At 42.4% G+C, this 121,896-nt stretch overlaps 4 protein-coding genes across 6 annotated transcripts; 1 reads left to right on the top strand and 3 right to left on the bottom strand.

Moving 5' to 3' along the window:
• The first annotated feature begins 19,874 nt into the window (after positions 1-19,874).
• On the top strand, positions 19,875-44,054 carry vwc2l (von Willebrand factor C domain containing 2 like). Of its 2 annotated transcripts, XM_028991243.1 has the most exons (5): positions 19,875-20,676; positions 21,757-22,157; positions 27,359-27,445; positions 31,899-32,028; positions 39,856-44,054. In XM_028991243.1, the coding sequence occupies exons 2-5, from the start codon at positions 21,774-21,776 to the stop codon at positions 40,002-40,004; spliced, it is 750 nt and encodes a 249-aa protein (XP_028847076.1). In that variant the 5' UTR covers positions 19,875-20,676; positions 21,757-21,773; the 3' UTR covers positions 40,005-44,054. The 2 variants fall into 2 exon arrangements, with proteins under 2 accessions (XP_028847076.1, XP_028847075.1); XM_028991242.1 differs by lacking the exon at positions 27,359-27,445.
• Positions 44,055-45,264: 1,210 nt separating this feature from the next.
• On the bottom strand, positions 45,265-65,728 carry bard1 (BRCA1 associated RING domain 1). The gene is made up of 12 exons (XM_028991588.1): positions 65,605-65,728; positions 65,400-65,456; positions 63,942-64,090; positions 63,328-63,337; positions 62,376-63,270; positions 61,164-61,244; positions 60,498-60,670; positions 55,229-55,355; positions 53,927-54,059; positions 51,502-51,594; positions 49,538-49,635; positions 45,265-47,021 (listed from the first exon to the last, which is right to left on the bottom strand). Exons 1-12 carry the CDS (start codon positions 65,700-65,702, stop codon positions 46,674-46,676), a joined length of 2,262 nt encoding a protein of 753 aa, XP_028847421.1. The 5' UTR covers positions 65,703-65,728; the 3' UTR covers positions 45,265-46,673.
• Positions 65,729-67,888: 2,160 nt separating this feature from the next.
• Positions 67,889-110,947, bottom strand: abca12 (ATP-binding cassette, sub-family A (ABC1), member 12). Of its 2 annotated transcripts, none has more exons than XM_028990740.1 (71): positions 110,801-110,947; positions 110,640-110,720; positions 110,250-110,343; positions 107,524-107,683; positions 105,371-105,501; positions 104,743-104,819; positions 104,511-104,666; positions 104,158-104,354; positions 103,960-104,060; positions 102,021-102,124; positions 101,111-101,251; positions 100,527-100,681; positions 100,294-100,427; positions 100,079-100,209; positions 99,824-99,988; positions 99,507-99,724; positions 99,249-99,379; positions 98,511-98,628; positions 95,777-98,398; positions 95,238-95,350; positions 95,017-95,087; positions 94,612-94,649; positions 94,378-94,508; positions 94,117-94,259; positions 93,664-93,825; positions 93,293-93,513; positions 90,811-93,201; positions 90,410-90,513; positions 89,579-89,685; positions 88,931-89,136; positions 88,756-88,835; positions 88,534-88,664; positions 88,059-88,229; positions 87,597-87,761; positions 87,159-87,354; positions 86,935-87,074; positions 86,673-86,792; positions 86,482-86,572; positions 85,903-86,082; positions 85,415-85,700; positions 84,850-84,964; positions 84,327-84,656; positions 84,153-84,222; positions 83,938-84,072; positions 83,674-83,826; positions 83,393-83,576; positions 82,734-82,952; positions 82,332-82,528; positions 81,074-81,231; positions 80,741-80,980; positions 80,520-80,664; positions 79,868-80,114; positions 79,277-79,366; positions 78,572-78,671; positions 78,161-78,288; positions 77,787-77,874; positions 77,304-77,412; positions 76,804-76,858; positions 74,821-74,998; positions 74,529-74,644; positions 73,564-73,723; positions 73,228-73,481; positions 72,888-73,089; positions 72,390-72,499; positions 72,037-72,187; positions 69,849-69,983; positions 69,612-69,715; positions 69,447-69,539; positions 69,164-69,269; positions 68,736-68,873; positions 67,889-68,503 (listed from the first exon to the last, which is right to left on the bottom strand). In XM_028990740.1, the coding sequence occupies exons 2-71, from the start codon at positions 110,706-110,708 to the stop codon at positions 68,411-68,413; spliced, it is 14,754 nt and encodes a 4,917-aa protein (XP_028846573.1). In that variant the 5' UTR covers positions 110,709-110,720; positions 110,801-110,947; the 3' UTR covers positions 67,889-68,410. The 2 variants fall into 2 exon arrangements, with proteins under 2 accessions (XP_028846573.1, XP_028846572.1); XM_028990739.1 differs by having other exon boundaries at positions 94,612-94,745.
• A 3,965-nt stretch (positions 110,948-114,912) lies between these two features.
• pofut2 (protein O-fucosyltransferase 2) lies at positions 114,913-121,672 on the bottom strand. The gene is made up of 9 exons (XM_028991520.1): positions 121,499-121,672; positions 120,632-120,882; positions 120,188-120,332; positions 118,936-119,046; positions 118,560-118,626; positions 118,243-118,368; positions 117,673-117,853; positions 116,003-116,126; positions 114,913-115,179 (listed from the first exon to the last, which is right to left on the bottom strand). Exons 1-9 carry the CDS (start codon positions 121,663-121,665, stop codon positions 115,026-115,028), a joined length of 1,326 nt encoding a protein of 441 aa, XP_028847353.1. The 5' UTR covers positions 121,666-121,672; the 3' UTR covers positions 114,913-115,025.
• Positions 121,673-121,896: the final 224 nt, after the last annotated feature.

Genomic DNA, 121,896 nt, shown 5'->3' on the forward strand with positions numbered 1-121,896 from the left:
GCCTAGGCAGCGATATCGTGAGCAAGATTTGACTAATAGCCTCAAAACTGCCAGTGTCTGTATGAAATGGACGAGTGACTCATGTGAGACAAAGCCTTATTTCTTCCCCAAGTCCCGGAGGATATATGGGAGTGGACGGGCCATTAGACAGTGTGGAGGACATTAGCGTTAGTTAGCTGGTCGATATCCACATCGGGGATACACTTCAAGAGTTTAATTGCTATCTGGCTCAAGAGGAAAAGGCCATTTTAAAAGACTTGATAAGAGTTAAGCCTTAAATGGAGGTTAAAATGGATTGCTCTCGTGTTCTTGCATTAGTGCGGCCAGTTAGAGAACTGCACTCTGCGACTGTGGAAAGATCAGCGCTGCAGTAAATACTTTCTATAGTACAGCGATGCTTATGTATATCTTAAACATGAATAAATTCATGATCATCATGGTGCACTTAGGCACAGCAAAAAGAACAGAAAATCAGGCAATTGTATTGTTAATTAATTAATTGCTGAATTGCATGGTTGTGACTGCCTGCATAATACAGTGTATATCGGTCAGGGCTGGACAATATGGCCTATAAAGAAAACCTGCACATTATACCTGCAAGCGCCCATGTTGCTGTGGGACGTTTTTAGCAAACCTCCACCCTGAGCTTCAAAGTGAGTTGGATTGATAGTGATTTCAACATGTAAGAAGAAGTAAATCTGGAAGTGGTAGGTTTCAGCACAAACCATTTTGCTGTGTTACATAACTGCTAAAAAAATCACTTCACATGAGTGAGGCAAATGAATTATTCACTGTCTCCACAATTAAGAAAAGGAGAGATTTTGCAAAATGATTGCCATATTTAGAGAGTTTTTCACACACACACCAAAAATGAAAAAAAACCTAATCAAATGAATTCTTTCAAACCCTGTGGTGTCTACCCTATATATGAATTAAGCATAAAATAACCTCTCCTTATACAAAGGCCACGACAATGCCATTCTCATGCAGACTGCGGGTTACCAGCCAGCCCTGTAGCACTGACGCAGATCACAAAACCGGTCCCAGGAGCATAGGGAGAAATTGTTTCATGGGCAATAAAGCAGCTTTAAATGGCTGAGAGCCTGAAATGGAACGTACAATGCCCCCCTTCCCCTCCATCCAGAACAAATAGACTCAGAGGACAGAATCCATGAGGAATTAACAAGTCCTGGGGGATTGTTCTTGTGCTGAGGAAGGAAACTCTCTGTGAAAGGCCACGCGGATGCCTCTAACATAAAAAGAAATGAAGGCTTTGCACGCAAGCTCTATCTATTGACAGAGCGAAGTCTACCGCAATCCTTGCAGAGTTGTAGCCCCACCTCTGTGTGTGCTTAATAAGGAATACTAAATAATTAAGCACCCTCAGGATTTATGAAAGGTGGCGTTTATACAGCTTCAGAGCATTCTTAATCTATAATTATGTTATGCACTACTGAGCACTTGACACCATGCATTAAATCAACAAGGTAAACTCTTGGGTATATAGAGAGTCTCGGGCAATGAGCATTTTCATTTAGAAACTGCCCAACTGTGTTTTTAACCCTGTACTCACCAAATTGTCTGGCCTTAAGCACCCAATTAATCAAATTTAGTCTGATTGTTGAAACCAATAGTCTACACAAAAGTAAAAAAATAATGAAGTTGAATCTTTTTTATGTTTTAATACCAGTTAATGCTTGAATACTGAATGTGGTGATCTATTTGTTGCATTATCTTCTTGTGAAGAGAACAAAATTCATGCAAACGCAAGCAGTAATGAGCATGCGGTGAAGGAAATTGTGCTTTTTCACCCCTTTCTGTGTAAACAATCCCCAGAGGAATCGGAGTGCAGGATGGGAAAGGCCACATGCTGTAGTTAAAGTCCCTAATTGATTCAGAGCTAAACCACAAACAACCAGATGTTCTGCATCCAGTTGAATTTATTAGCCTAATATGATGCATTAACATGAATATGTGGCAATTTGCCACATATAAAAAAAAAAGTCACATTAATTAGTAGGAGTAATTATGTTTTCCCATGCAAATGTAGGAAATTACCAAACCTGGCTTTGTAAGTAATAAATCATGTCCGTCTGGATGTGGACTTCTACTTTCCCAAAAGCATGAATTGCAGACCACACTGAGACCAATCAAAATGAACTCTGTGTAAATGGTGATTTATTGTTATCATTTCAAGTGTGAAGACTGTTGCATTTGTGTTTATAATTTTTTGTCCGAGTTACTATTTCATGCTCTAGCAAGAAGATCAGTGGGGGCTGCATTACAGTTTCGAAATTTAGTTTTTCTACCTGCTCTAGCCAACAACTTTCACGCTGCTGAACAGTGGGCACATCTGCTGGAGGTGAATTTCGTGGCGGTGGAGCTGATGCTGCTGGGAGCAGAGGGAAGCTACAGCAAGTGTAAGGGACAGACGGTTCCAAAGTCACCGTGGAATAGGCGTACAGGATTACGGCTGGTAGGAGAAGTCCGGGGGCAGCGTGGGTCGTGAAAATTGGCAGATCTCGAGTTAGAGGCCAGGATGGTTATGAAGGCTATGAGCAGGCAACTTTGCCATGGAGTCGGGGTGGCTTTTATACTGAAGAAAGTGAAATGTTTGTCATTGGGATACACTGCAGCACAGCACACGGAGACACAATAAAATGTGTCATCTGCTTTTAACCATCACCCTGAGTGAGCAGTGAGCAGCCATGACAGGCGCCCGGGGAGCAGTGTGTGGGGACGGTGCTTTTGCTCAGTGGCACCTCAGTGGTACCTTGGCAGACTGGGATTTGAACCGCCAACCTTCCGCTTCCTTATCCGTTAGGTCACCACTGCAGTGGTATGAATGTATTCTGAATTAAAGATAAGTTTTGAAATTAGAATTACTTTTGCACAGAATCAAAAGCGTTTCCCCCCAGAGCAACAGTGACTGTGCTTTTAATTTCTGATTGCTCAAATGTAATCTTGTTTAATTGATCACGGGAGATTTTTTTCACACACTATTCTGTTTCAATTACGATCATATTGTATTTCATCATGTTTGAGAATGTTAGCGTTTAACCAGGAAAAAACTAATAATGCCTTTTATATCACATAACATCTTGGACCTTTCACACCTAATAATGAACACTGAATAAAAGACAACACAAAAATATCTGAGTCGTAGACAAATACAGTCAGTAATGGTCTGTACCTGTATTAATATTCATACCATTCACTGAGAGGAAAAGGTGAGAAGTCCACTCTCCCCACAAGTCAGGAGAAAGGGATGATGGATACACCCACGTTCCGGCAACGCCGCACAATGTGTTAATCGTCCAGCGCAGTGCCCGATTCGGCGTTCCGGAGCTGCTCAGCTGGCCAGACCCCAATGATGATGATGACAGCTCAGGGTGAGCTTACGCTGGAGAATAATGTATGGAACTGACGGAATTGTGTCTGGAGAGTAAGGATGACTGTGTTTGTTAAAAAATCTGATTGAAGGACAAAATTGAGGTGAGGATGATGAGCTGGTTAGGGTTATTATTTGTAGGGTATTATCAGTTTTACTGAACCTAATAGTGAATCAGAGGGTGACCCATTTCAGGGGTAAAATGAGTGTGCAAAAAGTGTTGAACAGGGCTAGTATTAAAATAATCCATCAGGGTGCATGGTTGAAAAAAAAGTACTTTTCCCAAAATTAACCATAAACCAATAATAGCACATAAATTATCAACACATTCAAATTCAACAAAATTACATGATTGGCCTGAACAACAGTAACATTTTTTTATGGTTTTATTTTGCTATGGGATATATACAAATGACGATACAAACTGCCACAAACAAAATGCCTTTGCATTTTCAAGGCTAGTGGTGTGCCAAGTCAACTCAGCTGTCTCATCCACAAAGTGAAACATAACGTTTGATGGAGATCCCTTGACCGCATTTCCGGATCGCTGCTCCTACATGCGGCGGGCTTTTCTTTTTTTTTTTCAACTCGACGAAAACAGCATGCCTCTTATGAATAACTCATTCCTGCAAGTCTACGCACAGCCTTGCGTGTATCATGTGAGTGCACCCATGGCCTGAAAAGCAGACAGCTGAAAGCTCCGTGGCGCAACAAAATTAAAAATGAATAACAGAACAAGAAAAGACATATGGCCTCGACTGTGTACGTCTTAATGAAAGGAAGCAGCGGACCATGAAAAGGTCGAGGGGGTGAGTGGCCGGATTTCGCAAAAGCTGCATTTTCACCCATTGAATATGACCCTATAGGCCGTAAGACCCGTGCTAGGAGTGGATATTCACAAATGATCTACTCTTTGACTGATAATCTGCCAGAATGTAGAAGCTTGGTTTTCTTTGGATGTAAGGCTCTTTGGAATTGAAGTGTTTTTTTTTTTTTTGTCCAGCAGTTTTCTCATCTGTGCTTTATTAATTCCACACCAACGGGTCAATGCGGCTTTCTTTTATAGCCCCGTGTTAGACAATTATCACATTACACCTCCCCAGTCATCTGTCCAGATAAATCAATTGCTGTTAATTATGAGCAGATGATGACTGACATTAACGTGTCCACATCATCTCTTGTGACGATAACAGCAAATAGGCATAGAATTATGGTGTTCTACCTATTTAGGGATGTAATTAATCACCTACTATTAATCAATCAGCCATAACATTAGAACCATTATGGTACCATGGCACCTGGCAGTGGGTGGGCTGTAATAGGCAGTAAGTGAACATTTGAACTAGAGGTGGGCATAGATTAATTTTCTTATTTTGCCGAAGGCATTCAGAATATATGTGCTACCCAAATAATGACTAAAAGTAAATCTTTGAGAACGGGTTTCTCAAGCCAGGTGGCGCATTAGACCAGGGGCTCATCTCCTGTTTCCAAAATGCATCACAAACTGCTTGAGAAAGCTGTTCTACTATGATAGCTGGTGATGAAAATAAATTATGTTCAATAAGATGTACTTGGGTTTACCAACTGTTTATTCAGTTAAATAGCTGCATCACTCTCTGATTTAGGAGTCACAGGAACCGCACTAGATTGGTTCACCTCTTATCTCTACGACAGGTCCTTCAAGGTATCATGGGGAGGTGAGACATCTGTCCTCTCTAGGGTAACCACAGGGGTTCCACAAGGCTCTGTCCTTGGCCCCCTTCTATTCTCAATATACACTCGCTCACTTGGTCACATCATCCAATCACATGGCTTCTCCTATCACTCCTATGCTGATGACACCCAGCTCTATCTGTCATTCCCACCAGAAGATGCTACTATAGCAACAAAAATTTCGGCCTGCCTCTCAGACATGTCGGCATGGATGTCTGAGCGACACCTCCAACTCAACCTATCCAAAACCGAGATTCTGATCTTTCCGGGCAACAATTCTCCTCAGCAAAACCTTTCAATTCAAATTGGATCACTATTGTTAACACCCACGGCATCTGCAAAAAGCCTTGGGGTTTGGATAGATAACAAACTGAGTTTGAACCATCATGTTGCTGCGATCTCCAGATCCTGCAGGTTCACTCTCTACAACATTCGCAAGATTCGGCCTTTTCTCTCACAACAGGCTACGCAGCTCCTCGTCCAGGCAATGGTCATCTCCAAACTCGACTATTGTAACTCTCTCCTGGCTGGAGCCTCTGCAGTCACCATAAAACCACTCCAGATGGTCCAAAATATGGCAGCCCGCCTCATCTTCAATCAGCCAAAATACACCCATGTTACACCTCTCCTTACCTCCCTCCACTGGCTCCCGGTAGCTGCTCGCATTGAGTTCAAATCCTTGATGCTTGCCTACAGGGCTGTAAATGGAACTGCGCCCTCCTACATCAACACACTACTACCTAGATACACTCCTACACGCTCTCTCAGATCGGCAAACGAAAGGAGACTAAAAATTCCTTCTTCACGGGGTCTCCGATTCCAATCATGTCTGTTCTCCGTTGTTGTCCCTGGCTGGTGGAACAACCTACCCTCCTCCACACGACTAGCCGAGACTATCACCACTTTTAAGAAGAAGGTGAAAACCCTCTTATTCCAAAAATATTACAGATAAATTTAACACATACACATGCATACACATTTAACAAACAAATACAAGATGTATAAATACATTATAATTTTTCTTAGTCTAGCACCCAACACTCTCCGAGCATGTTCTTCAATGACAAGTCTAAGCCTTATCAGGGCTCTTAGTTTGTATACTTGATATTCTATAGAAATCGAACGAGAATTGCTGGTGTCTTCCCATTGTAAGTCGCTTTGGATAAAAGCGTCTGCCAAATAAAGTAAAGTAAAGTTACCACGTCACGATTGATGTGGTAATTTCACAGTTCGAAGACTCGTTCTCGCCCCCTACAGTGCAATTCGGCTAGGTATACATCCACGCTAAAATATCAAGGTACAAGTCATCATAGTGTAGCGGTTCTTCCTCTGCGTTGTGTAACTTTTTGATCTTGTTTCTTGAACCACAAATGATGAGCTGACACCCAAGAGATTTTCTGTGCAAAGTGTGTTCTGTACAAAAAGCAAGGTCGCGTCAGAACATCGCGTCTTTCTTCACCTCTCTCTCTCACAACTAATGCCATTAACTGAACATTAACATAAAGCATTCACAATTTACAATACTGCATACCTGTACAAAAAGCAAGGTCGCGTCAGAACATCTTTCTGCACCTCTCTCTACAATATACAGTATTAAAAGAACATAAAAAAAAATAACCCCACGCTCCTCTCACAACTCAGGCCATGTGTCCAAGAGACCTGAACCGGGTCTCAAAAACAAAATAAAAGTCTTTAGAAAATAAGAAAATAAAAGACACAAGAAATAAGAGGAATACGTATAAATCTAGTGTAACCATTTATTCCGGCACAATAGCCTGCGTAGTATAGACCCAGCTCCCAACCCAACTTTGTGAATAGATTAACGGCGATATTTTTTTAGCGCCCGATAAGAGTCTCACGTTAACGCAGCACGTTAACGCCGATAACGGCCCACCACTAATTTGAAGACATGGAGCTTGAGTCGTATGCAATGGAAACAGAAAAGCATTGGCAAGTGTAAGGATTTGAGGGGCAACATTTGACGGCTAAATGGCTAGAACATAGCATTTCCAAACTGGGGTTAGTGCATATGACGGCGTGTGTTCACTGCTGTTTACTTTCTTTAGCCGTTCGGGGTTTACTGGGACTTGGATTTGCTCGATTCCCATCACAGAGCACACTTACCCCCTCCTGCCTTTTTGTGAAGGGAAAAACCCCACAAAGAAACATTAGGCTGATGTCTTACAATATTATTCTACAATGACCTTGTCCATTTTCACAGTGTCTGCAAGTCTTACGGGTCAATAATTAATTCAGCAGCCACATTGATTATTGATTATTTGAACTGATTCATTCTGGTTCTGATGTCTAACTGGACGAGTGATGGGATGGGTCACACATTCTAATAACTCACCTCGCACATCACTGGCACGCAGAACCTTCCAGTAATGCTGACGCGGTTTGGTTTTGTCTGACATTTCTTCTAACACCATCAAATGAGTGCAGGTTTAATGCTGTTACTCTGGCAGAACTCCATCGCCTTCAGACATTTCGCAATGCCACTCTCAGCACCACGGTTTTCATTTCATCTACATAATTGTGCCTCTCCGTTTTTGTTCCCTGAAATACAAACAGAAATGCATCTTCATGTGTTTCATCCCAATTGAGGAGTGCTCCAGTTCTAAAGAAAGTAAGGGGGGGGCAAGAAACAGAGCTGAGGGGAGAAATGAACGGGTCATAAATATCAGGCAGGCCCAGTACTTGTGGCTGGTTGAGGTTTCCACCCCGGGATCACTCAACACCGCCTGCTTGAGGCCTCGGGGACTCCGGCCTGCACCACCTACAGCTCCTGTAAGGAAAGTGAAGCAGAATGATTTGTAACACTTAGCCGAAGATAGAAGAGGGAAGTGCATTGTGAGCAAAAGGGGAAAATCCAGCTGAATAAAAACCCAGAATTGAGCCAGAAATCCAGTGCACCCATGAGGAAACGGCTGAAACACTTCTCACTGATCTATACGCATGCCATACCATGGCGAGGAAAGAGCATAGACAGCTCAATTTACCAGACACTGAGGGCTGCTGTGCCTCAGAAAGTGAATCCCACAAGCCAAGATGAGGCATTTGTAACCTAAAATCTCAGCAACATGGTGACAAGGCCTCTACAAAATTAGAATATTGATATGAAATGGTGGCCTGAGAGTCTAACAAAAGAATATATTATGAATTCAATATTCTGTAGAGGTAGTTCCGTTTAACCTCTGAAGTGAATTAATGCCATAGCCCAGTGACATTGGGAAAGTGTTAAATCAAAATGATCTTTTACTTTCTGATTTACACAGACGTTGGAAAATGGAAGACTGGAGAGTGATCATGGATTGTTTCCGGTTTGGCGTTCAGCTGGATCTCCTCTTTAATATCTGCCATCAGTGCTGTTGCTCTAAATGTGAAAGATTACAGCAACTACAAAGTGCGCTACAGAGACACAGTTTTTGTATTTGTATATTTTACTATTTCACCTTGCTAGTTTCTTGTTTTCTTTTATGCATTGAACTTTATGAATGTGGTTTGAGCAGATTTCTGTGTACCGTTTTAAATTACAGATCCATCAATTATTTTTGTGTTCTCATTGCAACATTGCTAGAGCCTTTAAAAACATCATGTATAATGCAATTAGCCTTCTTTCAACAATATCTGTTATTCAATAAGTAGAAATCGGCAGCCAATTAAAATAATACACATGCAGAGAACAAACACGACTGGCCACCGCTGAAGACAGGCTGTCTTTTGAAAAAAGCCATTTCTCATTTCGCATTCCTAATGCATCCAGCCTCTGCTTACTCTGATGTTCATGACCATTACACTGGTAAAAAGGATCAACACAGCGCGCGAGAGACAGCAGAGTGTGTTCAGGCAGACACGGTGGGATTGATTGTTCCCGAGGAACACAGGCTCTCTGTTGGTTGCCTGATTTGGCCCGGGCAATGCAGACCATTCCAGCTCGCCCTGACCAGCGCTGCTTAAAGAGGAAGGCCTCTGTTCTGACCGTGAAGCATTGGGTGCAACAAACACTTCACCTCTGTTGTTTTCCCAGCACAGAGAGACGATTTCTCACCAGCAGAAGGCGTAAAATGGCTGTTTCATAGTTAATAAGAGAACTCTTGCAATAATGGCACGTTTCCTCACCTTTAAAAGACTGGTTACAACAGATTGCAACAAGGTTACTAGTGACCTGCTTGTGATTATCATACTCTGGACTACCACTGTTTAACCTAATTATAACAGTTAATGATAAATCAGGGAAGTCTGTTTTAATTGTTAAGTTTATTAACATTTACAATCACCCCTCATCTTCTGTAGCAGAAGATCCATAGCGTACCAGACTACAGACAATTCGGCTCTTCTGCCTACTGATTCCACCCTGTGTATACGCTCGTTTGTTGGCATCAGCGTACAAAGCAGCGGTGGCCGTGGACCCATAATCAGATGGTTCAAATACCGAAACAGAGGTGCCATGGAGTAAAGCACCGTCCCCACACACTGCTCCCTGGGCGCCTGTCATGGCTGCCCACTGCTCACCAAGGCTGATGGTTGAAAGCAGAGGACACACTACATTCTGTGCACCGTGTTCACACTCACTTTCAAAGCATCATGCCTTCTAATGCACAATGAGCACCACCAATGACTATATGAATTATTAATTAATAAATGTTCGTTTTTGTTGTGATTTGGTGTTCGGTGTTTTTTGTGTTTCCTTAAAGCATATAATTACACACAATGACTAGTAAAATAATAAAAAGCACCTGCCACACTATACAGTGAGGAAAATAAATACTGATTTTTCATGTTTTTCCACTTACAAAGAATGGAGAAGTATGTCATTTTGATCATAGGTACACTTCAACTGTGAAAATAAATCACGGGATATGATTTTTTAATAATTATTTTGCAATTTGTTGCATGAAATAAGTATTTTATATGATAGAAAAAATGCCGAAAACATTTGTCCATTGGTGTGTGTATGTGTGTGCCCTGTGGTGATTCCCTGATCGTCCTGGGATGGGCTTTGCTAGCCGAGACCCTGAGTAAGACTAAGAATATGGAAAGTAAGTAAGTGAGGGAACCGAAAACCAACACTGCACATATAGTAAGAGTCATACATCCACAAGTTTCTAAAATATGTTGTTTTTGTTGGTCAAAAGTACCTTGAAATATCTATGAGGCAACAACATTCTGAACCAACAATAACTGTTATAACACCATTACTTCTTCTTGCCGCTCTGATTTTGTCTCCAGAACATCCAGCCCTAACTGTTCCTCTAATGCACTCATTCTTAATCCTGTCCATTCTCATAACCCCCAATATAAATCTCAGCATCTTTAACTCTGCCACCTCCAGCTCTGCCTCCTGTCATTTCATCAGTGCCTCCATCTTCAAGCCATATAACATCGCTGGTCTCACTACTGTCTTGTAAACCTTCCCTCTCGCTGGTACCCACTTGTCACAAATCACTCCTGCCACTCTTCTCCACCCTGCCTGCACTCTATTTTTCACCTCGCTTTCACACATACCATTGCTCAGGACTGTGCAGGCAAGTATCTGAACGAATGCTCCCTCACCAGCTCTTCTCCCTGTAACCCGACCATCCTGCTGCCCTCCCTCTCATTCTCACACATGCCTCCTGACCTTCATTTCCCTCCTCTCTAGAGCAGATCTCCATCTCTCCAGGTTCCACCTACACCGTACTCTTGGACAAACATCATAGTCCATGGGGACTTCTCTCTAATCACATCTATCAATCTGTCCATAAACCCACCTCCACCTTGAACACATCTGTTATTCCTACTGCATATCTCACTGTCCTCATACATGTCCTGCACCACGTTCACAAACTGCAACTTCTGAGCTCCTCATACAAAACAAGGTTCCTCTGGGCACCGTGTCGTCTCTCTGACATCGCATCCCTTACATCTGGTCTCCTGCACACACATAATAGATCAACGTTCCTTCTCGCCGTAGCTCTCTCTTTACCAGTAATGCTGCCAACCTTCAAAGTCCCTACACTTACTTCTGCTCTCCTACCTCCTGCCTCTGGACATGCCTTCCCCCTCTTCTTCTTCAGCCAACAGTAACCCAATTTCCACTAGCACCCTGTAGTTTAACAGTGCTGATGGTGGTCGTGGTTAACCCGTACCAATCAAAAATGAAAAAAAATTTGGTTGTCCACTGGTTTGCCCTTTCTGCCATAGAAACCTCCTGTTGAATTTCCCCCAAAAAAGTGATGGCAAGCAGGGCTAAAAGAAAATGCTTTCTTCTGGAATCCAATGAGGGGCTTTGGTCGGCTAGTGTAGAAAGCGCAGAGGCGTTGGTTCATCACGCTGTTTCTCTTCCCCCACCTGACGGAACAGGTGCGAACCCTTTGAACAATTCGACCCTCTCCTGCATGTGCTGGGGATGATTTTTGATTGTTTAGCCTTGAATGGCATAAAAATCTGCAGTGTCTTTCCCTGCCAAGAACTGCTACCCACCAGCTGCCAATGTAAATTAAGTGGTTAAGCCTCAGTAAGAGTGGAAGCACAGCTGTAATAATTGCAAAGTGAAGAGCTCCGGTTCAAGGGTTCCTTATGCCGAATAAGCAAGAGTGGTTATTCCGTCAAAGGGTGGGTGTGTGTATTTCAATCTACGTGCAGATTTTTTTATTTTTCTGTCCTATCAAATGAATGATAATTGTAAAACATTTGACCTAAATGTCAATTTGGTGTCTGTAGGCTTTGGGCTTATATCATATAACCAAAGTTAGAAGCTGATTTGTTTAAACCATTCAATATCAGATGGCAAATATGTCTTTCTGTTCTTCTATCTTTTTAACCTTTTATCATTCATTTAACTCAGTCCAGTTAAAAAAAGTTGATCTGTACATGTTTTTATCAGTTGTTGCAGCCCTGTTTAAACCTCATTTCGAGTATAGATTTGCTGCCATCACAGGGGGAAGACATTTGGCATCTCCTCAATTAAAATAAATAAGTGAATGAATCAAATAAAGTAGTTTTTTCTTTATTCACTTATTTTGAAGGCTGTAAATGAGGAGTGTGCTCCTCTGCATTTCACCCTGCAATCATCTGGGCAATTGAGCTTCTCTGCGTCACCGTAACCATGACAACTCCCCTCCATCTGATCACACCGACAGAAATTAATGAGGCCATTGGATTCACAATAGCAGGCTCAACAAAAAATCTGATCTATTTTCTTGCATTTAAGTTACCAAATGTCTTTCTTTCGTCGTCCAGAAAAAGATGCATAATGACCTATAGTTGGCGACAGGAGGGCCAGGGCAAGCCCTTTGATTGGATCCTTTCATGACAAAATGCCAGTTCGGGATTTTAAATCAACCCCCTATTGACATACACAGATCAGCCACAACATTAAAACCATTTGTCAAGTTTTAGTTGCCCCCAAAAGAGTTCTGACCCATGGAGGCATGAACTCTTCCAGACCATTGAAGTTTTCCTGTGGTATCTAGAGCCAATAAATACAGCACATCCCATGCTGTCTGTAATCCCATGCAGGGGTCTAAACTTAATTTTAATAAACAGAAAATAATAAGTGGTTTGATTTGCAGAAATACAGAAACAGGCAGACATGCACAACATTTAAAGGGTCCTAATCACCCGAACCTCATGGGCAGAGCCTGTGGGTCCATGCTCTCTTGTGAATAAACGACTGGACACCAAGGCGTCACACAGTCATTTATGTTGGTCTTTACTTTGTGGTTAACAAATCACAGTAATAAATGGAATACAAACTCATTGTTTTTCATAAAAAATTTCAATGAACTTAAAATGACTTATTTGGCCTGAGTGTTTTATCCATCCCGCTGCCTTCTTGTACAAAGACACAAAAAAAAAAATATTCCTATACAGTGTGAGTGCTCACATCCTCCAACTAGTCTACTTCAGCTCAACAGTTCCTCGGGGGGAGTCAGAACTATTACTTAATTCAAGCCTAAAACATCTGCTCACATCCCCCTTCTTTAAATCGTGTATGTGAGAAGTAAATAGATGGTTTCCATGTGTGATAAGCTGCCCTGTGGCTGTGTGGTCATTTCTATGTGGAGAGGGAGAGGATAACTGCTATCAACAAGAAAGAGTCCAATCTACATAAAATATTCTGGCAAAATAATGATATTTACCTGGTAGCCCTTGTCCATGGTATAGTTTGGTGTAGATGGTGACAGAACGCATGTACAGTAATGGGAGCTGAGAGTGCATTACAGCTGTTCTAGATGACCTTTGACATTTGTGCAGTGCTAATCTGTTGCTTTGAAAGGACCTTGATGATTACAGTGAACCATAATTAATCATATCCCTCTGCCAACCTACGGGTTTATGTAAAAGGCATATTCATATACAGTGCATCCAGAAAGTATTTATAGTATAGTATTTATATCACTTTTTGCACATTTTGTTATGTTACAGGCTTATTCCAAAATGGACTGAGTTCATTTTTTTCTCAGAATTCTACACACGAAACCCCATAATGACCATGTGAAAGTTGTTTATTTGAGGTTTTGGCAAATTTAGTTTTAAAAAATGGAGAAAGCGCATGTACATAAGTATACACAACCTTCATGAATACTTATGTATTTTAAGCTTCATGAAGCTTAAAATTGATCTCAGGTGCCTCCTGTTGCCCCTGACGATCCTTGAGATGTTTCTGTAGCTTAATTGGAGTCCATCTGTGGAAAAACAGGTGGTTGGATGGGATTTGGAAAGGCACACGCCCGTCTGTATAAGGTTCCACAGTTGACAGTTCATGTCAGAGCACAAACCAAGTCAAAGGTCTGTAGACCTCTGAGACAGGATTGTCTCCAGGCACAAATCTGGGGAAGGTTATACAAAAGATGTTCAAAACTACCAGGACTCTTCCAAGAGCTGGCCAGCCACTTAAAGTGAGCAATCGGGGGAGAAGGGCCTTAGTCAGGTGAACAGGAACCTGATCAAGTGAATCTGTCAGAGTGATCAAGCAGCAATGCAGCAATGTACAGAGACATCCTGGATGAAAAACCGCTCCGGAGCGCAACAGTTCATCTTTCAGCAGGACAAAGACCCTAAGCACACAGCCAAGATATCAAAGGAGTGGCTTCAGGACAACTCCGTGAATGTCCTTCAGTGGTCCAGCCAGAGCCCAGACTTGAATATGATTGAACACATCTGGAGAGATCTTAAAATGGCTGTGCACCGACGCTTCCCATCCAACCTGATGGAGCTTGAGAGGTGCTGCAAAGAGGAAAGGTGCAAAAGTGGCCGAGGATAAGTGTTCCAAGCTTGTGGCATTATATTCAAAAAGACTTGAGGATGTAATTGCTGCCAAAGGTGCATCAATAAAAGTATTCTGTGGTGTTGTGTGTAGAATTCTGAGAATTTTTATTTAATCCATTTTTGTAATAAGGCTGTAACATAAAACAACGTGAAAAAAATGATTGGCTGTGAATACTTTCTGGATGTACTGTAATTATTATTATGGTAGTGGGGGTGGCAGTAGCCTAGTAAGACACTTAACCCTGAGTGTCTCCTGGGGGACTGTCCCTGTCACTACTGATTGTAAGTCACTCTGGATAAAGGCGTCTGATAAATGCTGTAAATGTTAAAGTATTGTAGATATTTAAGAGCAGTAGTAATTTTTATTCACTCTCATTAACAACACTTAAGGAAAGGTAGGGAGGCAGAAAGAGCTCGTTGCCTAACTTTCTGGAAAAACTGGCGCCCACTTGGGTGCTGTTCCACACATCCTGGCTAATGACTACCAGAGAAAGTCTATGATCCAAAACAGAACCACAAGTACAGTTCTGGCTCCCGTCTTTTCTCCCAGTGGTGGAGGCCCAAGTCCCTGAGCTGTGCGCGGGTTTGGCTCTGCGCTTGACTGAACGACGAGAGGCTCTTTATCGCCTTCTGCTTCCTTCCAGGGTTGCAGAGGGCTGAGTGCAAGAAAAGATACGTGGCCATGTGTGTGCATCCGGCTGCATCTTTACAAAAGCTGCTGCCCAATGTCTGTTCTCCATCAGAAAATCATACTTTTACTGCATAATCACTGAGACTTCACTGTTATAATATAGTCCCATATATATCAGTGTAGTTGGCATGTGTATAAGAGTTGGTTAGTTTGTGTGGTAGCGTGCTCATAGCCAAATGTTTTTATCTGTAGGCTCAAAGCAAGAGCTGTTTTCCAAATGATTTCTCCACCATTGCTCCTTGCACAATGCATGCATGTTCTTTACATAAATTACACTACAGTGACAAAACAAAAAGGTGTTGCAAATAGATTTCCATGGCCACACACTGTAACCGCTGAGCCTTTGAAACAGGGGGGATTTGATGGGTCGAATTTGCTTATCCGTGGTGCTGTAGCTTTAATTTAATACACTTCGGATGTCAATGCTAACGGCAAAATTAAATAGACTCATTCAGCGTAATAGGATTCCCATGACAAGAGCTCAAAGAGTCCAATTTCTCATATGACCACGCTAAATTTTGTCTTGACTTTTAAGTGTAAAGGATTACATTTGTCACAGCTGGAATGGATAAGGTCTGGTATATACGCTATGAATTCAATATGGACTTGGGAGGCAACTGGTGAGTGTTTTGCTATTAGTTCCCCAAACTACAACTGAACACGATGTGGCTGCTTTTTGTCACAGTGCTGTGCAACGTAATGTCATTTTGACGGTGCTCTGGCCATTTTCCAAGCCAGACTCAGGTAATGCACTGCACTGTACTGTACAATTTGTTAAAAACCATGCCCTTTCCAGTCATAATTTGGTTTTGTGCTTTTTGTGTCTGTAGTTACCTGGTGGATAGAGTGTACATATCCATTATATTGCTTTCTGGAATACTCCACATATACTCACAGACTCAAACAGTGAAATGTGAGGGCAGGATCATAGAGAAGCCTTGTCGACAAAGGCAACAAAAAAATGGCATTGTGTAGATGTGCAATGTTGAGGAATGGCAGCGGTTTAACATGCCTCCTTTTGCTGAATACTCAAGTGAAAGGGGGTGTAAATACAGGAAACAAGTAGTCTGCATGAAATATGGAGCATAAATAAACAAGATAACAATTGTAATATTTGCCTTGGACAAGGACAAGAGAGCATCTTCATATGAGGACAAATAGTCGGCGCAGCCCCTGGCCAACAGATGAATAGCACCGCTCGCAGCCGCGTGAGTCAGTGTTTACCTCAGGCCAAGCTTGCTGCACCGCGGTCTGCGGGGCGAGCGCGAACAGCCATGACCAAATATAATGCTGAGAACCTGCAAGCAGTCTATTAATGTAGCCCTAATGGCCAAACCATTATAACGTTGTGAAAAGGCCTCGCTGTGAAATGCATTGCTGGGGAGTAAAGGCAGGGAATACTCCACTCCTCCATTAGCTAATTGAATCCGCATCGCTCTTCTGGGTTTTTTTTTTTTTTTTTCTTCTAATTTGCTTTTTCTTGTTGTTTGGCCGGAGCCCATTGCACCGTTTGGGTCTTTTGTGGATGGAGAAAAGCTCAGCCGTTATGAACCGAGCTAAAATATCAAGCTGAAAAGTGCAAAGTTGGGTTTATTTCTTTTCTTTTTTTCACTTGCGTGTCTCGACGCATTTCTCATCCCAGATAAGATGCTGTCAGAACAGAAGGCTAATGGATCATCTTTGTGTCATTGCACCTCAGAGTTTGCAATGGCCTTAATGTATCATAAGATCTGCAAGACTAAAAGGAAAAAAATGTGGCTTACAGAGAAGCACTAAAATCACTCTAAATGATTAATGCCCTTTTGTTCCACCTCTTAGCCTGCCATCTTTTGCTATATTACATCAACTAGGAAGGATGAAGATTCATATTTTTTATGTACAATTAGGTCAAAAGCAGCCATGGGAAGCAGTATTTTAGCAGGATATTGAAAGCCTTGTGTAAAGCATCACTGAATTACGTGCCAAAATGTAGACACAGCATGCAATAAAAGACTAGAATGTATTCACCACAGAGGAAATTCATGTGACACACTTAAAACACATTAAAAATGACCCATAAGGGGAGCACAAAATGTCATATTCAATAAAATCCACAAATGAGCAAGGTCTTATAGATGGTGGTGGTCAAAGGTTAAAATCTCAATTATACATACATACATACATATATATATATATATATATATGTGTGTATGTGTGTGTGTGTGTGTGTGTGTATATATATATATATATATAAATAAATATATATATATATAATTTTATTTTTATTTTATTTTATTTTTTTTTTTTCTTAAGACCACTGACACTGTTTGTGATTCACATCCTAGGGTGGGTCATGGCAGGGTTGTTTTTTTCTCATATATAAATTGTAGATCTTGGATAGTTAAAAGCATCAGAGTACGGAGAGGTTAACTAGTGCAATGTGGCTCCTGGAACGCAGGGGAAGGCCAGTCAATAAAAGCAGGATGAAATGTGCTGCACGAAGAAGGGACCTTCTGCAGCGCTCCGCAGTGCCCTTCTGTTGGCTGAAGCTGCTTCTTTGTCAGGACCGAAGTGAAGCGCTCTTATTCCGTCCCCGTCCTCCCCTACCGGGAAGAGCGACGTTTTCTTGTCAATAGAAGCGGTTGGGTAGAGCAGGTGCCTGTTTTTGTGCAGCTGTTGATGACCACGCCCTCGTCGGCGCCTTGTTTGAGAGAAATTTAGCGGGCGTCACTGCCGTGCCTGAGAGGCTGATCAGCGTGAGCACACGTTCTGCTCCGTCGTTATTCCCGTAATGAGGAATATGACCCGGGTGATGGCGCTCTGCGTGAGCCTGTGTGCGGGGCGGCAAGGGATGAGTCCAATTAGTGGCATGGCTAGCAGGCGCTGACACTTTGTGATGGAGAGAGTGAGAAAACATGCCCCAATTATGAAGCCGGGATGTCATCAAGCCGCGCCCAGGCAGAGTTGATACTGAGAGTATTTGACGGGTCTTATACACCCAAGAGTGTCAAGTATCTTATTTATAACATTAGGACATGTTTATATGGTCATCTACGGCTGAAATATTTTGACATTGTTGATGAAACAATGAAACTCAACAGCCAGTTTATTAAAGTTGACCGTGTCCTGTTTTTGTTTGGTATTTTCTATCTCATGGACGTCCAGTCTTATCCAGACATGTCCAGTGTGGGTCAGTTGTTCTGTCTGGATATGTTTTTAGTGCTGGACAACAACTGATAACAAACTACCCATGGAACACCAACTTGCATTTGCTGATGCTGTGTGGCAATGGTCTGTTACAGAATATGATCTCAGGAGTGGTCAGAAGTTAAAAAAAGAAGGCAAAATGGCAGACTGTCTAGATGCCTGGTATCACATCATATGTGATGCATCGGTCTGTTACCATAGGGCTTAAGGGGCATACTTTTGCAAAAATATAAAACTTAGTGTGACGAAAATGAGTCCAATGAGAAGTGGCAATAATCTATTGCTTGGGAGCAGGAAAGGTCCAGAGATGAGACTGTATTTTGAATGTAGGAGAAAAGGAGGACACAGGACTAAGTATTGAATTTAATATTCAAGGAAAAAAACTGCTTTGTCAAGGTCCCAACGTTATGTAATGTAATGTTACATACTCACCTTACTTTAATACTTATCAGGACGTTTTATGTGTGTTTTGGCACATTGGCAATTGTTTGCCAATAATTGCTGGCTGAAATAATTACCATATCTGGCAACGTTGCTTGTGCTATTTGATATAACGTATTGACAGGAGATGCTATAAATTGTCCAGAATTAGGAAGCAGGGGGTGTGAGAGCTGTCAGTCATCACAACAGAATCTTCCAGTTTAGAACTTAGTTTTTAAAAGCATCATTAAAGTTTATTTCTGGGTGACAATAATAATATTCTGATATAAATAAAGCAGGCATTTCTTTTTCTGTCTCTTTAGTTCTGTAAATCCTGAAGACCTATTTGACATGACATTTCAACAACAGCATAATTTTTATGTCTTTTGACTTGTCTAACATGTTTATGTTCATAATAACCAGAAACCAAGGCAGAATGTGGGGATCTTTCTCCATTCGTCTAAAAATTCCATTCAACATTCGAAGCACACAACATGCAAGGACGTTCTGCGTGGCGAGGCTGTAGACAACTGTTTACAAGCCTGGAGGATGTGAGCCCATGCTCTCCATTCCATGTCTCGCTCCCTCTCAAGGCTTATCCAGAGAACGCAAGGCCTAGCGTGTCTTCATTTTACAAGTCAGGCTTGCTTTTTTAATTCCACCGACAACACAACACTCTTGGCTTTTACACCTGTTGAGCAGTCCCAGTGCTCGGACGTCACATGGCCCAGTGCCATCAATATCCGTCCTGTCATTTGTTTGCACTGTGTCTTGTGGACCCATGAGAAAGTATTGAGGTTTCAAGCAGAGCAGAAAATTGGGTAATTAAACTGGCCCACAGTGGCCCTTTCACGCAAAAACCAATTAAATCTGTGATGTTTTAGAACAGGAGTTTACTGGGTGTTGCATGCAGATTCTTGCTTCAAGCACGCCTGTGTGGGGACGTTTTTGTAGGTGGCATGTGAGACCCACGTCTGCATGATTCACACTATGTAAGGAAACTTTTAAACATGGGAGGGCCTTTTTTTTAAAAAAAACCTCTTCATGTAGCATCTAATGCAGTAAAGCAGTGGCCCCTATGGGCTATCGTCTGTTATTTCGTCCACGAGCTATTACAATATTCCGGTCTGTTATAAAGAACCTGCTTCTAGGTTGTTCTTAGAAACGTCAGTAATAAGAATAATTGTTTTTTTTTTTTTAGAACGTTGAACAGGACGGACCACCCTGGTCCGACATTTCGTCCTGGCTGCTCAGTGGGCTGCGCCTGGTTGCTCTGGTCTCCACCGCGTGGTGCCGGAGCTGTCCGCGGTGCTGGAATCGGGGAGGGTTCCTGCCCACAGCAGGCGATCCGTGGAGAGGAGAGACGCCGCTCTGTTTTCCGCAGGATGCGCGGCGCTCGGACGTGAAGACGCGGAGCTGTTTTCCTGAAGTTTGAAAAAAGAAAGAAAAGCGGCCGGGATCGAATACTCTGCGACCGAGATGCGATCGGGACGCTTCGGTCTTGCGTGGGACAGCCGCTGCCGTGCGTAAAGTTGGGAGTGTTTAATCGACACCCTTCCTCCTTCATTCCACCCCTGCGCCCGCCGGATGTACGATGGCGCTTCTCCCACCAGCGGTGTCTGGAAGTTGAAAAGCCGCCGATCCCCCACCGGCCGAAGGGAAGTGGCCTGGATGTCTTCGCGGCGACCGACGTGCCGGCATTCGAGCGTCCTGAGCGCGGATCGCCATGAGACCGAGCGCGGCGAGCGACGCGTCGCATGTGGTCACCTCCAAACGCCGCGGCAGACAAAGGCTTGATCTCTGATTCACCCGAACCCGAGCCACTACCCGGGGATTACGTTTGGTTTTTTGGGGTTTTTTGTTTTTTTGGAAGGCGGTGGCGAGATGTATTAATATTTTTTTCCTCCCCTGATGGCTCGATAAGGAGTTGCGCGTTAATTCCGCCGCACCGTGTGCGCCGCAGGTCGCCACCAAGAAAATTCGACCCAAAGAAAAAGTGGAAGCGGATTATTCCAGCGCGGTGAGTCACTGGCTTATTTTATATTCCATTTCTTTCAGAACGTTCACGTAAACGTCGCGCCGCGTCGACGCGGACAGGTCGTGGCGTTACGCAATAATAAATCATCATCATAATCAAATAAAATAAAATAAAAACGTGTCATGTGGCTGCTCGGGTTACAGCCCGTTGCGCAGTTATCAATGACTCGGAAAAGATGTCGTTTGCTGGGGGTGCTGTGGGCAGGGAGGGGGGGTCGCAGCCGTGGGTGGGTGGGTGTGGGAGAGGGGATCGGGGAAGACGAGCTGCTACCTGTTGGCGCCCTGATTAGTTGGAAATGGGGTCCGTGGGTCCGAGGCGCGCTGGCAGTGGGAGATTAACACCGATTGGTTATTCGTTGTTGCCTTCAGCCACTGGATGACATGTGTTTCTGTCTTTTATTATTGTTAAGGTCGTCTGCAAAATTGCTGCCATAGCTGCGGTCCAGGGAAATGTAGGTCAGACCCTGTGCCAGCAGTCATGGGTTCCATCATCAAAATATCCTGTGTACACTTCGTTTGGAATTTTAATGTTTCGCTTGTTTCGTTTTTTTTTTTTTTTTATCCCAAGTGGGAACAATCTGAACTTGGTGCACAGCGCCCACTGGACTAGAGTGGGTCGCTAAACGTTCCAGAACCCACAGCCTGCAACGGGTTTGACTGCGAGCGTAGTAAAATCGCTGGGCCGTAAGGGTTCGAGTGAATCCAGCTTTTAATTATTCAGCTTTGTGCGTTAATGAGGTAATCCCCTCTCAGACAACATGCTCCCCTGATTGTTCTAGAAGCACCCTGGGCCAGTTTTATGTGCGCGCCCTGTTCCTTTTGCAGTGGGCTTTGTAAATTAGGCCTGGCATGCCAGAGAGCAACTGAGGCCAGGTATGGATGCGTATAGATCCATATTTTCCCAACAAAGCAGTCGGGGACGTCCCCAGAGCCCTCTGTGTTTTAGAGTAAATCTTTAAGACAATGCAAGGCGCCATATAAATAAAATGCATTTTTTAGCAGTCGCCCAACATGGGCGAGGAACAAAGTAAAGCCATTCAGACCCTCTCCTTGAATGCAACAGGACTGCCGCGGCAAAGGATGGGCCCTCTCTTCCCTGCGACCTGCGTCGTCCTCCTCGCCCTGAACGCCGCCTCACCAGCCTCCATCGGTCCTGAGGACTACCCCGCGGACGAGGCCGAGCGCGCCATCAACAATGAGATCGTTTTCGACGACTACAGAGGGAAGGGCTGCGTGGACGACAGCGGCTTTGTCTACAAGCTGGGGGAGCGCTTCTTCCCCGGACACTCGAACTGCCCCTGCGTGTGCACGGAGGACGGGCCCGTGTGCGACCAACCCGAGTGTCCGAAAATTCACCCCAAGTGCACAAAGGTGGAGCACAACGGCTGCTGCCCCGAATGCAAGGAGGTCAAAAACTTTTGCGAGTACAGGGGGAAGACGTACAAGATCCTGGAAGAGTTCAAGGTAGGGTGTGATGATTTTCTCCGGTCATGTATCATGGAGAGGATTGCTGAACACGTTTTTCGGTCCTTCTGTACTTTCTGAAAATGCACCGTTGAGATGGTTTGGGTCGACTGGACATGTTGCACGTTGAGTGGAACGTAATTGTAGACTTCAGACATGGAGGTGATATTGTGAAGCCAATTAACCTCACACACACTTTCATGTGTGGGGAAAATTAATTTGTTAAAATAAGAGTGGCATTTAAGGCCAGTATTTCGACCAGCTCCCGCTTCGCCCCTTCAAAAGTTTTAATGCATACATTCAGATCAGTGGAACTTTCTCACATTCTCTTCAAGCAGCGGGTGTCAGACAGGACGAGGGAAAATGGGCCCTGTGAATAAGACCTTATCCCAGCAGTGATGTCATCAGTGATCTTTCTCAGACGGACAAAGGATATTTCAGAGATGACTATGATTCTCATTGTTGCACTTTGTTGCCTGGTGTTCATGGAGTCTTTGGTTTTCGTTGATTTGTAATTTGCTCGTGTCAGGGATTACATATGTCGGCATTGTTACTGTGATATCAGTTTCTAGAGAAAATGACAAAATACAAACATAGGCTTGAATAACATGAATAACTGTGGCACCTATTCGCCTATTAGATCAATGTTCAGTTCGTTACTGACGAGTTTAGTCTCTTCATTTAAGAATAATTAGCCCACTAGTCCCCAAGCCATCGTAATCAGGGTGTAATCCAGACAAATTAAATGGGCATTCATTTTCTTCATTAGCTAATGAACTAGGACAACAATGCATCAGTCAGGAGATCAAATGTACGATACCCTTAATTCAGTGGCTAATTAAACACGCATGCAAATTCGTCGATTTGTCATGTCTCAAATGATTCATGATGAACTGCAGATGGCACATGCGTTGCGGATGATTCAGCATTAACTGTCGGAATTTTATGAAGAATGTTTTTCTCATTTTAGTTTTTTATCAGATAGCTTGTCTTTACTCTATTTTTCTCATTCACATTTAAGGAACAAGGAGCATGGTCACTATAAAAATGTAACATTTTTGAATGCGTCTTTGAATGAGTCTTCAATGAAATGAATCATTTCATTGTTTCAATTCATTATTGCAGACGTGTCAGTCCCATGTTTTCTTGCAGGAGGTTCATGCAGGTCAACCAGCTTGTTAACTGATTGGCTAACTACCCTTTGGGAGTGAAGACCCACAAGGTCCTGAAAATCTCCCGAGGAGGAGAAGTGACTAATTCTGTTTATTGACACGGCTGCCCATAGCCAAGAGACTTGGCTACTAGCTGATTCACGCTTCAGGATGCTGTGCCAATTACACTCCTACTTGCTGATGATTAAGCATTACTCACCTAGCACAGTATCAATATTGATGATGATAGAACATGATGAGTGAGTGAACGTATGCAGAAGAAACCAAATCCTGAAGCGTGAAACCAAATGGACTTGTAAAAATAAAAGATAATATTATTTCTTTTGAAATGAATGATACTCTCGCTCTCTCTCTCTCTCTCTCTCTCAATACTGCAATACTATATATATAGTATTGCACTCCATCCACCATCAATCAGTATCAACTGGAATCTGATTAAAGTCAAGCTACAGGAGACATTTCGCCTGACAAAGCAATCCATTTGATTTTCTGTGTGCATCAGCGTGCATTTTCATTCTGGTTTTGATCTAGGTTATTCATATTGATTCCATGGACATGGCAAGCCAATCAATCATATGCCAGGACAAAGACAAAAAAAAAAAAGTCTTCAGCTCATTTAGTCAACCTTCGGGGCTGCTTCAGACAGATACAGACATATTTGGTGTACTCTGAATTGCATGAAAACATAGACACACTTCAGATCGTTGCAGACCTCCTGACAGCCGTCAGCAAATGCAACATTTCTGTGACAAACGCGTGTCTTTCTGTCTTTTGTCCTTTTGATTCCACAATTTTATTGTACATTTCAATTGCACATTGTACCTTTTTGAGAGATGGGAAGGCTAAGAGCATGGAGACTAGAAGTTAACGTTAATGCCTGCTGTGGCATTTAACTCAAAGGTCTCTCAATCTGATGTTCCCATTTTAATTAAATGGCAACTGTCTACTATGTTAAATGCATTGTGCAGCCTCAGATGCAGTAAGTGGGAGTTTCTGAGGCTTCTTAGTAAAACATCTCATTTCTAGGTTACCTGGTATATGATTGCCTATGGACATAACAAGAACAAGTTGTTTAGTTCTGTTCAGTGTCATAATAGCTTTATTTAAAGGTATGTAAAGAGCATTAAAGTTTACAGTTTAAAATCCAGAACCTGTTTGTATTGGTGTGTAACCCCTGTAACTGGTGAGATTTCCTACTCTTTGAAGAGGGGTCCTGGCGGCCAGATCGCTTCCAACAACTGGACAGGGCAGGATACTCATTTGGTTGAAATATGCAGTCTTGCCACCTTTAACTTATGACTCGCTTCCATTTTCTGTTATGGTAACATAAGGCAATGAAGTAATAATGCAGACCAAACAGTTGAAATGTCCATTTGATTATATGTTGCTTCAGCAGTATTAAACCCATATTCTCATTTGTGGCATAATTATGTGGCTTATTGAAGGTTGTGGCGTGTCCTTAAATAGGGTTTTAGCTCATGTGTAATTTAATCTAGCTGTGTGATTTCAAGTGGCATACAGTACTTTCCAGTGACTTTAGCTTGGATTGAGAACTGCAAGGGGCATTTTATGCAAAATCATACGTTGACCTTTAATCCTACGTTTAAATGTGATACATATTTCTATACAAAATATAACAGGTAGCAGGTATTCAAAAAAAGTATTAAAACATACTCAATGTGTTAAACATGTAGGGCTTATCAGACTCTTAATTACGCTGTCAGTGACTTAAAAGGGCAGCCAGGGGTCTGCCTGGAACACCGCAAACAAATGTTTAATAAGCGCCTGCACAGACCTTTCAGATTAGTCCTCTACCTAAGGCCTCGCATTATGTGATTACGCCGCCGCATCAATCAATGCTGTGTCAGCCTGGGATTTTCCAGACAGTTACACCAGACACGTCCAGACAGCTGGAAATCAGCAAGATAATGATTCCCAAAGAAAATGATTAGCTCGCTCGGGCAGCTTTGATAAGCAGAGGGTCCTGTCACTCAAAATAACCCCGACCTAAGTGCCTAAGGGGAGAGGATTTAATTGAAAGCATACATGGTAAATGCAATTAGTTCTCAAGAACCGCAGGTTTTGCTTGGGAAATAAGTTAAATAAGTCATGTGCAGTGGCAGTGTTGGCCTAGCGGGTAAGGAAGTGGATCAAAAGGTTCCAAGTTAAGATCCAGACCCTCCAAGGTGCCACAGAGGTTCCCTTGAGAGAGGTACCCTCCCCACACACTGGTCCCCGGGCCCCGTTCATGGCCCTCTGCTCACTGAGGGTGGTGGGTTAAACGGAGATGACACATTTTATTGTGTGCATCGTGTGCTGTGCTGCTGTGTATCACAATGACCAAAATCACTTTCTTTTCTTTTGTATAATTATTGTCATTTATTTATTATCTATTGCCTGTGGTTTTATTTAATGCGTTTTTGTTGAGCAAGGAATTCCTCTGATAAAGGCCATCTTTTTGCTATTTGTGTATTAACTGTGAACAGTGAAGGTTAAAGAAGCGTTTTACCACAGACCATTTCCAAAGAAAACTGCACACATGAGCGTTTAGGACAGGAGTGCATTTCCAGGTGGTAGTAGCCTAGTGGGTAACACACTCGCCTATGAACCAGAAGACCCGGGTTCGAATCCCACTTACTACCATTGTGTCCCTGAGCAAGACACTTAACCCTAAATTGCTCCAGGGAGACTGTCCCTGTAACTACTGATTGTAAGTCGCTCTGGATAAGGGCGTCTGATAAATGCTGTAAATGTAAATGTAAAAAAAGGGACGCCTCGGAACAGGAGTGCATTTTAAAAAAAGGGACGCCTCGGGTTTGAGCCTCATGCCGCAGTCGAGTGTTGATTGAGGCCAGTGAAGGCCTGAATCGAACTCTTCTTGGAGCTTTTCGAACAAGAGACGATGCCCAGCTGTGAGAATGGAAATCAAAGGGCATCACGGCTCTTGATAGCAGCCCCAATTAAGAGAATCCGACAGAGTAACCTTTGGTGTGGGGCACACTGGCATTTCCTCAGCTGTCACCGTGGCAATTTGTGCCGAGGTCCGCATTTCCTTGCCGTGGCAGGCAAGGGAGGAATCCCACAGAGAAAAAAAACCCTCAAGACTGTCCTGTATGTGAGCAATTAATGCAAATCGTTAAATGGCCAAGAGCAAAACTTTCCCAGCTTTATTGTGTTTCTGATTGCTGAAATGAAGCATCCAGTATATCACCTAAATCTAGAAAGTTACAGTTGCATGCTAGTGACTGAAAGAGATAAAACTGACTACTTTTTAATAATTTTTTGATGATACGAATGAGATTTTTCTGATGTTTGCTTGATACTGGATATATTAAATGGACTGCAGGGGGACTGCCCACTGCACCCCACTAATCTAAAAGAACAGCTTTAAAATGGAATTTTCAGACTATATACAGTACAGGCCAAAGGTTTTGACGCACCTTCTCATTCAATGTGTTTTCTTTATTTCCATGACCAATTACTTTGGTAGATTCTCACTGAAGGCATCAAAACTATGAATGAACACATGTGGAGTTATGTACTTAACAAAAAGTGGAGACCTGACCTCCACAGTCACCGGACCTGAACCCAATCGAGATGGTTTGAGTGAAGGCAAAGGGGCCAACAAGTGGAAAAGCATTTCAGGTGACGACCTCTTGAAGCTCATTGAGAGAATGCCAAGAGTGTGTAAAGCAGTAATCAGAGCAAAGAAACTAGAATATAAAACATGTTTTCAGTTATTTCACCTTTTTTTGTTAAGTACATAACTCCACATGTGTTCATTCATAGTTTTGATGCCTTCAGTGAGAATGGTCATGAAAATAAAGAAAACTCATTGAATGAGAAGGTGTGTCCAAACCTTTCCCCCTTTACTGTATATATATAAATTGGATGATCTATTCCTTTGAACTGTAAAATTATAGAGAGTCTGTCATCGTTGTTTGTGCTTTGGGGTCGGGCTGCTTTTGTGTTGTATTCCCTCCCTTCAAGAACCTTGCCACTCACCCTCGGTAGGTGTTTCACCTACAGGGTTCCCCACCAGCTGAGGAAGGGACCAGTGAGGCCACCGCATCCCCAGTCCCTGCACAGCTGCAACCAAGAAGCCGGAGCTATAGGGTGAGTTCAGATCCCAGGTGGACAGGCTAGGGCTGGGATGTGAGCTCCGAGCGATCCAGTCCGTGCCCCTGGGATCACTAGGGAGGGGGATAGAGAACATAAACACAACTATTTTGTGGAACAGCTAGATCTTATGAACATCAGACAAATGACAAACGGTGTCCATCACCGTTTTCAATAGAACAACAGACAATGGAGGACCTTTGTCAATGACCATTTTAGCAGTTTCAGTTACTCATGAGCAAGACATACGTTTTGTTACATTTAGTTTGTCACTTGTTTGTACGTCTAAACAATTATTAGTCATGAGGCATGACTATTCCAGTAGATACAGTGGTTGCGTGAATTGTAAATGTCCTGTATCTGCAGACGATTTCCTCAACAAGTGATCCCTGGTAACCCCCACTAAGCATCTGCAAAGTGGAACTGCGACAGATCTGTTCTTAATGACTGAGTGTACTATATGGATGTGTGTTTTAGTGTGTAGTGTGACTGTCTTCAGTGAGTGAACATCTAGTGTCCCTTTAAATGGGTTGGTTATTAGGTTTTAAGTACTGGTGTTGCATTAATATGACATTCTGTCAAGAAAAGGTCCTGGGATGCTGTCCAACACCTGTATTTCTACACCAGCCAACAGATGTTGCATATTCATCGTGTTCACATTAATGGTTAATTCTACTTTTTCATCGTATTTGTTTTGTTAAACATTTAAATTAAGTGAGTGTCTGGCAGGACAGACATTGTGTCTTTCTGTTACTGTCCCCACACGTACAATTCTGTCTGGCCCATACCTTCCTGAACCTGCAGTAATTAGTGACTCTGCTCGCCAACACTGACACCTATGTGAGGAAATTGCTATAAAAAGCAGTTAAATTAGTTGCTGGAATTGATTTTCCGATCCAATTAGCCTCAGGGGGAAAAAAACATGGTTTTAATCAGAAAAAAAAACTATTAAAAACAAGTAGGTCACAGACACCTCAAAGTTAGCAGTGGTAAGTTGAATTGTAAGTATGTTTATAACTTGTCTTTTATTCAGGACTGTCTCTAATGCTGAGCATTGAGGGTATTGTGTATCCTGCACTTATCAGTAGGGCATTGTAGGCAGATTCAGGAACACTGAACTAATTGTAACCTGTTGTAGATGTCAAAAATAAAAATTCAAGCATTTCTTCCAGTTTTTTATGAAAATTGTAGTGACCTGCACTACATTTAAATACTGTCATGCACAGACCAACAGTGTATTTACACTGTGGGCAGAATTCATAAAAATGTCTTGTAGGACTTGTAGAAGGTTCTTTGAGCTTTGGCTCTTCATCTGCCAAACCTGATTTATTTATGGTGAAAATTCAGCAGAGGAGGAGGTTTGCTCAGAAAAACATTTTGTCATGTGGCTGGGACATATATGCGAACTGTTAGTTGTAATTAACAGTTATGTTAATGACAGTAGCAAAGCTGTTATATGAAAATTAAGTTCAAATTCAAGCTCAAAACATGTCTCAGAACCAGAGTTAAGTGTAACATCGATTCCACTGAAGCTGGACCAGCTGCCTGAATCACAGTCTTTTGGGTAGTCAAGTCAATGTTGAGTTCAATCATTTATTTCATTTTTTTTATCATCTAACATTGAGTTGTGTGCAAACAAGACCTTCAGTTCATGCTATTATTAGTACCAAATCATAATGAAGATTGAATTATGTGTGAACTATACCAAGATCGAAACTGAAAAAATATATGGTGGAAGCATAATAATAGCTTTGTATATGGAGCCTTTTCACAAACTCAGACAACAAACCATCTCCTCTGGTTCCTGTGGCTTAGCTGTGTCATTTGGGTCAACGCCACCAAACACCGATCAGGTGCCAGGAGGTGTAGCTGTTGAGACTTCACTGATGCTCGTCCTTGATCAGGGTAACGTTTATGAAGACACCAAACGCATGTGACTGCGCATTGAGCCTGAAATATTCTGTGCTAATTGGCCAAATTCAACAGATTGTGCAGAAGCGCCCTCCAGTTCTGTTTGTGTGTTGGAACGCTTTTTGAGGAGCGTTGCTGTTGTGTGTTGCATCTGTTACTGTCTTTGCAACAAGAACCAAGTAACAGCAGATGAACAGATTTTTGCTTTGCATACATATGAAATTCTCACCTTCTCGTTTTTTAAATGCATTTACATTCGCATTCAGTTGAACAACATTTGGATGAGCATCATATTGGATCTAAAACTCCTCTCTAGATTAATGTATTATTTTCCACAGCAGAGCACTTTAAACACAGACTGTGTAGCCAGGTTGTAGAAAATTTAAATAAAAATTAATTGGGTTATTTATTTCTGTACTTATTTCTTACTGTATGCATTTTACCTGTCTGTGAGCAAAAGTAGTAATGTTCTGGTTCCTATGGCACTATGAGTTCTTTTTTTTCTAGATTTTATGAGGTTAAATATAACTTTTTAGTCCAAATGTGTCCTTCCTCAGTTTCCAGGGTTTAGAGCCGTCATCTTCAGAGATCTGGCAGTGGATCAAACCCAGTCACCTGAAGTGCTCCACTCAGCAAGTTGCACAATGCGTGTATATATTAACATCAACGTATATATTTTGACATCAATAAAACAGGAGCTACATATTTACATGGTATTGCAGTTTTTAAAAAGTACATGCAACATGATGGGACAAATCTTCATCCTCTGGTATGCATCAGAATTGATAACATTTGCATCCTAGAACTGTTAAAGAACCCTTAAAAAATGTCTCCCAGCCATTTTCTTCATTTTTCATTTGGTATTCTGCAGGGGCTTTCTGCTCACCTTCTGTGAGGGATTTTATTCTGTCTCTGTCTGAAACCCATCTTAGAAATAGGCCCCAGAACCTGTATGATATTCACATATGATTTGAGAGGCCAGATAAACCAGGAATACAGCATTTCCACCCTCTTTTAATGGCCAGGCCTGGCTTCATTTTGCCCTGAATTCGTAGTTGTACAGTTGTGCATTTCCTATCACATTAGATATCTGCAGCTCTCTGCAGAGTTGTGCTGTCGTCTTTCTGAGCTAAACCATTGATTAAAATGTTATCATAAAAACTGCGCGTCGCCTGGGTAATAATGCCATGTATGATCACAAGTAAGCGCGCAGTATCGTAACAGAAGCCGCATTCACCCTCCACTGCCTCTCCGCTTGGCCTTCAATTCTCCTGTTTTGTTTTGGCAATGAAGCCGGTGTAATTAAAGATCATTTTCATGGGCAGCCTCACAAGCCCTTGCCCCAGTGGGGTAGACGCTCTTATCGACAGCGAACAGAGGGGATCATTAGTGTTCACTCTGCTCACTGTGCCAATTAGGCTGTGCACAGTCTCCGAGTGCCACGGCCAGCCTAGGCCTCGGGCCTGCCCCCGAAACCCCATGCCCAACTCCTTTGACCTTCATCCGTAAGAATCTTAGCTCCTTTGCGTGAACATTTAACTCCCAAAATAATTGCCAGACTTAAGGAACTGACAGCCTCAAACTAACAGCAAGTTGTCCTTGTGTTAAAATGTCATATGTTCCCTAATATCAATCCCAAGTGTGTATAATGACAGTTTCTGCTGTCTGCTAGTTTGACTGAACTGATTTACAAATTACATTAAAACACATTTTTTTTTCAGGCACTGTTAATCCATAAACAGTGATGGTCATGCAGAGCTGGTTATATATTTTGACATCAATGAACAGCAATGTGACACCAAGTGTAATAAAGAAAAACAGAAGCTACATATTTACATGGTATTGCAGTTTTTAAAAAGTACATGCAACATGATGGGACAAGTCTTCTTCCTCTGGTATGCATCAGAATTCATAACATTTACATCCTAGAACTGTTAAAGAACCCTTAAAAAATGTCTCCCAGCCATTTTTCCATAAACAGTGATGGTCATGCAGAGCTGGTTTTAGCTTCGTTCTTTGCCATGTTACTTTCCATGTTACACAACCTCAGAAGAAATGAAAGAGGAGGCAGTGTGGTGGAAGTGCATTAAGATCCTGGCGTATGCTCTGTCACGTTTTTTTTTTTTTTAATGATTCTTGACACATTTTATATATTCATGCGCTTCACATCTGCACAGATTAGTGCCATTTAATATCTGTGATAATTCCAGTAATCCCCAAGATCCCTGATTGCATCGAGGTCTGATCAACATTTAAAATTACCAACTCAAATCACGTAAATGAAGCTAAATGGGTGATGAGTTTCAGGAAGCGAGAACACATGATAATTATATATTAGATAACATTACGCATATTTAAACAGGCAATTTAAAGGGTATAATAAGTTATTACCTATATATGTGCACAGTGACAAATTGATGCGCAAGCAGATCACGTGTCAGCCATGATTTGCGTGTGCCTTATTAACGTGATTAGAAGGGTGTTGTGGCCTTGTGAGCCCTTCTGCTAAAAATGTGCTGTCTTGTCTCCCTGTCTGCAGCCTTCGCCGTGTGAATGGTGTCGCTGCGAGCCAAACAATGAGGTGCACTGTGTGGTGGCCGACTGCGCCGTGCCCGAGTGCGTCAACCCCGTCTATGAACCGGAGCAGTGCTGCCCCATTTGTAAAAACGGTAGGGCAACTCTATTCCCTGCATCGAAATGCAGTTTTGTATATTTATTTTTTTCTTTTTAAACATGTAAAATTTATTAATGCGCTTCCTCTGTGGGATTTCAAGCCATCCTTTCACCTGTCATCCAGGATTAGAGCTGAATTAAAGTCATGCCTGGCAATTTATCATGGGTTCATCTCCAGGCCACATGACTATTAAGTGACTGTTGATGGCAGCAAAGGTAATTTACACCTTAAACCTATACATTACCTCAGGGTGTACGATCCTGATTGGCCCTGATTAGCAATCCAAGCCCCATTTACGGATGAAATGTGGAAAGCATAAACACTGCCACATTGATTATGAGCACTGGATTCATTTGCTCATGAATGATACCTCTTTAACTGCACTGACGTCCTTGTCAGCACCGACACCCTTCCCAAAATTAGAATTATCGGAATTCGATGGATCACTGGTCACTTGCAAAGTCAGAGCAGGAGATATGCAGTCGTCAGCCTGATTTGGAGGTAGCGGAGTGTGCTCCCCTTGAATATGCTGCCTGACCTCTCTAATTCACACTGACGGAGCGAGGTGGACGACTCAATGCTTATGGACAGATCAGACGCCCTGGGACGGTGGCTTTAACCAAGCGCTGCTAAACCAATAAAAGCAGCATAGGCTATTGGGGGAATAATGCATGAGAGGGAGTGCCACTATACTGTAATTAAAGGAAGGCACACTGTACCACAGTTAGTTTCACCCTTGCAGTTTGTCAGTATCTCACAATGTAGCATTACTTTGGATGTGTTATTGTAATTACACCATGGTTTAACGTATAATAATCTTTACTGTTTACCCTACGATAATCTCTACTGTGGCAAACAAAAAAAACAGAAATAGAAAGAATTTAAATCTCAGCAACAGGTCACGTAAAACATGAACCCACCATTATTCATGTGACATCTAATAAAGTAAAATACAGTAAAAAAAAAAGTTACAAAGCTAAATATTTATGTAGTAGCATACACAACAAGAAACAGATATAATCATAAACAGCATTGATGTATGCAATTTGCTATACCAATTCTCATTTGAAAACAAAAAAAACACTCTAAAGTAGATAAGTGGAGTTCTAAAATTCTGCTGACCATTTCTTGATAAATCTTCTGTAGAACTTGTGCATTGGGTAGGGTGCTCATCAACAGGCTTGCACACTTGAATTTTTTTTTGTTTTCTTCCCCCTTTGCAAATAGCCTCACTGTGTGGCCGGTGCTGCTTCTACCTGGGTGCAAGTAGACTTTAAATAGCAATGTGCCAGAGTTACCTCACCATGAGAGACTGTCACATCCTGGAGTCTTCTCACTATGCCAAATCAGAACACACTGCAGGATAATGCACCTTATTTTAATTACAGCATACATGTGGCAACGATGCTCAGTGTTACTGCTGTCTGTGTAGAGAGTGACGCAACCAGGTGAATGTTTCGAAATGATATTCGCAAATTATAATGCACATGGGCAGGTTTTTTTTTTTTCTGCCAGATTTTTATATGACTGCATTGCGTGAGTAACTTGCATATTGAAGCCTGTTTGCATTGTGCTGGCTGACCTGTAGAGAATTTTTCTCCATTCATTTAAATTCCATCCTTGAATGAATTAATTTCCAGGATCATTTGCTTCAAGGGAGGTGTCAAATCGCACAGAGCATATTTAACATGCATAATATTGCTGGATGGAGAGGTTATAAAAATGAGCAACTAAACTTAAAAGCAACTAAATGGATCTAACAAAGTTAGGTCACTTCTCATTTTGAAGCTGGCACGGGTGGAAAGAATAATCATTCTGACAGCGGTGATGTTGGCACTACATACAGGGGCCATGAATTATGGAAAATAAAAAGTAAAGTGCTGATAAATGAAAACCATTGACTCAAACCCATTAGTAATTAATTAATTGAGGGAAATTTGGGATTTGGAGGGTAAACAATAGTAAGCAATCACTTTGAAAAGCAGGGTAGAGCATCCTGCGTCTGGAGACATCAACAAGCAAACATTAGAAGCAGCTTCCAGCTAACCACATAAAACTTTTAATGCGATGTTATTTATATCATGTTCGCCCTGGCTCCCACCGAGTCTGATGCCGCAAAGACGTCTGGGTTGCCATGTAATTACATTTTTGGATTGGTTCAGCCTATCACTGGGTCCCACTTTCTGTCGCTTGGTTTCGTTTCATGATTTTGTCAGGCCTTGCTGTATTTGGTTCTGAGACACTAGAAGGGGGCTGCTTGTGCCACATTGATGGAGACATCAATACCATTGCAGTCCAGTAATCAATATAGCAAAATACTAACATTTGTGGTGTGTGTGTTTATGTGTGGATATGTCGATGAAGTAAAAAATGTACAATCGTTTATTATATTTTCTTGTACTGTCTTCAGTTCTTGATGATTTCTATTTGTGTGTGTTGGTCCCATACGTACACATACAATTAACCTATTTATGTACGTATGAATTAACATTTATTTTCTGTATTTCACATTGCCCTCAAGCCCTCTGAGCTGACCTAAATTCCCATTATGGCTCTTTAGAGGCTACATAAGGCAACTGTAAGGTGTACCATGGAGGGCCCAGAAGCTACACATTCCTTGCATGGACACACACACACACACACACACACACACGAGTCTAGCTCCTTGTGTTTGCCTTCAGCTGAAGAGCAAAGTAATCCATGCAGACAGGGCCCAGTGACGCGCTTGCGGTGGTGGCATTTCAGAGAGGCTTCCGACGTGCCCAACCCCCGGGGGACCAGGCTGGGTCTGGCAGACAGATCATTTGGAATAGGATGAAGGACTGTGTAGCGCTCAGCACTTACATGTTTGCATTCTATTGCACACAAACAATTTTGCCCGTTAGGAAATTTCCTTAAAAAAATGTCAGATTCTTCTGGATGTGTTCAGTCTGGTTTTCTGAGTTCTCTTAAACAAATTAGTCGTCAGATGAGACTTTTTGAACCACAATCAAAACAGAAGTGCTTCTCTTTTTTTAAGCTTTTATCTGCACAGGCACACTAAAGATAGTCCTTAGCTCAGTTGACCTTGATGTCACCGCTCTGGCGGGGTCCAAATGACTTGTTTTGATAGCCCATTTCACCGCGTCCTCAATCTTTGCGGAGAATGAACTCGGTAAATGTCAAGTGATGCTCAACAGGGCTGACCAAAAAAGTGTAGGATGTAGTTTTTTTTTCTGGGGTGATTCAAACACAACTGTATTTTAAGGACACACACAGTTCACCACCACATCATTTTGTATTTTATTAACTGTTATGGTCATACAGCAAGATTTCCTACACATCACAAATTTGTTTTATCTTTTCCCATATTTTTTATAATTAATAGGAAAATTCAGTGTGTGGAATTTCTTTGTTTCGTCTTGCCTTTCTTTGTTTCGTCCACCCTTCAGTTGATGGGAGTGTAAACAATGTAATAATGTCGTAATTAAGGGTATTGTAAGTACTGTACTCGGCAGAGGATGTGGCTGGACTGGGGAGATGTAATTTGCGGAAGACAGTGTGCATTATTTATCTGTACCCCATTAAAGTAAACACAAGTGATTTAAATGACTTTAATGAGTGGGTGGACATTGAACATAAGACACAGTAATAAATGTAGTATTTACAGTACCACTGAGAATAATGAAAGCCAATTAATTCAACAGAAAGTAAAGATTTTACTGATGAAGCCAAACAAATGTCCTTAGCAGCCCCTGAACACAGCGCTATTGTGATTAAGGAAGATGCCAACTTCTCTCTATCATAACCATTCACACAATAATGCACTCAGAGATCCCCTACGTATGAATCGGTTGATACTAACACAGGTATAATGATGAGATCCAGTAAATCATATTTGTCTCACATTTAATTTGTGCTACGGCTCCCATCCAAAAATATTTTATGCCATCCACACTGCTGCCACCTGCAATGTTGTTAGACCACCGTGAGGCTGACTGTGCACATTATAAAGTTTATTAACTATGCATTTGCCTGGAAAATTGCTCAAAAATCTGTACCATGCAATCATAAACAATAAGAGGAAATGGGAGTTTCCAGGACGACGGCACGATTCCGCATCATGTAAGAAATATTTTTTATGTTGCTGTGCTGACACTGTATGATACTCTTCTATGAAGTAGTGTAAGTACAAAAAAATAATAAAAGAAAATGGCCTGTTAATTAAAACGAGATGCAGCTCTCTAAAGAGCACCGCAGAGCAGCGCAAACAGCCGGGCCGGTGTGCTCTCTAGAACACACGGCAGTCAGAATAAACATACACATTTGTCAATAGGAGAGGGGGAAAGAAGGTCGAAAGCTGGCAACGGGCAAACTGAAAATATGCTTTTAAAAAAGCACCTCGTTTCTGGTAAAAAAAATATATATATCATTGTGTCCAATGTTTGTGGCAGAAAAGGTCCAAACCATACATCAAAATATTGCCCTTGTACATGAAACACCACTTGTTGTCTCTAGTCTTACAACTGACCTCCTTTTTGCAGAGCACATTGAAAGTAGATATAAATATTAATTGCCATCATGTCTGAGATGGCTCAAAAATGTGATTGTGGAATGTGTACATGGTGTCTGATTCTCCATTTTGCACTCAAACTGGTTTTTGAGCATCCTTACGGTGGCACGGCGGTTAGTGATTTTAAGTTCAAATCCTGGCTCAGACCTTGTGCAGAGTGTGTGCAGAGTTTTCATGCTCTACCCATGTTTCCTCTGACTTCTCCAGTTACAGAGAGTGTCAGTAAGAGGCTAAGGCCATAATGGCATGCTTGTCAGATGTCAACAGAAGCTCTTTACTTCCACTTTGAATCGGGTAGCATCATGTGCCACTTTGAATGGGGTGCATCATGGTCCGGCCCTTTGCATTGTTTGCAGCAGAAAGTACAAAAAAAATGGAACTTCTCAAGCATGAAGCAAGCATCACAATAACTGTGAATGCTTCATTATGCATCACACTATTTTTTTCAGTTTTTCATGTATTGTGAGTGCGTGTATGTATTGTGTGTGTATTCACTCGTTGGCAAATCGGCAAATCTGCTAACTGATTTTCAATGGTAATTGAACCAAATTTTGAGAAAATCGCTGCAGTCACTGTTTTTTTTTATTTTAGTGGGAATTCAGACAAGTCATTGCATAAACATGGGGCAACAGAAAAACACAACACAGAAAAACAAGGAATATGAGCCAAATAAGTGAAGCTCTGATGTGTGTACAGATAACACTGATATTCATCCTAGAACAGAAAAAATCTAATTTATGAATGAACTGTTATAGCCAGGAGGTAAAAATATCCACTTTGAAGTGGGTTGCATCATGTTCTCCCTGTTATTACCCAGTAGTCATTAGTCATTCATTTTTGATGGAATGGTTAATAATAGGTGTGTGGCTTGAGTCACCTTAAAGCATTTAGAGTAGAGCAGAGGTGTGTGTGCTGTATGGCTGGGGATGGGTTTGGAGGTTAATTAAACCACAGTTACTTCTGATTGCATTATTGGCTGAGAATAATTCTAGGAGAGCTGATAAATATGATTTAGAAATGCATTACTGAAAATATCAAATGCTATACAGTGGAGCAAATTTTTTTTGCTGCTACCGACTGCGCAAGTTGTCCAACCTAGAAAGATTAGAGAGGTCTCTAATTTTCTCCATAGGTGCACTTTAACTGTGAGAGACATAATGTAAAAAAGATCCAGGAAATGACATTGTAAGAATAAAAAAATATATATTGTTTGTATAACGGTGCAGAAAAAAACAATGATTCTGGCCCTCACAGACCTGTTACTTCTTCTTTAAGAAGCTTGTCTATCCTTCATATGATCTATTAGGTGTATTAATGGTGCCTGTTTGGAAACAGGATCACTGTATTGTGGGATTTTGGTAAAAACCTTGTTACATCGGTGAGAGCATTAAAGATGCTCTCTTCCAGCATCACAATGATCCCAAACACACCACCCAGGCAATGAAGCAGTATATACGTAAAAAGCATTACAATGCTCTGGAGTGACCTAGCCAGTCTCCAGACCTCAATCCAATAGAGAATCTGTGCCCAGCGACAGCCCCATAACATCACAGCTCTTGATAAAATCTGCATGGATGACTGGACCAAAATAACAGCTATGTTGTGTACAAACCTGGGGAACACCTACAGGAAACGTTTGACCTCTGTCATTGCCAACCAACATTACATTAGAAAGTATTGAGTTGAACTTTGGCTATTGACCAAATACTTAAAATATACTGCATCATTATACAAACAAATTCTTTAAAAATCATACAATGTGTTTAAATGCTGTCGCTCACAGTTGAAGTGTACCTTTGATAAAAATGACAGACCTCTCAAATTTTTTTAAGTGGGAATACTTGACCATTTGCTAGCTGCCAAATACTTTTTGCCTTTCTGTATCATTCCTTCTTATTTGTTACTGCTTCAGGGTGGTAGTAACTTAGTGGGTAAGACACTCGCCTATGAACCCCACTTACTGTCTCTGTGTCCCTGAGCAAGACATTTAACCCTGAGTGTCTCCAAGAGGACTGTCCCTGTAACTACTGATTATACATCATATGGATAAGGGTGTAAATGTACATGATTCACATATATCACCTGCACACTGATACTTATACTAATGCAACTGAAGCCAGCGGACCTCATGTTGGGGAACATTTTATACAGGTCATACGGCTGCCATGTTCCAATAGGTAGCATGCTTTACGAAATAGGATGGGACCAGCAACAAAAAATAACCTTAATGACTGGCATATAGAAACAGAAATCATTTAATTTTATTCATAATATATGATGATTTATTCATAATATTATTTGTTGTTGATTGTCATTCACTGTCAGTACAAACATACACCAAGTTAAGATATTAAATTTAAGAGAAATAGTCAGAAACCACAAAGCCACTAGAAGACATCCGAGCATCACTAGTTTGAGAACAGAGGCAACAAGATAACTTTTTGGATTTTTAGTCCAGGCATCGATATAAAAATAATTGTTATCTTATAAAATAAGTAAGGCCAACATTGAACTCATTACAATAGTATTTGCCATTCTAATATTTAACATTTTTCCTTTAGTTCTGAAGGACAGCTGGTGCTTTAGTTTTATACCATGTTTCAAAATAGTTTTAGAAATAGTTGCAGAAAGCAAGGTAAATAAACAGTTCGCGATTATGGATGTATAATTTTTAGTATATTATGTATGTAGTACATGTAATACTGTATGTATGTACTATCAATGTTTTTACATTTATGTACACAGTAGTTTGGAAAAGGAGAGCAGTGTGTGGTTTCCTTTTTTCTCCGCGATTTCAGCGGTTGGCACTTTTAGGGAAGCCCTGGGTCCTGTTTATTCGGCATGAGGCCCTCGGTTCTTGCCTCTCAAGTTTCGCGTTTGAAGACATTTCGGGGGGAGGCGTCCATAGCAGACTACACCGCATAACACCAACTGCCTCCTGCCTCTCGCAGCAGATTCCGAGCTCGGGCCCGGCATGCTGTCAGCCAGGCCGGCTGCTTGCCAGCCTCCTCAGCTTGCAGCACATTAGAATGCAAAGTGTTCTGTGTCGAGGGAGGGAGGAAGGCAGGGCAGCAAAAGAGCTTTAGTGTTGCAAAAACAAGCCCATCGGTGCGCGCCTGTGAAAAGATCTGTGCTTCTTTGTCGACTTCAACCTCCCCGAGGGTTCCCCATGTCGCTCTGCCGCCATTCCCCTTCAAAAAGGAGTCCTCCCGAGGGCAGTTTCATTCTTTTACTCTTCCTTTCTTCCCTTCCATCCTCCCTGTGTTACAGGTCCAAATTGCTTTGCTGGAACGACGATCATCCCGGCTGGCATCGAAGTGAAGGTGGACGACTGCACCATCTGTCGTTGCCACAGTGGGGACTGGTGGAAACCCGCACAGTGCTTGCGTCGGGAGTGCCTCAATGGGCAGATGTCATAGACGCATCCCACACTGGACAGGGGAAGGAGGGCGGGATGCGGGACGTGGCTCCATCGGCGCAAGGGACAAACCTTCTTGTGAGATTAATGGACTGATTGGCAGCACAAATCCTTGGCAAAAGCTCAAGCATTAACATACACACACACACACACACATACTCTCAGACACACGCACACAATATACACATTTGATTTAACTCATGGAGTCGGAGCATCGCATTTCAGTGAAAGACTGTCCCTGTGTAATATCTACTCTTACATTTTACTGGCTTATGCTGCTTAAAACGTTTTTTTATATTTCCCTGAGACATTGAAACACTTATTTGTTCTCTGTAATTCATTTCCGTGTTATAACTGGTCAACGCTGTGCTGAAAGGTGATAATTGCCAAGTTTGTTTGCCTCGTGGTCCAACCCAAAAGATTGCCATCCTAATATTTGTTGCCCCTTGACTCAAAGCAATCTCATGACGAAGCGGCACTTAGTTAAGATTGAATAATGGGGTAAAAACCATAAAGACTATATTTCAGTGGTTTATTAACGGGTAACAGGCCACTTTGTCCAAAGGCAAAGGCCCTGGAGAGGCAGTAGTCCCCTAGATCACAAAAAGACAGAAAGGAGGCATCGATGAGTAACAAAAATCAATCAGGGGTACAGAGGAGAGTTACGAGGGATTAGAGGAAGGGGAACAAGGGAGATGGTGGGTAATTGTGGAAGAGAAAAAAGGCGAGGAAAGCAGCACAGATGAAAAGAACGGATATATGAGTGTTATGTTATCAAGAGCTTCGGGGAACCGAGGGAAGAACCTGGGGCTACAGAGGATGCAGGATTTAAGAAATAAATAAATGAAATAAAAGTTATCAATTCAACTTCTCTGTGAAATTAAGTCTCACTGCTAATCTGGCATTCGTTTGAATGCCCCTCAACCCAAACAAATAAAAATATTCTTAAAGGCTAACAGCATGAACTTGTTATCCAAGCAATTAAACTGCCTAAAGTGGAACACTTTAATTTCCCTTAATCAAGCAATGTTCTGTGATGAATTGGCCGCCTATGCTCTCGCCGGTGAGTTGCACCAGACGAGACAAAAGGGAGAATCTGTGTGCAATGGGTTCTTCAAGGGAACATTTATTCCCCTCAAAACTGAAGAGTTAACATGTTGAAGAGTTCACGTTGAACCCTAAACCCCGGCGAAGCGTTTTAAACCAGATGTTGCCAAATATGTGAATGTTTCATTAATGCACCAAAACACACAGATCGACTGAAAATAATTTAACTGCTACAACTACATAAATGGGTATCTGGGTTTCCGATACCTATTCTTGACAAACAAAACCACCCAATCTGGCAACCTTAAACTGAAGCTCCTCTCTCCTTCTTCCTTCGTTTCTCTCTGTTTACATTAGAACCACGTCTGCTACCAAACAAAATCTGCAGATAGGCCACTTTTATTAATAAATTATACCAGTGAATCTGACAGTCCCCAATGCTCTATGTCTTGTAGCCAGAAGAATATATCCCCCTCTCAATCCACGTTTGGCTCTCTGCAAATGGCCTACATTGTTGGTAGCATTTATACTCTGTGCTCTGATGTGTCTGCATGGCTCTCCCTCCAACACAAATACCTGTAAATACATAAAAGAAAGTGAGCTGTTACTAAATGTGAAAGCAACAGCAGCAAACCATTTACAATGCATTAAATTGGAGCAATGTTGCCAGGCAGCATCTGGCCCCCAGGCGAGACTTTAGACATGCCTGCAGTATGCAGTCTTTAGCGCACAGAGGCCCAAGAAAGGACAACTGATGAACTGGCAACAGGGTTATGGGCGCCCCAAGTCTCATTGATGCGCGTGGGGAGTGAAGACTAGTTTGGTCTGACCCTGCAGAAGAGCTACTGAAGCACTTCCTTGCATGTAGACATCCAAACTGGACCGTTTTCTTTTCTTTCTTAAAAAATTACAAAAAAAAACATGAATATATTTTTCTTTTGAAATCATTGGTCCAGTGAAAAAGGAATTAATTCAGGCAAATTTAAATCTTGTTTCCCCACAAATTCACAAATACTAAAAAATGGAGGGAAATTACTCATTTGATAAAACGTAATGACTGGCCGATCTTTGCTGATGCAATGAGTTTGTGATTAGGTGAACCCCTATAGATGTGCACAGCTGCACTGCTGCAAACACAAGCCCAGAGCCATTATTTACGGTGGGCTAATGCATCACTTACAGATTCATTGGCTCACCGTTGGCTGACAGGCCACCAAACCCGGCAAAACCTGCGCCTTTTGGAAATGATAAATATTAGTCATTAATTCAAAGACAAATTCCACTAAGCCAGTGTGATTCATCATGGGTGTTTCCTGCCCAGGGAGAGAATTCATTCCTGTTAACCTTTCAGACCTTGTTGAACAGCATTGATGGGTGAACTACTTAATAACAGGTTTGAGGGTGTGGTTAATGAGACAAAAATGAATGCAGTGGCATGACCCCTTAAGAGGCAGCAGATTATTCCAGGTATATTAGCCACCCCTATCTGCACATAAATATAGTATATGTTCGCCCTTCTTTCTCCTTCCATCACACAGCTGTACTTTGTTTCTTATCTTGCTGTATAAGTCGTCTGGAGCCTGAGCAAAGAAATGCTTTGGTTGTTGTCTTCTATGTTTATCTGCATTTTATTTCATTCAGCAGATAAAGGACCAAGTGTTTCATTCATTTTCGGGACATAAACACAAAAAAATGTGGCAACCAACATATAGAATATAAATGAAATTCAGCAAATAGTGAATTAGCCATTAGAAGGGCAAAGTGGGAAGGTACTGAGATAATGCATCAGATGTGACAACCAATAAGAACCTGAATACTTTCTATAAACCAATGATTCATGGGTAACAACATGGCATATATTAGGGTTCTGAAGTGATAAAATGGTTAATAAATTAATAGTGTATTTTACTATTAGTAAATAAATAACAAATAGATCACTTTTAATTCTTAAGCCTAGAGCCACATACAACAATGAGAAAGAGGCTCAGCTGGAGAATGACAGAGAGATGATCTGGTCTTTTTTCAGCAAAACATCCTGCATCCTGAGCATAAAATTGACTGCAAATTAAATTGGTTCAAGTAGTTCGGTTTTACACTATTCTGTTTTTAAAATATTACTTAACTGTCCAACTCCACCTGTACTTAGGGATCTCTGGTTAATATGAATTTAACATCCACATCATAGGTCAGACGTGAACAGAAAGTAAAGAAAATGCAGCTGTGTTAATTACCTTCATTTATTTTAACATGCTGACTATAGCCAACTTGTTAACTATAATGTATGTAGATTAGTGTAAGTATGAAGGACATACTTACAGGAGTAAGGACAATTTGAAGAGGAGATACCATAGGAAGGAAGGGAGAGAGAGAGGGGGGAAATTAAGCTTAGTTCCAGATCCGGTCACCACTGTCATCTCCGTGTCCTTAGTGTGAAGCCCTCAATACAAAACATAACCCACATCTGCAGGCCGGCAGCTAAATCTCAAGAGAAAACATTCTATATATTTATCCAGTGTTTCTGCTTCCTTTGATGCACTCTTCCTCTGATTACCTCCTAAAGGACACATACCATAGCGCTGAGCAGAGCGACAATCTGCGCTGGAGATTGCTTTAATCAAGAATGTGGCACCGCTTAACATTATAAATCATTGTGGCAACACTATAATTATCATTATTTTATTAGTTCAATGTCTCATTTACCTCGGCCTTGGGGATGGTTGGGAATTGCATAATTTCTGAAAACCTTTTGGGTCCTCACTTCATTACAAATGAAAAATCCTGTCATTTTAACATTGACTGTTAAAAAAAAATAAATATTGAGGCCGCATTGCGTAGTGAATCAACCAACAGTCTACATCGCTACTAGTGGGCTGCAGTACAGTTTTTAGCACATGTGTTACATTTTTTTGGATAAGCTTTCCATCTTGTATACTTGAAGCTGATTACCTAATGACATTTAACAAAATGTTTGTTTCCCCTAGAATGAATAAACTTTAAAATACTGCATTTGCCTGATAAGACAACACAGCATATAAGATGGCCCACCTTGTTCTCTAAAGACTAATGAAAGCTCTTGCTACAAAATATTATAGTTGGGGTCATCTTACATTAATATGTTTTTGTCTAGACCATGAATGTAAGATGACACCATGTCTTGTATTCAGGCTAATTCAGTATATACATATTGTACTCGATTGTATGGAGGTGTGGTTATACTTTAGGATCAACAAACCTGGCTGGAAGAGACCAACTGCAGCACCTGTATCGCAAGGTGGGAAAACACGATGGAGCATTTTTTTTTTTTTTTGCTTCAAGCCTACAGAACGGGAAGAAAACCAGCCACAGTGTCCAAGCTTTTCTTTTTTTTTTTTTTTTTTAACCTTGTGACAAAACAATCAGGGTGCAGAAGGATCAGGCAGACCACCAGTTCCCTCCAGTCCAAGTTCTTGGACCACTGTGAGTCCGTCATGGTGTGAAGATGGCCAGCTTGTTTTTTTTTTTTTAAATAGCTGTGCAGTCTCCTTGTGCAGAAGAGTTTAAGCGTTCAGTTCCCTCGTCCCCACCTGACTTGTACTATTATTCCTTCACTGTTGTTTCTGTAGACGTGAACCATTGCTCTTTTTCATGAGACACTGATTTACTGTAGCTGGAAGCTATGAAAGATTGTGTACTTTTATTTCTTTTTCTTCTTCCTAAAATGAACTGTTACATGACGTGTGCCTGAAAAATGCGAAATGTATTTATAGTGGGAAGGAATTATACTGTTAACAATCAACTTTTATTACTCACGGGCACTGAGGGGTCCTAAATACAATTGATCTTCTTTCATTTCATATACTCTATTATATATCAATTTAGATGTGGGGACATTTCAGGTTATTTAGAAAAAACAGATTAAACTGTTTGATCAGACATATTATTACTTTTATTATACTCAGATTAAAGTACTATAACAAGATGAAAATGTCATTATTTCTATACAGTTCCTTGCCATTTGTGCTAATGGAATCCCTTAGTGCCCTTCATTATGTACAAAAAAGAAAATGTAAATATATTCAAACAATATGTATTCTGAGGTGTGGAGGAAAAAAAAAAAAGAAAAGAAATGTGAATTATTTATGAAGACAAAAAAAAAAAAAAAAACACTATTTTGTTAAATAGACTGGAAAAGTGTTATTCAGCACAAAACAAGAAAGAACCTTGAGTGTGTTCCTTTATTTATTTTATTTCCTTCAGCCCCTTTGTAAGCACATTACACGCCTGTACAACCCCTCAACCTCTCCGGCCCCCACCACCACCCTGTCTTTTGTCTGGAGCGTGCCGCTGATCACAGATACTGCAAGCATGTGCAATTCCTCGCCGCTGACAAGGACAGTATTTCACCACCAGACGTCCACTTGCGCAGAACGGCCTCCCTACAAGCCCCAGCCCTGAGCAGCTCAGCACAGAGCTCAGCACTTCCCGTCCATCCTGGCCAAAAAAGCCATTAGGGGCCATGGTGGTGGACTCAGATTCTCACACCATTAGTTTAACCCGCGACCTGCTCATCTGTCCTCGTCCAAGTGCATGCGATGCGGGATGATATAGAAATGTTGCAAGATGTGGGGTGGGGTGGTAACAAAAACTCCAGAGTGTATTTCTTCAGACAGGTGCAGGAGAGTTCCTCATCCTCTCCTTCAGCAACCCAGGATCCCCTATACCTTCCCAATTAATCAGCCGTCCAAAATCCTGTCCACGCCGCTAATTACCTCCCTCCTGGACGAGGGTAAGGCAATTTAATGCAGCTCACAGCAATCAATAGCAATTAGGAGCCTCCCTGACTAATCCCACTGAAAGCAGCAGTCTGGGAGATGGCCAAACAGGAACCCAAGCAGGGTTCACAGTTCCTCTAGCCACCCTTTTCCACACCTTTTCTCCCCATTTATTTTATGCGTTTACATTTTTTTTGTCCGCCCAGAAACAAATACATTTGAGAAGAAAGTGGCGGTGCCACTTCGCCCACCATTGATCATCGTACTGCCGCCCGTTTTTGATGTTGTCTCTAATGGGCCTGGTAGACCCAATCAGATCTAAATGTACAGTTTTTAATGAGCAAGAGGGTGGTCTTGATTGCAGAGGAATATGCTTAGGCCAGTCAATGGAAGTCTTAAAGGTGACACAGGGCAGTTAGTTTTGGTGGTGGCAGCTCCCAGGAGGGCTGCAGGGATATTGCATTATAAATGGCACCCAGTTCATCAAAATAGGAGCCCTTTACTGTTGTTGTTTTTCTTGTGTGTGTGTGTATTGTCCCAGAAAATGAGAAAAAGACACAAGGTTTTCAACAACAACAAAAAAAAATCTCCCCCTAGACAATTTAAAAGAGAGAGATCGCCAGGGAAGAAAAGATATTGATTTCCACTTATTCAAAATCCTGATGGTGCCAGGATGGTTGTGAATTGGCCTCATTATATTGAACAAATACAGGATATACAACATATTCATAAACTTTTTTTTTTTGGAACAGAACTAGATTGATGATTTAAAAAAAACACTTTTTGCATCTGAATTCCTTTTTTCTTTTTTTTTTTTATTGCCGACCAGAGAGCTCTGGCCATTTTGAATGAAAGACAGGTGCATAGTGGAACTAAGCAGATGGTACCATTTCAGGAACAGGGAGGAGTTGGAAGGAGGTGATACAGTCCAGCAGCCAGCTGGAGGGTGCGGACCACACTTTTCCCAAGCGGAGCCTGGGGGGCCTGTAGGAGCCCTGGGGGTCGTAAATGATGTACTGGGTGCAGAGCGCCTGGTCTGAGCCTGGTCGAGCGTGGTAAGCAGCCGCGTTCAGGGTCTGCGTGACGTCGCTGTCGGGCTTGGGCTGCCGAGTCAGGATCTGACCACCTCCTTCCTTCAACAGTTGCAGGAGATCACTTTTTGGGGGCTTTTGGAAGGAGCCCAGCAGGTAGAAGAAGCAACCATCAAACAGGCGTGGAAGCTGATGAAGGAGAAAAAGGTTAAAGTGGTAAATTTGGCCGTACATTCTTGATTATTTTTGATGGCAGTATATTCAAAACGTGCCGAAACAGACAATAAAAATTTTTTTATCATTATCTTGGAGAGGAGGAAATAACTACACACCGAGCCCTTTTTGTTGGTGTGCAATTACTCACACAATGCTTCCTCAATCTATAAGATTTAAACCCCCTACTGTCAATGTCACACACACAAAGCAGAGCAAGATCCAGTCACCTCCCTTCCCTCTGTCATCGTTCAAACTAATGCCCTTAATCACATAAAATTGCATAAAGATCAGCACAGTCACAGACCGCTTAACAGAAAGTGATCTCAGTGATGATAATGTGATGCCATAAAATGTCCAATTTAAAAACAGAATTAAGTTACATAAATAAGCATTTCTCAATGTAAATAAAATGTGTATATAAAATGTATATATAATGTATATAAAAAAAAAACAATGCCTTTTGTCTACATTAAAGGAACATCTATATTACAGAAACATCAGAATATCAATTCCTTACATTTTAGATAGTGAAATGGGTTCTGAAAGTTTTTACTAGACCAACTACTTTTGTGAGACACCCGTACTGCAAGATTTAGCAGCAATCACATAGTAATAAACTTACTCAGTTACTCAGTTATAACCCAATCTGCTTTTTTAACATTTGTTTTTTAACATTATACTGCAGCTAATTCTTATTAAATGTGCCTCTGCACTGGATGGTAAATACTATTCACCCCAGATTATGGCTGTGATGTACATCTGTTTTTTTCAGGAAAAGTGAATTTCCTGCAAGCGTGTGAGGGTAAATGAAAAAGCTGAAGTGCTAAACGCTCCTCTCAGCACATCCGCACCGTCCGTGGCAGCAGATCGGCCGGATTTTAAGCGTATCCACCCTTAAATAATTAATTAATGGAAAGAAGGCCAAATCAAAGACTGAGGCATCAGCAAACTTCCCCCCTACTTCCCAGCCGATTTGCGCCGTTTAGCTCTTTGTCGGGAGGTTTTAGTGTCTGCTTGAGCGTGGTCCTCACTCTCAGTGGGCTTCAGAGTGGTCTGGCACGTCCGTGTCCACATGACGCTGGCACGTGGTTGCATTCGGCAGGATTAAAGCCGCCGTGGCCCAGGCAGCGGAGCCTCCACAGACGCCGCAAACCTAACAAGTCATATTGGGCTCATTAAAAGCTCATTTTATCCACCGCTTGTGTGAATTAATTATGATTCTCAGGTATTTAAGCTTGCACGCCTAATTTTCCTCTCTTGAGACGCACGCTGGGCCTGCAACTCTGCATCAGTGATTTAATTCTTATTTTCCAAGCGGAAAAAAAAAAAAAATCGACTCGTATACCTGTTCTGTTTGCATTAAGCTGCAAACGTGATTTAACGGAACCCACAGGGACAACGCAGCACCTTGAGAGCTCCAGTGCAGGTCTTGTTCTCTGTTCCGCATAAATAAATAATTACTTAAACAATAAATACTGAGGGGGGCACAGATGAGAACAAACAGCATTTTAAAGCTTAAAGCTGCTGCTAAACAGAAGCAGTCAGCTGCTCCAGCTTTTCTGAGTGCAGAAAAGGGAGGGACTAAAGACCCTCAAGCTGGCCTTCACTACTGCTGACCGCCCGCATTAGGTCAAGTTTCGGACCAATCCCTACAGGCCTACGATTGTGCAGAACAAGATGACCATCCCACTCCTTCATACAGCAAAGGTCCTGTTAAAATAGACCAGTACTGGGAAAAACCTGCATACACACAGGCTCCACCCTACTGAGAGACAACTGCGAGGCTCTGGGGACAATGAGGACAAACAAGGAACCGGACACATTTTAGGATGGGCGATATGTATTTGTGTATATGAGGAATACGAATATATTCTAACTCACTCACTTTCAGTGACCTCCCTTAATCCGCAGTAGGGATGTGGGTGCTGGTGCCCATCCCAGTCATGAGGTGTGAGGCAAGGACCCATACTACTCTCACACACAGACACACACACATCTATGGCGAAGGTGAGCATGCAAATTTTTTGTAGTGCTTTTCACAGAAGGAGTCTGAAAAAGTGGTGTTAACGGCTAGATCTGGTCTTTTGTAATAGGAGTTTTCATTTGGGCCACTTATTGCTAAAAGTATTATACACTAGACAAAAGTATTCCCATTCATAATCAATACTGTTAATGTTAACAATATAATTATTTGCTGTTGTGAGATTCACTAGTATATGTATGTATACAAGTAAACTCACATCTGTACTTGTCTGTCAGCCACCTAGCAGGCCAGCATTTCCAGTCCAGTACATGAGGCTTTATAGACATCATACACCCCAGCAAAAACAAACCAGCCTGTGCAGGTCCCCACCACCCACTGGGGAACGCACGAGTCTCAACAGCAGCCATAATCCTTCCCAAAAATTTGTCCTAAAATATTAGGTGAGCACTGATAGGGAAGGTACGATTCACCGGAACCCTCGCAGGGGTGTTCAGCTGCCCCTCACCAGGCTATGTCTGTTGACGCGTCCTCTCTGGGCTCCTTCTCCGGCCTCGTAGGAGGATTCATCCGTCCAGCCGCCAGTCTGCAGGCACACGGAGACCCCTGAGACCGGAAATGGTGGTGAAAAGAAAGGAAATGGTTAACAATGACCAATCAATAAAACCTATGGTTTTCTATGCATAAATTCTGAAAACATGCATCTTCTGGAAAATGGGGGGGGGGGGTGTGGAACCCCGATGCAACAAAGCGATAAAAAAAACGCAAGAAAGTTCAAAGGATTAAGGAAGGTTTGAAGGGATAAACACATGCAATCAAAACAGCACTTAATGTACGAAAAAAGGAGATAAATCAATGACGCAAAAAAAATAACAGCTTTAAAAAAAAAAAAAAAAAGAATAAGGGGGAAGGGGAAATTCCCATTTCTCATCGCACCGACCAGCGCAGTCACAGACGACGAGAATCCATTACCCGGCGCTACAAGGCCACCGAACAAAAGACGCGGCAGTGCTCTCCCAAAGTGCCCATTACATGCCGTTTCCCTTTAGCCGCAGTCATTTTCCCCCCAAGACAATTTCAGCGCTGTTTACCTTCGCCGCTTCATCTTGCTAAAGCACCCAGGCCGCAGTTTAGAGCTCCGGCAGACTTTTTTTTTTTTTCTTTACGTGATTGAAGCGCCGCGCTCCAGCCACGGCTGCAGGACCACCATTCTATTTTTTTTTTTTTTTTCTTGCAGTCAAAATGAGGGACAGGCACGGAAGAATTCTTATTAATCGCAAAGCAAATTGTGGGCTGTGAGAAGCTCCGCTCTGACGTTTAGAGGCACAAGTGGCCCTGGAACGGTAACCAGTTGGTTGGTCGGGCCCCAAACCCCCTCGTCCTGTAATATTGCAGAATAAAGGAGAGCTGTTTTAGGTGAAGTGCGGCGCGACTGATGTTTAACAGCGCAATTGTTTGCGCCTCTTTGTCCTCCCTGTCACAGCCAGGGCCCAGAATCGCAACTCCATCAAGGCTCCATCCCAGAGAGTTGTGGAGGATAAGCAGTCACTGCATAAGCCTTCATGTGCTGGTGGAATGGAGGTGAAACAAACACACACACACACACACACCAACCAACCAAACGCACGCCACGCCACAAGTCATCAGCCTGTAATTGCGTTTCCTTCTTCCTCCTTAATTACAGCTTTCATTTCCAGAGACCTCGGCGAGCGGCGGCGGCGGACAGAGATACCGGGGTTAATCCGGTTCCCCACTCTGGACGATAGGGCCGGCTCGTTAGCCCAGCAGCGAGGGGCCATTAGCATATCTGCTAATTAGATTCAATAAGATCTCGCAAGGCGGGAGGGAGGGGGGGGGCGCCTGCCCGGTCCGCGTCTCCCACTCCCGCCGGGCCGTGCTGCGCACTGGAGCGGGGAGCCGCGGAGAAGGCAGAGACGAGGCGTGCATCAAGGGCGCAGCCAGCGTGGAGAGTGGGGACATGTGGCACGGGATCGAACCCCCAACCTCGCACAAGCCGAAACATCGCACTTATTTTATACATAACCGCAAATGATCGTATTTACTGATAAATTCTGCGGTGGATGTTATTGAAGATTCATCCTCGATCAAGTCAGGAGAATTGAAAGGAGCACGGGAACATCGGATAAGCTAATCTCTACCTCGCCCCCGCTAGATCCCCTTCGATTACTTCAGATAGGAAGCCTGGTCAGACAGGAAACAGAAAATGGTTCTCTCAAAATCCCCACTGCCGCGGCGGACCAGACATCAGGAAAAGACGGATAAAAGAAGAGATGAAAGGACGTGGGCTAAAGGCCCTCCAGGTCTCTGGTCTCAGCCGGTGAGACGGCCGACTCGGCCTGGAGGTGAAAACAAGAGCGGCGGCGCCCTGAACTTCCTCTGGCCTCTCAGGCCGACGCGGTGACTGGGTGGGCCGGGCAGAGATGAGAGAGCAGCAGTGTGGGATGGACTCACAGCTGAATTTCAGGACCCAGCAGCCGTTCAGGATGCCCTGCAGGGTCGAGAGGGTGGAGGGCATGTCAGCGTCTGGACCGATAACGTGAGTAACTAGATGAAAGGGGGGAAGAAAAAAAAAAAAAAAAGAATTTTATATATATATATATATATATATATATATATATATATATATATATATATATATATATATATATATATATATATATATATATATAAAAACACACACACACACACACACACACACACACACACACACACACACACACACACACACACACACAAAGACAGACCCAGAAATGGCTCTAATAATAATCTTCATGTCCAAGATTCTTCCTCAGAGGTTTTCCTTTAAAGACAGGTCTTAAAAAATATTTAAGGTGTCGCTCAAGACACTTAACAATTAATACGTGACCTTGCGCCAAAAATAGCTCGGTGAGATAAATTAAGAACCTAATGGTTTCCCCCACTGGCCACTGTGGGTGGTGGACAGTGCAGCTGTGCCTTATCAAGGCCACCACCTTAATTATTTGTGATCAGCAGAGGACCTTATGGTCACAAACTGATCATATGGAATAGTGATCACTACTGGCACTAAGCACAGTGGCTTGATTGCAAGGGCATCCATAGAATTTACATGAATAAATATGGGTTTAAATTTACCCAGATTTGCAGTCACAAAAGATTGTGTTCTGGGACAGACAAATATTCAGTTTACCAAGTGGTTGTATCGATTTATGCAAATTCTAAGGACACCTATGACCTTACACTAGAGGCCCCCCTGCATGTGTGAAGACAAGTCAGGACACCCCAACCCCAATTCCTTCCCAAATACACACACTGAAATAAAATGATTAATTACAAACATATTTGCAAATAAATTATAAGCTTTTGTTATTATGCTCCTTGATTAACACTGCATGCTATATAGTCTGTATTAGAGCTGTAATAATCCCTAAAAGCCTGACCCAACAAAATAGGACGTTTTTCCACAAAATTGAATTAACCCACCGGTTCTTCAGCGTCTTATGTGACGGAACTAAAGAAATAAATTTATATATATATATATATATATATAAATAAAAAACACACAGTATATATACATTTGTGCTCGTTTTTACATCCAATCACAGAGCAACTGCAATGCTCCGCCATGATGGTCCATGATGAGTATGAACCCGACCCAACCTGGTGCAAGATTTACAGCACTAGTGTACATAGCATACAGGATTTTACAAAGATTTGAATATCCTTTTGAGTGCGTTATTGTTTATAAATGTTATGTTTAGAAATATAATCTTGCAACCTCAGGGCAGATACAATTCTGTGGCCCCCCTGCGATCTTTGGAACCACTGCACTATAGAACAAGCCACAAACTTAGTACGTAGTGTTGCGATAAGCACCAGTTTGAAAATACTGCACTAAATGTGGCCAGTAAGTCTATTATACAGTTACAGAATTACATATAAATTAAATTATGCTTCTTATCATTCTTTATCTAGAGTTGTAACAATACAATAACTTAATATAATGAACATATGTATATTTCCCTCATTTTTGCCCCAAAAAAAAAAAAAAAAGTCTCCTCCTAAAGAACAAACAGTGACAGGTCTGTGAATTAACAAAAAACACAAGTAATTAAAACATTAGCCACTTTGAAGCTCAGAGACAAAGGGCGACTCTGTTGTGGGCCTGAAACAAGGCAGAGTACAAAGGCATTTAAAGCACGTATCCCACAGTGGCGCAACGTGACAGTTCTTAATTATAAATTAAATAAATGCTCTCGGCCCGCTCACTTACTGAGGCTCCTTGGCTGACAACTGTGAGATGATCTTAATTATGCCTCAAAGCGCAAACCTTGCGCCTACGATGACGATGGGCCAATATTCGGTGCTTTTAAATGGTTTAAACAGGAAGCATCAGTAACCACGTTAATTTGGTGTCCAAACGCGTGTCCAAGCTCTGTCTGCAGGGGAACTAACATGCTTCCGCAACTCAAGGCATTCTACACGTCCTTTTCTTCAACTCCGTGCACATGTCACGACCCCAGGGTCGGGGTTCAACTACATATAAAATTATGCATACCAAATCCAGAAATCCTACGCCTCTAGCTTGGACCTCAACAGGCTCGTTCACCCCTCCCCATAAATATCACGTTAGGAACAAGACACTGCCACACTGATCATAAACTAAGCTAAACTGTAGAGTTGACAGTTAATGAAAGTGAGAGTGAGTGAAATCATTAATTAAGACCGCCATTAAATGCATCCGGTATTGAAGTCCCCATTTCTTTCTAGTCGGAGAAGGGACTAAAATGGCCAACACAGTAGGAAGATGTTGCTTCAGTTCCGCGCCTGAAGTCAGACGGGGAGGTCGTGTTTTGTGGAAAGCTGGAGGGGGGTGGCAGACGGGGGCATTAATCACCTGCAGCAGAGAAGCCGTCTGCCAGCCTCCCTCCCGGGAGTCGTGCGGCTCTGCCCAGCTGTCTCAGCTGAGCCTGGCTGAGGCGGGTCCCCAGCAGAGTGACACGTTGGTCCCTTCTCACCCCGCCTGTGACCTGTAAGAACACAGAGGGGTGGGCTCGCTCGAGAAATGGGCGCGTGAACCAGACGCTCCGCGAGATTTTCGAATTCATTAGCAGGACGCACACAATTACACAGCGATTACACAACAACACAGACTGTTGCGGGGGGGGCTTAATTAGAAACTCATTGAAGGATCAATTAGTTGGAGATTTTGCACACTGAATATTCCTCAGGCACTTTTGGGAAAGTAGAGCTGGGCATGGCTGTGCCCCACATGTCAAACTCATTTAACTCGCTCTCCTGAGCAGGGGTACCAGTTATTTACTTAAGCATTAATGGTCAGTGGTTTAGCGTTCAGTTGCCATGTTTGGGTCTATGGACACTAATTTTGTCACCCATGGAAATATACTTGGCCTACAGTGGGCTGGGCAGGTTTATTCATATTTCATCAATCATATCAGACAGTGGTAGCAGTCACTAGTGCTGTGCAGCAAAAATAACGCGCTCATTACTTTGCTCTTAGGACAAAATGCTCTTTGGGCGCAGGCCACCATAATAGCATGGCATGAGCAGGTGGCACAGATATGGCAGCCAGGTGTGTGACACAAATGTCTCATCTTTAACAACATGCGATTGCTGCTAAAGACAGTCCAGTTTTATTCTCAGGATGCCATTGACGTTCAAGGAATATATGGCAGCGTGCGCTGGATTTGTTTAGAAATGTTTCAGGTTACAACACTCCCCGAAAGACCTGGAAAATCCTGGCGGGACTGATTTATGAATATTTTCCTGATTATAATCATGATTACACTTACAGAAGGACCTGATGGTTGGTTGGTCTGTATTTTATGTATCTTTATACAGTCATAAACACTGATTATATGTTTTTAGTGACATTTTAACAAGCTCAACTGTGACTATTTATGTCCTAAATGAGTAAATAGCTTTGTCGTGGAAGCTTCTGCAAATGCGCAAAGCTAAGCGCAGAGCTAAACGCAGCCGTGAAGATGCAAGAAGATGTGACAAACGGCGAAAACCTTTTCTTACAGCGAAACGGTTCAGTGTTTAAACAGCATATGCTTCAGGATCTAAGCAGATGCCTCCACACAGCACCCTCATTTCCTACAGTGATTCACGACCGTCTGGCCGTGGTCTCCGGTGAACCGTTGTTATCATTCGCGTGTGAGGGATCGGCTCCTACCTTGGAGATGCTGGCTGGGGGGCTCAGAGGGGCTTTAACAGAATGGCTGCCTTCTCTGGCAGCTTCTAAGATCTTCAGCACGTCCTGGGTCGTGGCATAGTCTACCGGCCTCAGTCCAAACATGTTCCTGAAACAGCACATTTTGTAAATATTAAAACATAGTTTTTATTGATGTGTGTGTGTGTGTGTGTGTGTGCGTGTTTATATGTATATATATGCTGGAGAGGATTTAATGCTACTATAAAATGGTTAAATGATCACAGGGGATCAATAAACACAACATTGTGCGTTTCAGCATGCAGAACACAGAAACTGCACAACACGGAACTGAAACTGCTATATAACAAATCAGCCTTCTTTAATAGAAGTGCTGATAATCTATCTGCATGGACGGTAGGAACCATTATGACGATAACATATATCACATTTATGATGTTTGCCCATGATGTGTCAAAAAGCGTTACAAGCGTTGTAAATTAAGGGGACCCAAAGAGGAGGGAAAGGGACCGAACCTTGCGCTCAGTGTTGCCAGATTGTGTGGATTTGAATAGGAGTTTAATGTTGAGAGTAAATATTAGTTTAATTTTTAAGAATCTTTTGGCCTGGCAGTGTGACGTATTGCCAAGTGGGTTGGGGTGGTGTTTTAGGGAAAAGGATGTACGACAGCTGTCAATCATAACCATGGCTTCCTCCCATTTTTAAAACATCATAAAATCCTCATCAAAGATTCATGTAATGACATGACTTGATGCTATGGACTGGCCTGCCCGTTCCCCAGACCTGAATTTCATCATGGACCTGTAAGTGATGTAATCCCCTCAGACTGTTTTCTTGATGGAAATCAATGAAAAGTTTGCCTTTGCTTTTCATTGCATCACAGCCTGTTGCTGCCATAACCAGAAAAGCAAAGTCTCCTGTGCACCGTGAAATGTGAAACACCAATTGTGTGGTGGCACACAATCTGCTACATACAGTACAGGCCAAACGCTTGGACACACCTTCTCATTCAATCTGTTTTCTTTATTTTCATGACTATTTACATTGGTAGATTCTCACTGAAGGCATCAAAACTATGAATGAACACATGTGGAGTTATGTACTTAACAAAAAGTGGAGACCTGGCCTCCACAGTCACCGGACCTGAACCCAATCCAGATGGTTTGAGGTGATCTGGACCGCAGAGTGAAGGCAAAGGGACCAACAAGTGCTAAACACCTCTGGGAACTCCTTCAAGACTGTTGGAGAACCATTTCAGGTGACGACCTCTTGAAGCTCATCGAGAGAATGCCAAGAGTGTACAAAGCAGTAATCAGAGCAAAGAAACTAGAATATAAAACATGTTTTCAGTTATTTCACCTTTTTTTGTTAAGTACATAACTCCACATGTGTTCATTCATAGTTTTGATGCCTTCAGTGAGAATCTACCAATGTAAATGGTCACGAAAATAAAGAAAACACATTGAATGAGAAGGTGTGTCCAAACTTTTGGCCTGTACTGTACTTCGGCTGCCTGCAACATCATCCAGCAAGACCATTTTGGCAGTGTCTCAGTAACGGTGTGGGGTGGCATTTCTTTGGTTAGGTACCATTAGGCACAGAGATGAGATCCTCAGACCCTTTGTGAGACCATATGCTGGTGCAGTTAGCTCTGGGTTCCTCCTAATGCAGGACAATGCTGCACCTCATGTGGGTGGAGTGTGTCAGAAGTTCCTGCAAGACGAAGGCTTTGATACTATGGACTGGCCCACCCGTTTCCCAGACCTGAATCCAACTGAGCACATCTGGAACCTCATGTCAACACTGTTGCATTTTCCAACTAGTTCGATAGGTGTCCCTACAGTCCCTACAGTCAAAATGAGCCAAAAGCATGTGATGGTCAATATGGTCAGAAAAAAAAAAAAAAAGGTCTTCTGGAGTAACTTCGGGTTCTGCTGACCGGAGTTTGATTCCAGTAAAATCACACCAGCCAGACAGCAGAGTGGACAAGTAAATTGGACAAAACAAGGTTGGTAGGGAAACAGTGTTGAGACAGTGGGGTTCATGACTTTCCAGCTGACATGGTTGATATCTGAGCTTGTTACTTGGCTAAAACCTCCATTTCATTTCGTCACATCATTTTTTTTTCCTCCTCCCTATGGTTTACTATGGTGCCCTGAACTGAACCAGCAGTGAGCGCGTCGTCAGTCATGAAACATTCAACCCTCTCCGTTTGGAGTTCAGAGCGCTGCGCCGCTTGTTTGTTCTGCTTCTTGAAGGCGGAGGAACACCTCGCAGCAGCAAGGCACCGGGGCAGAATTCCCCCGCCGCAACCCAGGTGCTACCAAGCATGCCGATGCGGGGAAGGGGCCGCATCGGATGCCGGCCGGGCGGTGCACACAGAATAACGCCGGCGGTGTTAACAATTTATCAGTCACATTTCTGCTCCTTCACACCTCGTGCCCATAACAGAGCAGAGAGACCAGGGGCCGGGTAGATAAAGTAAAGTAAATGTAATCTGATGCTGCACCCCGCCGACCAAAAGCATCTCTGACCTGATTGGCCGAGTGAGTTGATGTGAACAGATACATTTATGAGATGGGATGGCGGCGCCGTGTTTGCTCACGCTGACGTAATGTGTTTGAATCAAGACCGGAGATCGGACCGGAACGGTGGCCAGCGGAGAGGTGCGTGACTCGGGTCACAGTAAACAACCGTCACCCATGGGAGCGGAGGGACGATGACGAGGAAAGGACGAAGGGGAAAAAAAAAAAAAAAACAGGCTTGGTGTAGAGATTAAGCCTCAGAGTTGAGATAACACTTGGGGAACAATTAATAGGTCCACTGGTCCATAAAATATTTCATTTGGATTCATGAGCCTGACAAACCCCCTACCCACACACTAACACACACACACACACACACACACACACACACACACACACACACATGAAATGAATGGCTTTGGTTGAAACAGGCTCAAATCTATACGAGCAAAGAATCAGTAGGAGAATTGCTTTCTGCACAGCAAGAGTGTGTGTTTTATAAAGAGAGAGAGAGAGAGAGAGAGAGAGATTGTGTGAAGGAGTGTGTCTGTACACACACATGTAAGCACAGAAGCCATGTTTCCCATACTGATAAGGGAAATTAATGCGATTATAAAGTCTGAGAAGAATACTAACCTGCCCCCCTCCGGTGTTCCACAACAACATGAACCAACGACAGAACTTACAAGCAGATCAGTCCCTCAACAGACAAATAGCACACACACACATCTTAAAAAAAAAAAAAAAAAGAAGAAATGTGCAAAGCTGAAAAAATGATCCATCTTGAGAGGTGAGGCAGGTGAGGCCATTTATGCGGCAGGAGGCACGTCGTGGAGAGCAGCGCGACTGAAGAAGGGGGCGCGGCGCGGCGCGCAGCAGAGCCCGGTTCTGACATGCCTGACAGCAGGAGAACTCATTCATTCCATCCTGCTCAAGTGCGTTCGTGTTCTCGTTCAAACACACACACACACGTATACCGAAATGTCACACACCAACACACGTTCCTTCCTGAAAAACAGGGTCATAACTTTGTACCACACGTGCTAGAAATGTGCCATACTATGTCACACAAGCCTTGAACCTAAAGCCCAAATCAAAGCATTTTTCCACCAGAAATTTGTATTATTATTATTATTATTATTTCCTTTAGCAATGAAGTTGGGATATTGTGTAAAACAGATATAAAAACAATGATTTGCAAATCCTTTTCAACCTATATTCAATTGAATACACTACATAACTAATGATAAACCTTTTTTTTTTGCAAATCTTCACTTATTTTTGACTTGATGTCTGAAAATTTTAACCAAATGCGTAGAAGGTAAATAAATTGGCAAGAGGAGCTCAAGAGGACTCACCAAAAAAAACAAAAAAAAAACAAAACATCGCTGACGTTGTTTAGTTGTAGTAAAGGACTGTGGGGACTTTTAAAAAGTTTCCCTGGTGCTGGGGCAGGAGGCGGAGCTGAGAATGTACCAAGGTGGTGTTGAGGCAGACAGAGTTATAGGATGTAAAATTACTTCTAAATTATTGATTGTGCAATTCAAATGTTTTAAAATGTTTCTTAGTTTATTATTTGATTAATCAATATGATCAATATGATTATTATTATAAACTTTTATTGGTGTCTTATGTTTTATAATTTATATTTTTAAAACTGAATGTATTGATGTCTTTTAAATAACGTAATCAGAAGGTTGCCGGTTCGAATCCTGAGCCGCCGAGGTGCCACTGAGCAAAGCACCGTCCCCACATGCTGCTCCCCAGGCGCCTGTCATGGCCGCCCACTGCTCACCAAAGGGTGATGGTTAAAAGCAGAGGACACATTTCATTGTGTCACCGTGTGCTGTGCTGCAGTGTGTCACAATGACAAATCACTTCACTTTCACTTTCATATAATTTAAATAATATGCAACCACTTTGTGTCTCCATCCCTGCCACCATCACCACTCAGCTGTCCTGCACAGGGGGATCTTCATGGCCCCCCTTACACCGACCACTCAGCACAGGTTTGTGTGCCTTTACACACATCTGGCCTGGCCAGTGGAAGTGCTGTCCAGTCCGCCGGATGCAATCTCATGGCTGTCATTAAGGCCGGAGCAGAAATGTCACTCCCGATAGCAGCACCTCTCCGCCCAGGTGAAAGCACCATTATTATTTTTATTAAAACGGCCCAACAGGAGGAAACAAGTTGCTGCCAGTCAATCCCTGTAAAAAAGAGCAGCGATCCCCCGTCTCACCGGCCAGCCACTGACGTCCGGCAGCGGGGGGCCGTGTCTGAGGGAAGGCCGTTGAACTTGCCTGTTGCTAATGCCGCTGCAGGCAGGTTCCTCAGCAGGTTTATATGTCTGGGGGGTGGGGGGGAAACTGCTGACGCCTCTGTTATCGAGGTCGAGGCAAAGAGAGACACTCAGCAAGAGGGGGGAGACAAACAGAGGGAGACAGCCGGTGGGGCCAAACCGTGCCTGAGAAAAAAATAAAACGCACTCAGTCCGTCTGCCGTCTGACTACACATTACAATTACAATGATGGAACGTTACAGAGAGAGCGGCCGAGAACCTCCAGAGAACCTGTCTGTAGTCTTTGTCATCCAAAAAAATATTTTAAAAAAAGAAGAAGAACTGTTCATCACGGTGCACCGGCCTCAGCCCGCCGGGCCGACTTAGAAAAGAAAGAGCCGTGGGCATAACCAGCCCGTTGTGGGGGTGTGTGTGTGTGTGTGTGTGTGTGTGTGTGGTCATACTCACAGCACGCTCTGTGATGCTCCTTGTTCCAGCAGCAGCTTGGCGATGGCGGCGTGGCCATTTTTCACCGCATCATGAAGCGGGGAATCGTTTTCATAGCCTGGCGTGTTCAACAGAGCCCCGCCCGAGAGAAGGGTCTCCACCACCGACAGGTGCCCATGGTTACAGGCCTCGTGCTGGCACATACACCACAGTCAAATACAGTACAACCAACAGTATTCCATTTTATTTCTACCCTATGTTATATGCTGCATAACGATGCACATGTAAACAATTTAACGTAAAATTTGACCTATTATTAGTGTAATTATCAGCAATTACCAACTATTATTGTTTTCACCACCTTTGCAAGGTGGCAGATAAACGTAACAGCACAGTTTCAGAAATGCATTACAGGCCATGTAAAAGTCATTGGAAACATCTCAGGGGGCGACAGTGATGACGGTGGTGGGGGTAAATTGTGTGACTTTAGGTATTTGCACCTGTTCAGCTGCTGAAAGTGTGAAAAGCACTCTAAACCCGCCCCTAAGCTGTGTGTACCGCCACTTCTTTTTACGCCATATTCTCACGCCATTCAATCCATCAACTTAATATAGAAACTAAATTGAGAGTCTAATCCATCTACATCATAAATCTGCACCTCACTTCAGTTTCAGAGGCTGAGCTCACCAGAGGGGTCCAGCCAGCGTTGTCCTTCAAGTTGGGGTCAGCGCCCTGTTCCAGGAGACTCCTCACGGCCTCAACGTCCCCCTGAGGGAGACAGAACAGAAGGCTGAAGTATAGTGTGCTGGACCCCATCATTGACACTGATTGCCCTGGACTGCACTGCTCAAGGGGACTGCTGGTAAGAACCATTTATAAGTCTGCTGGCACTGCCGCAAACATACAGAATGTTTTTTTTCCTATGGCTGGGTCGATAATGGATTTTTCATTACTGATTATTGACATGGTTACCATGGTCTGAGTGAACATCACTCATGCTGGCTGGTGCTGATGTGTGGATAATCTACAATAAGGGCTAGGTTCCCAGGTCTTCTGTTCTGTTTTAAACCAGACTGCTGTCTGAGATAGTTACTATGGTTACACAGATTTATGCATAAATTCATAAAGGAGATAAGCATGATTTTCCAGTATTGATTAATTGCACCATTCACAAAAATATTCGAACAAGAGAAGAAAATGTGATTTTCTAATTATGCAAAAGCGAACAAATTCTTAATATTTAAAATTATTGGCTAAAAATACTTTGTTTGCTTGCTCCTTTAATGTTAACTGTATATAAATACAGTACAGGCCAAAGGTTTGGACACACCTTCTCATTCGACGTGTTTTCTTTATTTTCACTGAATGCATCAAAACTATGAATGAACACACGTGGAGTTATGTACTTAAAAAAAAAAAATTGAAAACATGTTTTATATTCTAGTTTCTTTGCTCTGATTACTGCTTTGTACACTCTTGGCATTCTCTCGATGAGCTTCAAGAGGTCGTCACCTGAAACGGTTTTCCAACAGTCTTGAAGGAGTTCCCAGAGGTGTTTAGCACTTGTTGGTCCCTTTGCCTTCACTCTGCGGTCCAGTTCACCCCAAACCATCTGGATTGGGTTCAGGTCCGGTGACTGTGGAGGTCAGGTCTCCACTTTTTGTTAAGTACATAACTCCACATGTGTTCATTCATAGTTTTGGTGCCTTCAGTGAGAATCTACCAATCTAAATGGTCATGAAAATAAAGAAAACACATTGAATGAGAAGGTGTGTCCAAACTTTTGGCCTGTACTGTGTGTATTTTCCGCACTAATGTGAATATTCCATTAATTGAAACACACTTCTTCCTACAAGTGATACATTTCAACTTGATCATTAACATAAAAGAATCAGTTACTTTTATAGCAGCCAGGTGCAGTGGCGTCTCTCCTTTATGGTTCCTCTTCATGAAGGCAGGGCTGCTCTGTCTCGGTGACTGCAGCACCAGGGCTGGACTCTCGCTGGCCTGAGCGGGAGTACGGGGTGTTGCTGGTGAAGGCGGAGGCGTGAACAGCGGCGTAATCCCCTCCACGAGGGACCGTCTCCCTCGGCCCGGTGAGGGCCGTGGCCTCTTAGGCGTGCTCTGCTGGCCGGTGGCCGCCTCCTGCATCCGGCCCCCTCTTGACGTTCTTCGAGGACTTGAGGCCTCTTCCATGGAAGCAGGAAGGTTAGCGGCCACTGCAGCGCTGCGCTTGTCATCGGTTGGGCTGACCACACCCGAGCTGCGTGCAGGAAAACGCTGCGGAGGCTCCTGGACTGGAAGGCCTGGGCTCCGGAAGGAAACCCTCCTGCTGGACTTGCGTCCGGCCGGTTCTGTGGCCTCTTCCTCTCCGCTGAAGCCCCATTGCTGGTTCGCCGCCTCCAGCCGGAGCCGCCTCTGGTGCTGCCTGCTTTGATTCCGCGTGGCGGGTATTTGCCTGCGGCCTGCAGGCTGGCGAGTGGCAGAGCTCTTCGTTGGTTTCTTCTTCTTATTCTTATTCTTCTTTTTGTCGTGGCTGCCTTCCTCCTTCGGGGAGGCAGAGGAACAAGAGTCCTGGGAAGAGCTGTTGAAGTTAAACACGGACAGATCCTGGGATTTGGAGGAGGCCTCGCGCGGCTTTGGCAAAGTTTCGTCAGGATCAGCGGAGGACAGGGACACCGCCTCGGGTTTCTCTACCCGGCATCGAACTTTGCGGCTCCTGGGGCTAAACCAGATCTTAAAGTTCTTCTTATTCCCGGAGACTGCGTTATCCGCCGACTCGCTGGCTGCGTGGCTCCGGGGGGGAACCTGGAACTGGATAAACAGGCGCGAGCGAGGATCAAAATGAGGCCACGGCGGCGCTTTATAAGACCACCGCTGCAACTTACGAACATCCTCCAGTAACAGGCGCGAACAGGCCAGCGTGACACATTACCCAACCTCATCTCCCCTCTGCCGTATAATTCAGTGACCTCGCGGGCACCGTTCTGTCATTCAGCAGTCCTCCCCCTGCTTTGTCTAAGCCCCGTACTACAAGCCGAACACCACTATGGTTAATTGCGTCGTATAATTACAATCATTCGCTGGCACAGAGTTCAGCCAGAGATTATAAAAAAGGAAGATAATTAATTCCACAAGGTAATGTCGTTCAACGTGTGATCTGTGGTTGGGGCTATAAAAAAAAAAAAAAAAAAAAAAAAGCATATGGACAGCAGCGGATACAGGATTTAATAACTCTGTGGATGGTACAGTTCGACTGGGGCAGCGGTGGCCTGGCTGGTGAGGTAGCGGACTCGGAATCGAGTGGTCGTGGGTTTGAAGCCCCAACTGCCAAAGCGCCACTGAGGTGCCACTAAGCAAAGTGCCGTCGCCAAACACTGCTCCCCGGGCGCCTTTCAAGGCTTTCAGTGTCTCGCAATGACTATTAAAAAAAAGAAAAAGAAAGAAAGACTGGTGCGGCCTTACCCGAAGCCTCTGGAGGACTCAGCAGCGACTCGAGGTTGCAGAAGAGCTCTGTGATGTTGCTGAGCTGCCTGTTGATCTGGATGTCTTTCACCCAGGCTGGGCTGTGGCACACCACACACCCGTCACCAGCGTGAGGTCCAGCACAAACCCTGGGTCAAAAAAAAAAATAATAATTTAATTAAAAGAACTTAGTAAATGCTTTTATTCAGAGTGACTAACATTAACTAATTACAGTCAAGCCTGGAGCAACGTAGGAGACGCTCTCAGAGCCACAATGGCACAAACGCACTGGGTCACATTCATTTCAACTACGTGTTATCACCATAATAATAACAGTAATTCTGTATAATGCACTTTTCTCTGAGTCCAAGGACAAGGACATCTAATAAAAACAAGGCCAACGTATAGGGATGCAGAGGAAATGTATTTGTACACTCGTTGTTCATTAAAACACATGTACAGGCCGGCATTTTACGTGGAGCAGATTATTTGGTTGGTTGGCTTTCTAACAGAACACTAATAAATACTCCTCTGTTTATTACAGAAGTCCGTAGAGGACATGCAATGGTGCCACTGAGCAAACCACCGTCCCCACACACTGCTCCCCGGGCGCCTGTCATGGCTGCCCACTGATCACTAAGGGAGATGGGTATAAAGCAGAGGACAAATTTTGTTGTGTCACCATGTGCTGTGCTGCAGTGTTTCACAATGGCATTTCACGCAAGAACAACTACGTCACAAATGCAGCAGGTGTGTTCGAACAACTCTGGCAAGAATACAATATATTCTTCTAAATATTTCTTCACACCGATGTAACTCCCTGAGTGACGGACACTGATTTTCACATTTACAGAATTTACCAGACAACTTACGATCAGTAGTTACAGGGACAGTCCCCCCCCGGAGAGACTCAGGGTTAAGTGTATTGCTCAGGGACACAATGGTAGTAAGTGGGGTTTGAAACTGGGTCTTCTGGTTCATAGTGAGTGTGTTACCCACTAGGATACTACCACCCACCACGATATGGCTACTACCACCCACCATGATGGCAATCTTTTTACTGACTGACGCAACGCTATCAACAGAATAAATAACAAATTAATTATTTGATCCATTTTTGATTAAGAAAATAAAATAGATAAAATAAAGTAACAATGAATGCGTTCATCCATGATTCTGTATCTAGCAACGGATTAACTCATATTATCCAAATCAGTTCAAAACCAGAAAAAAAAAATAAACCATGGTAACAACTGTTGTTTTCCCGAGATGCAAAAAAAAAAAAAAAAAAAAAAAAACATGTGCTCCACGGACGTCCGTGGTTTAAATATTTTATATAGCGTGTGAACATAGTTTAGAAAGACTGGGGTGGTTTGACGTCACCACACACCGCTGATCGGCAAGGAAATGTCTGACTCTAGTTAATGCATTAAATAAGAACATTAAAGCCACTTTTACCTGCACAACATGTGATCACACGTGCCCAGGCACACTGGGTCGGCCATCAGCTTGGAACTGGGAAAGAAAACCAACACTCCATGAGCTCATCAGCTCTTTCCAAAACCCAAAAACATTAACGCCAAAGTAATAAAATGACTAATTATTTTATGGACAGAGAGAGTTAGGTGGATTTAGGTAAGGTAGCAGGTCCGCTTAACAGTACCATTTGGAGCACAGCAGAAGTGACCGGAAGTGCGCGACAGCCTCCTTGGTTTTGGCCCAAACTCCGTTTTCGTGTCGATTCATCTCGTTCCGATCCATGATCCAGCGGGGTTCCGATCCGATTCTTGCTGTCGAATTAAGGCGGACTGTGTACAGTTCGCACTTCCCGCCAAGGAAGCGCGGAAGTAGGACGGTCGTGGGCGGAGACAGCGCAAGTGACCAATCAGAGCGTTTGGGCGTGGTCCCGTCAGGCACTTCCGGAATAGAGTGTTACCGCCGACATTTCACTTGAAGAAATTCAAAAGTATTTGCCTTCATAAACTTCATTGTCATAAAACTGTAATTTATTATGGCTGTAGCAGATTTGTAGCAGAACCTTTTGTTCATTAACTTAATGTTGGACATACTCTAATGCCACTCTTGGCACATCCGTCTAATAATGTGTTATTAATTGACTTTAAAATGATGTCCATTAAAAATGTCATAAACAAATGAAATTCTTTTGTGCATTAACAAAGTGCATCATTTGTGCTCAAAAATATACTCAAATAGAGTAACAAATTATGTCATTACTGTATACCTCTACTATCATCTGAAATAAGGCACTGGATGTGTTTATTTTTTCCTTTAACAGTACAATCATTTGCCATTGTATTCAATGTAAAAAAAATGCCACAAAATGTCTTTTGAAGTGTGAGAAAGCTGAACTGATGTGACATTTTGTGCTCCCATATCAGAATTTCATAACCCCTGTGCAAATAATGTGTCAAAGAAGAAATGACTGATCCTGTGCTTAAGAAAAGTTGGATGGTGGAACAGGTTAGGTGGAATGGAAGAGAGATCCCAGAATTCAGATCAGCAATGAAAATGGATGTGAGCAGGCTTGTTTTTACAAAGCTTGTTTAGAATTTTTAATCTGTCATCTTGGAAACCAAAGTCATATGTATTTGATGCTGCATCACATTTTTTTATTTACATTTACATTTACAGCATTTAGCAGACCCCCTTATCCAGAGTGACTTACAATCAGTAGTTACAGGGACAGTCCCCCCCTGGAGCAACTTAGGGTTAAGTGTCTTGCTCAGGGACACAATGGTAGTAAGTGGGATTTGAACCCGGGTCTTCTGGTTCATAGGTGAGTGTGTTACCGACTAGGCTACTACCACAGGACATGTTGTCAGGCATGTTTGTTATCCTCCTGGATATTTACTACCACTACTGTGATTGCAAAGGCTGACAAAGCATTAGAGCAACAAAATCATCACATTTGCACAGGCAACAATGAGGATGTTTGTATGATGCCATGACAACTTCCTCTCCTTGAATTTGGACAAGATGACGGAGGGACACTAGCAATCACATAACTCTGTGCATCAAAAGCCTCACCTGTGCAGACAGACAGTAGCTTTCAGATCCTGGGCACAGAGAGAACTGACTCCCTCTCTTGGATCTCTGAACACCTCATGCATCCTCAAGAAGGCTCAGCAGAGACTGCTCTTGCTGAAAAGGTTAAGATATGGAGCTTTGGGGTAGGAACCAAAACCTTGACAAACTGGATGTACAAAAACTGCAATGCAATTTATCGTATTTCCATATTATACATATTTTACGACATTTGTGGTTTAATGTGATGTTGTCTAATACTAACCTAATCTGCATTACCATTGATTTGTACAGTCTTGAACCTTATTATTTTTTTCCTTTTGTGATCGCTGGCCTTATATCTGCACCCCTCTTATGCCATGCATTGGTCTGCACTCACCTGCATCCATGGCACATGTATTTCACGGTGTCGAAAGATATGTGAGATTATAAAACGTGAAACTTGAGTGTGCAGTTTTGCGACTCTCTTTTCATTCCTACCCAATTTGCCATTTATCCAGTCTGAAGAAAGCAAGCTTGCACAAGAATAAATTCAGCAACTTAGCTGTGATGTGCATGCATAAAACATCCCGGGACAAAAGGATCTCAGACAACAGTATTTGAGTTGAAAGCCTTTGTTTGAACCTTGCACTATGGAATAAGATAAGCACTCGGCGACTGCACTTGAAAAATAGCTTTAATGTAGAAACAAGTTTGGTACGTTTTTCTAGGAGGAGCATCGCCTTGAAGCAAAGGAGAACAGAGACAATGAAATATTCAGTACATTCTTACAAGAGCAGTGTGCCTTGAGAGGAAATATTAATGAGAGCGAGGATGTGCAGACATTGAGGAATCATTTATGTCTGGTAGCCGAAAAGGTCTGTGTGGTTAATAAGCAGCCAGAAAGAGGAGGTACACAGTACTGATGATGCAAGTGTTTTAATTGGTTGGGTCAGCAGTGACCCCTCATATTTTTTTGTACTGCATAATATAACGATAAAATCACAACAAAGGTAGTAAAAAAGTGTGTACCAACGTCAAAGGATAATAAGGGATCAGGATTTTATGTCTCTCAATTTACTTCCAGTTCCTGTTAGACTCACCAAAAACAATGGCAAACATTTTTGTAGCTTTGTTCATTAATAATGAAATGAATAGTTATACATTTCTGGTTGTCAGTAAGCTAGTAAGAAAATATTGCAAAAAGACTGAACATTATTGCTGATATTCTACGCATACAGTAGTACCCACATGCCAACATTAAAGTGCAAGACAAAAGTGTTGGGGATTCTTTCATGGCATTGTACGCGTGATTCTAATTAAGACAATAAAATGAACACACGCTTGACATCCCTCTGAAAAACGCATATGAATGTTCAGTGATTTGTCTCATAATATAATGTCCATGATTCACCAGGCCAGCTCAGCGCTGGTGTCAAATGCACTTATGTGTCAAAGGAATCAAGGCTGTCTGAGTCTGCCGATTCGCTGTTGTCCGTCTCCATGCCAACCTTTCCCATAGCAAAGTTGATGAAGACCTGGAGGAGAAATTCATGACAGCTATAAAATTCTCCAACGCTGTGTTTCTCTTTTTCTCTGTTCTCCACACATACACACACGCACACACACACACACACACACACACACACACACACACACACAAGGCTCAAAGCTGCAAAAAGACTAAACTAACTAACCATGTCTCGAAGGGGGACAATGGAACAACAACCAAAAATCAAAATGTCATGTTTCATTTTTTTCACTGCTCACCTCATCCAGTGTGGTCTGGCTGACAGAGAAGTGCTTGATCTGCAGTGCACTCTTATTAGACTCCAGCTGGTCAAAGATGTCAGCAACTCCGCCAGGGGCAACCGGCACATGATACTCAACCATAGAAGAGTGATGATCCTGTCCAGACATTCCAGGAAAAATCAGATCAGACAGATGATAGCACTGATGCGTCTTCACTCAGATTTACATGGAGGGGACGTTATTATAATTGGGACTGTTCAGGAATGTCTGTTTCATCAGTTTCAGATTTCCTGAATAAAAACACTGATAATCCATCTTCATTTTTTTTTTTGGTAGCATATGGTCCGAAGATGCCCGAGATCCCGTTTGTGATGGATCTGTCGTCAAAATTGCTATATCATTGCTAAAAAATTGTGCCCCAAAGTGGGTTTCATGGTGTTCTGTACCTTCAGGTACGTGCTGGGGAAGTGCTCCTGCATGAAGCTGGTGATTACATTCACGTCACAGGCAGCGCTGAACAGGTACATTTTTACCGTGAACCCGCTGCCAAACCTGCCAAATTAGATCAGAACGCAGGTTATCATCAAGGCTATTGTCTGATATCCTGGGTTCTAACTAAAATGCCGGCAAAATAGAGAAAAAAAATGTATCCAGAGAACAAAAGGAGACGAGAGGTCAAGGGTCACGGTGACTAATCGCCCTGTGGGAGCTGAGGGAAGAGAGTCTGACCTGTTCTTGATGTGCTGCAGAGAGCCCAGACATCTGAACTGTCCTTTCACCATAATGGCCAGACGAGAACACAAGGCCTCGCACTCCTCCATGCTGCGAAAATACAAACGTGTTAAATCACAAAAAAGCAAACAACAGTAGAACGTGCGGGTCGGCGAGGGCTACCTGTGAGAAGTCAACACCACGGCGCATTTGCCTTCCACTTCCTCAGAAATGATCTTCCAGAGGTGCCGTTTGGTGCGTGGGTCCATCCCTGAGCTAGGCTCATCCTGTGCAGTCAGCGATGTGAAACTTTAGAACCCCTCTGCAGTATTTCTATGCAGCGTCATGGCAAATGACTATATGCAAATATATGCGAAGGAATCCGGCAAAAGTTTACACCCCATTCAGGAGGGTACATACCAGTAGCAGGATCTGCGGGTGTCCGATCAGGGCCAGGGCCGTGGAAAGCTTCCTCCGTGTTCCACAGCTGTAGTTCTCAGCAGTGTTGTGCCTGTGGTAGCCCAGTTCTAGCCTCTTCAAGAGATAGTTAACCACCTGAATGAAGCACCACAAAACAAAAATATGATGAAATCATTATCAACTGATTACTGATACTGCGGTTTTAACAGTCGTCACACAGAACCTCCCAATCGAGCGCCAGAGCCCCTCCCTGGACATGGTGCGTGACGCACCGTTCACTCACACGCTCACACCTAATGCAGTGTATCGGCAGAATTTTCACCACAGTACCAGAAATACTTTAGTCTGGCACCTGTACGCCTTTGGTGTTGTTGCCAGGCAAAGCCATTCAATCAGATGCATTAATTGTGGCTAGAATGTTACAAAAGGGGTTTAATGCTACAAGCAACATAATTGTATGAATTGTATTTATACAGAAGGTGCCGAGATTTCTCCGAATATTGGCACTGCTAATGATTCAGTCCAATCCATATGACAAGTCAGAATTAATTTATAACATAACCATGAAGTCATGTTTGCTTTCTACAAAGCAATTTTCATAATGTGGTGAGCATCATGAAATGAAAGTCTGTTTGAGTGCTTTGCCTACTCTGAGGATGTGGATTTTTTCAAATATTTTATGAAACACCCACTCACTGAAAACTGCTCAGCAATTCTTCATTCTTTTGAACGGTTACTATAGGCATTCATTTGGTCGCATGGAGGTTTCTTTCATTTGTCTTTATATGTGTTCTTGACGCAGTAATGAGTGGCTTTGAACAATGCTTTGATTAGCTGCCAATCGACCTCTGACCCAGCACAAAGCCCTGCATGGCCCACGAATCCATTTTCATAAATTGGATTCATACATCAAAAGCTTCTATCCAGACTTTCCACCGCATTTAAATCGATTTACATGGAGCTGCCAGGAACTTTTGTTGGTGCTGGAGTCTGTTCTTTTTTTTTCCTCGCCATCCTCACGCTCTTTCCTTTCCCAAGCAAACTCCCCATCAAAACTCTCCTGTGTATACTTCTAATCCAGCTTAATGGTCCAAAGTAGGGATGGAAGCTCTTTCCAACTTGGCACTAGATTTGCCGACAGCCTTGTGTAAACCGAGAAAAGAACATCTCACTGCGCGGCTCCATTCAGCATTATTTAATCTAGCCCGAGCAGACATCTGGACATGTAATGCTTCACAACCTCCGCAGATGCACTCAAAACGTCTCTCGCCGTCGTTCTGCTCACCTCAGCCGAGTCACCTCATTACGAGCCCCGCCACGCCGCCATGTCCCCGCTAACTTCATTAGCCTTTTTAGAGCAAGCGACCAGCCTTTAGAAGGCTGGCCATGCACAAGTCCAACACGGCCAACAAGATAATGCCTGTGACTTATGCTTTGGGTGAATTGCTAATTAAAATTAGCATGATAAAAGGCGTGACAATGAGGGCTGTCATCTGTGGCAGAGTCATGTAGTCACGTCCATGTTGGCGGAGATGCTTGTCAGAGTTTAATGGAGGGAAACATCTCCAATTGGGGCCTAGATCAGATTTTTAAAATAATGACACTGCCAGTGCTTCTTTTATTTAAGAGTCATTGGTGAATCAGGTCCACATCAATCTAAAAGTCCTTGTTCATTTTTTAGGAAGGGGGGGTGTTAATTAATTATCTGCTCTTGAAAAGATGCTTGAATTGCCAAAGCTTTTTTCACAGTTATCTCTTAAGCCCTTCTCACTTTGAATTGTTTATGCCTTATGAAGCTTAAAGTTCCAAAGGCAGCCAAAAAAAGTCTCGCCGGAATGCCTCCTGTAATCCTCAGAGGACGCAAGAGTAATTAGCTTGGCCAGCGAGCCAGCAGTTACCGGTCAAACACCACACCACCATAGTACCTAAGCCTCTCCGGCCAAATCTATCCAGAGCACCCCTTGCCGAGCTACGCACGCATGCTGCACCAAGCACGTCCAAACCCTACCTGACGCTTCCCCCTGCAAATTACAGATAGCGTTTTTCACAGCGAACCACTACACTCTGATTCGTTCAGCGGGTTTCCTGCATGAAGGTGGGTTTGTGCTGAGGCACATATGCATGCAGCTCTGGTACAGGTATATTGCACAGCGGCCTTTTTGAATAGAGTTTGAGTGGGGACCCATACTCTGTCGATTTCCCGTTTGGAAATGCCACGAATACGAGCGTAGAAATACAGGTGCTCCTCTCCGGTCAGCATGTCATCCAGGGCATCCACCTGAGGGCAATAGCCAATATTTATGCCCTCATTTCTGCAGTTGATGATATCGACCATCCGCCTGCAGTAACATGTGAGAGTGAGAGAGAGAGAGAGAGAGAGAGAGTCATTAGCAGAGAAATTCACAGCACCCACAGTGGTCTACTCTGTAACAGCACTTCTCATCTAACACTGCAGGACACAAATGGGCAGAAACCAAGCGGAGTGCAGGTCAGAGCAGATACGGAGATGTGGTAAAATACGTCTGTGGGGTGAAATATTACCCATCCCAGTCACGGATCTGGGCTGTTCCTTCTGTGGGACTGGTGTCTCCAGTCAGCATCTTAAATGTGGTGGTCTTCCCGGCTCCATTGACCCCAAGCAGCCCAAAGCACTGCAGCAAATTTCCATGATTCAAGGGTTATTCACATGACATACGTTCATAGAAGCTCAATCATCTAAAGCCTTTTACATTTCACATATCGTAAATTGTCTGACTATTCAGTTCAAAGGCTATATTTGCCTATAGTTCCCAAATCTGGAATCAGAAAGTTGAGTCTTTTTTCAAAAACACTCAATAACCACACATCTGAGTCCACATGTCAGGAAGATTTTGTCTTTGCTTCACTGTATAACATTTCCATACTGGTACAACCATAAGATGATCCCCCTTTTTAAAGACTGTATTTGGCACCATCTACCAGTATTGCATCTAACACTGTTTTTACACAGTTGTGGGAAGTATAAGCAGGTCCCACGGTATCAGTAAACTCTGCACTGACCTCTCCAGCTGGTATGCCAATGGACAGCTTTTTTACAGCCACCACGTTCTTGTTCAGCTGCTTGTAGACCTTGGAAAGCTGGTTGATCTGCAGAATGTCAGAATTCGCTGCCCCGCTGTCCACGCGTTGGTGCTCCGCAACCACGTCTTCATCCCCAAAGATCTCCTCTTGTGGCAGCGTCTTCCTGGGGAAGATCAGTGTCCTTTCAAGGTGAAAGAGATGAGAAGGAGAGGTAAATAAACACCTTCACAAATTGCGCTGGGTTGATAATCCTCCCCATTACTTTGATTGGACTATTCTGAGGCTTAAGTGCCTCCTCCTCAGTGACAGCGCTGTTCACCTGATTTTACGGATGAGCCACTTGTTGAGCAGCAGACGCAGGGTGAAAGCCCCGAGTCCCTGCAAGAACAGGGACAGGAACATCCAGCCCAGCACATCGGTGCTGTACGGGTTCTTGTAGGCATCCACGCCAAACACTGCCAGGATCTGCACCTGGACGTCCCCACGGGCCAATTCCAGCAGCCCGTTCCCAAAGCTGAACTGCGGGAAGATGAGGAAAACGTGGCTCAGGGTTCTGTACACCTGTTGGATGTTCTGTGGAGAGAAGAACAGGAAAAGGGTGTTAGCAATGCTCTGCCGCAACGTTCCGTTTGTTTCGTCCCAGGCCGCTCCTCACCTCATCGTCTTTGTTGAGCTCCCCCAGGAAGAAGAGTATCGCGGTGGAGACGATGGTGTTGATGCTGATGAAGAGGTTGATGCACACGTAGCTAATGAAGGCCATCTCCGTGTCCTTAAACACCGATGTCAAGAGGTACATCCAGGGGAACGTGGCGAAGCTGCAGGGACGGGAACAGATTTTTTAGGTGTGCACCAGCCCAGAGCCTCTTTTGCAAACTGTCAAGGAGAAACAAACTTCAGGCTGAAAAGAGCTGGGACAAAGTGGGTGGAAATATTCAGAAGCTCGGGCTAAAAGATAAATTGCTTCATCTATTCCCTCGTGGCGAGTTGTTCGCTCTCCTCTCCTCTTTTCCAGCAAATGATCTGCTTTTTTATTCATTACACTTGGTGATTGGGGTGCCGGGGTCAAGGAAGAGGATGTGCTTAAACAAAGGAGCCAGTGGGGGCCGACGAGAGTTTCGGGGGGCCGCGCCGGCGCCGAACGAAAGCAATTAAAACGGGTCCGGGCCAGAGATGACGGCCGTATGCGGGACACGTGGTTATTTATTACCTGGAAAGCGGAAAAGTCCCCGGCGGCGCAACACTGACCCCTCTGCCGGAGACCTAGCAGTAGGCGTGCCGCTCGAGCGAGAGATGGCGCGCATGAAATTGGCATTTCAGGGGCTGTGCGACTTTGACGATTCGCCATTTTAGCCCCAGACGAGTCACGCAATGGCTGTGGCTGCAGCCCCGCCTGTTAGGGGGATAGGCACGTCTTATTAGGTGCTCTGCAACGGACACATCCAGGGACTTTAACAAGAGAAAAGGCCTTTTCTGCGACGTTAGCACGTCTTTGTGTTCTAGGAGAAAGGAGTGTTTCGGGGATTCAGACGGCATAAAATGTTCTCACACTCACAACGGCGCGGTTTACGAGGACAGACAGACACCAGGGAGTTTTTATAACCCATCTGACTCGGCACTGACCCGAACAGCACCAGCAGCAGCGTGACGGCGCCCAGGTTTAGCCGGTCTGTGAAGGCTGGCAGCTGGAAGGCAGCGATCACGATGACACACAGCACCACGGGCACCATGTACAGAGCCTGTGGAAAACAGAGGGAGGCTCCCATCAAATACAGAATGATCATTTGGGTTGATGTGTCATGAATTCTCGCACACAGATAAGCATTTTTACCGCTTTATATACCTTAAAACTGTTCTAGTACAGTATGCCTCCTGTTTTAACTACAGTTTGTCTGTTTATTGTCTGATAACTCACTAGATCATAGAGGAAGTTGATGGCCCAGTAGAAGGGCTCGCTGATCCCTGAGATGTGCTGTAGCCGCTTCGAGCCGCTGTGATACTCTTGGACCTCATAGACTGCAAAGCTGGCGGTCATGATGGAGAAGCCGGTGAGGATGCACAGAGCCACGAGTGTGTTGACAAGGCCTCTCACCCTGGAGGGCAAATATGGACATTATATTAGAGATTTGAAATACATATCTGTCTGTCCATTTGGTAGGGATACCATGGAATGTTCATAATCAGGTACGTCCAAGCCTCCTTATGGGATGCAATAGACTGGACACCCTTGCTTAAAGTGTCTGTTATAGTGAATAGTTAAGTGAGCAGAAAATGAACTGTACTGAAGAAAATGCCTATTTATGTCTGTTTTTTTCACTCCTGTATAAAACTATATCTACTCTACTGTTTCCTGTTCATGATTATTTCTAACGTTTTTGAAGTAGAAGTGAACATGAATTCCCAATCGCATCATTCCATGAATAACAATGTTGTGTCGTCCCCACCCCTATTTTCCTCTTCACTTGCTGTTTATGTGGCTTTCGAGAAAAGTCAAAGAGTAGCGGCACAGTGTCACTCTGCTGCCTTGAAATGTCACCTGCTGGGCGTACCACTTCCCTCTGAGCCACCCTGCATTGTGGTTCACCGAAACACCAATTCACCTTATCCTCATACCAGCAGGTTGCCGGTGTCAGGACTGGAGAGTGTGACAAATATTGCAAATAGGCTTAGAAAAAAAAAATCAAACAAATTCAGAACATTACTATTCCTTTTGTATCTATTGTCCTGCTTACATTTTTTATATTTGATATTCTCTATCCATCCGTCCGTTTTTTTTTTCTACCCCCATTTCTTATTCCTCTCCTCTGTTCACTGGTGCAGTGAAGCTTTTGTAAGATCAAACTGCCAGGCTCCAGGCCAAACTCATCCAAATTGTTTTAGACAAACAATGACGGTCATATTCCGCGGCTTTCAAATGAGGCAAAACCAAAATAGCCCGAAGCGCTAAAAACACAAGGGAGTTTGGGCAGCGTCATCGAATCAATTAACCTCTGAACCACCTTGAGAGTAAACACACATTATACAGGGTCAATGATCAATAGCCTAAGCCTAGGAAAATCCATTTAAAAAAAATCAAATAGGAGTAACTACGGCAGTCAGATTGCATTACTCCGAGAGCATTATCACTGGAATGTAAATGTCAAGGGGGGATTTAGGAGTCTGATCTCTCACAACGCAGCTGGTACATTCTACAGCTTTTCCTGACACTACTAGACCTATGGCTTCAATTTTACACCAAAAGGCAGCAATTTTACGAAACGATATACTGCAACTACATGGTGTGTAACAATACATCAAGCACAGGCTGAAAACGGACGTGTAGAGAATTTTTCCTCAACCTGTCTTCTTAGGCACTGGGTTAATATCTTCCTCATTGGTGATATATTATTTCACCCACCATTAATAAGCTATACAAGACACACTGCATATGTCATTCAGTAGGTTTTTTGGTAGTGTCCATGGTCCTGAGATGTCTATTGCAAAGATCATGTTTGTGAAGCCCATCGATGACCCACTTTACCAGGACCATATTTCAGAATTGAAAATGTATTCGATCTGTCGTCTGTGCCCGGTCTGTTTAATGAATAACCTGTGTAGCCTGTGTGTACATACATCCGCCTCCTGTTTCTAATCCTAGTTGCTCATCTGTGGCACACATGTGAGAGCTACTTTGGTTATGTTTGGCCTTCAGGCCTATTTATGTTGATATTGCGTTCAGTTCATTAACAATGTCGGGCACTTGTGCCTCGTGCTTCTTATATTATGTCAAATTACAAAAATCATCTTGGTGAAATTTTGCTAAATAATTTGAAGGTTCCTCAATATTTGCTCACCGCTCAGACTAATATCTTAGACTACTGTAGGGGTATTGTGTAGATGCACAGTTTTTGTGTCTTACATGATGTCTTCCTCTTCCACCTGGCCTGGGTAGGGATGGCTGGACACAGAGATCGCTGCACAAAGACAGAGACAGAATGGTTGTGTCACGCTTTTTTTTCACGGATCTCTTGCCAGTGTTCCTCTGAAACGGACACGTCACTGGGGCACAGTCTCTTCTCTTCCTTCACGCCCTTTGGATTTACGGTCTTCTGTTGGCCTGAGTGCGCTCGGCAGCTACATTTGAATGATTGCATCCTCCACATTTCCTTATTGACTGTTGGGATTGTATTAATCTTGCCCAGAGTCAGAGCGTGAATCTCAGCCAGTGCCTGGCGATGTTGAAATAAGGCTCTGACCACGAGTGTGGCTCTCAGCACCGCTAATTAGCATTCCTGACACAGCCAATTTGGGCATTTTGGCAAGGGAAGGAGCACACTGCCCCCTGTCAGTGATCAGAAAGCACCCCGATTAGTGTGTCGTAGACTGTTCCACTGGTGGTTTGATTCATGTGAAGCTCACCATACTGCCAGCTGTCTCCGCCCGCTGGAAGACTGGAGCGCAGGATGAAATTGTTGAGGCTGTTCAGATACGCCGGCATGGTGTGGTGGCCCTCTGTATTGTACCACACCTAACATAGCAAGATGAAGACACGCGCAAATGCATTAATATCTAAGCAGCGGCACCTTTTTAAAAAAAAAATTTTAAACACAAATCCGCCCCTGGCATTGTAATAATCAAAACGTGACCACTTAAAGCACAAAATAACAAGGTTTGCATTATCAATCAACCCACACAAACTCATACATATGAAATCATGTCCAAGGTGCACAAGGTAAGCTACAGTGCCGACCCTGTCATTTCGGGTTGTTTTGCAATTTGATCTAAAATATTGCATATCACTATGTTTGCACTAAACACACGCTATCAACCCTCTTGCGCTCAGATGCACCGACGCTGGTTTGTTACAAAAGGAATAAATAAAAGCCGAGACAGCATGCAGACCTTGGACAGAGTCCTGTTTTTGGGAACATCTAGCAGATCCATCTGAAGGTCAGGTGGAAGTGGCATTCCAAAGGACCATCCCCCATACCTAAGAAGAACAATTTTTTTAGACCACAAAATACTGCCTTTTTTTCAATCTGGATTTAATTGTCCCTGCACTTTTTAAATGTTGGTATATTTGTTTGTGCATTTATTCAAATGTTTTTGTATTGTACAATTTATGCATACGCCCTGTAATTTCAGGATCTGTGGCAGGTGTATTTGATATTCAATCAGCAGAATATTATCAGTTGTTCCTCTATAATGCAAACAGCAATATACAATAACCATTCGTACATGTGCACCCATGTTCACACGGCGTCCTTCATATTTACCTGTCTCTAATGAAGTCGTTGGCGGTGGTGATTAGATAATCTTCCACATTGAGTCCGGTCAGATTATACACAATTTGTGATGATGGATTCCTCATATGAGGGGGATCATAGCTGTTTTGTTGACAGATCTGAAGGGCATAAAGCAAGCGTTGGAGAAACATTAATCACGCACACAAAGTTTCCACTCTCTTCCGCCTGGCAGATGTTGCACCGTAGATAAACCTGCCAAATAATCAGTATTGCCGTAAGGCTGAGCAAGAAAACCCTGCAGACACAATCTCAACGGTATACTGCTTCATCAGCAAATAAAAAGCAAACTCTTCCCAGAGCTTTTTTATTTTTTATTTTTTATTTTTAACCTTCCTCCAACAGCGCCTCAATCATGTGGCATCCATCCTCAGTGCGCCTCACCTGCTCGGATTTGGTGCACTTGCACATTTCGTACGGCTGCGAGCTGTTTCCGCTGGAGGTCCAGGCGAGTGGCCCCTCCTTCGAGCTCCTGCTGCAGGTCCTGCGGAGTGCATTAGCAGAGTAAGCTGTTTTTCAGCCCATGGAGCTGTACATCATAGTCAAGTCGGGCCCGCCATCTGTATTCAGGAGGCACCATGGCACTCAGCACTGTTCTATGATGATCCACGGGGCATCAGACACAAGCCCTCGCGAGCGGCTGGATAGGCTTTCTTCTTCTTTTTTTTAAGCTGACAATTTTATGGCGCCTCTACGGTCTAGCTGATGAGTGCCAACACTGATTTGAGTGCCTGTAAGGGGAAATCTATCCAATAAACAGGAAGTGTTTATAGAATACAAATGATCTTCTCATGGCAACAGTATTATAAGCTTTTACCCAGACGTGGCATGAGTAGAGATGTTAAAAATTGTAAGATATTCTGTGAAGCACTGAAAAGGCACAGAGAGAAAGGATAGAAGGCGGTGGAGTCAGAGCGAGAATGAAATATAAGGCTACTGAAAGGTAAATGAAGTGGTGAAAGACTCTTTAAGCAATGGCTGAAATAGAAAAGGAGGGGCGGCGCACCAAATAAATCAGATTCTGTTAAATATTTCATTGAGTGTGGATCAGACGTGAGCGCCATTATGTCATTAAGTGCCATTACTCACGGGCCATAGGGGTTGTCCATGCACAGAGTGTCAATGCCAGGGAAAGACATCATCGTGTCAACTAGAGAGCTGTTGTCCGGATTTTGGTTGCTGTCGGGAAAAACACACATAAATACACATGTACATACCAATATAATAACTATCAAATAGATTGAATGTGAAACCTAAATCATTAGATATTAATTTTCTAGGCCAGGGGGCTCTGGAGCCGCATACGGCTCTTTCATCCTTACAGTGCGGCTCCCTGAGGCTTTGGAAAATAAATAATAATTTAAGTGTATTTTATTTTCATCTGAAATCTCACGATTTTTGTAACATGCAATGTTAAACATTTTGTTGCTCGAAATATATGTAACAAATGGTGTTTGCTCTTGAGGTGAGTAAATAGTTGTTGATATGACAGCAAAATGCAGCTAAGTTGTGCACACTGCACAAATATTTAATGTCTTGGCCTTATAATTGACTTAGATGACTTTTGTATTGTCCTGCCAGTCCTTTTTTTTTTTGCTTTGTTTGTATTCAGGCGATTTGATTACTCAGCAAAACGTTATACAGTACGTTTTATTCCGAAGGACGCTTCTTCTGACTGACCTGAAGAAGGCGTATTGATTGCCAGAGCTGTAGAGCCCAGGGGAGAGCTGCATCTCAGGAAAGTGTTGCAAGTCACTCCTGATGGATCCGAGGCCCATGGCAGCCACGACAAACAGAACAGGCAAGAGAATCTGGGAGGCCAAGCCCTTCCAGTCCCGTCTCGAGTGATGCACGCGTTTGGTCAGCATGGCCATAATCTGCTGGACAACCAGGGCCCACCCATGCACTGTAGATGATCCTGTCAGGCCTAAGGAAACAGGCAATTTAAGCATGGGTTAATAATCTTTACTCTTTGCTTTATAGAAAATGTTTTCTGCATTATTTTATCCAATAAGGGATAATTTCCAACAATTGTGTGTTAAGAAATTGGAAGTAATTTAGGGTGGATCATTCAGATTTTATATCTTTGTTTATCTATCTACAATTTATATACCAATCGATTGCTACGTTCCACAGATACTGAACAATATAAAACATTATTATTTTTATGCCCGTTTAACATAATTATAACAGGCTGTTGTTATGAAAGTATATGAATATCTTAATGGTCTCTGAAATGAGTCGGTTTCTGACAGGTGTTAGTTTGGAGTACACCCATCTGATGTGGCATCTGAGCTGATGTAGGCGTGCTGAATTAAGAAGACATATTTACTGGTTTTCTCCCCAAAACTGTAGCTGCTACCCTGGAGGTCATCTGGTAGACTGTCCGTAGATGCAGCTGTTTCAAGAACCGTCTCGGACACAGACCATGGTCTTTCCTCTGCTTCAACATCATCTTTTGTCAGACTCAGGAAGACCTGCAAAGACCTCCAGCCATCAGATTTTGATAAGCTCCCTCATCCTTGAGTGTGTTTGCATGTGTAGGCTCCTCACCTCCTCTAGAGTTGTGTCAGAAATGCCATAGCAGCCGAGCTGAAGAACGTCCAAGTTCTGGTCCAGGCTGCTGAGCAGTGAGCGGTACGCTGATGCATTCTGGGAGCTGTACGGCGGGAGAGAGAAAACCACATCCCCCACCTCCCCATCATCCTTCAGCTGGGCATCGGGCAGGTGGGACTGGATGAAAGTCTTCACTTCCGCATTGTCAAACCTCTCATCTGAGTCAGGATTCTTGACCTGAAGGACAGGTGAAACAGCACCATATTACACATGGCTGAGAAGAATAAAGATGTTACGATGACATCCTGTGGTTTTGTAATAACAGGGTACCTTCTTGGTGAGGGTGAGGTTGTAGCCCTTGGCAAGCTTGTCTTTCAGGTAGAAGGGGGAACCGCAGCACTTGAGGCCTCCACGTTCCATGAATGCGATGCGGTCGCTGAGAACCTCGGCTTCATCCAGATGGTGAGTGGACAGAATAATGGTACGGTCTACAGCCACATAAAGCAATAGGTGAAATATATTAACAACATGGGTTGTTCTCTGTGACACAGACTTTCAGCAGATCCTAAAAAAGGTGTGCATGGAGCTCATTTGCGCCAGTTGATCCCCATATTTGTTACTTTGTGATAATCTGGATTACCCCAAAAAATGTATTTCAACAAATCCTAGTCCGGGTTTGGACAAATGCATAAAGATTTTTATGTTTCATGAAGGGAAAAAAACATCTTAAACATCATCATCATGTGTCAGAGAGAGGTATAGAGGCAGAGCGAAGATAAAGAATTTCCATTAGAACCTGGCTTCCTCAGTTTTAAATGAGCAATAATGAACCTTCACACACGAACATAATTATATATTGTAAATGTGAAATTTTTTTTTTAGCTGTGAACAGATGAAAGATAATTATCTGCCATTCTCCAACTCATACATTAAGATGCACAAAATATAACACAACAGTGACAGTTTCTTTAATAAAGACCGTGGCCGACTAGACCAAAATAACTGATAATAGCATATTATTATCCCTTTTCTTAAATGTATCCATTTCATTTGGTGCAATGACTGCCCTCCCTTTACACTGTTAAAGATCACAGCAGTATATTTTGAGATAATAAAAGTATTTTAATATACCTAATTCACTACAGGGTTGTTCATGCATTTGAGAAACAAATTAAATGCTATGTATTATTATTATTGCTCTAATTATTATTGTTATAAAAAAACTCCCTGCATATAAATGATGTGATCATACAGAACATAAATCACAGTTATGCTGATGCATGTTCGATGCATTCACTCTGGTAGATGTAACAGGGGTATTACATGTATGGTTTATAACTCAGCTTGTTTCATTTGCTGTATATGAGTTGATTTATATATGCAATCGATAACTAAGATTAAAAGCAAGGCACATTACAGGTGTTACGTTTTTCTGTTTGTCTCCTCTGCTCTGTTACACTTCCATAATTTCCAACACATTTCTTGAAATAAATTCAAAACCAGTCAGAAAGTCAGAAACCTCCAGGGATTAACCAACGCAGTGCTTTGACCAGCACACAGACTAATTGGAGCCGGGCGGAGGCGTCACCTGTCTTGTGCTGTAGAACGATGTCCCAGATGCTGCGTCTGGAGCAGGGGTCAACTCCGGTTGTGGGCTCATCCAGCACCACCAGGCGGGAACCTCCAATGAAAGCGATGGAGATGGACAGCTTCCTCTTCATGCCGCCTGACAAGGTGCCTACTCTCTTGTGCCGGTGGGCATACATCCCTGTCTCTTCAAGGATTCTTGTGGGAAAAAAATGGTTAAAGTTAATGAAATTATGAGTCTAAAAATATGTCTAGAAATTTAAATTAGATTTTTTTGAGGGGAAGACTTCCATGTACGCATCAGTTAAATAAATCAACAGAACAAAAGTTACCTAATTGAAGAAGAATGTACTGTATTATTCATGTTCAGGTACAATGTGTGCATAATGGAAACTACACCCACTTGCGCACTTGCATGTGCAGCTCCTGTCGTGTCCAGTGCGGAGCCTTAATCTGACCGTAGAGTAGCAGGTGCTCCTCGGTAGTCATGTGATCGAAATGGACGTCATACTGCATGCATACGCCCAGGTCCTTACGAACAGCATCAGTATGCATCTGCATGTCTCTCCCATAAACCTCAATGGTGCCAGAGGACGGGGCAAACAAGCCAGTGAGAAGAGACCTAAAAGAAAATTTATCAAGTTCACTTGCAATGGCATGACTGCATTATATGCATTTAGCCCAGTGAGAATAAAACAGCACTGTTTTCAGCAATACGCGTGGACTTTAGCAACAGGTCATTGTAAAATTTGCAGTTTGTTAAACAAAATTGGAAGAACACGCAGAATGGGGTTGGCTTAATTTGCGTTAATTGTTGTGATTGTAATATGATCCTATAGGGACTCAATGCACTATGTAGTACTGGCTGTATATTCTATTGCTTTTATATTTTCATACAGCATTCCTTTTTGTAGCTAGTGTTGGTACAGACCACAGCTGTGGCATTTTTCAGTACATTTATAGCCCCTTTGTAATCTGGGTGCCCTTTATGAACTGAAGAAATAATGCGATAAAACAGTGTTGAGGCTGTCGATATCACAGAGATAACAGAAGCTCATTTACATTGTAGTTGTTTTACCAGCCCCGTTGTGGCCCAGCAGAGTGGTGACATGACCCTCATAGAAAGACAAGTTCAGGTTGTCAATAGCTCGTGTGTTTCCATAGATTTTCGTCAGGCCATTGAGCGAGACCCCCACTGGTAGTCCAGGGAATTCATCTTCAGCCTGAGTGTGGAGCATATCGTGGCCTACAGGGAGGGTGAGAGATAGAATGAGGGTTGTTGTTTGAGCGTTATAGCAAAACGCTTTGTTATCGGTTTTATTAACGATTGTTGGTGAGGGTACCTTTGCCTTTATTGTGTGGGAAGTTTGTGTTCATTACATTGGAAAAGAAAAGCCCTCTGGCTGCTTTCTCTGGCTTCTTGGAGCAACCAAACAAATCACACCAGAAGGACGCCATCACTGGAAAGTACCATGGTGCTGCGATGCCATACTTTCCTGAGGAGAGAGAGAAGAAAAAAAAAATCGAACCTGCCCCCAACTACCAGTGCATTAACACAGACTTCATTACACATGAATCCCAGTTGTACCGCTCTCAGGATGGTGTACCTGGGAAGACCATGCGGATGTATGCACCAATGAAGAAGTAGATGAAGGAGTCAATCAAGAGCAGCCAGCAAAGCCATCCGAAGGAGCCAGAGTCTCCAGACATTGGTGAAATATAGATGTTGTCCCACTGGATCCCTAGCCAAGGAAAGCATATAAAGGTAAATAGTGAGAAACAGGGCTTATGGGTCAAATTTATAAGGTTCGGATAGCCATACCTTGTTCTTGAGCTTCATAGCGTGAAATATACTGGCTTGCGCAGCTGAAACAAGTTGGAGAAAACAGGCTCTGTGGGGGCAGGGGGGTTCGGAGAGGGAGATTGTAGTTACAATGGTAAATCGATTCAAATGGACCCCTGAAATGAAGGTGCCAGTCTCTGTTTTGTTCCTCACCAGTGCACTCTTGACAGATAAGGACAGATTGCTCTCCATGGACATGACCACGATGAACGGGAAGAACGTGATGATGTAGATCATCCCTCCGCTCAGTCCGGCAATGTTGGTTTTGTCAAAGAAGCTGCTGATCAGGAAGCTGATGGCCAGGATGCTGAAGCCATAGTTACTGAGGTAGAGGAAGAGCAGGAAGGGGTTGCTGCGGGGCAACACACCACCGGCCGACAAGATGAAGGTGAGGATGATGATGGTGACCAGCAAGAAGCACGAGCTCTCGATGAACCAGGCAAAGAAATGGCTGGTGGGATTTACGCCCATCATTTTCATATACTGCGAGAGTGATGAAGCCAGTTAATATGCTTACTGACACAGAATAGGCTACTTTTAATGTATGCTTTTTATGTATATTTTTCTTATTATTTAGCATCCACATGATCCACAAATAAATGAGATCTTCCTGTTTCAGATGTGGATTATTGTGGGGGTCTTTTCCACCCTCAGCGACTTATCAAATGGCACGTACCTCGTGCAATCTCAGCTCTCTCTCGTGGACCAGCATCTTGACAAAGTGGGCAATGAACAGTACCCAGGCAATCATGAGGACCAGAGGAAATGCAAATGAGATGCTTTCCAGGTACCTGAAAAATGAAAGGGGAAGAGCCCTCAGTCTCTGTCAGCTCTAGTAAATGGCAGTCCAGTTCCCGTGTCTCGCTATCGAATAATAAAGACATGTGGGGGGGATGGGGGTGAACGCCGCACAGAACCTCGGGACATTTATACTGTACGGCACTCTGGCTCGCACGAGATACAGACTCTGATACATGAGGACGCGCCGCTGTTTATTACGCTGGAGCTAATATTTCAAAGTGATAGTATCAGCATTATGGGCTGTTCTGCTATAAATCAATGCAGCGCAGATGCATGGATCATGACATCACGCAGAGACAAAAATACAATAACAAAAGACTTCTCGAGCTATTCTTTCCAAGATGACATGTCAGCGTTGGCGTCTGAAGAACTGTGCCATAAAATTCAGGTTCATGATTTATTGCGCGGCGCTGGCCATTTTTTTGGACAGGGGAACTCACTTGTCCTTGGGGAAGCAGGGATAAGGGAAGGCCTGCAGCTGGACGGCCGGCTCAGAGACAGGCGCGCCGGTCTGTATTTCTATGATGGCACGGTCAATGCTCTCCTGCAGGTAGACGAAGCCGCGGTTGTAGCGCTGCGTCTTCGTGAAGGAGATGTAGGAATCCCGCACCCAAATTGGGTTGCGGACGCGGTCCGTGCGCATGGAGTTCTCGATGTCCATGCGGATGGTGTAGTCCACTTTTTTAGGCAGGACAGACACATTTGCAGGCAACTTAAAGATGATGCCTAAGAAGAGAAGGAAATGATTATTCATTTTATATATATATAATCATTGTGGCTGTCAAAAAATGTCATGACCTCTGTTCATGTGGTTAAACAAAAATGGATGGACTTGAAATGATCATGCACTTCAGTTTTCTTAAGCTGTGCTGACTGGCGAGACGTGGCCAGCCAGACTAAGATGTTCCCTTCGCCTGAAAGCTCTTACTGGCATAAAGGTCACGGGTCTGGGCCAATATCTCGGCTTGCTCATCCAACTCTTCAGCGGAGCCGAAGGCCTTGTAGCGGTCGAAGTTCACGCAGGATGAGAGGTTCATCATTAGCGAGGACAAGGTGGTGATCTGCTGCACAATAAATTTATTCCTCTCCAGAAGCTCAGTTACATTAGCTGCAGAGACATTGTGAGAGAGGAGATGAGATGAAAGGGTTAGAGAGCGGGGAGGGGGGGGGGTTGCTCATTCTTGAGAAGAGCACTTTACGTTCAGAGAGTTTTCAAGGTCTCTTTGAAAACACACACACATGCAGACAACAGAAAAACTGAATTTGCTGAGAAAAGAATTTCTAAGACTATCACAAAAAAAAAACGAGTATTTATTCATAAAGATCCTGTTTTACAGGCGGCTTTAAGGGTTTTAAAGGGATTCTAAATCAATCAACATTTGAACTAAATTCATTAAACAGATTTTGCAAAACACTTGTGATGGACTAAATACGGAATACATTTGCCTAAATGTATTCACTAATGTATTCTGTTACAGTAAATATAAATAAATCCGAAATCACTCACAGAAGCTTTTGAGGGTCTCTCTCATTTGTGCAACATCAATGTTTGTCTGGGCCTCAATGAAATTCTGGACAAACATGTTGCTCAGGGAATTCTGTAGAGATCATGAAACAAATCAATGCTGAGAATCTACCAACATCCACCAACAAGGAGTAGCAGCAGCCACACTGAATTCACTTTTCTGCGCGTTGTACCTGCAGCATAGGCAAGGTTTGATTCAGAAGCTGAGCCGACTGCATTATGTAGGCTGATGACTGGAGCCATTCCTCGGCGAACAACTTCAGTTCTCCAAACTGGTGAAGGGTGCCGTTAGACTGATAAAGAGATGGAGTCAAACACACACTGGAGTCAAAATTATTTGAAGGAATTTACATAGATTTCTAGGACCATGTGGATGCTTCGGCTGCTCAGGTATGTTGGAAGACACAATTACTGCTCATGAATTTGGTTAGCTACCTTCTCGATGATGGCTCTGGTTAAGGGCGTGTCTGGGGTGTACAGGACCTGGCCCAGAAGCATGGGTTTAAGGAAAGCCCAGGCCACAGCACCTCCTGTGGTGTTCACCATATCCAGGAAGAGGTTCATGCAAAACGGCGCTAAAACACACAGAAATTGTTCTGTAAAATGCTGTTGTATTTGATTAAACCACAAAAAAATGTATCAGAGAGCTTCTTTCATACAAGCGTCGTGAGGAATCATGAACTTCTCAATGAGCTGTTCTTTCTCATAATCCTCCTGCACTGAAGAGTCAAAGTCCAACATGGATGGGAGCCTGGAGATGGCAAAAAGTGACAGGATGCCGTGACTGCACAAGGCTCGGGATAAGGTAAGGAAGGTGGCCTTGCTGGACATTGTTGACCGTTTTCCCCTCACCAGCTACAAAAAAAAGGAGAAAATAGAACAGACCTGAATAGACAAAGAGGTCTCTAGCTAAAAATAGACAATAGATCTGAGCAAAATGAGAGCAACTGAGCAAAGGGAGGGTTTCAGCTGTACCAGCAGAATAAAGGAATAACAATAGAACCCTCGGAAAATATGTGCTGCATAACTATAGCTCTTGTCTCAGCAGGTCTGCCCAGCCAGAAGCGAGCAATTATGCACCACAAGCTGACACTCACACCACGAAACTCTGCGTTTGCCATGAGGTTGAGGTCACTGAAAGACACGAGGTACTCTTGCAGCCGGTTGATGGCAGGAAGAAGCTTGTTCATCATGTCTGTCAGGAACTGGACTAACTGCAGCAGGGTCCCGAGGAGGTTTTGCATATCACTGGACAGCAGGAGCTGGAAGAGAATGGCAGGGGGTGGAAGCAGCATTGCACAGAAAAACTCACCGTGGATCTGGGAATCAGCGCAAATTTGATAACATATTATTTTTCTGCTATGACTGGACAATTATAAGGGAAAGAAATAATGTTAACATGTTCGAGTCAATTTAAATTAAAGTCCAGATTTCACTGTTGTCTTGATAATACTGTCTTTTAAAGGGAAACTATTTCCATAGCAACTAGTACTTCAATCTTGCACAAGATTGTACAAATTACATTTATAAAAACCAAAAAAACTGAATAACCTGATTACCTTGAAAAACATGTTTTCTACATTTATGTGGCGAGCCACGAGCACCACCAACTTGTACCATTGCACTGGGCTCAGGGAACAGAACTGGTTGAAGATCATTGTACTCATTCGGCTAAGATGCAGTTTGTATGGGTCGTTGCAATATCGCAGGCTGGTCAGACTAGACAAGATCTGGGAGAGGGAGGAAGAAATAAAGCCAAACAGAATCATGGCTGTGCATCAAGAACAAGCGTCTCAGTAAAATAACGGCTGCAGTAAACAGTGTTCTCACAGAAAAAAAAATATATATATAATTATATAAAAAAAGAGCTACAGCCCACATGCATTAACATAAAACAATACATCTGGCACCCCCCCCCCAGCACTGCTGAGTTCATTTTCCAGGTTGGAAAGTTGCTGTGCTGTGCGTCTGCGAAGCCTGTAGCGAAATCGTTTGAGCTTTGCTCTTCCTGTGTAGTAGTGGTGCACGCATTACCTGAAGGTTGCTGCTTGGCAGAGATGAGTTTAGCAGGGCATCCACAATCTCGGGAGTTAAATCTGTGTAGTTCTGAACAGCCCAGGCAAAAGCTTCAGGGTTGGATAGCAGTTCAGAGACCTTAATTTCACCTGTCCAAAAACAAAAATTCAAGTCTGAACTAAACAAAGAGAATAACACTGAACTAAAAAAAAAAAAAAAGAAGAAATGTCTGAAAAATACCATTTGTAGTTATGTTGATCTCAAAAGATGTAGTCAAACTGGTGACATTGAAGCCAAGAATCCTAGATATGACACGAGTCCTGAAACATATACGACCACGTATTATAATTTCAAAATAAACAAGATGTCGACGTGAAAGTACCATGTAACCACACGGCGTAAAGTGTAGCAATACCAGTCAGTTTCAATGTTGTAAGTGACGGGGTCTCCGATGAAGATGTCAAACAATGCATCAAACAGGTGAGTGGTGTTGTCTACAAAGTTGCTGAGCACATGAAGAGCCTGGACAGTAGGCATGGCTGACTGACAGAGCACGCCCGGCTCCATAGACAGCGCCTCGGTGACAAGTACAATGGGCCTTATCCCTTCCAGAGCACACACCTACGAAACAGTAGACGATCAAGGTCTCTTGCCAAAATGTTGCCAATGTTAGAGTACTGTGCTTTTTTTGGTTTTGTACTGTACAATACAATTTGCAAACACAGTAAATTTACTGGAAAGACATAGTCTACCAATACACTGAAATTTTCAATACATGAAGTCTGCAACAGCCATAAATGCATTAGAAAACATAATAAATACATAATGAGGAAAATAAGAATGATGCAATTGGGGAGCAACTCATATTGTAATAATAGGAAATAAGTGAAATAGTTTAAATACAGTATTTCTAAATATAATTTTATATTCTGAATACTGAATGTAATCTAATGGATTCATATTGATCATTAGATAGCTAACCTAGATAGCTAAGCTTGCAGAGTTTAATTACACTGTGATGTATTTACAATGTGATGATGTACACTGTACGGCTGAAATTCACCTGGGATGACATGCGATCCAAAGTGAGGCTGAAGTTGTCACTCATCCAGCTCGTAAATAGGAGTTCGGATGCAGTATTTAAAGTCTGAAGCAGCAGATTTAGGTTTTCTGCAATAAGTCACAGAGAATAGGAAGAGATCAGTTTTCATGGTGGCACAGTAACTTTGAGTCCCTTTGGGCATCATTATAAGCACCTCGCTCTCTGGGTTTTTTCCACTGTTCAGCCGACGCGCAATGACATAATTAAACAGACCTTTCAATAAACCAACAAGGCAAAAAGGACCAAATGTATTCTCTGTGAAGTCAGCCACTGAACACCCTATATACTCAAGCAATAAACAAAAAAGGGAGGTGGTAAGAATCCTGTAAAACAGGCTAATCTTGATGTGAGGAATGTGTGGCTTCAAGCACTAGGAATTACCGGATTAACACAGCATGAACACCAATTTATGAAATCTTATCTCAGGAAGTCTTGAATGTTGGCCACATGTCCTTCATATTATTATGATACATTTTGCACGCTGCTCAAATTAGACTGACAAATATGATAATCTTTTGGCCTTTAAATGAAATAAATTGTCTCTCTTTCTCTATCACATAGACACATGTGTATGTGCACACATATGTTTCGTGATTCATTCATCTAATTCTAGAGTGATTTGAGCTGTGCAGCATTGTGATCACATAGATGCAACTTAAAGCCGAATTAAGTGGAAAAAATGGCTGTCGCATCTGCCCCATCACGTGATCTGTGTAAAACAGGCCTGTCACATTGAAGTCTGGGTGAGTGTGTAGCTAAACGTGAAGCGGCACAATATGGCAGTGAATGTACCTTGGGATTCATTGGTCAAGCTCAAGGCTACATTTTTAATGAGCGGGGCAAATGGAAGATCATCAGGAACGCTTTCGGTAATGTTTGTCAGCGCCATGCGTATTCTGTGGAAACAAAAAAAAAATTAGATCAGCTGGCACAGTGCTTTTCAGGCATTATTCACTCCTTCATTTCCATCACAACTTGTTTTGTCTTCTGTATATAAGCCTGGAATCAATTATGGTAATATATGTCCATAAATGCTAAAATGCACATTCTCATAGCTTTTATGAAAGTGAACAAATATTCCAACATATATGCTAAAGACAACCCAGTTCATTGACTTTAGCAGTGCTGTCAAAGTGTTTAAAAGTGTTAACTTTTTCAATAAAAAATATAAAGAAATACAATTAAAAACTTACTTGTCCTCCCAGTTTGTGCTGTTTATCTCCAACAGATAGTTGCCATTGTTTTGTGCAGCACTGAGCAAAAACTCTGTTGCACTAAACTCCATGCTGTTATTAGTTAAAGGCAAAAGTTTTTGGATGTTCAGCAGGACCTGCTGGATGATGTCAGCAGATGGTTCCAAATGACCCTGGCCAGCACTGAGAATATGAAGAATGGTCTTCACTGTGAGTTCTAAATCGTCAAAAACGCTGTTGCTGTAGGGGTACTGTAGGGGTACTGTGGACAGTACGGTTTCAACAAAGTTGAAAATGGCAGAGGCAGCTCCTTGAGAATCTCCTGTATTGGTAGTGAAATTCAGGGTGGTGGCAAAATCTTTTAGGACACGGAATGAGATGTTCAGGTATTGAACAGCTTCTGATGGCATCACTGTGTTCAGATTGACTAATACGCTGTCAAGTGATTGGATAATGTAAGTCCAATCCATGGAGGAGGAGTTCATCATTAAGCTGTCAAACAGGCTTTCCAATACCTGGTTGGATATCACATAGAGAAGGTGAGTAGGGTCATGTGGGTCCATGGTCTCAGGAGCTTGAGTAATGTTGAAGACATGGAGGAGAGATGTTGTAAGATCTTGGGAAATGTTCATTATGGTAAATCTGATGTCATTTGTGCTGGAAACCGAAGAGAGCGCCCTGAGAAGGACAGTACTTAGTGACTGGGTATACACCTGTACATCTTCTGGAAAAAGGGTATTCAGGTGTGCAATACTCTGGTTCACCAACATCTCCTTGTCCATACTGGTACGGAACATATAATGAACAGAAGACAGATTCCACAGAGCATAAGCCGCCAGGGCAGAGTCCATGATTACAGGTTGAACTGCGTTCTCAATGGATTGGCCAACCGGAAGTGCAGACATGTCAGAAATTTCCAGAAGGTTATTCAAAGATTCAGATATCCTAATTGAAGCTTGTATGACCTTTTCTGTGTCCCATGGGTACGAGACAAGGTTTGCAAAGGCCATGGCCATTTGTCCTGATGTATTGAAATATGTAAAGGTTTCTGTGGGCAGGTTAGATGAAAACACACCAATGATTTCATTCAGCACCGTTTCAAAGACTGGCAGATCTATTTGTGGACCAGACAATACAGTTGAATTGATGATGTCTAAAAGAATGCTTGTGATCTCAGTACTGACATTGTTGGAGGCTTCAAGGTTTTGTGTAAGGATGCTGTTCACTGCTGTTAGTAACTCTGAAGCCACATTAGTGGTGTTGGTTTTGTGGTTAATGATATTAAACACGATATCTGTAACCTGGACAGCTATGTGCTGAACATTCGGAGAGATGTTCAGGGATAACTGAGAAGCCACATCAACCATTTTCCCAAAACTATCAACCAGGTTTTCGATCATTCCATAGTCTTGCACGTTCCATCTCATTTGCATCATCATCATGAACATCTTCTCAAAATCCATTGTTTGGCTTGGCGCTGTCAAGTACGAAAGCATATTCAGAGTTCTGTCAATGCTCTCTTCTTCTGGACTTCCTGGCATGGCCTCAGACATACCCTTCATTACGACTGCCAGGTCAGGATTAGAAAAAAAAACATGAATGGTCTCCATGATTTCTGTAGGAGTTGGTGGAACGGAGAGGACTTGGAACAAGGCACCGTAGTCTACATCAAGGATATCCCCTAGTTTTCCGCTCTGTGCACCTTGATCTGCTCTTCTTGATGAGATCTGAGTGAGAGGAATATGGTCTCCAAGACTCAAGGCCCAAGACATCTCTCCTTGAAGCAAAGCTAGATAAGAATCAATTGAAGAAAAGAGGTCACTGGTGTGGGCAATCTGTCTTAGCATGTTCAAGATGTTTCCAGTAAGTTCAATGTAGACCTCAGACCCTGATGGCAGCTGCGTTACAGTGGACAGAAATTCATGAAAGATGGCAAAGAGTCTTGGCAGAGCCTCTGTGTACAGTCCTATTCCGCTCTGCTCTGTGCTGCTAATCCAGGCGTAGAACTCAGTAGCACTGTCAAGTATAGAATTTGTATCATTCGTATTCAGAACAAACACTTGCAAGAAATCTTGAACCACCGGCCAATTTCCTAGTAGGTTTCTCTGAAGGACCACCTCAATGGCATCCTTGATGGCTTTGTCTATTGACCGTCCATTTCTTTCCAGGGCCATTCCTGCATCAATGAGACTGAGGACGGATTCATTTGTGTAGTTCAGACCAGTTAGCAGAATGTCAAGAGCTGCCGCCAGAAGCTGCTGGGGGGAGGTATCATTTTCAAATGAATTTTGTATAATGTGCTGCGTGGCCTTTTCCACCGCAGAAACATACGGGTATGCCCAGGGTGCTTCTGTTAGAACTTCGTTCAGTGAGGCTTCTACGACTGAAAAGCTAAAGTACAAACAACTCTGATTAATGATCTGTACATTGTGCACAATAGTGGCATAATTCTAATGCTGTTATGTTTCGATTAGGGCGTCACCTCTGTTGTAGGTATATTTGCACACTGTCTAGCTCAACATGTGGGCCAGGCAGGTACCCCATTCCTATCTCCTTCACCCCCTCCAAGATGACTTGTGTGAGCGCTGCAGTAAGATCTTCAATAACAACACTGTAGTTCAGACTGGCTTCATAGAGAGTCACAAGCGCCGTAACCATCTCTGAAGCTGTGACATTCACAGACTGTTCTTCTAGTCCAGTTGCCTGTGCAGAAAGTGAAAGAAGCATGTTTTGTGCTGGGGTTGAAGAGAGTTGCAGATTTACACTGCCATCTAGTGGCTCGACTTCAAACCACAAAATATTTCTAAATGACACAAAAAGGGGAGTCTTAGACTGTGCAACATAATAGCTTACCATGAGGTTCAGGATAGAAATATCTCCAATTGCTTTAAAAGACTCTGCAAGAGGTATCCAGTTAACGTCACAGCATGCAGAAAAGGACTCTGTACTGATGCCCCCCTCTTCAATGACCCCTGCCCACATTCTCAAAACACTGGTGCAGTTCACATCCTGAGCCTGGATGTAATACAAAAGAAAACTTGTAACATCAACCCGAGGTAAGAAATACTAGCTATAAAAATGAGATGAGAGAAGTTATTTATTCTAATAAATATATATCTATGGTCCACTGCTCAAATGACATCAGCATAGAGGATTAGAACCCACGTAAGAGTGAAAAATAAATTAATCTGCTTATATCAATTTGTGTTCTTGCTTCAGAAAAATCATATTTCATGCATCATCTTTTCTTTGTACTACTCTTTGTTATGGATAAGTCACTGAAGCAGGGAAGACTGCTTGTCTGACCTGTAGAGCAGCTTCAATGGTATGCTGGAGTGAAGATTCTAATTCACGCAAGAAGCCATTCACATTGAAATTTCTGGTGTTTACAGCCGACAGAACATGAGACGTGAGGTTGACTGCCAGATTCTGAACATTGTAGATGAAATCTAGGAGATAAAAAAAGATAAAACAAAGAAAGGTTAAACCTATCATACCTGTTTAATATTCAGATTAGTGATCACATGAAATTAAGAGAGCTAAATTTTATTTGTTATGTCAAATTACCTGTCTGAGCCTGCACATTGTTTGTAATGGATGCAATCACTTCCTTGATGACATGGAGCACTGAAGGCACACTATTCCCACCAGGAATCTCACTGAGGGCTGGTAGTAAAGGTACAATAATCTCCTCCAACCTGTGCGGTACACAACAGCTTATAGTGCACAGCCCACAAGTCAGAATCTAAAATGGATTTGTCTCCTCCACCGACAGGCCGAATACAGCCCATATGAATTTACCTTTCGAATGTATGTTGGTCTGCTCTGCTGGTGATTATCTGAATGAGCACAGGCAGAGCATTAGTCAAGCCTTCGGCAGAGGGGACCTGATCCGCAGGCAGAACAGGCAACAGGGATCCCATGAATTCCTCAAGCTGCAACAGGAATAATTGGCCACCAGGTATTATCATGCAAATCATTACGTTGGGAAAAAATGTTCATGTACGCCCCATTCAAGGTGACTGATAAAATCTGCCATTTAACTTCTCCATCTCTACCAAGAACAAAGACGGCACTGGGAAAACATCACTCGAGAACATTTGGAAATTACAACAACACAATTTTTTTTTTCAAAATGATCTACAGCTAAATGCTTATACTGAATAAAAGTGAACATGAAATAATGTAATCAGCTACTTTAGGTACCTGCTTGCTGAGTTCTTCAAGACTAGAAACATTTAAATTCCCCAGGCCTTTCCACAGGCTTGCACTGCTTTCTGAAAAACAAATGCAAATGCATGTGAAAATGTTCTGCAACAACTGAAACGGACTATTCAGTAAGAACCTTACTCGCAGGAGTCAAAACTAAAACAATTCAACAACATCAAAATGCATTTTGCACAAAATGTGAAGAGAAAGAAACTCGCCTTGACTTGTGTTCAGCAAGATGTCTGTAACTTGCAGGATCATGGACAGAACTGGCTGTGCACTGTTATTCTGTGGCAGGTTTTCCTCCAGTCCCTTAATTACACCTATAATGCTGAAAAGTGAGATGGCAGATTAGTCCGTCTTAAATAACTGTCTTATTTACTATTAATACAATATTCTAATACATTTCATATTTATAATATATCAATATATCCTGACTGGCACAAAACCGGGAGTCCATACATAAATGCAAGTGAAAAGCATACACGGCAAACAGATCAGAAATGCATTGGACAAAAGACACAATAGACTACAAGTGGGACAAAGGAAAAGAAAAAAAAGGCCCAAGGCCTCAAGAACAGAATGAGGTAAGCCAAGAGAGACAGAGACACACTGTAATGAGTCTAGTAAGAAACAGAAAAGAAAAGAGAACTGTGGCCAATGAACCAGAATGTGTCCATGGAAATGAAGGAAGAGGATAAACTTGTATGGATTATGCCAGACTATACTAGGTTGCCCTTATATCTGTCTTACTTACATGTTATTCCAGTTTTCAGTCCCTCCGGTCTCAGCGATGGTCTCAGTATATGATCTAAGAATGTTGATCATGGGCAGCAGAAGCTCTTCAGGGAGCAGTGAGCTGATGAGCTCATCCACACTGTTCAGAATATCTAGAGTGAGACCCCTAGCTTCACCATAGTTCATCTCAGGACTGAGGATTAGTTGAAGTGATCCATTGAGGGCACCCAGTACAAAGCTGCGCACAGGCTCTGATTCAGCAGTCACATTGTTTAGGATCACCGTCACAGCCTCTAAGATGGAGTCGGTGAAGTTGGCACTTTGTAGACCACTTCCCTGACTTGCAACCTGCAACGCATGGGTGAGCGCCTGAGAGGCCTCACTGAAGATGGTCAGGTAGAACTTATCTTCTTCAGAAAGGAAAGGATCTAAGATGGTAATGAGCAAGCTGCTGTCTATATTTGGGATGGTTGTGTTTCCAGAACCAGTTATGTTTCCGATCCCCAACTGGAAAATACTTGAAATTGCAGACGTGATGTTAGGGCTGGTGAGCCAGTCTTCTGTCAGATTAAGGTAAGACATGATCTGATCTGGAATCTCATGGGCGGCGCTGATGTTCACTGGACCATCTTGCAAAATGTCCAGAGTCTCTTGTAGCAAATTCCGCAGTCCTTCTACAGTAGTGACCAATGAGAGCCTTATTTCTGACACATCTGTTTCATCTAAGGGAAGTTCAACATGGGTCATAATGTCTTCAATTTGGTTTGACACTAGTGCAGAAAAATTAGTTTGGGCAAGATTAAGAGCAACCTCCATTTCTGTCAAACGAAACATGGGAATGAGGAGGTCTCCAAAATGGCTGCCATTGGCCACATTCTCTAATTTCTTTAGGTACCACTCAAAAATCTCAAGATACACATTTTGTGCATACACTTTCTGTTGAAGGAGGGAGTCGTTGATGGTACTGTATGGATATCGCTCATGGAATGCGAAACTGATGAGGCCTTCAAGCACATTGAGCTCATTCTCAATTAGCATTGCCTCGGTAAGATTGAGATACTTAAATTTTTCTCTGATGCTATCTAATATCATATTAAGACCCTCTTTGGATAATGCAGATGGTTTAGGAGGCTCAATGAAAATATTTTTGCCCCCCAAAGACTTTTCAAGGATTGTGTAAATGCTAGGTTCAAGGTCTGTGAGAAAATTCAGAGTGTCTTGGGTGAAATGCAGAGTCTGAAGACAACTGATGGTGATGTGAATAAAGTTTAGAACACACTGCTGTTCAGTTAAGTTTTCAAGCATAGAGGAGTTGATCAAATTTAAACTGAGACACTGCTGAAAACCAACAATATTCCTGGGCATTTCCAGGATCTCAGGCATAGATGTGTTCATGGCTAGAATGGCGATTTTATCTAGTTCATGTGCACTGAGATTGGATGCAGTGAGGGCAAGCTTTAAAGAGTCTATAGTGATGTTCGGTGTACCAGTGATCTCCTGAATGAACTGCAAGAGTTTTGTGACTGTGTTCATTGTGGATTCATCTGTGGATGAAATGTTTGTCCAGTAGAGAAGCATCTTGAAGAGGTCTGCAGTCTCATTAATGGATGTGTTACTCAACTCAGGACCCAGATTAAGTGTGACATTTCCACTACTAATGTTCATTGCTTTAGAGGCTTCGTTCAGGATGCTGGCAATGTGTGAAAATGTAGCACTGCAGTTTTCTTCACTGGCTAGACAGCTAGACACATCTCCGATCAGAAAGTTTGTACGATTGACCAGGCCATCGTACAGCAGATGAAATTCAAGAGGTAATACAGCACCAAGCTGATGCAACATGGCAGCCAGCAATTCAAAATCACCTGCCTGGGTTAAGTTCAAAATTGAGCTTGGGTCCAGAAATTCTATAAGATGCATTACAACTGGCTGTAGGGTGATATTTGATGTGGAGCTCAGGCCACCTTCATAGACGTAATGATGAGTCTTAAAGGCACACTGCAGGAAATTCTCCAGCTGATAAATGTATGGCAGAATCACTTCTGATTCATTGCTGTGTGAATCCACAGTCTGCTTCAGAAAATCCATGGACTTCAGAATCAGCTGAGCCACTGAGCTTTGGTTGGCAATTGGCTGCAGGACCTCCTGCAAATAGTTAAAGTCCGTTGAATTCAGGGAGACAGAGTACTTCAAAATGGCATCACTCAGGCCAAAGAAGACTGGCAATGTTACACTGAGCTCTGTGGAAAGCCATTTCATGACTAGGCCCTCCAGGTCAGCCAACGATGAATTGGTCTGGTTCATAGAAAGACCTGACAGGAAATACTCATTATTTTGAGCAGCTTCCAAGATAGCAGGAATAATTGTGGAGGTGTTCACATCCCCACCAGCCCAAAGGTCATCCAGAAGAGTTTTCAGAATTTTTCCCAGAAATGACATTGCTAGCTGATCTTTCAATTCCTCCGTGGATGTCATAACAGACAGAAGCTGCATATCGTTCTCCAACTCTTGAATGAGACCCTCAAAGAGGCCTCCAATAGATCCAACAGACTTATTTGGCTGGGCATCATGGAACTTACTTACAGCACCTGTATAGATATCATTGTAATAGCCTTGAAGAAGATCCAGGGACACCTGTATGTACCTGGAACAAGGAACATCAGATTCTCACAGTTAAATAGGTATTTATGAAATGTGGACACTGCAAATCCTATTTTCATCTCTTTCAGCATTTTTACACATCTCAGCTGTCTTACCCCAGCAATGCTTCTGGATTAGCAGAGAGATCCTGAATCACATTTTTGATTGTTGAAATAAACTTTTCCATGTTAAAGTCATTGGAGCAGTTGACAATGACAGTTCCATTAATAGAACCTGAATGAAAATTGGAGAAGAAGAAGTAATGTTAGAAGACACAAGAAGCTAAATACGTGGTTGCGTAATACAAGATGGGTGTGCACTCTGGCGTAACGTCAGCTGTTTCCTTTAAGGCTGTCTTAAGTCTATAGTATACACATTTTCAGAACTTTAAATGCAGGCATTGAAAGCACAAAACCTTTGTTACCCCTTTCTGGGTACAAAACCACTCATGGACCATTTGCATTCCTTAGGCAAATACTGCATGGAACATACAAAACACACAAAAGTAATGCATCCCTGCCTTTTACTATAATACATCCCTGCCATAATAATGTTGTATAATAGCTGCTTTCATTCCATAGCGTTCACTGACATCAAGACAAAACGCAAAAAATCTTTAAAGGCCGAGTGTTTTTGTGAGCATTCAAAGCAGTAAATGGCTATAATGAAAAAGCACTAGTGATATATCACAGCCAACTATACACTTAAGTTAGTTGATATTTGAGATATTTGACATTTACTCGCTAATTATCAGCAAATATTTACACCTGAATAATGCCAAAGTCGTGTCCTATAATATGATACTCATATTACATCAAGGTAGATTGAAATGTGTATTACTGTGTATGACTCACAGTCCGATGTTGTGGTGATATTAAGATCGTAAGTCATGATATAGTAGGCAATCCTGAAATAGGGTTCTGTGACATTCCAGGAAGGACTGTTTTCCAGTTGAGAACCCAGGACTCCCGCTGTTTCCAAAACCCTAGGCAATACAGATGGTAACAGCTACTGATTGTGTGTGATACTGATCTACAATGCATATAATCTCATAATGATGTAAGAATACTCAGATGCGTAATGACAGAAACATAAAAGTAACTTCCACTTACTTGTATGCAAGAATGTTTGGCCAGTTTGCTGTGGTGTTACTTGGATTCCAGTCTGTCAGGAGAACGTGGTAAGCCTGGTCCAGCTTATTGAAGAAAGACTGCAGAAACTCTATGTACTGTCCAGAGACATTCGACAGTTTATGCCATTCCAGGACAAGCATGTCCAGTGTGACATTGTATTTGTCCTTTCCCTCAAGGACATCAACCAACTGGTTAACCTAAAAATGTTTCAAAAATTCAGTACATCCATATTTAAGACTCAATTCAAGTAAAGTAATCTGCTGAATGTGAATACTGAATTCTTTGGGCACCAATACCTTCTGTGTCAGTGGAAGTAGAGCTGTCCTCAACGTATCCTCCAAATTTGAGCTATTTCCAGAACAAACCAGAGAAATCCATAGGTCTGAAGAATTTAAAGATGGTATCCAGGGCCACTCAGCAGATAGATTTTTGCACTGCTCTGGGTCTTGGACACTGAGAACCTATTAAAAAGGTTCATAGTAGAATCATTGAAGATCTTCCTTGAATTGAACATGTTCCTCCACATTTGCTGTCTATCTCTGGTCACGTACCTGAATCAAAGTGTTGACTATAGAGTCGACAACTTCACTGACCCAGGAATCTGACATACTCTGATTTTGCAAATAGTCCAAGGAAATGCTCTCTATGTCTTGAGCATTCTTGAGCACAAGTGCCATAAGATCTGTGGAGCAGGGAGCATACAGCCTACATTAATAGTGCTGGATATAAAGTCTGTACAGTAAAAACATATGGATTTCTGCATTACCTATCTGTGTTACCATTGCTTGAGCAGCAAGTTGCATGGATGCATGGCCACCCATGAGGAGGCTTTGAATAAAAAAATCTGAACCCGGAATTCCGAGCAGCAGATCCATTACAACTGTGCCAATGCTGAGAAAACTACAGAATGTGTGAGAGAGGGAAAAATATGAGACACTCTGTATCCATGACCGACCGAAGTGGTGTAATTCCAAAAAAACACCAAATTATGGAACATACAGGTCTTCCCCTGGGTTCTGTGGTTGCCCAAAGCTGTTGTTTGGCGACATGCTGAGGTTTGCAGATGCTGGTGTGATGCCATTCCATAAGATGTCCATCAATTTAGCAAAGATCACGTCTGCATCACGAGAGTTATTATTCCAGGCAATCAGGACCTGTAGACGACACATATTAATAGTTTATAGTGCATAATATGTTCTGTAACATACACACGATATTTTTAAGGGGTATATAGCACCACATTAGAGAAGACCTAGCCAATAGTAACTGATGATTACTCCAGGAAGTGGATTGGAAGGAATTATAGCAGAAGCCTGTAAACTGGGAGTTTCCCTCATGGGTAACGGCACAGATAATTTGAGCCCTGCAGCCGTGCCTCTCAATACAAAAGCTTTTCAAGAGTGATCCTGTAACCAAGGTGACTGGGCACTTTATCCTCGTATTTATTTCCATGTATAAGGGTAGGAATGAGCAATTTGTTCCATGAAATCTTATTTAACGCTGGTTGACATAAATGGGCACAAGAAATTCAGTTTAGAATTTGACATCTCTTGACTAAATAAAGTGAATAGCAAAATAAGTACCTGTTCAACCACTTTTTCTGGTGTAATCCAGTCAAACAGCTTGTCCAGCTGCCCGTTGGCACACGCTGGCCACCAATCGGAGATGCCACTGTTGCTGCACATGTATGAAATGATCGAACCCGTTTCAACCATCAGACCAGCCTAGGGATGAGTTAAGTTAACATCAGATCATTTTGTAGATAAGTAAGATGTCTATTATATGCTAAAATAACACACAAAACACCCTCAACATGATGAGCTGCTGATGATCAGTTCAACAAAATATCACCTAACAAGGAAAGGCTTGAGCACCACTGCTGTAGCGTTAACCCTCCTATTTTACCAGGTCTTGAAAAAGTTATTATAATAGTATTTAATACAGAATAAAAACTTGGGTAATGGGTAACAACCAAACAAGATTGTGGAAAACAATAAGGTAATGAGGTTCCTTCATAAGGTTTCTCTAGTTGAACTCCTTAAAAGGATGAGGAGCTCAGTATTGTGCAACTGGTAAGAGACCCTGACGAAGGCACAGGAACCGGAGGAGATACTGTCCTGGTTAGACATTAGATATAATCTCCGGGTTGGTTTGAGACCAACCCAGGAGTGGCTCGAGTCTGTTGCTGGGTCAAGGGATGTCTGGTCTGACGAGCTCAGCCTGCTGCCACCACAACCCTTATCTGGACAAGCACGTGTAATCTAACAATGACTGTATTGTTTTTTTCATGTTTTCATTGTTTTCATTATTGTAACATTATGGCATTGAGTTATTTCGCACGTGATCATTGAAGGACTAAACCTGTCTAAAGTTTAGTGTTTGTTTAGAACACTATCTAACAGGTTATGGAAATTATTGTCATTCTATGCCATAAAAAACACAGGTTGTGTGCCTATAAATAAACCAGTCAGTTAAGGTAGAAATAATGCATACCTTATTAAGGAGAACTGTGACATTCTGGATCAGGTTGTGTAATCCTGCGGCCGTTGAGGTTGTGTTGACTGGAATCAAGGCTTGACTGATGGACTCAAACAAACCTTCAAGTAATCACAGGGATGACATGAAAAAAAATAGATCCAGCGAAAATCAATGTAAACCATATTATTGGTTTATTAAAAATATGTTGGGGGGGTGGTTCGGGGTTTCGGGTTATTATATTCCTTCTGTCCAATCAGAAATCTATTGATTGGAAAAATGGCTAAAAAGCCTTCAGATGGCATTTCACAGGGTGGATTATTAACAAGTTACATTTCTTCTGTCAGTGGATTCAGTAGATGTTTGTGGCTTTTGTTCATCATTGCTTTGTGAGTTTGTGTCATGGAAACAGGGAGTGGCAAGCAAATTCGCCCCCACACTGCGAGGCGGTTTCATCCGTCATCCATGACTATAGCACAGCCACACTGAAATATAGATCTCTGAGTGTGATTTGGCCTGATTTTTTGGTTTGTTTGTTTGTTTTATCACTGTAAGAAAGACAATGGTGGTGGAATATGATATGATTTGTCGGGCCTGGGTTTCCAGCCTCAGATTTCCCAGGAGATGGGTTTCCAATGTGTGTGTGTGTATACAGTAAGCACCAACAAGCAAAAACCTATATGAGGAACAAATAATAATCTATCGGGACATGTGCTCTGAACAAGGGCTTTAGGACCAGGTAGTACTAGAAATGCAGTTATAGGAACTAGCCCCCACAGCCTCTCCCCCAAGCACTTTTTATTCTTTTAAGCACAATCACATCTTGCAAACGGCATGAACATAGGACCGACACGAGGCAACTATTTACTTACCAATGCTGTGCACTGGCTGGAAAAATAAAAGTTTTAAATGCCAAATTTAACACTGCAGTCATTCCACGCCCATGCGCTATTAAATATTCAAAACCAACACACATTATATGATGGCTCAACCAAATCTTAGCAAACAAGGAAATGTTTGAGAAATATATTTGTCTATAATTTTGGCTATAAACTTTTTTCAGCATTTTTGTATTATTATTGTATTTTTCTGTTTGCCCATTCTAGCTAATGAAAGTATAAGATGACATCTGGAATTTTGATCCAATTTGTGACCATTAAATTTGTCAGACGAGCCGGGCCAGCACCAGAGGCATACATATCAGACATAAACATAAAAAAAGGCATTACAGTGTTAATATTGACATTCACTTTTAGTGATAACTGTGTTGCTTATCAGCCTTCACTTTGGAGAAAGGCCCGCTAAACTAAGAAATAAAAGGAAATTAGCGGGTTGGATGTAAATAGTTGAGTGTCGCATGTTGTGATGTGTGTTACGTGGGGGTTAAACACAGTTTAGCGTAGGTGGGCGGTTGGGTTCCATCTCCATTGCTTGGTGCCAGAGAGTTAGAGAAAAAGTAAGTAAGTAAAAAAAAACGGGCGTGCTGTACTGTTGACTTCAGCTACGAGCTCATACAAATAAAAAGGTTTTATTCCAGCCAGAATGAATACCGAGCAAAAGCTCGCCACATCATTCTTTTACTATGTCAAGAATATGTTGTTTATACATTTATTACATTTACATTTACAGCATTTATCAGACGCCCTTATCCAGAGCGACTTACAATCAGTAGTTACAGGGACCGTTCCCTCCCTGGAGCAATTTACGGTTAGGTGTCTTGCTCAGGGACACAATGGTAGTAAGTGGGATTTGAACCCGGGTCTTCTGGTTCATAGGCGAGTGTGTTACCCACTAGGCTACTACCACCCTTGACATCTATTAACACCTATTAACATCATGGTGACAACATGACAAAAATAAGAGTTAATTTGTTACTCCGATGGCTGTTTATTATGAAATATGAAATTGAATAATTGGTTGAAGGGTGAAAAGATTGAAATCTGCTTAGTTACTGTACCTTCCTTCATCAAGGCGCTTGTGAATTTCAGCAGGGAGGTGACCCCATCAACAGCTGGATTCACCATGCTGAAGGGGCCGGTCTGGATGAAGTTCAGGGCACTTTGAACACAGACCCCACCCAACACAATTTACACAATTTCCAAAAACGCACTTTTGACAGACATACATTATCAAAGAGGAATTGAAGATCTCCCACCTCTGCACTTCCTGCAACCTCTCTGCCGCAGCATTGAGCACATCCTCGTTACTCATGGGCAGCAGGAACAGGTTGGGAAACTCCAGCAGGAAATCCCAGAGTGATGTCTGCTCCTGAAGCTGCTGAAACACGGCCATCACCAGGCCAGCGGAGTGCATGGCGTCCATTGGATTGCCTTCCAGCTGCTGCAGTAGCATCTGTGAATCAGCACCACACACATTCCACTTTTCACGTTCGGAACGCCTTATCATTGCCCTCGCCATGAGAAGACATAATCAGCAAAGTGCGTCAGACGCTGCAGGCATTTGTGTAGCGCCTTCACGGAACAACAAACGTCTGAGGTTTGGCCTCACCTCTGTCAAAGTGAGCAGGGAGGCTTCCAGAAAAGTGGCGTTTGACTGGCAGAGTGTCTCGAGGGGGTCATGGTAAGTCTGGGCGGACAGACTGCCGAAGCTCAGATACACGGTGCAGAAGGTCTGCTTCACCTGGTCGAACGACTTCAGTACCTCCTGCATGAGAGCAGCATTCAGTGTTCAATAACAGAGCATGTTTTTAAGGTGTGCAAGGTAAGGGTCAGTAGCTCACCTCATCGAGCACAATGGTGCTGTTGAGAACGGATGTGAGAAAGGTGTTGTTGGACACTACTGATTCTGAGGTGCTGTCTGTAAAAAAAAAAAGAACAATGGAACAATAGACTCTGCTTTAGCATACACTACCAGCCATAAAGGTGGATGCACCTTCTTATTTATGTCCTGCGTTTTTTTACATCACATGATGGAGCAAAACTGTTATGAATGTGAGATTATGTAATAAAAAATAGTAAAGTTGAATATTTGAGTCTCTCCAAATCACTGAGTATTTTCTGTGATGGCAGGATTTCATACTCTTGTCTTCACTCCACCACCTTATATATCTCTACACCACTTTATATGTTTATTGCATTGGATTCTTCAAATGGCTCCACCTCCGTCTCCATAACCACCACAGAGTAGGTGCATTCAAACTTTTGACTGGTAGTGTATATACAGTTTTGAGTGACAATTGGAATTTTGATTCTAATATGATCATGTTCTGGTTCACACAGACACAAGCCCGTCAAAATATTGCTGTGGTCTCTTAAATTTTTCCAGGCCTCTATATGTGCAGGTGTATTATTTAATAAACAATACATTATACTTGATGCATATCACATTCTCCTTATTTGGGTACGCACTTAGCATCATTCCCCATAGATCCATAGGATCTGGCTGGCTGTCATTGCTCTGGACGGAGCGGATATTACGGATCAGGTTTTCCTTTTGGAGATGGGACATTATGGAATGGATGGAGGACAACAGAGCCAACCTGAGGAGAGGTGAAAAACAAGTGTCAACACAACAGAAACTTGTACATTCACTTTTCCCTTTAAAGACAAACCCAGTGCTTGCATAGATTCCATTTCCGAACCAAAAAAATGGGTAGTTTTCTTCTCTGTCTCTCCATTTGCAGCGAGTTCTGAATAGCATGTGAGAAGATAACGATAGGACAAGAAAAATTCCGTTCTGGCAGATTCCTTAGATAACATGCTTAACCACACATTACACGTTTTGCTTTTGTAGTCAGATATAGTAGACACTATTTACATGGCAAAGGAACATCAAACATGAGAAACATGAGAATGGACTGTGATGAATTCTTTAATGTAAATCCAATATATTAATATTACATGTTCCGCATTTTAATACATATATATGTATATGTGGGCATAAATGTGTGCTGTAGCCTTACAGCAAAAATAATTTCCACAGACAAAGTTACAGGATAATTCAAGGAAGAATTTAAAGATAACTGGACAGAAAAAAACTTCAGAGTCATGGCACCAACCCAGGGCAGGGCGCCAACCACACCATTCATTCACTAACACACTCACACCCAAAGGCAATTTGGGGTCACAATTTCACCTCATGTACATGCCTTTGGGCAGCGGAGGAACCACCATGAAGAGAGCATGGCAATTTTGCTAATGGCTGTAACCCCAATAAATAAGTCTCAATAAATAGTAAAAATATGAGAACCTCAGCGTGAGAACCAAACACCAAAACCAACTGTTGCAATTGAAGCATTTTTTTTACCACAACCAGTTCTTATGCAAGAAAAGACAAATACTGTTATTAGCATACTTTCATTGTAATCTTTTCCTGACATGAACATGAAGAAAATGCAAAGGTACAAAATACATTAATAATAACTGCCCACTAAAAACATCAGGTTCTCCACTATCAGCACATTCTAGTTTCGCCTTCTCCCTTTCCATGGTGTTCATATAGTGCCTCTTTTTAGTTTCTAGTCCGAAACAAAGTCATAATTATGACAGCTCTCAATTCAACGCATCCTGTAATGCCAGGTCTGTATTGCCTGGCCTTTGAATAATGTGCAGAGCTTTTGCTCGACGCTCATTCAGGCTGGAATAAGAGCTTTTTATTCGTACAAGCTGGTAGCCTAAGTAAACAGTACAACACGCCCATTTTGTACTTACTGACTAGCGAGAACGCGGATGCTCTTACTCTCTTACTCACCACGCAATGGAGACGGTGCCCAACCGCCCACCTACACTAAACTGTGCTGAACCCATAGTTCAGGCAAAGGCGGATCCATTCAGGAGGCACCACAAAGGGGAAAAGAAGGGTTTCTTAAACCAAGTTTGCAGTAACATGTCTTAATATGAAAAGAACAAGACCACATGAATTTATCTGCATAGCAAAGCATATTAAGTAGTGGTAGTAATAATAATAATGATATTTCCTATGAGGCCACTGTGCCTCCCATTCCCCCTCCACTACAGCAAGCCAACAGGGCCAAAAATTGTTCAGGCTCATAATGCATTTGTAAAGTGTTAGTAGCACACACCGGTATTTGAGTGAAAATTCCAAATCTGACTGCTTTGGGAGTAAATCTGAGTATCTGACATGTAACATGCACACATCCTTGTTGTTTTAGAATAGTGGAATATATTGATTATGTTTTTCTTAAACAATGAAAAATGAGACAGTTGGTCTCCCACCATGTGCACTGTCATCAGCACTAAATATGTCTGATGAAGACATATTATATGAATCATATGAATTATATGATATGGCCCACCTCTAAAGCACAGCATCTTGCAGAGTCTAGATTATTGCTGGTGATTCCAGAGAGCAAAACAAGACTATGGATCTAATCTTTAAACAGGAGGACTAATAAGCAGGTGGCTCCAAACCTGGCTCCAAAAATGTCATTAAACTCAATTAAAGTTCTGATCTCTCACACAACACAAATACCCTGAGGAAGATCATCTGGCCTTGCATATATTTTATGGTAAATAAGATAGTATATAGTTGCCATGGTTACCTGTCATGGTTGTCTTCGCTGGTGTCCCTGGCAACTCGATGTCGCCCAGTACTGTCGAGCAGGTAGGACCTGTTGGAACAGCTGCCGTCTGCATTGCACATGAGGGTCTGCAGGAAGGGGAAGAACCCCGCACTCGGAAGGTTCCGCGGGGCCACATAGCCTGTTCAGAACGTCAAGTGAACATCAGACAATAGGTTGAGCCTTTCTAACATCCGGCTAAAACAAAAAATGAGAAAGCTGGGGTTTGAAGTTTCTTCTGAATCTTTTTTGCTTTTCAAATCCACCAGTGTTTTTAAACTAAAATTCTCATAGAAGAACATATTGACTACATTATCATAAAGTGCCTTGAAAACTGGACAAATACACACCTATTTTTTGTCAACAATATAACATTATTAATATGTCTGTGATCTCAATGCCAATTAGCGATTAATTAGTAACTAAATGAATAGATTAATAGAAGCACATTTCCCAGCAAAAACTGAATTATACATAAACATTGTGTGGAAAAATCTCTGATAATAAGACATACCAGGATTTTTTGCTTATCATAAGATCAGATTTGTGTAAATACAATCCTGGGAACAACCATACAGTCCTCTCACAGTGCAATATTTGCCAGGTAAATATTTCCCCACACTTGAATAATGATCAGGGAAGTTCAAGAATACATAGTCCTTTATCAAGAGTAATTACTCAGGTCACAATGGCCAAACAATGCAGTGCTAACAGTGTTTCATTTCCACCATGGCTGAACTGCACTAGATATTTTTATCAACATTTACATTTACAGCACTTATCAGACACCCTTATCCAGAGCGACTTAAAGTCAGTAGTTACAGGGACAGTCCCCCCCTGGAGCAACTTAGGGTTAAGTGTCTTGTTCAGGGACACAATGGTAGTAAGTGGGATTTGAACCTGGGTCTTCTGGTTCATAGGCAAGTGTTTTACCCACTAGGCTACTACCACCCTACACATTTAAACACCACCACCCACCATCTATACATTTAAAATCAAATGAATGCCATTTCCGGAACTTTCTTGATCACTTAACTGAAACACGTTTACTATTCCTATTGGCCTTCCACTCGGTAAACTTGTGTGAATAAAAACAGTCAGCTGTTTTATGTACAACCAAGGAATTTACATTTAAATGGGTCTGTCTTTATGAAAAAAATACAATAACAGACTTGCATGTAAGAATGAAAATCTGTACTGAGGAACCGGTCCACCTGCATTGCAAGAATAACAGCAGATTAGGCCTTTTCAGATTCACAGGGTATGCCAATAAAAACACATGAATGGACAGGTGACAGGTATGAAAGTCATTGTTACACCCACAGATGCTCTTCTTGTGACTGCACTGATCTTCAAAGGACACTTTGTCCAAATTCTTTGACCTCTTACATCACCAGAAGTAACCCCTGAATTGGGCACGTTTATGTGATTCTGACACATTACCCATCTTCTAACAAACAACTAGCAAAAGATGCACTCATTTATAGAAATAGGCAAGAATGCACCATCAGAATAGATTCATACCTCTATTATTTTAAGGATTAGCCAATGGAGAGCCAGTTTTGCAATGTACACCTTCACTACCATTCAAACGTTTTGGGTCATTTAGAAATGTCCCTGTTTTTGATAGATAACAATAGAAAACATCAAATGGGTCAAATCTCCAGTCCAGACATTGTTCATGTTGTAAATGACTCTGGTAGCTGGAAATGGCTGTTAATTATGCAATATCTTCTTATATGTAGAGAGCAACTTTTTGAAATTACTCTAAGCCTTGCAACAAAGATCTTAAACACATGTAAAACTTAAAGAAACTATTAGCAAACGAGTACTGAAAATGAAATAAGGCAAAATATACGATTTCTATATATATATTTTTAAATCCCCTATTATGAAAATTTTCCTTTGTGAGATATCATTAATATGCGTTGCCCTAGCCTATCTATGGTCCTGCTAGAAATGGCGATAGGTGTAAAGCGTGCTTTGGCCGTTCTGCTTCACCGTTCAGATAGCGGCAGCTCAGACGGCCGGATCTGGAATTTGTCCCCTTCTATCGTCATAAGGGGGAAAGTTACATCGCGTTTCTCATGCACCTCAGGCCACCACTGCCCCACAAAATCACAACTACAAAGTCCGACAAGCGTTGCCGAAAGCCGGGAGTGTTACCTAGCCCTCACCCTAATTTAGTTTTTCTGGAAAAACGGCAACACAACTTCCTGCCTGCGGCAAACATCGTGCTTGTTGAATGGTGTTGATGACGTAATTTCTGCAAATGCCCCCTCGATTTCTACAGGCCGCCCTCCTCCCCGTCCCGCCTCTCTCCTCCATATTTACATGTAAAGCTACAGGCAGCGAATGGCACGTCCTGGGGAAATCTCATTGTGGGACTGGTTCAAATTGGCTGTAATTCTGCATCAAAGGAAAGAGACTTCATATACAGGATTAGGGGACCAATTTGACCGACATAAGAGCAAAAAAAACAGGGGACCCTTAATTAATAGCAACTCCTCAACTGCAGGCATTACATATACTACATTTCCATTGTCTCTAATATACTGGCCACCATAGCTGCCTCCGTGCTTCTCTGATTTGGACCCAGGTGAGGTCCGGCTACCCTGAAGTACCCTGTGCGCCAGACGTACGTTCAATAAGATCCTGACAACAGAGCGGCCTTCTCCCACCACCGGACCAGCGGCGCGGCTACTCACAGGTGTCTTTTACCACGGGCGGGAACGCAGAGCGGGTGACCGCTAGGATGATGAAGATGACCAGCGGCCAGATGAGCAGAGCCAAGGACCAGCCCTGCAAGCGCACACAAGAAGAATTCTCCTCTGTGATGGAACCCTACTTTCCAGGGATGGTGTTCAACTTCTGGATTAAAGCCTGAAACTTTTTTTTTTTTTTATCAAGACTTTTAACTACTATTGTGGATATTTCAGCTGCAACATTGGAAAAAAAATCTGTTCAATGTACTTTCAGGTATATAAACACAATCGAGACATTTTATTCTAAAAAAGAACACATGATTATTAATATTGTTGTTATTGTGACGCGTGATATTGCTGCATTTTACCAGTGTATTTTTATAACCCACTTACCGGCTGCCTGATGACACTGAGAGCATTTTTCCACAGCAGAAGTCGCAACTGGTGGAAAGGCGAGGCCATCAGTGAGAGGAGCTGCGTGGAAAGAAGTCGCTTACGTGGGATATTAAATCACGCCACAAAAGGAGCCGATCTGGAGCGGAATTTCGGGTTACCTCCTGCGTCCCGTTCTCAGAGAGGCTGGTGGAACTCGGCCCGTGGGAGTCTGTGGAACATCCTCGCCGGAGAACTCTGCCGAGGTCCACGGTCCACGTGACAACTCGCCGGACGGGAGGAGAGGTCGTGGAGAGAGACGCACGGATTTACGCCGACGCGGCGAGTGATGACACCCGATCTGTCACTTTCCTTCGTACCTGCGGGGAAGGAAGGCGGGTCCGCGGCCGGCCCGACCGGTTCTTGCGCGGTCACGGCGGTGACGCTCCACGCACGTCGGACGCGCGTCGCCACGAACGTCGAACTTCCACAGCAGCGACCTTCTCACGATTGGCCAGATCTCACCAAACAAGAGAAGAGTTTGAGCGCTGGAACCCTGTTTTGACTGATAAACTCTGACATTAACATTAATATTAATATTATTACTATTAATCTGCTGTGTAAATTGTTTAACATTTTAGTAGCAAGTGTACATTTCCTATATATATATATATACACACACACACACACAGCATTTATTTTCATATTTTCATGACCATGTACATTGGTAGATTCTCACTGAAGGCATCAAAACTATGATTGAACACATGTGGAGTTATGTACTTAACAAAAATTGGAGACCTGGTCTCCACAGTCACTGGACCTGAACCCAATCCAGATGGTTTGGGGTGAGCTGGACCAAGAGTGAAGGCAAAGGGGCCAACAAGTGCTAAACACCTCTGGGAACTCCTTCAAGACTGTTGGAAAAACATTTCAGGTGACGACCTCTTGAAGCTCAAGTTTAAATTTCCTTCCAGAAGTATTGTAAGGATATTTCTGACCTGTTTCAAGGAAATCCCTTTCATTCATACTCATTTATATATAATTACTTGTAAGTTAACTAGACTTTTATTCATACACATTTATGACATTTATCAGACGCCCTTATTCAGAGCAACTTACAATCAGTAGTTACAGGGACAGTCCCCCTGGAGACACTCAGGGTTAAGAGTCTTGCTCAGGAACACTGAGGTAATGAGTGGAGTTTGATCCTGTGATCCATCAGGCAAATTGAACCACAGTCTCCTCCAGAGATACTCGCTGCTATGCTAACTTTCTCTTTCTACATTTCTATGTGTACATATAATATATGAGCATTCCTGTTTTGTACATGTGTTTGTTTCAGTTGTATGTGTTGTATATTACAATGACACACTTTGCACAGACATCAGTTGAGAAAATAAATACATTTATTAATGTACTGTAGATCATGCGGTACAATATCTCTATTTCGAAGATAACAAAAAACCCAATGTGTGCCTGGAAAGTTTTGGTTTCACCTTAGTAGGAAGTAAACCGATATGCAACACATTGAACAAGTCCAAAGAAGCCTCTCGATGTAACTTGATGCAGCCTTTACAAACAACAGCTTGGAGATGAATGCTCCGAAGAGAAAGCGATGGGCTGACCAATGCATTGTGAAAAAGATGAATAACTTACTCCAAATAAAAACTTCACTGAGTCAGAACATTCTGCAATGTCAGCACTGAAACTATCTTTCTCATAGAAATGGGGTTGAATTTTGCTGAGTAGGGTAGGGTAAGACTGGACCACACCCGCCTAGCTTACAAGCCTCTAACACTTTGGGGCATTTTGAATACACAAAGCGTATGCTACCTTTTTCAGCCCACCACCACCCTCAATGGTGTCACAAAGGTGACAGAGAACAAAATGGCAAAAAATAGATGCAATATATAGATGCAATATATATATGTACTTAAAATTGTATGGTTTTGACATAAGTAAATTACCTCGTTCCTAGAAAGAAACTATTACTAATAAAAAAATCTGTCCATTTGTATTTTCACCATACTTGAATCCCAAATTGTTCCAACCCATACAAGGTGCTCCACCAAAATGGTTACATGTCACTGCAACATTATCTCACACATTCCTGCATTTACGTACGATTCCTCAAGGCCTTTAGTGCATTCACACTGTGATGGCCACAAATATGTTTGCATGTCTATGAGTGTATGAGTTTTGAGTTTATTCCATCCTTTAGGTTGTTCTCTCTTTAAAATCATCACGTTTGTATTTCTAACCTAAATGACTTTTTTTTCCTTCACAACATTTTTTGTCAAGTAAAATGATCTTGCTGTGTGAACAGATCATTTCAATAGTATTAAGTCATCACCACCTAAAAACTTCATTGCCACCTTCATCAGTTTTGCATTGTGGCGGCCTTTTGAAATCTGTGAAACTGAAGACTTACCTTAAAATGCAATGATTTAGGTTAAATATTTTAAAGATCATTACAGGCATCTATATGTAGGCATTGGCAATCCACAGGCACGCATTGGTCTGGAGGTATTATGAAGCTCTTAATGACACCACACAGTTCAATGATCTTCAGACCTGAGATGTCGCATTTAAATAAAACAGATTACACAGCAGGGAATTCTGAACTGGAGCATATGGGGTACTCCAGGTATAGTAGCCTGCACTACACGTCTTGTCTTTCCAATTTCGCTCATCACATTACAGAACAATATAGTGAAACCATTTTAGCAAATAAAGATTCCAAATGGAATTTAAGAATCATCATTAGGCATGCAGATTATTTCTCCCTGTTTTAAATAGAAGTGAGTGCGGAGCGATTTGAATGGATCTGGATGATATTTTAAGAACTGATAGGGCTAGTACAAAGTTGGGCACAGGAGCGGTCTTGCGAGCAGAGTGGAAATTCTCACCCGTCCACTCCGCTCACATTCTAAGTTGTCAGTCCACCTGCTTGTGTTGGCTGCTCTCCATGGTGCTGGGAAGCTGCGTTACTATTGCCCACTATGCGTTCTGCATGTAGTATATGGAGCGCCAACTATGCTTATTCCCATTGCAAAATATATTGTGTCACAATATGAATTTTATAATGACAAAATCAACCTATACCTTATTGAAATTTGTTCACAGAAAGACCCCCATTACATTTTGTCTACAAAAGCAAGATGTCATCATTTCATTTTCATTCAAAAAGGACATTAAGTTTTGTATATCTGAATGATAAGAAAAAAAAATCATGTAGCTTTGTCAATGACAGAATGTAATTTTGTACACAAAGTGTCTTATGTCAAAGACAGAAACTCATTCAGTGCATTAAATGTGTGTGCATGCGTGTTGTGTTTGTGTATGCAGGTGGGTCAACAAGGTGGATGGCTTGTGGCAAGAAACTGTTTCCTGACCCCAATGCCACGTGAACGTATTCCAGGAGGCTGGAGGGAGTAGAGGGTGTGAGGTGGATGAGTGGGGACCTTTGTTATAATGTAACTTTTCCCAGGAACAGAACCCACAGGGGTTCTAAGTGGATGGCAAGTTTGTTGCTGACCTGGCTACCATCACCTAGGTGAATCTTTACATGTTTATTTAGAAGATGCTTTTATACAAAAGCTACTTACATATCTATGTCTAAAAAAAATGCCATGTTACTTTAAATAGGGCTATTCCTTCATGGCAGTACTAAGTGTTGCTACAGAATGTAATAATCATGAATCTTTTGTCCCCTTCAGTAGGGGCAGTGTTATGTTTGCATTGCACAACCAATTGACAAAACCAGCTATAAGGCAGTGTATAACAAAGCAACCAATTTATCATGGTAAAACTACTATTCACATGCTGTCAAGAAACTTACTGGGTCTGCAGAAACAAATGTCCTACTGAAACCAGACCCAAAAAAGATATTACATTTTATCCCAGTTACAGTGAACCCATCTTACAGTCCATCAAATGTACTGTATTTTATAGGATGGCTCAAGGTATAAGTCTATGAGAATGCTTTATAAAAATGTCTTCTGGTTGTACTAAGTTTTGTACTCAAAACATTGAAGTTTTTAACTAATCCAAAAACACGCCCTTTTCCCCCTTCTGAGCTATGAAAACATAGGTGTGACATCTAATCTATGTTCAATGGTTCTCTCATTTCATCTGAACTGAAAGTACTATTATGAAACAATATTTTTTTCTTTACATTTCTAACATTTGTAACTCTGATGCTATGGGTTTGTCCATAAGGATCACAGAGTAACACATCGTTTTCTAAGAATTAGAAAACATTAATTCAGATGTCCAATTAAGTCATATGTATTTTTTAAAAAAGTATTTATTTTATGAAATCTCAGAAACACTGATACATTTACAAACACACATTTAACACTGCATTTGGCACACCTTGTCCAATAATAATAAAAAAATATATCAGTATACTATTTTCCAGTGTGTAGGCTGTTCACACTCTGCTTCACTGTCGCCACAAAATCGATTGTAGGTGGTCTTAGGGTCAAAGCCCAGAATCTCCCTTTCCTCGTGAATTCGAAATGAAAATGTTGAGACAGAGGTCCCAAAGAAATACCTGGAAAAAAGAGAGAGAGAGAAAAAACCTGCCATCAGAAAAATACAAGGAAGGTGTGCAATGTTATCTCAGTATAAATTGGAACTATGTAACTGTGGTCACGTTGGTTGGCAAGTTGCTCATGGTACACACAGGCACAGCAAATATGCTGTACCGTTTGTGGAGGTGGATTTTTAAATGGCTGAAAGGTCATGTGTGTAAAAGGTCCTGTTTTTCCAGTTTCACATGTCTGAATGGAAGAAGTTTCAGTCACACGATGGTCCCTCCCATTCCAAAAATCTACTCCTAACATCCCTCAACTATGGGTTTTACACAACTTGTTTCTTTAATGAAAGTGCTGCAAAATTACGGAACTCCAGTTATGCAACTGCAAACACTGTGGTATAAATTAACTATGAGACTACCTGTTTCTACTTCCAGGGTGTTATTGTGAATTATTAGCTATGACTTGAAGTTTTAACAAACTAGTGATTTTCTTGTCTCGTCGAATCTTCATTTTATTCTCGACACTCCTAATACCCCTTGTGTAGAGGACACACTGGTCATTTTGGCACATTAGCCACTATCAAGACAAACATCCAGATAGATTATTTTAATTGAAAATTCTGACTGGGGAATTAGTGAATATGACAATAGCTTACACTCCTCACACCTCCAAGCACCTTGAAAATATCCCCCTAATTTCATGATTGCCAAGTTCATATTTGATATGCTAGTTCATGTCTATATAGATTGATAGATACTATTTAGCCAAGAGGCATATTTATGTTGTCCAATATCCTCCAGTCATATGCGTGAATCTTATATGGAAATGTTATGGTACCTTGCATGTGCACAGATCCACTGATCAATAATAGCCACACCACCATCTTTGAGGAGCTCCAGGTCTTCCCATGTGGGCTCAAATCTAACCATCTCTGGTAGCATAAGTTTCAGCTGGCCCAGCTCTTACAAAACAAAGAAAGATTTACAAGCATTTTTGAGCATCATTGCAATCACTCATAGGTGGTACACCAAAATGAATCATTATTACAGGTATCAGTATACACCAATGTAGTGACAAAAGCAATTTATCAAGCAATTTGGTTTTTAAAAATAAATGTTTAAAAAGAAAGACTGCATATAGAGTAATTGTTGATTAACCCAAATTGCTTATTGCAGAATTTCCAGCCACTACATATAATACTGTGATTACAAACATTCGAATTTGCAATTGACAGTTATTAGCTACAGGGATGACTATAAGTCCAGAATTATATTGGTCAAGATATTTTTTTTACATGAAATAGAAGAGTAACAAATAAACAAGAAATAATGTAATAATAATAGTGAATGGAGGGCTCAATCAGAGGACACAGAAGAAAAAGAACTGAATAAGTTTATAAAAGATTGGCACTTAAAAAGGTCACTTTTACAGTAATTTGGCCCTCTGAGAGCGGCTGTAGCAGCAATATTCCTCAAGTAACCAATAGTAGTAAATCCTAATAAAAACTCTGCATCAAACAAATTGCTATAAAAGAGAACAGGGAGCATTAGTAGAGAAATTTCCAAATGGATACGCCAACCTATCTATTTGGGCACAACGGAGGTGTTTTGGACACCATACGTGCCATTTGAAATTTCTCACGAACCTAACTATGAAAGTATTTTTTACTTACTTGTGATAGTTATACTTTTATGTATAATATATGCATATGAATGAAAATATATATATATATGTTCCCTATACAAGAAAACAACATGCAAAATAAATATTGATTGATTAGAAAAATAATAACAATAATACTAAAATAAAATATATGTGTTTTTTTATTGAGGCACAGTGGCATCTGACACTTTCTGCATTGCATGGGCATTTTCAAGGATGCCAGCACTACTTCTGCTGTGCACAGGAGATGCTCTTCATCAGACGAAGATTCAAAAAGGACAAATTGCTGTCTTCCACCTGAGTATCCAGCACCTCCTCAATCGTAAAAACTCTTTTGGGTACACTTTTTGTCCCACACAATCATTATTCGGTCTTCTTTCAAAATCTCCAGAAACAGCGATGTCTTTCACATGTTCTAGAGTGTTGTGCATTTTACCTGTAATTCTGTACAATATACACAGGAATGTATTGCAATTGTATTGATCGATTTGAATAGTTAATGGCTTGTTTGAATTAACTAAGCCTGTAGAACTGAGTGAGCATTCATGGTACGTGCACGCATGAATGCCGATTATGGTAAGGTTTTTGCCCTTTTTGGGGGCCTCTTGGTGGCCGAAAAGGGTGCGGGTTTTAGATTGCATTTCGGGCCGCCGATTTATTTCGAATTTATTAATTGACAGCAATGGTCCTTCAGAGTTTTTGTTTAGTTTATGTGTGCCTTTAGTCTAGATTCTTTTAAGACAATATGTAATAAACATATTTAGTTTAGTTAATATTGTGCCTGCTGTGCTGCCCCTAAGGTCGGAGGCCTTCGCTTTGATGAGGTTTTAATTATAGTGCAATACCTTCATCATCTGCATCTGTGGCAACAAAGACCTGCTCCAGTTTGTGCTTCTTCATGAGGCTCTGAATTTTCTTCACAGCTCCTTTAAGGCTGGGCACATCGTCCCGGTGGCCCCAGATGAAGTCTTTTCTACGAAGATGGACTCCCAGATAGGGGCCACCCGTGGCACTGCCCAGCTTAACCTGTAAAATGCTCGCTTTAGTCCAAGCGGAAATCATGTGTAATCATGTGTAAATCATCAAGTAATGTCTTTGTTCATTATTATGCTACCTAGACAGATTGTAATTCTATAGTAGCAGGTAGACAGAGAGATGATAAATAGACAGTTGTATGAATATTACTATTAATCTTATGAATTCTTTAGTATTAGTGTATTGAAGTAAAGTGAAAGTGTCATTGTCTTTGTCATTGTGATACACTGCAGCACAGCACACGGTTCACACAACGAAATGTGTCCTCTGCTTTTCTCACCCTTGGCGGATCGGGATTCGAACCGGTAACCTTCTGATTACGGGGCCACATCCTTAACCGCTAGGCTAACCACTGCCCCTTTATTGACAGATTTATTTACCCTCATCCGCGTCCAGTCCTCACTGTACACAGTCTTGTCCTTCTCATCTGTGGAATTGAGGTACTTAGCCCGGAATTCATCCCCAATAATCCGCAAGTGTTTGGCAAAGACCATACTGCGCCGGGTCTGAAGGAGAAGTTAAACACTAATTAAGTCTTATTTAATTAAGTGGATTCACTGTAGCTGGAGGCTATAACCCTACCTATGCAATAATACTATATTAGGCACTATATTAGGCATGACCATGCAATTGTATGGTCATGTCACATTTAATTCTTAAAATTAAACAGAATTAATCAGAAAGCCCACTGACATACATCCCAATAGTCTTTTCCTGCATAGTGATCATGGAGGAGAGTCTCTGCTCTGTCCAGCATCACCGATCTGTAGTTAAAACAGAGAAAGATCTGCTTGTTGTTGAGGCTGCAAGAGATGCAAGAGATGAAATGTATACATTTTTATAATAGGACGACAAATATATACATATATATGCAAATATATATAGCAGCAAAAATACATTTTACACCAGGATTGCTAATGGGTAAAAGTGAATAGTTGTTAAGCTAATTTAATGCATAAGGTAAACAGCAGCACACACAGTGTGCCACAATATTCTGAGATACAAGACAATATTCAAGACAAACCAGACGTGTCCATGTTACTGATTGTTCTTGAGGTGACTTCAGAACATACGTTGCTGTGGTGTTCTCCTGCAGAAATTCTGCCATGATGGAGGCATGGCCCTGCGCAGACAAGCAGCTAACATTTAGACCTCGAGTCTCGTCATACCCCCAGAACCAGCCTCTGAGGGAGAAAAGACAGCAAGTGATGCCAAGAAACTGTCAAAGCCTGAAGTGAAAATAATCGTATGTGACAGACTGAAAGAAGACTATCTACAAGCTGAAAAACTATCCAGCAGATAGGATTTCGAAAAGACTGTTCACTTTCAGCCGATTCATTAAGGTTAGCACGCCCTCGAGTGTCCAACTAAATATGTTGCAAAAAACGTGTTCAGTCAATATTGACTGTTTGAAGGCAAATATCATGTCATTATTTATGTCATTATATACTAATCATATGGAGGGATATGGCAGCCAGAAATCGATAAATACATCAATAACTAATAAACAAAATTTGTCATGAATGATTTAACACTAAAACATCATAAATGAATTCAGTATGACAATAAAAAGGAAACTGGAAATATTAATTATTAAAATGTGTCATTTTAGTTCACTTTGGCACACCTCAGACCTCATTGCCTCGCACTCTTCCACCAATTTACTGATTTACAGTGGGCGCCTGTCATGGCTGCCCACTGCTCACTCAGGGTGATGGGTTAAATGCAGAGGACAAATTTCACTGTGGTCTCTACCGCTGTATTTTGTCTGAAAGCACTGTAAGTGCCTGGCGTTCAGCCTTTTTTCATTTTCGCACTTGGGTCTGAAGATTCTTGCCTCGCCGTGATGCATAGTGCTACCATTCAAAGGTGATTCAACATTAGCGTCCATGAATGGTAGCAGCACGTTGGACAGGGCTAGGTCAGAGTTAGTCCCGTCCACTCACTTTTATGGGTCAAATTTTGGTACTCACAGCCCTCCATATGATGAAATGGAAGCAGTGTGCTGAGGTGCGTCTTTAAGTACATCCACAGGTGGGCCTCCAATCAACTCAAATGGTGTCAGTTAACCTATCAGGCGCTTCCAAAGCCATGACATCATCATCGGGGCTTTCCCAAATAGTTTAAAGGCATAGTAACCTTAGTATATGTAAACTTTTGTTATATGTCTTTTTATACAGTGTATGTAAACTTTTGGTTTCAACTGTATTTTAGAAGATTTTGTAGTCGCAATTCAAATTAATTCTCCATGTGTCAGTTAAAACACATTCGCAACACATAACTGTGCTCACTCCCAAAGTTTCTGAGATGAGGTTCCTTCAGTACCTGTAGTAGTTCTGCTTGTCTTTGGTGTACATGAGACGTTCAATACAGGGACGCTCGTCCACTTTCTCCTCCCACTTGCCATCTGTCCATCCCTCTGCATAATTCTGTAGCACGAATATCCGGTCAATGAAGGGCCCGCCTGACTCTGGGGTGAGAAGCATAAAAGTTGCCAACTGTATGTGGGGTACACATCGCAGCACTGATTCTGAATTCATTTAGTAGACGTGTGTCTGGACACTTGCATTAGTTTAGATTATTCAAATAATTAAAACAATTTGAATAATTAAACATTTGAAGTACTGCCTAACTGCTTTCGGCCATCGAGGTCCTCACAGTAATTAAAATATCATTCTGGAATTGCTATTATTGCAATTGTATAACTATTGTTATAGTTATTATTATTAGTGGATAATATCAAACATTCATTGGCATGATGATGCTGACCTGCAATAAACTCGTCATACTCTACGACCGGGACGTTGGCCTGCAGACTGGTCACGCTGAAGAACTCCCCCCAGGGGATGCGCACTTGGTGTATGTCGGGACTCTGCCAGTGGTAGAGGCGACCCCACGGGGGCAACACTAACACCCAGTCTCCTCGCTTCCTCAGCGTCTTTAATAAAGACGCCATGCGTATGTAGACATCCCGACGGAGGTTGAATCCCTCGGGGGGATTCACGTCGTACAGCAGGTACCTAAGAGAAAAATTGACAGGCTGTAAACGACCTTTCAGCACCGTTCAGGACTGTGAGAACGTTACAAATGAAACACAGATGGAGTCAGAGTAGAAGAATACTGCAGATTTCTTTCTTCCGCATACATCACGAGTCAGAGAATGATGGAAGCGTACAATAAACACAACACCAACGAGTACTTAAGCAGTGGTGGCCTAGCAGTTAAGGAAGCGGCCCCCGTAACCAGAAAGTTCGATTACCAAGGGTGATGGTTAAAAGCAGAGGACACGTTTCGTGCTGTGCTGCAGTGTATCACAATGAAAACCACTTCATTTTCACTTCAACGGCAATAAAATATGCATGTTTGGAGAGATTCAGATAAAAGACATAACTGTGGAGAGATGCCTGTCTGTTTTTCACAATGACAATCACTAAACTTTCACTTTGATTAATTGTATAGAATCATTAATATGTGGATTCTGGTAAATGAAAAGCACCATTAAGATCTAACATTAATAATTCGCAATATCTGCACAGGAATATCAATCCAGTAACATCTTGTAACTCGGTCTTCAGATCAGAGTTAAGATGGACATCACGAATGGTGGGGGTCTTCGTAAACACCGCGGACACCCACCGCACATCCTTCGCCGTGGCGGCGGGCGGCGACGCGGCAGAATTCCCCGCACGGAACGCGGCTCCGTCGTCGTCGTCGTCCCGGGCCGCGGCAGTCGCGTCAATCCGCAGAGAAAAGGCGACAAAGGCGAGAGCGGAGAACCTGACCAGCGTTCCGAGGTCCGCCATTTCTCTCCCGGCCAGACACGCACTTCCGGGAAACGTAACACGTGCTTGGAAACAAGCGTCGGCGGTCGCATAGCAACGCTGCACAAAATACTAATATATTAAGTTCGCGTGCGGACATAAATATAACGTTATGTCTATATAATACGTGTAAATAGTTGACGGATAGTTAAACTGACACTGGACTGTCAGTTTAATGTTAAAACAGTGTGTAAAACTGACATTATACAGTGT

This window comes from Denticeps clupeoides, chromosome 9, assembly GCF_900700375.1.
Source record: "Denticeps clupeoides chromosome 9, fDenClu1.1, whole genome shotgun sequence".
Taxonomy (NCBI): domain Eukaryota; kingdom Metazoa; phylum Chordata; class Actinopteri; order Clupeiformes; family Denticipitidae; genus Denticeps; species Denticeps clupeoides.

Bases quoted from the DNA above. Each gene is read 5' to 3' on its own strand.
- vwc2l (XM_028991243.1), top strand. From the start codon at position 21,774: ATGGGCCCTCTCTTCCCTGCGACCTGCGTCGTCCTCCTCGCCCTGAAC. The intron at 27,446-31,898 runs GTGAGTTCAGAT...CCCTGTCTGCAG, and splicing joins CAAGAAGCCGGAGCTATAGG to CCTTCGCCGTGTGAATGGTG. The intron at 32,029-39,855 runs GTAGGGCAACTC...CCTGTGTTACAG, and splicing joins CTGCCCCATTTGTAAAAACG to GTCCAAATTGCTTTGCTGGA.
- bard1 (XM_028991588.1), bottom strand. From the start codon at position 65,702: ATGGATCGGAACGAGATGAATCGACACGAAAACGGAGTTTGGGCCAAA. The intron at 51,595-53,926 runs GTGATTAATGCC...CCTTTCATCTAG, and splicing joins AGACGGCTTCTCTGCTGCAG to TTACTCACGTTATCGGTCCA. The intron at 47,022-49,537 runs GTGAGGGGCAGC...CTCCTTCATCAG, and splicing joins GCGTCAACAGACATAGCCTG to CTTCCACGCCTGTTTGATGG.
- abca12 (XM_028990739.1), bottom strand. From the start codon at position 110,708: ATGGCCTCGCCTTTCCACCAGTTGCGACTTCTGCTGTGGAAAAATGCT. The intron at 84,073-84,152 runs GTATGGCTATCC...TTCCTTGGCTAG, and splicing joins CTATGAAGCTCAAGAACAAG to GGATCCAGTGGGACAACATC. The intron at 72,500-72,887 runs GTCAGTGCAGAG...AATTTGCTGCAG, and splicing joins TTGGCATACCAGCTGGAGAG to TGCTTTGGGCTGCTTGGGGT.
- pofut2 (XM_028991520.1), bottom strand. From the start codon at position 121,665: ATGGCGGACCTCGGAACGCTGGTCAGGTTCTCCGCTCTCGCCTTTGTC. The intron at 117,854-118,242 runs GTAAATAAATCT...AGCATTTTACAG, and splicing joins AGGACTGGACGCGGATGAGG to GTTAAGCTGGGCAGTGCCAC. The intron at 115,180-116,002 runs GTACCATAACAT...TCTTTTTTCCAG, and splicing joins TGGATCTGTGCACATGCAAG to GTATTTCTTTGGGACCTCTG.